The 144,179-nt window shown below is 40.9% G+C and overlaps 7 protein-coding genes across 10 annotated transcripts; 3 read left to right on the plus strand and 4 right to left on the minus strand.

Moving 5' to 3' along the window:
* Positions 1–21,210: 21,210 nt before the first annotated feature.
* Positions 21,211–38,018, minus strand: trhr2 (thyrotropin releasing hormone receptor 2). Its single transcript, XM_019271790.2, has 6 exons — positions 37,820–38,018; positions 33,850–34,561; positions 32,366–32,498; positions 31,990–32,141; positions 31,063–31,183; positions 21,211–22,187 (listed from the first exon to the last, which is right to left on the minus strand). Exons 2-6 carry the CDS (start codon positions 34,230–34,232, stop codon positions 21,618–21,620), a joined length of 1,359 nt encoding a protein of 452 aa, XP_019127335.2. The 5' UTR covers positions 34,233–34,561; positions 37,820–38,018; the 3' UTR covers positions 21,211–21,617.
* Positions 38,019–41,361: 3,343 nt separating this feature from the next.
* Positions 41,362–75,800, plus strand: zc3h18 (zinc finger CCCH-type containing 18). Of its 3 annotated transcripts, none has more exons than XM_027272760.1 (20): positions 41,363–41,567; positions 43,685–44,664; positions 48,409–48,493; positions 49,449–49,597; positions 49,783–49,878; positions 50,853–50,995; positions 52,235–52,264; positions 52,661–52,775; positions 53,103–53,374; positions 60,127–60,309; positions 64,349–64,474; positions 65,132–65,224; positions 65,524–65,823; positions 68,395–68,505; positions 68,919–68,927; positions 69,031–69,236; positions 69,719–69,933; positions 70,459–70,558; positions 72,708–72,804; positions 74,544–75,800. In XM_027272760.1, the coding sequence occupies exons 2-20, from the start codon at positions 43,696–43,698 to the stop codon at positions 74,764–74,766; spliced, it is 3,522 nt and encodes a 1,173-aa protein (XP_027128561.1). In that variant the 5' UTR covers positions 41,363–41,567; positions 43,685–43,695; the 3' UTR covers positions 74,767–75,800. The 3 variants fall into 3 exon arrangements, with proteins under 3 accessions (XP_027128563.1, XP_027128561.1, XP_027128562.1); XM_027272761.1 differs by having other exon boundaries at positions 70,462–70,558; XM_027272762.1 differs by lacking the exon at positions 68,395–68,505 and having other exon boundaries at positions 41,362–41,567.
* A 9,056-nt stretch (positions 75,801–84,856) lies between these two features.
* il17c (interleukin 17c) lies at positions 84,857–87,806 on the plus strand. The gene is made up of 3 exons (XM_027272975.1): positions 84,857–85,139; positions 85,224–85,459; positions 86,990–87,806. The coding sequence occupies exons 1-3, from the start codon at positions 85,125–85,127 to the stop codon at positions 87,261–87,263; spliced, it is 525 nt and encodes a 174-aa protein (XP_027128776.1). The 5' UTR covers positions 84,857–85,124; the 3' UTR covers positions 87,264–87,806.
* A 3,270-nt stretch (positions 87,807–91,076) lies between these two features.
* utp4 (UTP4 small subunit processome component) lies at positions 91,077–97,102 on the minus strand. Its single transcript, XM_027273186.1, has 17 exons — positions 96,967–97,102; positions 96,664–96,827; positions 95,183–95,371; positions 94,994–95,078; positions 94,625–94,714; positions 94,299–94,510; positions 93,926–94,097; positions 93,715–93,806; positions 93,483–93,579; positions 93,329–93,393; positions 93,087–93,209; positions 92,839–92,995; positions 92,126–92,232; positions 91,942–92,037; positions 91,660–91,845; positions 91,436–91,546; positions 91,077–91,348 (listed from the first exon to the last, which is right to left on the minus strand). Exons 2-17 carry the CDS (start codon positions 96,820–96,822, stop codon positions 91,232–91,234), a joined length of 2,058 nt encoding a protein of 685 aa, XP_027128987.1. The 5' UTR covers positions 96,823–96,827; positions 96,967–97,102; the 3' UTR covers positions 91,077–91,231.
* Positions 97,103–98,169: 1,067 nt separating this feature from the next.
* chtf8 (CTF8, chromosome transmission fidelity factor 8 homolog (S. cerevisiae)) lies at positions 98,170–100,925 on the plus strand. Its single transcript, XM_019257182.2, has 3 exons — positions 98,170–98,337; positions 99,034–99,157; positions 100,254–100,925. The coding sequence occupies exons 1-3, from the start codon at positions 98,318–98,320 to the stop codon at positions 100,527–100,529; spliced, it is 420 nt and encodes a 139-aa protein (XP_019112727.1). The 5' UTR covers positions 98,170–98,317; the 3' UTR covers positions 100,530–100,925.
* Positions 100,926–102,798: 1,873 nt separating this feature from the next.
* has3 (hyaluronan synthase 3) lies at positions 102,799–114,550 on the minus strand. Its single transcript, XM_027272540.1, has 5 exons — positions 113,778–114,550; positions 107,993–108,086; positions 107,352–107,902; positions 106,615–106,716; positions 102,799–106,532 (listed from the first exon to the last, which is right to left on the minus strand). Exons 1-5 carry the CDS (start codon positions 113,778–113,780, stop codon positions 105,603–105,605), a joined length of 1,680 nt encoding a protein of 559 aa, XP_027128341.1. The 5' UTR covers positions 113,781–114,550; the 3' UTR covers positions 102,799–105,602.
* Positions 114,551–119,233: 4,683 nt separating this feature from the next.
* On the minus strand, positions 119,234–143,644 carry tango6 (transport and golgi organization 6 homolog (Drosophila)). 2 transcript variants are annotated; one of them, XM_019257194.2, is made up of 18 exons: positions 143,503–143,644; positions 140,241–140,899; positions 140,006–140,128; positions 139,076–139,235; positions 138,616–138,722; positions 135,819–135,981; positions 135,554–135,621; positions 135,348–135,460; positions 134,626–134,802; positions 134,304–134,430; positions 133,966–134,169; positions 131,699–131,842; positions 130,562–131,062; positions 128,258–128,315; positions 127,958–128,116; positions 124,148–124,299; positions 122,382–122,495; positions 119,234–119,683 (listed from the first exon to the last, which is right to left on the minus strand). In XM_019257194.2, the coding sequence occupies exons 1-18, from the start codon at positions 143,552–143,554 to the stop codon at positions 119,507–119,509; spliced, it is 3,258 nt and encodes a 1,085-aa protein (XP_019112739.2). In that variant the 5' UTR covers positions 143,555–143,644; the 3' UTR covers positions 119,234–119,506. The 2 variants fall into 2 exon arrangements, with proteins under 2 accessions (XP_019112739.2, XP_019112738.2); XM_019257193.2 differs by having other exon boundaries at positions 140,220–140,899.
* Between the last annotated feature and the right edge of the window lie 535 nt (positions 143,645–144,179).

Raw genomic sequence — 144,179 nt, forward strand, 5'->3', positions numbered from 1 at the left:
GTGTGTGTGTGTGTGTGTGTGTGTGTGTGTGTGTGTATGCTGCTTTGTCACTTGACTCACCCTCCTGAATATTTTCTACTAACTTGTCCTGAAGCCAAGTTGTGAAGTATAATTAAAAGTTTCACTGCACTTGAATAACCAACCTACTATTTATTTTAACGATAACTTGGTTGAACTCTGGCTTGATAATGATCCACTTCGTTAAAATGTTCTTGTTCCGGTAGAAGAAATGATACTGAGGCTCAGAAAATATGATTATACTTTCAGCATATCTGCAAACTGACTCATACGGACTGATAACGAGACAGTAAACAATACATATGAGAAATGTCATTACTTTCTCAGGAACCTACTACAGAATGCTTGCTCTTCATAATGTTTACAGGGGATGGAAATATTAAACATACAATATGACCCTAACCAGATATTGTTATGGTCTGGATCACTTCCTGCAGCGTGTGATGCGTGTGAGTCACTGTGGCAAGAAAAAAACAGATGGTGGACATGTGTGTTCCTGTAATATCTGTGGTGAAACATGCTTCACTAGAACTCAGTAAATATAGCACAGTATATATAATTAAAACAGAAAAATCAAATATGCATTACTAAATAATCAACAATCGACTTATTAAGAATTCAGTGTTCAAAAACATAATCTTCTTCATCGTGACCATAAACACACATTGTGTGGTCGGTTGATCAGATTTGATCGACACAGCTGGCATCATAAGCAAACAGCCCCACAGGTGTCAACACTTTTTGATTTATATGTTTCCAAACTCTGATTGGTGCAATGAAATGTCATCTTCAAACCAATGAGAAGGGCAAGGACAAAAACACGAATACAGACATTACCAAACCTGCTGACAGAATATTTTGTATTCTTGTACGTCCTCATCACTTATAATAAAAAACTAATTTAAAAAATCACCTAACACTATTCAACTTATTTAAGTGTCTTAAGCTTTGTCCGTCCCTTTTTTTAACATAACAAAATATGTTTTTCATCATCTCTTGAAGCAGCGATATGAAAGAAGCTTTCTCTGTGTCTTCTTGTTAATTTTGCTTCCTTTGAATGTTTTATGTTTCACCTTTAGAGAATCACGTTTCTATAATCAGTGAGATTGAAATGTAAAAACCCTTCTGCCCTTGTTCTCTTAATCTAAAGCACAAACGTTTTTATTGATCGCTTTTGAAAAAGAAACCCAGAAAAAAACATTGCTCTCCCTCTCTCTCCCCCCTCTTCCTTTCTCCCACACACTTTTAAAACCAATTACCTGCCAAGCTTATTTGTACCAGTTGAAAACCCATTTTGCTACCTGGCTTCAAAGAGACCTCTTCTCCTGGAGAAATATGACTATGAGAGTTTCCAGTGACCAATACAAATCATAAAACTGAGGGACCTCCTTGTAAATCAGCTCCACATTGAAGACCCTGTTTCTGAAAACATGCTTGAGGAATAAAACTAAATCATCAGCCGAATTAGTGCCCTTTCAGCTGTAATGTAGGCATTGTGGTGAGGAGAAGGACGGTGGATTTACTGTGTGTTCCAGCCGTCACCTGTGGTCACCAGCTTTGGTAGCGGAAGAATGAAAGCGGAGATACAAATTGATGAAATTAGTTTGTTCCGTGGGGACGCTGGACTCCCCTTTAGAGATGAGAGAGGTTAGGAGTCGAGCCTATGCTCCTTTGAGAGTTTTTCAAGCATGTCCAACTGGCAGGAGACCCTGGAGCAGAGCCAGAGGATGATAAATGATAAATGGACTGTACTTATATAGCGACCGACCATTCACACCACTTTTACACAAATCTCCTTGACCCGTTCATACACTGAAGGCATCGGCCACAATGCAAGGTGCCAACTGCTCGTCAGTTTTTAGAAACTAACCATTCATACGCAGTCACACACCGATGCCGCCCGCAGCCTTAGGGAGCGATTTGGTGTTCATACTTTGACATGCAGACTGGAGTTGAACCACCGATCATCTGATTGGTGGACGAGCCGCTCTTCCTCCTGAGCCGCAATCGTTCATCCATGCTGGAGGAAAATAGGGGATGTCTGGACTACCTTGCTCAGCTGCTGCCACTGCCTAAAAGCAGCACATGGTGAAAGGCCATTTCTTATGCTGCTCCTTAATAGCATGTATAGGAGCATTGAAAACAAGGCACGAGTGCTTCACAACGTTTCAGTCGACCAGATTTTGCCGTATTTTTGTTGATGCCTATGGTAATCAGGTCGTGTCATAAAGAAAAATAATGGAAATAACTGACTATCAATGAGATCTATGTAGCAAGTGTACACAATAATCACTGCTCACATATGTAACAGCTATTAGATATGCTTCTTTGTTGTTGTTGTTGTTTATCAAGCAGTAGTAGGCTACATGAGGGTTCTCTCTGATATGAAATGCATTGTGTTCGTGTGTGTGTATATATATATATATAAGTGTACTGCAGTGTGCTGAGAGCCATAATATCAGCCTAAACAGACTGTACTTGTATCAGACATGAAGGCAGCAGAGGAGATCTCAAGCATCTTTTTGTTCATCCCTTTATTATCATCACCCCGGCCAACAGCCTCATCTGTCTGACCATGTCCTCTCCACTGAATGTAGAGGGCACTTGTGGTGTTGATGCACTGTACTCAGACCCCCTGCCTCCACTTTGGTCATCATCATCATCATGTTCAACAGGGTATTTTCATCCAAATTATGAATCCTCTGAACCAAACGCATGATAAAACGCTGGTTAACCAGCTATCCTTTTGCACATAAAGGAAAGACGACACAGAGCATTAGTTATTTATCACAAGCCGGCTTCTGTAGAGAGTTCACGGTGGATACATTTGGTCCATTAAACGTTCATCATTGTAGTCCGTCATTACAGACATCATGTTTATTCCCTGCCGTTTCTTACTTGTATCTTGATATATCTATTGTTTTTGTTTGAATCCACACGTCTGACAGCGATGTCTGTCATACACTCTAGGAGTGTGATGCAGTCCGGACTGTGTGCGACAAAATGACATTTCTAACATGTAAACAAGAGGCTTTGTTATTCTGATTGAATGAATAGTTTTAACGTTGAACACTGTAAATGTGTGTAGCATGAGAAGTTTTCTTTCCCTCCTCACAGAACTGAGTGGATTCCTGTCCGCAAGACGACAAACAGGCCTGCAGGACTCACCGAGGATATATACGTTACAGGCTGTATAAACTGAACTAACACGAACAGTTGACTTGAATAGATGCAGGTGGGATGTGTGGTCTTCTTCAACAGATAAAAACAGGATGAATGTGAACATACGTTTATATAAGTGACTTGATCGTAACTCACAATGAGACAAATTGCTGGAAAACTCACAAAGTTTCCATCAAAGTTGGATGGAAATGGCAAGATTTCATAAAACCTCCCCAGTGTTTCTCCGTTTGTCAAAAAACAGTTAATGTATCTAACGTTCTGATGTGGGGAACATTTAACTCACATGACTGATCAGCTGTTTCCGCTCCAACAGTCTCCTCATCGCTCCCATGGCTCTGAAATACATCCATAATCTGATGTAACCTTCTTAACATCAATACACGAGACAGCTTTTATCCAGTTAAAGTTCGTCTGGCACTCTTTTAATTACAGTACGTGTCCTTGTTTTTTTTTTTGCGACCGGAGAATTGACGTCACCTACAGCTTTTCTTGTTAAACGGACTCCTAATGTTCACAGAATGTCAGTGTAACCAAGCTTTTATTTACATTTTCTTTAGCTTAAGTATCCAAAATTCATTTAAAATTAATGATACGTTCAGATGGAAACCGGAAACTGTCTATCACACAGTGATCCGTACATTATATCCTGTTTGTTATCCTAAGATGTGTCTGTACAAAACATCATTTCAAAGGCGGATGGAGAGCAATGACTCTGCATTTTGATGCCATGTTAAGGATAAAAACAACAGAGAATGAAACATAGTGTGTTCAGCCACGTTCCCACAGATTCACATGCGTTTCTTTACTAGCAGAGGTGTGACACCATGAGTGTGGTCTCAGTGTGATCTACCTTGCTGATGTTATCGGTGAATCACAGCTGTCGACAATATCACGTAAACCGTTTAAACACACATTTCACATAGACAAGCCGCTACTGTCTGTACCTGCGATTAGACTAGAGTCATGACAGAATTAAGTAGCAGTGTCACTTAAGCCCTGTGGAGTCTGTAAATGCCAAACTAAGCCTGGCATTTAGATCACTGTCAGTCACTCACACACTCCCTCTCTTTCCTTTTCCAACCTCTCTCCAGCACTGCCTCTACCTGCTACCCGCTGTTCAGACATTTCCCACACTCTTTACCTGCTCTGCTTTTATTTGCTCTCTAATTTACTTCCCTGATGTGTTTGCCTCACTGTGTTCACAGTCACACACACACATACACACACTTTGAGGCGTTCCAGGGGATTTACAGGATGTTAATCACAATTAGATAAAGTGCTGTGTTGTTTGACATCATGCAGGACTGGAAGACGAACGTGAACTCTGGGAGGGAACCACAGTGCGCCGATCAACATCTACTCTACTATACAACCGTACTATCTCTACCTTGCAGTTGGCTTATTAATATTAAGGCAGCCTCCTTTGGCTCGCCACTGAGCAAAGGATTTCCTTAAGCTTGGCCGTAGTGTTCACCTGCACCATTAACTCCAATCCTCAAGTATTTCTATTCGAGTGTGCAGATACATTTATTGACATATGAACAGTAGGTGGTGTAAATGTGCTAATAAACATAAATAAATAAACCTAATATCACTAGGAAATGCAGTTTATTTAAGCTTTCTCATAAAATTGCCATTTCCAGAGACAGTGTAGAAAAGAAAAGGCACTGAAGAGTCCTTTTCTGTATCTAGGTCATGAGTTCAACCACTGTCGCTCCCCTTTTGGACACCGGTGATGAAAGTCTATTGACTATGAGCGATTCTTTCGCCCCATAGTCACTTTAGTAAATATTGGACACATTTTGTGCAAACTACATATTTTCTGAACGTTTTCTGAACATTTTTAGACAAATAGATCAGGAGGAAATTAGCATTAGTTGAGACCTGTCCCTGTCTCAGCATCATTGGTCTGGTTTCACCGAAGAAGATCTGTAACTGAACTAAAACTTAAACAACTGGCACAACTGCAATCTGCTTTCACGACACTTCCAAACAAGGCGAATGGGGCGAGGAGACCACGACCACTCCGAAAACAGAAAGTGTGTTTACAATCACTGGCGCTGATACGAATGAGCGATCTTCTGTTATAGAGCATCTTCAGTACAGTACTAAAACAAAATTTACTTTCGTTCACCACCATCATAATTTTACAGCTATTGAGCTGACATAACCACAAAAATTTGTATTAAAAATAAAGTTTCTCTTTAACTCCTTTCCAAAACAAAGGCACACACCCGTTGATCCATAGTCCGGTTTTATCTGCTAAACCTGTAGGGTTTAAATACTTTATAGCACATGGTGAAAGGCTTGTTTTACCTGTACTTTAATAGCATGTATTGGAACAAAGGAACAAGTGCTTTGAAAAGTTTCAACTGAGCGAGCCAGGGGTTCTACTTCTGAGAATCAGAACAGCTTTCATGCAAACTGCTGGTGAGTTTAAAAAAGGCAGCTATTTCCATGTTGGCAGGTCCCTTAATTATCCATTCCCTAAATTAATTTGGATTGTGGATACAGTCTACCTATGTGGTTTTTCCTGCCTATTAAATATTTGGATTAGCGTGTAGAAGTGAGTGAATGAGTGACAGCACAAATAATTGAATAGCTTTAAAGTTTAAAGTTTGGAAATGATTCCCCCATGCATCATTATTTCTATTTCTGTTTCTGCGGTAGGACTGACCACGCTAATTGTGCCTCCCCAGAATTTCGACTTGCACGACTTTAAGCTTTAAGAGAGCAGCAGGACGGCCATCTGACTGTGTTGGTACATATTAATAATGTCAATATTTATCTCTGCTCCTCTGTGGCTCTATCCCCTAAGCCCTGTCTGGACCTCATTGATAGCACAGGGAGAGCAGAAATCAGGAACACTTCTCAATTCCCCCATCTTTTTCCTCCTTCCTCTGCTCTCCTGATGCTAAGATTGCTGCTCTCCTGATGTTGAGATTGAGCGGCTCTCATCTGCTCGGTAGTCGCCTGGCCCGGTTGCTTGGTAATCTACAGAAGAGGATCACAGGGTTCGCTTTGTCTGGAGATTTGTGTGAAAGCAAAGACTTTTCTGAGAACAACCTCCGACTATCGCCACCATCATGTTTTTTCTGACGGAAGCAGAGAACTATGGTGACAGATAGCTGGGAGAGAAATGATTTGTCTCTTTCTTTTAGGTTTGATCCTGGTGAAAGGGTATTTTAAAATGAAGAAAAATGCCCCTGCTGTGATCAACTGCTCCACCTTAATAGCCCCCGGCCCGGCCCCTGCTGAGAATTCATCCATTGTACTGTAGGTTTCAAAGTGCTGCATGCGGGATACAAAGTGTTGGGGTTAGGCATTGTGCCTGGCAGCGTGAGGATTGGATGAACAAACAACAAGAATCAATCAAAGCTTTTTAAATATTATCTGTGATTGCACAAAGATTGCAAAAGATCAATATTAATGGTGTTAAATGTAGCATGACTGGACTATTTGTGTTCAACTTGAGTGGGACGGTGAAGCAGCAGAGTTCATTATGGAGTTAATTTTGAAATTGTGTGTCCTGTTTCCACCTGAACTTGTACATAGAGGAATGTATGTGGCTTTATATGGCACGCAATCTTAAAAATCTCAAAAGATGTCCTATATGTAAACTTGTATTCCTTTTTATTCTATATTAAGGTGCTTGAACGCATTAGTTAATACGTAATAAGGGCCTTGCAAGATGATTATTAACATTAACATATGTTAATATATTAAAATAATTCATATATATTGATAAGACTATAAGATTATCTGTACTTAACAGGGTCACGGTGGGGCTGGAGTCTATCCCAACTGACTTTACACCCTACAACAACCATTCACATTCACACCTATGGCCAATTTTGAGTGCCCAATTTAACAGACACAAAAAACACACAAACAACTCCACATGGGAAGGCCACAGCAGAGGTTCGAACCAGGCCTCACAACTGTGTGGCTGTGAGACGACAGTGGTAACCCACTGCAACACCTGTGCAGCCCACATAACCTTTACATAAAGAGAAAATTGTGGTAAAAACAATGTTTCAGAGAAACTTTTAAGGCTGAGCTTTGATTGAGTAAAAAATGAAGGAGGACTATTTTAGACTCACTGCCGGTCTATAGATATTTTAAAACTACTTTGTGCTTCACATCGATTCCAGACTGAAAGACAATTATGAAAAATTGCACTGTTTAAGGACCCATTTTCTGTTCCTTTTCTGGCTGCTATTTATGTGAAAATGATGGAAAGTCGAAGAAAAAAAAAAAGGAACTGTGTGTGCATTGTGTAAAACATTGTATTTATGTCATTTTCCGTTCCTGTTTATCAACCTTGCCAACCTGTTCTGCTCATTCCTGTGATAATTATAGTTGCATGAAGTTTAACAGTATAAACAGGTATCTTTCTTGATTGATGCTCATGTTGCTACAAGCACCTTATCTGTTTTTTTTTTTTGTACTGTAGTTGTTACAGTCAAACGATTCTTAGCCACCATTTTTCTTGGCTTTGTCCATTGTTTGTCGCTGCAGCAGCCCCGTTTTTCCTGGAGGATCAACAAAGTCTCACCTTATCTTATCAAACCCAGGGCGGCGGCCGTAACTGTCAATTTACTGACAATTCAGAGTCTCAAATAAAGAAGGAAACAACAGTGGATTTTTCTTCTCTACTTAGTTCGCAGAGCACTTCAAGTGCCTTGCTAGACCCCCCCGAGGTACGTGACAGGTTTTTTTTCAAAAGCAGTCCACTGTATCACTGTCAGAGAAGCCGCTCATTAACAACAACGCTTCCTGACCTGCTCTCCAGGGTCCAGACAGGAAGCACCGTATGCTTTCCAAGTTGTAGTCCTAAAAATAACTCGAAACCGAAATCTATGGCCTCAGTTTTAAACCCAAACGATAATCCAGCATCAAAGATTTTGACTATTTGCACGAACCCATCGCTCAATATGCAGAAGAGGAGTTTGTGATGCTGATACTCACCATTTCAAGAAATTTGGAGCACAGAAGATTGCACATGCCACCACAGTGTCTGAGGTGTTTTCCTCCGGAAGTCGATCACCATCTCCTTCGTCTCGCTGGCATTGACGTGGAGGTGGTTGAGTCTGTGATGACCTCCCCCCCCTGAACTATTGCTCATTTCCTTCTGATCCACATCCAACAATGGCGGCAACATCAGAGAACTTCTGTAGATGACAGCTGTCTGTGTTGCGTCTGAAGTCTGACATGTACGGGGTGAAGAGAAAAAGGAGAGAGCGCCGTACCCTGTGGGGACCCCGTGCTGCAAATCACCACATCAGACAGTCATGAAGCCTCACATACTGTGGTCTGTTGGTGAGCTGAAACAACTGGACCAAGGCTGTTTGGTGCTCGGGTTGTATTTGTGACGTGAAACGAACCATCACAAGGTTGAATGATAACAGATATTCCTCTTTTTTCCCCCCTTAGTCTTTATTCATAACATGAATCTAATAATACGAATAATTATTGCTTCATAAGAACATAAATATACACATGAGGAGCATCAAAGTTCTGCATGAACCTCTGTCAGTCATGTAATGAAATCTCCCACGGTTCAACTTTTAATCAGAACTAAACGTGGATTAATGTTCAAACTCTGATTAATAAAAGAATAAATGTCAAGGGTGTTATGAATCGCTGGTGAATGAATGCTGAACACTAACTGTGCACAATGTTTGGCTTCCCATCACTCCACCATCTCTTCACATTTGCAAATCTATGATTGCTTCGTGTTTGTGTGGTTGTATTTCAGGGAAGATACATGTAAAGAAACAAAGAAATAAAATAAAATTAATACATTATAAATAAATAAAAATAAATTTCCCCCTCGAGGGATCAATAAAGTGTCTATTATTTTTCTCTAAGTAAAAGTAAGATAAGCTGAAATTGTTGGGATTGATGTCATTAAAATAATGATGAAATGCATGAATGCGAAATAAGTGTAAGAATTACTTTTAATATTCCTTATTTCTAAATTGTGTTCTGTACTGTATGATTTAGTCTTTAATATCCACTGTGTAAAACTGTTTGGGTATCTTAAAAAAATATATTATTACTAGAAACATGAAATTACCGTTCAGTAAATATCTTCTCCTGGAAGAGATGCTTAGTTTAGAAAAAGAAATGTTTTTCATTACAATATCCTTTATTAAAAACTTAATTACTGTCTTATTAGCATCAGGTGTGAGAAAAGAAACCCCACCTTCTTAATTTGCATACATTTGCCCATTTGTCATATAAATCATCACAACACAGGCTGTCACATATTTAACATAAGTCTATTCTGCAGGATTTCCACATCTCCTCAATACATCTGATTTAATCATAGTGATCACGTCAGACATGTGGACAGACTTTTCTTCAGATGGTCACATTAGGGGCAAAAGTAAGTGGTTTGTCTCCATGATCAAGCTTTTGGCAGACATCATGAATATAATGTGTCTTATTTTAACAATAGGAGTCACATTCCAGCTCATTTGGAGAGGATCATTTCAGTGGACGGTGTCAGTTTCTTGTTTGAGAGAATAAAGCAGAACGCAGACAAATATCCACTACATGTCTTTCAGAATTTGGTAAATATGTGCACAAATGCTACCATGAGTGGTATTTTCTCTTTCCCATGCATGGTGTAGAAAACAGTTTATATCATCTTCCAGCATCTGCAAGTACAGATTGTACCCATCCATGTCAATCTGTAGGTGACGGGGGGTCGAATAAACACGGAGGCGCTGTCATCTCTTCGTCGCAGAGCGACGGCTCAAACTTCACTGTCAGAAGTGTCTGAAGTGTCTGAAGGGGTCACAGCTACACCCTCCCAGTGCAGACCTCCTCTGGGTCTGTAAGGCCCTAAAGACGAGAGCTGTTTTAAGAGTTTACAAGATCTGTGAGAAGCAATGTTTCAGTGAAAGGCAGACTTTAGGTATTCGTCTTCCTTTAAGTGGATTTATGATGTCCTGTTTGCTAAATCTGTTCAGGAGTGCGGCTGCAGAGGATTATCAATCTAACAGATTCAAATGTTTTGAGGATTCCTGGAGCAGAAAGATGAACTGAAGGCAGAGTGGTGAGGTGTAATGTGAGATGTCAAGGAGATGTCTTCATCGAGTATGTCGGAGTAACTGCTATAAAACTTCACAGCACAATGGCATCTATATAACACGCTGCTTTTGTACTACGCACCATCCATTGCTGTCATCGTGATTCTTTATGTTGGCAGTAAATGGTCACATTAGACCGCGTGAATGAATGTTTAAACAGGCCAGGGCAATTTTGCTGAGTGAAGTGCTAATGTCAACTCTGCATAATATCAAATAAATAACCAGCTTTTATAATAAAGATAGATAGATACTTTATTGAGGGAAATTCAAGCATCTAATAGCGGCATGAGACGGAGTAAACAGACATTAAAATGAACCTATAAGCTAAATCTGGATTTAAATTAAACCAATGCAAAGAAATGAATTAATTACACGTGCTAAGCTGACAAGAACAAACTGCTAACATTAGATCGAAGAACTTTCCAGCTGTAGACTCATATTTTAATGTTATTCCAGTTAACGTTATTCTATTTATCAGGAGTTTATTTGATTTGATACATAAATGACTAAAATGATACTTTGATGATATTTGAGTGCCTGGCCCAGAGTTGATCTACCCCTTGACAGACTGCAGGCTCCATGATTGCGACATGATATCCCTGATTGTTTCATTGTTTGCCAATCCGAGCATCCCCATCAGCTGTTTGTTGATAGCCTCTCTAACTATCACTGTGTTATACCTCGTATTTTATTGAAATGTCTTCCAGGAGTGCCAGGGTTAAGAGGACTGTCAGAGTCAGAGCTGGTTGCACCTGGAGAGGCAGTGATTTAAGAATATAAAAGGGCTGCTCTCCTTGGATTTACCCTGTGTGTTGCTGAGCAGCAGGACGTCTTCCACCTGGCCTTCACTTCATATTAACATCTTTCAGGGTTATTCTTCTTATTTCCACCACCTGCACCTCACTTATCCACACACACTTTACACCACTAATGCCTAACATTCACATATTTCATTCTGGGCTTTTACATCTCATTAATGTGTAGAGTGGCACAATGTCGATTGCTAGGTACAACATTAATGTGTAGAGTGGCACAATGTCGATTGCTAGGTACAACCCTAACCTCTCTTACCAAACTTATGTTTGACTATTTGAACGCTGTTTTGCAGTGATTCGCAAATAGAAATTGTGTAAATAATGCTAATTGTGTAATAATAAAATATACAATAATATAAAGATAATAATGCGACACACGTGTGGAGTAAGTGTGGATTTTTTTGTATAATAAATATGTGAAACTACATAAAATCAGTTTAATATCAATCCTATTAGCAAATACATACAGTACACATTATAGTGTGTAAAGGCACACAGGTCATGCTGAGCACCAGAGGTGGAAGCTCTGTATCCGAGATGAGAAATGCAATGTGAGGACGAATGATTAACACTCGGTATTTTCTTAGATGGCTCCTCCAACATTACAGGTGGCAGCATACCTCATGCATAATTTATATGCATTATATATGGTACATGAGCATGAATATTGCATGCTGCGCGCGTCAACGTGGATTCTTCACTCCTGGAAGAACATTAACGTTCAGTTGCATAAATTCAAAATGTTCCCGTCTTATCTTTCAAACTCTCGGTTGTATATTGCTTCTGGGATCAATGTTGCAGCAAATAGCTGCCTCTTTTATTATTGCGGTATAGTCAGTGGACAAACTCATGTTCAATATTTATAAGCTTTAGAGGGTGAGTGAGTGATAGAGATTGGGAGGATGGGAAAGTGCAAACTGCCAACCCAGTCAAACAAACTTTGGACAAATCTGCAAAATCAGAAATGCCTCCTAAGTAAGTTTCTTGTAATAAATACACAAATTCAGCAACAATAACAACAAATATGCCCGCGGCAACTGCAGAAAGAACCGTCACAGTGGTTTTGCTCAATCAGCACAGTAAATATTATTTGCTTACTTTCATTACTGATAACCACTTCTCAGTTCATGCATACTGATGTCATTTTTTTTTTTTTTCAATTTATTTTAGTGCACTATCAAAATCAACTCGCAGAGGTCTGAATGTTGCTCTACGTCTCTCCAGCATCATAATGCTTCACTGGTTAAGTTACCTAATTCTTGTGTTTAAATGTGAATCCTCCCTGGTGACGCATTTATATGCAGTGAAAGTCTAATGACTGCACTTTAATATTTACAGAATAGAAATAACTGTACTCTTGCACATATACCTATACTCACTTACATGTATGTATAGGTATATAAAATAAAAATCTATGTGCAATTTTGTAGTGACATGATGTTCTTGATGATGAAACTACTTACTAAGATTGATTTGTACTATTCGATGGGTAGTATGTGTTACAGTCTGTAGCTCTTTGTTTTTGTCCCCTTTCAGTGCTTCATTCTCTAAACTTGCACAGCATCTTTTGTTGTATTAGAAGAACCTCTTCAGACTTTTCTCCATGCACATTGGAAGTAGGTGCCAGAAATCTCCCGCTCTGTTTCCAACTCTGTCGGCTATTTAACGGAGAAGAGAGTAGGTCGGCTAGAGGGATATTCTGTTGGGATAATCTGTGGGGAGAGATCAAAAGGAGTAAGCAGTTTACCAGGTGGAGGAATACCACACTGTAAAAATGTTCAGTTGCAGATGAAAGCCATGAATGGAGAATATTACTAAAGTATTATTAGAAAGAGAATCCAAAGTAAAAGTAGTCAATGAAGAACAATGTGTCCTGCGAGTATATTATTGTATATTTTCCTAATGGGTTATTATCAGAAAGTAGAATCCTCCTGTTGTATTGTAGATGGTGTTGGTATTTTTATATACTGTACACTGTACACCGGCAGTATTTTAGTACTCAAAGGTGTAGAGGAGTTAAGCTTCTTGAGGAGTTAACACCCTCACTGAGTCTCTCTGGATTCTGCTGTGATGTGAAGGTTTTTCAAACTTTTAGGATCACAAAATGGAAATGTCTTCATGCTTTAGGTTGCAGCTGCAGTGATATTACCTCATATTTATAGACAGCACAGGAGACTGCTTGGAGGAAATTGAGAGAAGAAGTTGGACTGCCTGGTAAATACTAAAATGTATGTTTGAGTTATTGTTTGAACTTCACGATGTTTTGCTATTCAACTAGGTTATTATAATAAAATAATAAATAAGAATAATAATAATTAATAATAATAATAATAATAATAATAATAATTATTATATATTATTATTATATTATTATTATTATTATTAAAGTATTATTAATATAAAATAAAATAAATAATTTATATTATTATTATTTTATTTATTATTATTTTAGCATATTATTATTATTATTAATTATATAATACTGGTTTAATTATATATTATTATTATATATTACATATTTATAATATTATTACTATTATTTTATTGTATATTATTATTATTATTATTATTATTAATAAAAAATATTAGTAGTAGTATTAAAAGTACTAACATATATGAAAAGAACTTGTGTATATAAATCAGAACTACAAACATTCAGAATGAGATTGTGTATGTGTAGATATTTCTGTGACTCACATAGCCAAAAGCAAACTATGAACTTGCAAATGCACAAATGTGCACGTGTACCTGAAGTCATTTCAATTTCCCTGGGGCTGACTCAGTGAATACAAATATCCAGTAGCCTCTCTCAGTCTCTGATTGCGGTCTGGAGAGGCGAGATTTTTGTCCGAGACAAGAAGATGGGCGGATAGCGGCAGATGAGTTCCTTTAGAGTGGGCTAACAACCATAAACACACACACACACACACACACACACTCTGCACACAAACATAGAATTCATCTGTTTCTTATCACAATAGCCTGTCACCCCGCAGCATTTTATTTATATCTTTGTCTCCCCCCTTGCTTTTCTGCAGTGATGAAACGGTGCTTTCGATGGCCTATCTCTTTCCAGGGAAGTGAAACTCCAGAGAGAACCAGCCATCACTACCAAGCCAGACGAGGTCACTGAGAAGAGGGGGGGGAAGATATTTGTCAAAGGAAATGAAACCAAGAAAGTCATTTTTAACACTGAGTTCTTCGTACGGTGACGATGGAGCTCAACAGGCATCAGAGTCATACCAGAATTTCTATTTGGGACGATGATGTGGTCCAAGGCTAATTTATGACCTCGACCTATCACTATGATGTTCTGGGAGCCTCTGACGAGGGTTTAAACTTTTAGGTTCAGCACCAACACCCTCTGCTGTATCCTCTCCACCTCTGGTTGAACATTAATGTAAAGAGCTTCATTAATGTAAAGAGTTCCTAACCAGCTAGTGTGAAGTGGAAGCTGACAATGAAAGCCTCTGACTCTGAGTGGCTTTGTCATTCTTTAGTACCTCTATCTCGAGGCATGAGTGCTAGTAACTGGAGAAACATATCATCTTTACACATCAAGGTAAATAACGGAGAATACGACTTCCTCCAACACACAATTAATTTCCAAAAATAAACAAATAATTGATAGAGAAGTGAGCTTATGAATGGATGGTTGTTGGTTCCATCTCCAAGAGTGGCTGGAGCCCTTGAGTCCAGCAAATGAGACGATTACTCTGCAGACGGTGACTCTGTTCAGGGTGTTTCTGGAAAAAATGTATTATACCTAGACGGAGAGTGACTTTTTATCCAAGCTGACACTAAACACCTATGCAATCGTGTAATTCTGATGTCATGTTTGATGTGTGTTTGTAACAAGCCTGCCCGTTCATCATCTGCTATACATTTACACGACGGTCCACAAACGTCTTCATTGGTCTAGTAGCTGCAGGAAATGTTTGATGTAAATCAAACTTCTACAGTAACCGTAAAATAAGGCTCACATATATGAAAGTAAAGACAGGACAGCCGGAGTGAATCTAAACCCCAAACCACTGAGGTTCAGAGAAGGTACTGAGAGCAAAACACAGAGACGCTTTTAGAAACTAAACTTTGCACCAAGCAGGACGATCTGCAATTGTTGTTTTTTACCTCTAGGGTCACGATATCTTCCCATAAGTCTTTGATTTTAAGAGCTATTATTAAAAATAAAAAAAAAGGAATCATCATTTCGACTTGCCACCACCAGATTCTCTCATACTCCCAGCACCCTCCCATTTAGTGTTTGTCTACACGCACCACCAACACACTACATACAACTTCAATGTCACTGCAACCTGGCAACCCAATTTAAGGAGCATGCGCACGGTTGCTGAGCTTTGACATTGACAGTGACGTCACATTTTCACAGACTCGGGTTAACTCCTTTTATGTCCCTACTTAGATTGCTACTGCTGCACTAGGCTCCTTCAACTACATAATAGGTGTGAATGTCCGCTGCACTTATGCAGCCTAGAAGAGAGCATCTATTATTCCCAAAGCTTATATTGATGAAACCATAGCATTGCATTGCACTGAAGGGCACTTTCACCTGACTACGTTTTTTTTATTTTTTTATGTTAATTTGTCCTCATTGCTAATTCAAGTGGCCAAAATTTAAATTGTAAATCACACCACTTGGCCTGTAAATGACAAACAAAACATTTTCTAAGAATTTACTGTATAAAATATACTGTAATGACCCGTCATGGCTTTAATAATGAAGGTGCAGAATAATTCATCTGTCACATTCTTTGTAGCACAACTATTATCCTGCAATTATACCCAGAGTCAGTAAAGTGTGTTCTTACAACAGAACAATAAGAGAATTGAATTGTGCTCTTTCGGTTATATATTAAATCAATGCCGTCTACGCAAACAAAGAGCTGCCAGTCCACATCTAATTTCTGTGACAAATATGAAGATCATGCAGGAGAATGGACCTTCTCAAAATGACGACATGATGAGCACACTAGTCAAATACATCAGTGTGCAGTAAATGTAAAACCTTTGGGAACATGAACAAACAATGAACAACAGTGGCTGAGAATAAACCAACAGGAACACAATAGACCACCAGGAAACATAACAAAGAGTATGTCAAAGATCAGCACAGCGACATTGTGTCAGGGGCGTATCACCGGACCCAGTATCTCAAAACATTTCACCGATTAAAGCTCAAAAACCTACGAAATTAGTATACGGCCTTGGTAATCGAATCATTGGAAGTATTCTAAAAGATCAGGATAGTTTTGATGTAAGAAAAGATCCTGATTCAAGAGACAATTTCACCTTTCTTACCCACCCAAAAGGGCAACACCAGCATCTTCCAGCCTCGCTTCTAAGAGGCGACTGTAAAGTTTGCTATTGTTCATCACTAACCAAGATATCTTCAGGCTCTGTCTCAGCAGCTGATAACAAATTGCACTAACCACGTCAGAGCTGGAGCTTCAGTCTCAGTCTCACACAGTCCAGATTCAACACCCTGTGAGGCTAAATGATTGTCATATACAGCCTGGGAGCCATCTCCGCCAATAATCAGTCGACCCCTGCCTCTTCTGCTTTATGGTTTCTTACCTGCTTTAGGGTGTTGAGATTCACTGAAGTCTTTTGTTTTAAAAATTTCCAGCACAGTCATGCCACTCCTGAGGCATTCACATTCTTGGTGATGGTGTCAGTCCAGCTGTTGTGTTTCATCTTACTGAAGTTTAGCCATTATATTGGCATAATTTTCCCTTCCAGCTAGAAGCTCGGTTTATATATTATACTACATCTTATACGAGCATGATGAGGAATTGTTGCATGAAGAATTTCATTTGTTTTCCACCAGAAAAGGTAATCTTGCAGTAAATGATCCACTCATATCCACAATTATGTTAAGGCACGGGCAGCACTTGGTTGATATTTTATTACAGAAGAAGTCAGAAGTTGTTTTTTAATATTTAACCAAAGTCGCAATCTTTTCCTAATGCTAACCACAGAGGGGAGTCCAGAGGCGAACATGAGACTCTGGTGTCACAGTGCTGCACTTTGTACCGCCAAAAGTAATTTCTAAGCGACAGGGATGAGAGCAGGGTACACATTTCAGCTTGGGTGAGATCGCCCCACTTACAAAAACCTGCTGGCAGATCCAATTTCTCTTTCTATTAAGGCCACATGGTTAAATGTGCTCAGGTGTGAAGTTAAATGTGGAGTCGGTTGCTCTAACAAAGTACTGTGCAAAGACAATGACATCCATTTTTCACTGTCTACTATGGTAAAAGAGGAGATGTAGCCAAAGGTTGCATGTTGGACACCCAGAACAACTTTGGGAGCAACAAATGATGAACTGCATGCAAGATTTAAATTTACTGCATGAACAGATATTTATTGCTTTGTGTGTCCATGAATCCGCTACCTGCGCTATAGTACTGTGTCTTCTGTGTCCAGCCTTATCAAACAGTTTTGTTGTTTTATTTTTCAAATTTCTAACCAAGCATGTCAAGCTCATGTTTTATAAAAAGGGCGAAAATGCCAAATACTATTGGGTTGATAAGACTGCTCTCATGTCCACATCCGAGCGCTGCATAAAAGGGAATGGAAGGTTGTTTGTAAAGGGCAGCACAGCCTCAATGTGCAACTTGTTGTAAATGCGGACCTCATCATCACCAATTGTGTGGTGAAATGGCCAGAGTCGACCCATGACGCATGGCACTTGAGGGAGAGCCGCATTTTTAGAAACCTCAAAGCAAAGTTCCCCAGATCTTACCATGGCTAATGACACCTTTTGTCATGGTGAACGCTTAAATGTGTGTGATGAAAAGGCACTTTGCATGCCTGAACATATCTATGCATACTGTAGGTGACGTGTAGACCCACAGCAAGGATGCAATATAATCATATATAATGGGTTCCTCACGATGATGGAAGGGGTGATCATTCACAGCCTGACGTCTAGGACCTATGGCAACCATAAATAGTATAAAAAACATTTTGTTTTTTTGAAAAAAAAAAAGGATTCTAACTTTACACATATTTCTATAATATTAATTTTATTGCAGAATCTTTATTTTTTAGAATAAGGTGCCTTATTTTCACTAACAATGATCCAAAAGTAATCAGACAAGATCACATTTGTTTTTGTAATCCAATCAGTTATGTTATGTTAAATGTAATTTGTATTCAGTGACTAATGAAACAGTAAGTGACTCAGAGGCGGTTCGACAAATGCTTTTTATTGACTTTTCTTAAAATACTCAAACAGCCACTGTGCTGAACATGCATGCCATAAAACCACAGATCATAGCACATTGTACATTTCTTAAACCAATAAAACATCATCTCGCTACAACAATACGGATAGAGCCATTTTTAAAAAATCAATACATTTGAAACTACAGCACATTTAAAACACATCAAACCAGCAGCTCTCCAGGGCTAAATAATGATGCACACACTCACACACAAGGGAGCTCTACAAGGCTACTATCAGCCAGTCCTCACAGCGTGATCATCCTAAATGAAAATATACAAGACCCATTCTAAGTCATTTCGATTGTGTATTTTCAAGTGCACAACTGGGTGAGTCACTGTTCTGTGTTAACGACTTCGAAATGAAACCGTTGTTCCTCTAGTATCCATTGGAGACTTTAGAGACCGTGAAGATTTAACTTGACTGTTTCTGCACTTTCCTCTTTGAACGTACTCACTCACTCTTCTGATAGCTACCTCCCTGTAAGCAATGCATGCACATGCCCACGCATACACACACACATCCAGACATACTTCATATCAACATAGTGATATAAATATTATAAAATTACATCAATTAAACTGCCAAAATACACATTAAGGTGACAAAGAAATGTGGTTTTTGAACTGTTAATTCATCACCATTATATAGCAATAACTGAAAAAGTGTGACCCAAAAAATTAAAAATGAAACTCGTCAGTAACAGGAATGTTGTGGAGCTCTTAAAATCGGTTCTCATATTGCAGCTCTGTCCACAAAACATCTTTATATCATGCTGGTAAGCTTGTCCTTCCCCCTTCTTTACAGTGAATCCAAAGGTCATAAAGGTAATGTACAAAGTAATTCTGCATTTTGGCACAATTTAACCAATCAAGACACAATAACTAATATAGTTGCAAAAGGCATGAGAGCCCTGATAAACACACTATATGCTACTTATCCAGCATCAAACCACGGACAGAAAAACGACAAAGTGCTGAACATACTGAAGCAGCTAAGGAACTTCATAGCATGATCACACGTCATTGTTGTGTTTACAGCTTGATACGCAAAAAAATATTTAATGCAGCTTTTAAGTCTGCAAATGTTTTAGTCTATTTATTTTCATTAAACATCAGCACACTGCTACATACTGTACATATAGCTCATTTTTAAAAAAAAAGCTAAAATATGTTGCTGTCAACAATAGAAAACAGCAAAATAAACAGATAAATAAAAGTTATTTACACTCAACTTCTGTAATAAAGATAAAAATAAAGATGAGGTATCACTATCACTTAACAAGATACAGTGCACATGTGTATGCTGAGGTGCTATGGTATTAGCATGACAGATTTGCTGGGACACATGATGACTGATGTTCTCATCAATTAAAGGGTAAGCCGACTTATGGGACGAGAGTGATGGAAGCAAATAATTGCCATAAAGGTTTGAATCTACGGGTAACTGATTATAGTCACTATAATCAATTATATACAGTAGCCGACCTGGAAAATAACACAATATATGGTAATTTAGTATATAATAATTTATTATATGTTGGATATTGACTATTAAAATAGATTTTAAAATAAAAACATCTCAGTGCTAGTAGTGATTAAATTTCACAATTTCATATTCAGTTACTTATAAGATTCAAAACTTCATGAGCATTGTTTTTATTCCATACAAGTTCCCCAAAGCTGGTGTGTTCCTCCACATTTATTCCATACAAGTTCCCCAAAGCTGGTGTGTTCCTCCACAAAATACAAAAAAAGTATAATTGTGAATTTGAATAGTTTAAAATCTTGGTCTTTTACAAAGGCAACCAGCTTTGGTGTATATTCAAAGACACAGCTAATAACAAATATGCAGAAGAACACAAGAACACTACAAGTAACGGTAAACATTTTAGAAAATAGACATCTTACCCAAAGTCTGCAGGAAGATTAGACTTCCAAAACTGTCCTTTTTTCTTGAACATATATAAAAAATATGTCTAATCGAAGAGATGGCAGATTAGTGTGAGAAAGATGCTAAGCTAGGCTGCACAATCATTTTTTTAAAATACATAATTCATCACAGTAAGCTTAAACATCAAAAAATTAATGGATCGGTTTGTAAATTGCACATCTTCTGACTTTTGACTTTAAAACCCAAATTGCAGCAGAAAATAAAAATCAACTCTCAGAGAAGTGAAAACGAACAGGTTACTGTACACGTACGTCTTTGTGTTAAGGCTTTTATCCTTCCCACATGACTGGCAATAAGTGCTCTAGCAGGTAAGGTCAGCTAAGGTCAGTAGTCAATATACAGAAAAAAATACCCTTACTTTAAGGTCCAGTCTAGATTTGATCTGTAATTTAGATTTTAAGGTCACATATCTGGCCATTTAATGCTTGTGTTGCTCATACTAATGTGTGACCACAAGTGAAGTGCAAAAAACTGCAGTCCCTCAAACAGCCACTTGAGGCTGAGTACAGAACAGGTCCCCATGTTCAAATGTCCAACTTCACAGCAGAAATAAACATAATTTTCCCGTTCATGCCAACTGTACTGAGGGACAATTTCAATATAACGCACCTGTTCGAATTATAATAAGGCTTAAAGTGGCTGCTTTGACTGACAGGTTTCATTCAGCCCACCTTAGGTCCACTAACAATCCACATTTTTGTTCAAATTTAGACCAATCGGGGGGGCCAGCGTAAGTTTTGTGGACAAAGAAATTATTTTCCTGCACCACAGTATGAATTATGCCATTCAATCACCATCTTTCTTCTCTTTACGTGTGACATCAGAGGTCAGGGCAAAATACATCCATCCATTATCTGTACCTACAGTACTTATCCTCATCAGGGTCACGGTGGGGCTGGAGCCTATCTCAGCTGAATTTGGATGATAGGTACACCCTGGACAAGTCGCCAGTTCATCATGGGGCACATCTATCGATCACATTTACACTTCCGGCCAATTTAGAGTCACCAATTAACCTGTTAAGTGCATACCTTCACAGCTGGAGTACCTGGAAGGAACCCACGGGGGCGAACAGGTAAACAAAGGCCCCAGCTGAGGTTCGAACCAGTAACCTTCTTGCTGTGCTTTTGAGGCAACAGTGCTAACCACTGCACCACCATGCACAAGGCATATCTACCACTTTAAATCATGAAATAAATGCAGGGAAGGGGTTTCTTCTCCTTAATTGGATTCTATTCAATTGATTTTAGTGGTACAAACTAATTCATAGATATCTGACAAAAGATATGGAAACATTTAGATATTTTCCTGTTGCTCAATTGTTGTTTGTCTTCCTTCAAAATCAACTGCGTTGTTAGTTGATGAAGGCTGATCCAACTTCTCATCACCAGCCGGGTCTACATCAAAGCTAAAAGTGGGTGGGCTGCTGTCAGTGGGATGCTCTGCTTTTTTGCCATTGACTGTTGTCTCCTGATGACTACTTCCATTGTGTTTTGTAGTTATATCAGTGGTTGCACTCAGGATGGATCTCCTTGCTTTTTCATTGGTTCCATTGCTATTGGCCTGCGAGGTTCGGTGGTCTCGAACGGTGCTGAAGCCGGCCTGGATCATCGACAGTGTCCTCTGATTTCCCTCTATCCGTTGGCAACGGTAAAGCCCGCGAAATGCTGAGCGAAACTTCTGAGACATGGCATTGTATATCACAGGGTTGATAGCACTGTTGGCATAGATGCATGTCCGACAAAATAGGAGGAACCAGGCATTCAGGTAGGGTGTCGACACAAAAGAGTTGATCAAAACCAAAGTCCGGTAGGGCATCCACAGTAAAGCGAACAATATCACCACAACCGCCAACATCTTTGTCACCTGTTGAGAAAATAAACAGAAATAAAGATCATTAAACTCCATTAAAGCAGCTGGAATTTTTCTGTGAATAAAAGCTCTAAGTCAGTGGTAGGCAAATAGCAGCCTGTGGACCAAATCCATCACTCACACACATAAAAGCTAAAAGCACAATGTCCATTCTGGCGCCGTTCCTTGCTTACAGTCCCTGCTGGGTCCAGAAAACCTCTGGGAGGTCAAAAGTTCTAGCATGGGTTGATAAGGGAGTCTTCCAGTACACAAAGGGTCTTTGCACAATAGATTTGATATCAACACTTGATCAAATGGCTTACTGTAATGATAAATGTTGGATAGTTGTGCCCAAACCACTTGGAATGAACACCTTTAGGCTCTTTTTCTATCAGAGCAAGTACTTGCTGTGATAGTTTTTGTCTGCTGGATGTGTAAATTGGCAACTAATTGCAAAAAGTCTCTCCAAGACAAATTGACGGAACACAGCTCGGATTGTTTTCAGCTTAGCAAATTGGAGCTAACCATTTTAGCAAACAAACTGGTAGACTGACTGATCAACATGGCCATCGGTGGAGGCACACCACTAGGATCTCTAAACAAAAGCATAAAAAATAATAATTTGTCTTTACTTTGTTGAAAGATAGGTTTGGCCTCCATTTTGGCCTCTTGAGATCTCTTGATACGTCCTTTATAATTAAGGATTTTATGGTTTCTAAAGATCTGTGGCCTCATGTATTAAAGATGGAGCAGCATTCATACTGAAAGACGGTGTACTCAGAAGAGTTCAGGGAAATTTTCCGGGTCATGTGAAACTTTTCTATTATGCAACCAAATCGATGTAAAATTGACCACCCATGAACCACTTACCCCACCTTCCCTCCCATAAATTACTATGCAAAGAACTATAAATATGCCCCTGCTGTCATCTCCTGTGAAAATCTCAACGGTCAATCCTGCAGCAAAACAAGCATAAAAGAAGATGAAAATAATAATAAAAATAATAAAAAAAAAGCCATCTCTTATCAAGAAGCTGTCATCCTCCACAGCCTGAGCTTGAAATCTTTTTCCCCCAACACTGCTACTCTACAGGATGAATGAATCATGAGTGGAGCCAGGCCACGTGCCACAAAACATTTGTCAGACACATTCGTGCATCACAGATCATTTGCACATTGAGTGAAAATGCTTTCCATTGACATTAGAAAATTCATTCTCTGACGGTGCCACCTAAAGCAATGTGAGTCGCTCCAACTACAAACTGGACTTGCAACAGGATGCCATGGTTCATTGCTGTACCAAGCCAAAGCCGACTCTGTACAGAGTTTCTAAAGGGGATAGCCCCTGGCTATCTGAATCGGCTCATGAATCAGTCATTTCATCTGTGGAAAATTAGCTGGAGGGCACACAATAGATCAATATAGAGAGGGCGTTTGTCTCTGTTTCCCAAGTGTCTTTTTTCATTCATTTGACAAGCTCATATTTAGGACTGTTGACTGCATTTCACAGAAACTGGAGTGGAAACTTTGCAGTTTGAATTTAAAGCAAGTCAAGAGTTTGCACATTTTCATGTTTACTAAAAGATCTTAGAAGAGGATTTCATTTGAGGTTTTAATTTTCTTTTCGGGCTCTCCCACCCTTCTCCATAGACCCTGAGTCAAACTTGTCAGTTATCTTGCTGTTATGTCTTGTGATGTTGCACTTGTTTGATGCCAACTCACTAGTTTTTGATCAGAAGTAATAGAATAATAACAAGTGTACAACTGCTGATATTTACCAAAACACCAATTTCTATGCAATATTACCTTAAAGGGGTCACACATGCCACCATCATCTGACATGCCTGTAACTGACCACCAAAGCTTGTTGTTTTTAAAGATGCACAGTAGCTCTCAGTTCATATTCTGGGCCTTTCAAATTCTCAACACTGATTCTGCAGTTAAACTCTGTGATGCTTTTAATTTATCATTGTTCATAATCTTTATATCTCCTCTCGATCCGGGTGCACTGTTAAATAAATGCATTCAATCACTGCCTATCCATCCATCCTTGAATAAATTGCCCCGTTTAGAACGAGGAAACAGAAATCTAATAACCTCTCCTGGCTGCATGATCATACTTGAGTTCTTAGAAGAGTCTGTAGGAAACAGTCAAAGACCATTAATGCCATTAGAAACCAACCTTTTATAATAAAATAGACTATCAGCAGCACAGTGGTTTATATGACATTAATTGATGGTGAAAACAGACTAATGAGATGCTGGGGCTTTGAAATAGATTTGAAAATTACACTGATATCATTGTTCAGTCAACACACCGTGCAGGAATGCACAAGCCACTAAACATACGTGCCAAAGCTCCCAGGCCCAGCGCAATATAGGCTGATGCATCGTTACGATTTCGCTGATTAACTTTGATTGCTTCACGATCGTTAGAGTCATCATCAACACGTCGGATGCGGCATTAGAATAAACAGAGAGAAAGAGAGTGTGTGTGACAGAGATCCTGGATGTGTGTGTGAGAGTTTGACACCAATAATGTTTTGCGCGTCTCCCTGTGCATGTTAAGAGGGGTTAACTGAGGCCTCTTAGCTAAATTAGTCATTTGAAGAGTGGGCGACAAAGAAGAGGGGAGGGCAAGTGAGAGGAAGAGATGAAAGCATCGAATATAAAGTAAATTAAAAAGAAACGTGTGAATATTAATGTTTGATTACTGATGTTACATGATGATACTCATGTCGACCTTTCTGTTATTTCATGGCACATATGCTGTAGCTAGTTGGATGATAAAAGGTTGAAAACACTGCAGTCATTTATAAAAATATACCTGAAAACTGTTTTAATATGCCCATAACGGCTACGTATATGATATTGTGCCAAAAAAAAACTGAGGCTGAAGCCGCATGTCTCAGACAACAAGTCAGCATGCTGATGATCTAGCCGATGATCCATGTAAAAGACAAAAAACAACAACAACACAGTTCTTGTATTAAAGCCTCTGGAAATGTGGCTTGAAATAGTGAAAATACATATATGATATCAAAGTTGAGTGTCTCATTGGGCATACACAGAAATCTGAGTGAAAATAAATGTCCATAACTATTAGAAAACCAAGTTCAAAGACAGCTCTTTTTGCTCCTTAGAACATTTCTTCTGACTGTGTAGACAGATCACGTTTTGACTGACATTTCTATCTCATGAGTTCTAACGGGAAGCTAAGAAATGTAATCCTGTGGATGGAGGGGGGGCAGTTCTTTCCAACAGGGAACTGAAGTCATTATCTATGCTCGCTTAAAAGCTTCAGACCAGACACCATTGACAAAAAAAAACGTAATCTCTTTCTCTCTCCCAGGGCTCTACCCCAAAGATAATGTGAATGAGTTCGGTCAAACATTGGAAGGGACAATTCTGTCTTTCCAAAATATAGATGAAGACATTTCGTCCGTGCTGTCCATATGCATGTTTAGTTAGCCAACCAGGGACCATCTGTCAAACTGCCAGGACTTAATAGTGTCATAGCATGATGAGGACGTCAAAAGAATAATTCATTGTCCTGCAGCACAATACCTCCATAAATCCTACAAATTTCCTGACTGACATCATATTCCTGAGGGACTTCTGACTGCCTTTAAGCCTCTGACAGGACAGCGTGAGTATGTATCATACCCAGATGGGCGAATTATGTCCTGCTTTGATACGGCACGAGAATATTATTACAAGAGAGGCTTTATGAACGAGAAACATCTTCTCCTTTGAGTATATCTCGAGTTGGAAAGTGAGGTTATTATTATTATTCATCCCAACATGATGATTAAAAACATACAAATTTAAAATGTTAGATGTTAAAGCCAACCAACAGAACAAATGCACAATGGCAAAGTGCTGCAGTGGCTCACGAAGGTGCGAGTTTCTCCGTATGAACAACCCCCTCAGCATGCCTTGACCATCCACCCCACCCCGCCACTGTCTGGTAACCATGGTAACACCTCAGACATTTCTGAACTCCTGCGAGACAGAGGGGAGGTAAGGCGGTGGTGTACGGGGGTTATAGAGCCAGTCAGCCAGTAATGCTCAAGTGATTAGTCTTATCAGCTGCCAATAATACTGCACACCTTCCCTCTCCGAAACCTCGCCCCACCACACATCCATCTGTGGCCATTTTAAAGTTCTCAACCCCCCCGCTGTGTCGTAACAATTCTTCTAAAGCGTGACTTGCCTTTTCGGTTCAGCCGGCCGTGTTTTCCACACCACAGCAGAAAAAAAACAAAAAAATCTCTACAAAACAAACTCTGGCAGGTTGATAGCAGGTATCATGCACATGCTTCCTCTCAGCAAAAACATTTTTTGAGATAAGGGTTTGTGCCCATGCCTTAAGCGGTGAGCCGGTGACAGCCACCTCAGCAGGTAGATTAAAAAAAAAAGGAAAAAACTCTGCACAACAAAGCGTTTAACTGAACACAAAGGAGGCAGGGAGGAGTGCTTTCTAATTATCTCTGTGCTGCGATAATGAGACGGAAAGCAATGGGGTGACATTTTGAATATGCATATTATGACTGTAATTATATGGCAGCTTGATACTTGACTCCAGCATTACAAACACCTCCAATTTTTTTTTTTTTCTAACAACAGCATTCCTCCTTCAAGGGAATCCAGTCACGGACAAACATTTCAGTCCAATGAGCCAAAGAATTTGCTTTAGCCTCTGATGCGATCGATTCACCCCGGGCAACAATGACCAGGCATCCACATCTCTCTTCCTCCACATGCATTCGAGGAGATCACAGACGTGAAGAAACTCTCGGAGATTAAAAACTGTACAGCGAATCTCACACCACACTGTATTAATCTCAGTCATAAAAGTGCCATTCTTTGACATACACAAGTTTATCAAACTCCTATCAGATCGAGTCGGCCTATCAAACGATGGAATAAAAGAGCATGAAGTGCCATTGAAGAACTGAGAGTAAAAATCATCTGCGGTATTAAGCACACTTGAATGTAAATCCCAAATCACATTATGCAAATCTTCTGCTCCTAGATGAAGCCTCTTAAACACATGAGATTAAGATCTCCCTCTCTGCTCTCACATGAAGTGAGTTTAGTCTCTTCACTGGTTGTGTTCATGCAGACACTTCTTGTACACAGTGCGCACAGGAACAACCTATGATAAAGGTTATAAGGGACGGTAAAACGTGCAAAAAAAACATCAAAATTAAAATGACAATCCTCAATATTTTAGTCCTGGTTAACACTCAAGTGGCAAAAATGCACCAGAAGAAGCGAAATTCCCAAACCTTCTGTAGCCAAACAATCTCTAGGCTGAGATACTTCATCGTAGGCGTCTTGAATAGGCATTTTTTTCTTTGGAGAGCTGAGGATATTGGGTACTGTAGTATGTAGAAACACACTGGTGGAATCCATGTAAGAGCTGCACTTACTGTAGATATAAAAGGTTTATTATGTCTCTACAACTCTTATTTTAATCTGATGATACACTAATTAAAACATAGTTTTTTGAGTACTGTATTGCACCAATAGATGCTCCTAGATGTTACACACTGGACCTTTAAATGTTGTCCTGTGGAGTTGTAGAGGTTAAATTGTGATTTACCAACAAAAAGACTCAACCAGGATGTATGAGAATTTCTTCTGGAAGTGGGTGTTGAAGATCTTCCTCACCTCTATCAGACATTTCCAGTTTACCCTCACTGCACATTTGGGATTACCAGGTCTGTCCACCAGCCTCCCCAAAGCATCTGATCCAAATGATCACCAGGTGGTGATCACTTACCAGCTCTGCTCTGCATAGATCTGTTGATGTGACCACAAAGTGCACTTATAGTGCACTTACAGTCATACTTACCCTTCAGGTTTCCCTATGGCACCCAACAGCTCCAAGAAGCTACTCTGCACTGATACTTAAAGCACTTCAACAGTCACAGCCTTCCTCTTCCTTCCTCTTGCAGTCACATAGAGTCAACTCCCTCAGCCCCCAGGGGGGAAAGTCCAATTCCAAGTTGTGCTCAGCCCTGATCTCGGGAGTATTCCCACCTCTCATCCTGGACAACTGTTATGCCAGCCATATATCTATTTGGCACCACTTCTAAAACCATTTCCGGTTCCTTCCTAGCCACTGAGGTGACATTTGACATCAACAGAGTCAGTCTGTGACGCAATGCATCTGACCTTGACGCCCATCCTTGTACATGGGGGGCCTACAGGGTGGCATCTCATGTGTCAAGACCTGGTAACCAGACGATTGCCGGAGAATAGAGGTCTAAGAAATTATGTTAAAGTTCAAACAAACTTGTTCAGTGCTTTTCATTCTCAAAATGTGTATGAAACCATTAGCAGTAATATTTCTTGTGTGATCCACAGGCTTATGCACTTGAATCTCCATGCGCATGGACAAGAACAAATAAAAGAAGGACCCACTCCTTAAACATTATTCCAACATTACATCTAATATAAGATATGAAACACATTGCGAAGCCAGAGAGTAAGCTGAAAGGGTAAAATGGATTTACGGAAGATTGCCGTGCAATTTTTTTCTAAAGGTCAGACACGCTTTATGGTAGTCTCAGCTAAAACTGGTTAAAAGTAAGAGTAAATCATTGTATATCAAAAAGTTGCCTAGCCTCGATAATTGAAAAATGTTGTACATACTTTCACCACATCGGGTAAAGGTGTGGCCTGTCTTTTGTGCCATAAAACACCAAATCAAACACTTCAACACTTAGATTTCAGGAGGAATGTTTTGCAGCCTGGTCTTTTTGGTTTACACATGCACACGGGACCCAAGCTTCTTCTTCCTGCCTTTTATAAAACCACTTAAGTCCACATGAGTTTGGGTCAACGTGATGGTCAAGAACACGGTGATCTCTCTGTTCTTAAAAAGAACAGGACCAAAATATAACCACTTGGTTGGAAGGTCAATTTAATCAACTGGTGAAATAACAGTGATGAAGAAATTGTTGGTATTGATCTAAAAGTTACAGGTGGTCATTTGTGCTATGAAGTACTGAAAACTGTATTTATTTCTACTTCAACCTATTGGAGGAAAAATAGCAGAAACACCATTAAAAAAAAATCAATCAAATTATCATAACTCTCTCATGGCCATGCTGGCTGAATAACACAAATGAATTGATTTTTGTAGAAGTGATGAGTTTCTGATGAGACATTCTGATTAATATCAGACTCTACGACCACAAAGTGTCAATGTTGATTAAATATGAATCTGACAAAATGAAATAACAGCTGTAGTCTTAATCTGACACACCTTATTCTTCATCAGCTACATAATCCAAATACTTAAAGTCCTTGTTCAAAACTATTAAGTTCATCATTTTAAATTATTGATATGATATGAATGAAAGTTTAACAGGGAAAATGCTGCAGCTACACAATCTGCTAGATAGAAGACGCATCAGTATGTTTTTGTTGTTGGACTGGCCAAAACAGTTTTCTTCCTTCACAAATGATCTTGGCTCAGTACAGACTCCAGTTTGCAAAGAGCACACAACCCAAACAACTTAGTTTAATGTTGAAAAATTAGCAAGTTAGTCACAAAATTAACGTTAATTAGTGACAGCTAATATGACCTCCCCCAAGTCATTTTAAACAGAAAAAAACAAGAAACTAATTTAGCCAATATCGATCCTTTCATGGATCAATGATATGATATTTTAGTTTGGTTTAATGGTTTTCTTATTGATGATTAGAAAAATTAGTCTGAAGTTCAAGACGGAGGAAAGATTTTCTGTGACTTGTGTCCACAAAAAGTGAACTGCTTTGCAGAACTAGACAGCATGCAAGTCATTTTCTGTAACCCCTAAATCCCTCCGGGCACGGCTGAGACGCTTTCCAGCTGCACCAATGCCAGCAGAGCAGTTGGGTGGAATCCATGGGTAATGTTAAGGGTGCATTGTGAGCAGCTGTCTATGTTGGTTAGTCCATTTTATGTTTAGTAATATGTATTTCGTGTATGGTTTTGTATTGAAGGAGTAGATTTATATCTGTTGTCTCTCAGCGGTGTTGGACACAACCCCACTGATTCCAGACTCTGCTGTTAGACAATCCGACGGGCACTTAGGCAGCACACTGAGTCGGCGGGAGGCTGGTAGCAAGGCTTAACACCTGCTTTGGTCTTTCTATAAATATAATTATCTTAAGAGGAACAGTGGTTCAGCTGAACGTCTTTCAGCTGAATTTCCAGCCTCTATTCTCTCATCTTTTTGTGTGTGCCTGAATATTTAAACTCTATTGCTTCTATTGTTGAGAACAATCATTTCCGCACTCTGGCTTTCCAAATACAACTTTTGAAAGAACAAATGTGAACACAAAACTAGTCCCCCCCTCCCTTGGGCTGACGCACCCTCCGTAGTGGATAAAGATTTTTGATGGTAGATGCTTTTAAGACCAAAAACCCTGACAAAATGTATTCTACATCCAAGAGCCCAGGGAAAAAGCACTGTACTGCAGAGCAATACCATGCAACTTGGAAGAGAAAGAGCTTTCTCAGTAAGAAGGCTCTTTGCCTGCTCAGCCTGAGGAAACGAAACCATTACCACCACGATTGCCTTCAATTCTCAACAATTCCCACCAAGAGCAAGGACCTGGTAATGGCCAGGACAGAAAGCCAACAAAAGGGCACTTTCTTTTCTGAGGCAATGGATAGCAGGGACATCTTCACCATGCCGTTAAAAGGGAATCATGGCCTCTATATTCTCAGTATATCACTCACATGGCCGAAGACGAGACAGGGGTCAAATGTGGCTAAAGATATCACACAGCAATTACTTGACAGATAAGACGAGATGTAACGACACAAAAGGAGATTGTAGAAGGAATTATTGGGAGAGGGGGTAAATGTGGGAAGAGGTACAGACCTGTTTCCTGGAGGAGTGCGTGCTCTTTGGCCGACCTTGGCGACCCCCCTTCCCTTCAGAGGTTTCCCGGCAGCTCCGACGCAGTGTGGTGGCGCTGGTGTCAGGATGGTTGGGCAGAGGGCTGGAAGTACACAAGCAGCATGTTAATGTATTTATTGGTTGGTTGGTTTGGGGTCTTTAATAAACTGTAAACGTGTCAGGAGGTGGTTGGATTTAACATGTGTTGCTGGGTTTCTTTACAGGTCTCAGAATCTTCCATTAAAACTGCAAATGATACTTTATGTCAGTATTGGAAAACTTTGAACTTCAGCTTTGTTTATCAGGAGGTTGTCCCCTGAAATACAGGCATTTGTTTTGACTGAGAATTTAATTCTTGTCAGGGTGTTAGGGAAATACAACCTGTTAGAACCACTACAACAGAAAATCAAATCAACAACTCAAAATCTAGTACTTCTAGTTTTATTTTATCGATGTATTAGATGCAATGGTCAAAGTTAATCTCTTTTTATCACTCCATAACCATCGACAACCATTAAAAAAATGAATTTTCTCCACGTTTTTAGTCATAATATATGAACAAAGCCCTTTAAAAGCTCCAGAATATAGATATGAATAAAGCTGGAAGATTTGGTTTATATAAGTGCTACTGAGTTAACGTTCCCAGTTAATTACTTTAATTAAATTTAATGTTTATACATGCAAATGAAACATTTGCTACATCTAGTGCTATCTTTTGGTACATTTAAGTGAAATCTACAGACAAAACTAGACAAAGTGTTGCCCAAGCTATGATAAAAACATCCTGATGTCACAGACTCAGAACTCCTCGTGCATGAAAGTAAGATGAACAAATTACATGTGTAACTCATAATGATAAAAACCCGATTTAGGCTTTATTAATCTGCTCTGAAAAACCTTTTACGGTACCTGAGGTAGAGAATCCGTGCTATCAGGCCGTACAGCACAATGGCGAGGAGAAGTGGGATGACGTAGAAAATGGCAAAGTCGATGAGGTAGATGGGCAGGTAGAGCTCCCGCTTCACTTTATAGCCACACTGCACATGTCCATCCTGGCTGACCTGAATGTCACAGTTATCAGAGAGATAATAACAGTGCTTTGAGAGAAAGCACAGAGCTCTACAGAAAAACACTTCACGTTCCCCTGCAGTTGAACCAGCACTTGTACAAAAGAGGAATGCCATTGTCTTTATCTTTGAGTATAGCCTACAAGTGTGTTCACATAGTGGTTTATATAGACATGTGTGTGTGGATTAAAAACAAATACAAAATATATTTTTCTTACTTGAATGTCCACCAGGAAGAACCACAGCATGCAGTAGACACAGGTGAAGATCCAAACCCCAGCAATGATCCGCTTGGCTCGGGACACCGTGCACACTGTCTGAGCTTTCATTGGATGGCAGATAGCTATGTACCTGGATAGGAAAAGGAAACCCAAGATTCAAACACAAGGTCAAAACTGCCAACAATGTGTTGGTGAGTGGAGACCACTGAGATATTTATCCAATATTTTACCCTGCACAGAAATCGAAAATATAATTGATCAGACAAATGACTTAAATCAACAATATATATCTTCTCTACCTTAAAAAAACAGCTTCACTATCACTATATAACTCTGAGCTCTGTATCACAATTCTGAGAAAGAGAAGGAATGGAGTTTCTCGATGGACAGAAAGCTTTACTTGTTCCTTAAGTAAGTTAACCGCTAAGCTCGTTAGCTCCATCCACGCCTTGACTGAAAGTTCAAAGCACCGGGGGAGTGTTTTTATTTATCAAAGAAGCTTTGCACCGCTATGAGGAGGACAAGGTTTTTTAGGCCCAGGGCGAGCAGCATCAAATGCGGGATGGTGATGGGGGGCAAAGTCGTGCCTCTAATTACTCTGAATGTGTTGTCAGTAGTCTTCACAGGAACTGTTTCTTTGGTAGAGAGTAGTTTCAGTCATTCTAGGGATTATCCAGATTAACTGGGACACAGTTTTTTGAAAGACAGCTTGTTGTTCAATCTAAGGTTTATTGGGAGGAGCACAAATTCAATTCAACTCCATCGCACTGGTGTGGAGACAGACATCTCAAAACCTGGATGAGTAAAACCAAAACTATCTGCACTGATAAGCACTGCTTCTAATGCAGATAAATAAGGTGTCCAAACAGGTCACAAGTACATGTTGAAAAGTCTAACCAGGTGGCTGTGGCATGAGGTACAGGTGCTCCCGAGTGTTCTGCCATAGGTGTGAATGATGATGCGTGGCATGGCAGCCTGTGCAGGTGCATTGCATGAGCGGGTGAATGTGATATGTAGAGCACAACTGAGTGGTCAGAAGACTAGAAAGGAGCTTTATAAGTACAGACCATTTATCTTCCCAGGCAGAGATTAGAGTCTGATCACAGAGGGGACTGTTAAAGTTACACATGTTGTTGACCTATCCAATCATCCTCACCACCTCTTTTGTTTTTCCCTCTTTCTGTCATAATTTTTACAGCCACTAGAGGGTTTTGTCACTGTATGTTGTTTTGGGGCCCTTGCTAAAATGACTGATTGTGTCATTCTTCTTGGAAGGACAGTCACTGATTGGGTTATATATCATGTTTAATGATGTCCTTGACCTTCAAATCACTGGTATAATCCTTGAACATCAACTGTTGAAGCTATGACCATTGGCTTGGATTCTTTGGATACTTCTTTGGATACTTTGTACAGGATAAGGTACAACAATTCAAGACAGAGTAGATGATGAACATCAATGATTGTTTATGCGTCCTTACCTCTCCACAGTGAAGGCGGTGATACTGCAGGATGACACGTTGATGCCCAGGTACTGAAAGTAGGTGATCCCCAGGCAACCAGCGTGGCCAAAAACCCACGTGCCTGTCAGACTATCCAAGATGTTGGGCAGCCCCGCTGCCACCAGCACCGTCAGGTCGGCTATGGCCAGGCTGACTAGGTAACAATTGGTTGGTGTCCTCATGTGGCGCGTGGTGAGGACCACAAGGACCACCATGATGTTTCCCACAATGCCCACGCCGCACACCAGCAAGACCAGGAACACAGACACAGTCTTGTACTCCAACGACTCAGAGATGCCGACGGTGGGACTCAGGGAGATGTTGGTTGGAGTGTCCATTCGGGAGCTCACGTTGTCAGTCATATCTGCTAACGTCTGTCCTTTTTATTCCCCCAGGTGTTTGTTAATCAGAAGTTACATTAAATTGATTAAAGCTAAAGTGATAAGGGGCACAACTCTGAAATGTCGCTGCCATGTTTTTTCTTCTTCATGTAGAGCATTTACGCTCACAAGTCAACTCAGTTAAAAACAGCACATGATATTGATTGTGACGTTCTAACATCTCACAGGTTTGACTGAATTATCGCTACTGCTGTGAATGTGCTTGCTGATGAGTGAATGAATGTAGAAGTAGTGTGGGAAGTGAAAAAGAATAACACTTCCAAACACCTCTCAGGCCCCCACTGAGTCACCTAGAAAGAGAAAATTCAAAGAAATGCATAACATATTCATTTTAACATGGATTTCTATCCGCAATGCCAGCTAGAATCAGTTGATAAATGCTGCTCGGAAGCAAAAGCACTCATGCAATCAGATAATGCATATGGTGGTTAAAACAAAGGGGGAGAAATGAAAGTGGTAGTTTCAAGTGGCACTAAGATGTAGCTGCCTGAAAATGTAGTGCTGAAATTCTGTGAGGAAAAGGAAAAACCATGCCTGGTGAAGCTTTATTTAGATCCAGTGTGGATAGCCATCAACAGTCAATATTCAAATGAGCCATTCTGGCTGCTGAGCACGCAGTGTAACAAATGAACCATAACACTGTACTCAAGGCGTAAACACACTCAATAAGTGCATTAAGATCATTTGAACGTAATAGTCTAACAAAACACACAAACACGTTTTGGGTTTATTCTCTTCTCATAATGCACTAATGATGCCTCCTAGTGCATTTCTAGTAAAGCTACAGCCACGCACTTAAAATCCTGCACAGCAGAAGAATCTCTGATTACAGCCATTTATCCAACTGTAAGTGCTTAAAAAGATTTTGAGGTTGTTGGAGTACAGCGTGAACCAGTTTTTCTATATCTTTTCTTTTTTAGCCTGGAACCTAATTAACCAGTGTGCAAGACTGTGAAACACTACAAGGCACAATCTGTTGCTCTTTTCCTACTCACCGGTCACCCACACACACACACACACATATTGGACCACCCCTCCTGAGGGCTGCCTCTAATAAATTGAGGTAGACATGAAATGAAATGTAATTTAGCTTTACTATTCTGCCATCAATCAGAGTGTGTCCACTCTCCATTACACACACATACACACACACACTGATCCACAACAAGTAGAGCTGATCTTCTCTACGTGCCTGACCACGCTTGACTGAATGAGGTGCCTCGGGAAACAGTTGGAGGGCTTCCCGTTATACTGCAGTTTGCACACGCAGATGCTTCATTTCAAGACGCAACTTATTAATATGAGATCCTACTTTATCATACACACATACATATTGATGGATCTTAGTCTTAAAGGAATAGTTTGACATCTGTGCGATCAATATGAAGCTACAGCCAGATCCTCATTAGCTTATATTAGCACAAAGACGTGGAGCAGAGGGGAAGAAAGATCACTAATACTGTCAAGTTATTCATTAAAAATTAATGAATCTCCTTTGTGTAATCGTTACATCTTCAACCCAGTAAAACAACAACCTGTGACTTGTACGCTTTAAACTGTCGTATATTCAGTTGTGATGCAGTTGAAGATGTTTGAAGAGAAACTTAGTTCTATAACAAATTTATTACAATAAGTTCAGCATCGTAGCAAGTAAAACGTTACTTGGAGAGCCCCTGGCCGAATGATGAGAGACTCTCTTGATCTATGCGTTACAAACCCTTATATACGATGGAGATTATACCTCCAAGACATGCAACTAAATAAACAATACCATATGGCTCAAGTCTAAGGGACAGAAAAAAACAGAGAGATTCCTTTCCCAGGATACCCCATATAAAGGCCTTAACCTAAAGGAAAACCATATAATAATAATAATGTTTCTCATGAACCCCCTCAACTTACTTCACATCATAACATCAACACACATGACAGTGATGCAAACATGGTGGCTTTTTGGCATCCCTCTCTAAATAATCCCAGAGTCAGGATGGACTAAAATGACAGCGATCAAGCAAAACAATTTATGGTTTACAATCTTGATGTAAACCATAATAATACTAACATTAGTATGAAACTATGCATCTATGTGCAGACACCTCAAAACCTTTTTTTGTTTATCGGATTGACCAGGCATAATGTGTTTATTTCCCATGTTGATTACTTACATTGGAAGTTTTCTGAAAGAGTATGTCTAAATATGCAGGCGCTCTCTTTTTATCACTCCATTAGTTAGAACATACTGCGAATAAATAAATAAAATAAATATTGTGTTTTTAGGATACATGCATACATTTTGAGATGTGAATAGGTTAACTTTATGAAACCCCCCTGCTTAATTACTTTCTACTTTTTTTTTTACTTCTGAATTATGCAAATTAGTCATTATGTTACACTAACTTTTGGTGAAATCTACACATAAATAGACAACGTGGAGCCAAGTTACCTAAATGTGTATTTTGGTTGTTTTCTTTCTACTAGTCTAAAAGATGTTATGGAAGCAAAATAACCCAAAATCTCCAAATTGTCCAGGACAGGAGGGAAAAAACATGTTTTTCCTGTAGTGTGGTGTCAGTCTGCCACTGAGAAGTGGACAGAGCAGGTTGCAGCACTACCTGAATCCACTTATTGTTGTGTAAGACTACACGACAGATCAAATCCAGTCTGGACAAAACTCTGAACCAAAGGTGCAGTAAGTCTGACTTACATGAATAGAGTACATTTCTATGTGTAAAATGATGCAGTGATTGATTACCTATCATCAATTCTTGCAGGTCACCCAGCAGAGAGCGAACACAACACAAAACTAAGTGAACCGCCGCCTCCAGATGACACCCACATGTCTAAGATTCCTGTGCTCTGTTGTCCAAGTTCAAGGTGATAATACAGGTTATAATCTCATTGTGTCAGTCTTCAGATGCATTCAATTCATTGAATCCCTGTTTAGATTTAAAAAATATTCCTGACTGTCATTAATAGGCTCCTTTATTTTGGGTGTAAATCCAGTGTTTCCTCCCGGGATGCACTGATTACAAATATCTGGCATCTGGATGAAATTTTCACTCACATGTTGGTAGAGAAAAAAGAACTGACTGTGATGCGGATAACCTAGGGTTATACAAGAGGACTGTTAATAAGAGAACTTGATTTTAGTGATGAAATGTATTCGATTGAAAGGCTGATCAGTCTTCTGAGGGTTTAAGGAAAGCAAATTGGGAAAAGTGGATGATTTACAGGCAACAAGATGCAGAACAAGTGACATAACTGTTAAAATATGAAAGAAACGCAATGAAAACATATACATAATAACTACTTGTTTTATATTATGCTGTCTTTGTGCCATTGTCACATTTTGTTTGTTTCCAGATCAGAGTAACAAAAAGACAAATCATCATGCATTTCTTCTTTTCTCTGTCCGTCTATCTTTGTTACACAGTAAATGAATAAATGGCATCACTGTCAGTATGCATCAGCATCACAGAGACACACACAACTGATTCTAAAGTTGTAACTATTCTGACTTATTTGCAGGAGGAAATTAAAGAACTTACCTTTTGTGTGTTTGTTTCATGTCAGCCTCCTCCAGAATGATCTTTAAGTCTGTATCTCTCTCCACAAAAATAAAAACAAACAAAAACAAAAAATCTGTATTTTGTTTCCTGTTCCTCGCTGTTAAAACCAGGTCAGTACCATAGCCATGCTGTAGTCTATATACTATACAACACAGTGCCTTGCTACTACTTACTGAGACTCATCACACTCACACAGACCCACAGGGGAAGCAGCACTTGTGCCTTTAAAATAAAAGCACTAGTTTAGAATTAGTCAATGTCACTAAGACACTCATATAATAATTTCCACTTGGCTGATATAATCAATTTCATCACATAAATTACAATGTTTGTGTACAGGTGGGTCTTTGCCTCATGCTTATCACAGAATGGAAATGATTTGTCATCTAATGTCATCATTGTAATTAGTTGACTGCCATTAAGACGGCTTAAAGAATGTATGATATATTAAACTGTTACAGGACATAACTGTAAATTCATTAATTTCTCATATATTATTATTTTATTTAAAGAATATAATTTTGTATGTAGAAGGGTGTTTGCCATGTGCTCCTGACCATAAATATATATTTATTTATGGTTTTCCCTGATAAACTTTATGTTTAATTTCAATCAAAGCGCCCATGCTGTTGATTATGTGTAACTTTAAGCCTTAAAATCGTTTGATCAGATGAGTTTAATAAAAAATCACCCTCAGTACAGTTGTTATGAACGGGGAAATTAGCTACAGAGACCAAAACTGTTTTTTGTACCAGGTTGTTAACATGTTTATTTCTGCTGTGAAGTTGGACATGGGGACTTATGGAGATTAAATTACTTCTGCAGCCAATGTCAAGTGGCACTGGAGGCTGCCTCCTGGGTAAAACAGAAAACGTGAAGTTGAATCAATCAATCAAATTTAAATTAAATTCAATGCTTTAACGTTATGCTTTTATTTTGAAATATGTGAGAGGAAGTCATGTATCATCTGTGGGTGTAGCTTGATGATTGGTCCTCGCCTCCCGATCCCTCGCTGTCAAGTGAAGCACACACACACACACACACACACACACACACACACACACACACACACACACACACACACACAAACTCTATCCTAAATATCACCCTGTTTAAAAAAGATTACAATTCTTCATAAAGTGCGTCAGTCACTCTCACCTGTACTCACCTGTAGTTTACATGTTCTCTTTGTGTTTCCTCCAAAGATAACATTTACTGATCTGCAGTCAGTGAAATAACAAATCAGGAGCAGCGTGTAGGTGCAAAAAAACTGAAGGTGACGTTTAAGGAGCCCTTGTTAACAGCCTGTAATTTGCAAAAAAAATAGCTCCTTTTATATACTTAAGTCACATTCACCTCTTTGTTCAGAGGCTTGGGGTAATATATATATATAAATACCTGCCAATTAAAGTATGTGTAATTTAGTCTTACAGGTAAAAATAAATAAAAAATAAAAAATAAATCTGACTTCAATAGGCCACACACGCCAATAAATAAATATACACATCAGGCACATCTGGTCGTTTGCTGTCATCATTAGGTGTAAAGTCACTGCTGCCATCTAGTGACTCAAAGCGGGAAACAACCTCACTGAATAATGATGCTTCAGTGCCTGCCTCAGTCTCCACCAAGCAGTGAAACACCTACTGCAATGAAGCCTCCTCCACAACTGCCATAGATGCAACTAACATAGATTTGTTTGTTTTGATTTTTTGCATAGTATATCACAGAATAACATAGCACAGTATAGTTTTGTATATTATGCTGTAGTGCAGGGTAATGTAGCATATAATATCATAGTGTGTTGTGCAATACTATGCATAGCATACCATAGTATTGCACAGCATTGCATTGCATAGGATGATAAGGCCATTTTTTTCATATTAAACATTTATTAAACATAAGAACATTACAAGCAACATTACAAGTGGCTTTGAAACTATAAAATAGATCCATAAAATAGATGTCCAGGATAGTCCAGCACAAACTAATAAACACACATTTTAATCTAATTGGATTATGAAAGAATTCACTATAATCCAATGTAATTAGATATAAATGCCAGGTGATGAAATCATAGTGAGTAGAGTGCATTAAAATGTTAATTTCAATAAAGGTGGAACTTTTTTTGTTGTTTGTTGACTGGGGATGTGGGTGGTGGTGGTCAGAGGTGAGTTCGAACTCAACTGAAGTATATAAAGGAATTTCACATTTCATCTTAATGCAAGATAGCGTGCATCAGTTATATTCAATTAGACTGTGTCCCTGATGAATGCAGTGTGTAATGCCCCCACAATCTAATGCAATGAAATCTAATATAACAAAATCAAATCTGTTGATCTAATTTAGCTTCAGCCAGCAGACAAACCACTTCAAAGCAGCAGTAGTCAGTGAAGATTGTTTTTAAAATGTTAACAAGAATTCATGTGACAAAAGGTCTTGAAAAAAGTAGCAGTACAGTTCATATTGAATTAATTTTGTTAGGATGTGTGTATGTAAGTGTGTGCACGTATGTGTGCTTTATTTCATCTGTAAAAGTTTGGATGCACCCCTAAATTAATCTCAAACATGTCTAAACACCACACACAGGAGGAAAGACTTGTGCACTTGAAACATTAATCAACAAGAATTTTCTGTCCATTCCAAAATAATTATTTCAGATATGCACAGAAATAATTTGAAAAAGGCTTGTATATAATATAATATAATGTAATGTAATGTAATGTAATGTAATGTAATGTAATATAATATAATATAATATAATATAATATAATGTAATGTACTGTCATGTCATATCATCCCTCTAATGTACTGTAATACATGTAGATAATTCTTATAATATACTATCCTCTCGTATCACTCTCCTCTCCTATCATCTCCTCATCCTTCCATCATCGGTCCTCCCCTCGCAATGTCCTGTCCTGTCTCTCCTCCCCTCCTCCTGTCCCTGTCCTCCCTATACCTCTACTCTAATTATGTCCTTCATGTTACCATAATACCATATAGCTAAATCTCCTTTCATCTCATTCTCCTCTCCTTCATCTCCTCTCCTATAAATCTCCTATATATACTGTACGTGTCCTGTACTATCAATCCTACAATACCATGGCACTCCATCTATTCACCTCCCCTCCCCTCCACGCCCCTCCCCTCCCTCCCCTTCCCTTCCTCCCCTTACCTTCCATATCCCTTCCCTTCCCTTTCCCTTCCCCACTTCAATTCCCCCCGCTTCCCCGTTCGACGGTTTAGAATGTCTGTTGTTGTTAACGTGCCGCTGTCACTGAACCCAAATCAGATTTTTTGCTCCCCTGAGCAACTAACGGCCGCAAACAATGTGCCACACAAACTGATCTCAGGTCTGTTCTCGTTCCCTTCCAACGGTTAACACTCTGCCACACAAACTGATCTCAGATCTGTTCTCGTTCCCTTCCAACGGTTAACACTCTGCCACACAAACTGATCTCAGGTCTGTTCTCTCGTTCACTTTCCAGCAGCGCCTTTTTTTTTCTCTCTCTCTCTCTCTCTCCCCTCTAGATTGTCGTATGTTGATGACGTCGAGGTAATGGCTGCTATCGCCGCGTCGTGCCGAGTGTTTTATAGCGGTTAAATTAAAATAAACAATTTCATATTTATTGTGAACCGAAACAGAAGAAGCACATCAGGCGGGAGAGGGGCCGGTTTGTTCCACGCAGCAGTGCCGTGTGTAAAGAGCTCCGCGGTCGGAAAGGTAAACAGAAGATGTGTGGCTGTTAGCAGCTTTTAGCTTAGCTTCAGGGCTGCATTGTTGAGTGAAAGACGGGGCCGGTGTCGCTACGGTGTGTCTGTTAACTCGTGTCTTTAACGTTAGCTGACTTCTACGTGTGTGTGTCCGTCAAACTAAAGACTCTGTGCTCAGCCTGTGTGTGTCTGTCTGTGTGTGTCTGTCTGTGTGTGTCTGTGTGTGTGTGTGTGTGTGTCCGTTAGCTCCGCCGCGTTGTGTCCAAGTTGTCGGGCCTTGTTGCAAAGCGCGTCCAGCTCCGTGTTAACAGTCACGTTACTGCTGCAGGTGAACTCGGACATGCTTTAACACCTTTTTATTATTATTATTATTATTATTATTATTATGACTGAACGACACGAAGCTTTAGCTGCTGCTGTCCGTAGCTAAGACCTTATACTGTTTAATTAGCGGCGCCGGAAGCTAACGTTCACAAAACTAGTTAAATAAATAAATAGATAAACAGTTTATTGGAAAGTTACAAGCTGGCATACATGTGTGTGCGCTGTCTCGTCCATCGTACAGTGTATTGTACTGAGTCAAACTCAATTTGGGCGTCTGACAGTACAATTTTTTATTTATTTACATGCATTTTTTAACTCCAAACACACATACAGTACAAGTACAAAGACTTATATGTGGAGAGAGAGATATGGTGGAGCAGCAGGGGGGGTTTGGTGCCTTGCTCAAGGGCACCAGGTGAGCTGGCACCTCTCCAGCTACCAGTCCACCCTCCATATTTTCAGTCCATGCCGACCACGCTCCGGTTCCCAAGCCAAGTCCCTATGGACTGAGCTACAGCTGTATATACAATATCAAATCAATTCAAATCAATTTTATTTGTATAGCCCAAAGTCACAAAGTACATTTGCCTCAGAGGGCTTTACAATCTGTACAGGGAGTGACACCCTCTGTCCTTAGACCCTCGGTTCGAGTGAGGAAAAACTTGCCCACAAAAACCCTTTTAACAGGGAAAAAATGTGGAAGAAATATGTATATAGGAGTTTCTGTGCTCTGTCGTCCAGCAGGTTCTCGTGGATCGTGGCTGCTGCTGTGATCCTGCACGACGTCCACTACACATATTATTACTGTCATTATTACTTCATTGCACGTCTGTCCGTCCTGGAAGAGGGATCCCTCCTCTGTGGCTCTTCCTGAGGTTTCTTCCACATTTTTCCCTGTTAAAAGGTTTTTTGTGGGCAAGTTTTTCCTCACTCGAACCGAGGATCTAAGGACAGAGGGTGTCACTCCCTGTACAGATTGTAAAGCCCTCTGAGGCAAATGTACTTTGTGACTTTGGGCTATACAAATAAAATTGATTTGATGTGTGTGTGTCCATAGAGACTTGGCTTTGGGAGCCCGGATGGTGGCTGGTTCAATGGTAATGGTAAATGGACTTATATAGTGCCTTTCTAGTCTTCCGACCACTACGTATCTCATTCACCCCATCCATACACTGATGGCATTGGCTACCATGCAAGGTGCCAAGTGCTCATCAGTTTTAGGAGCTAGGCATTCATACACCGATGGCACAGCCTTCGGGAGCAATTAGGGGTTCAGTATCTTGCCCAAGGCCACAGCTGCCCCACGATGTGGTTGTGGTGTTGGACTGGTAGCTGGAGGTGTGCCAGGTCACCCACCCCCTGGGCACTGCCAGGGTGCCCCTGAGCAGGGCACCCCGCTCTGGGTGGCCGTCCATCACTCCGCCATCTCTCTCCACATTTTCCATGTCTATGAGCCGTCTGTATGCGTGTGGTTGGATTTCGGGGTTAATCGCATATATATAAAAAAACTGATTTCCCCTCGAGGGATTAATAAAAAGTATCTCTTCTTCTTCCATCTTAGATAAACTCTGGGTTTGGATCATTTTCAGATAGAAAATAGCTTTTATTAGTGTTTTTTCTCTGTGTGCATTGTTTATATTTTGACTTCATTGGATAGATGTTCTGCCTTGTACTTATGGATAAGTGACAGGTTTCAGTTGGAGGACAGCAAGATGTTCTTTTTACGATGTACTACATTTACTATCAAGCTCCATTAGTATATTCTTTGTTGACTATTTCTTGCTGTTTTTGTGTTTACGCCAGAATATTCTCTAATGGATACTCCTGAGAGCCCTACCCAGTCTCCTCAGTCCCCTGAAGAGGAGGAGAAGGGCCTTTCTGACAGTGAGCTGCTGGATTCTCCGGATGACGAAGAGGACAGGCTCATCTCAGACAGCGAGATAGTCCACGACGAGGAGAACGGGGCGCTGGGTGAGGAGGATGAAGAGGAGTTGGAGAGCCGAGGAAGAGGGTCGGAATTAGAGGAGGAGAGGGAAGAAGAGGATGAGGTGGTCCCGGACTTTGTCTCAGACCCAGAGGATGATGAGCCTGGAGGAGAAATAGATGGGATAGGACAGGAGGATGGGACCATTATGCTCATGGAGGGGGATGAAGATGGTCCACAAGGGGACCAGTTGGATGGGGAGGAGGAGAAGGAAGGAGAGGAGCAAGAGGAGGATAGAGTCATTGACACCCCACAGTCTCCAGACTCAGAGCCGGAACAGGGCAAGAGCTTCATCGCTGAAGAGGATCGAGAAGATGGGGAGGAAGGATACAGTGATTACCGAAAGGGAGCAGAACACGAGTCAGCTGAAGTGGATTATGAGGAGGAGGAAGATAAAAGCAAAGCTGGGGAGGAAGAGGAGGATGAAAGGATGAGAGCCGAGGAGAGGAGGAGAGCCGTTGCAGTGAGGGAGATGAAGGATGACTCGGCATCTGTTTCCCGGGAGCTAGACGAACACGAGCTGGATTACGATGAGGAGGTCCCCGAGGAGTCCAACATCCCTACACACGAGGAGGAAGAAGATGAGGAAGACGCGAAAGCAGAAGGAGAAGAAGAGGAGGAGAGCGAGGACAAGATCAGCAAGAAGAAGGAGAAAAAGACAATCCTCCCACCGTCTCCCAAAGACAGTGAGTTCAAGAGGACAGATGACTCGAAAGGGTCTGAGAGGGTGCGCAGAGATTCCTTCAGAGACAAGAAGAAGGACGAGGACGACGGCGAAATCGATGAAGGAGAGATCGATGTAAGTGATGCTAGTTTTACCTGTAACTATGTGTTCATCAGTGTTAGGTGATTGGCTTCAGGTAAATAGTGTCTTGTATATTCAGAAGTTTAGAAGCTGGTCTCTAGTCTGGTGGAGGTCTGAATCTTCCTCATGATTCAAATGCACAACGATCAATTGATGCAACCAGTCAAAACGGAGACTACAACAACCTAAAAGCTGCATCTTTTCAACACCGGTATCAGTGTGACCCACCTCAGTACCTAAATATGAAATTCTTGGCTGATTAGCTGGGCTCGCTGTATTTATTTATTTATTTTTTTACAGTTGCAGATGTTAGTTTAGTATTTAATTTTTGTAAGGCAGATTTTGCGTCCTCTCCAGTTTGTGCTTCCCAGTAAGTTTGTAAAATTTGAAATGTTCTTAGATGTCTGCTTTCAAAATACTACCTCCTCTGATATATCTCCCAAAATATGAAGGTAACCTTAAGCTCACAAATTAATCTTTTTTATTATAACCTTTATTTAACCAGATAAAAAAAAAACATTGAAATCACGACCTCTTTCACAAGGGTGACCTGTCCAAGAATGGCAGCAGCACACGTCATAGTGGTATAAAAAACAGACAAACAACAGTAACACACAGTTATAGATAAAAATCAGTTATAGATCTTAAAAGGCAACATAATTTTACAACTTTATTGTTCATCTGAGCCCAAAAAAAAGTCAAAAGTCAATGTTAGTAGGCTTAATTTTATGTAGACTACAAACTCATGATTATGTTCAGTCACTGCATCAATTAAGTGGGAGAAGACGGTGATGGAACTGTTTTTAATTGTTTGTTATATTCAGCAATACAACACTTTATTAAATATGTCATGTCAGAATCTGATCCAAAGTATTCTTATCAGGGCAGATTTGGACTTATTTAAATGGCTGAAGTAGAATAATTCAAATGCAGATTCTTTACTTTTTAATGCAGCTCTTAGAAAAAGGTGAAAGCAAGAGTGACCCTGAGCTGTGACGTCCAGGCTGGCTGAATATCGTCACAGTTTGTAGATCTCTCTTTCACATCAGCACAGAGCAGCGTACAAAACGTTCAGCTTCTCATTTTTAGCCAGTGCTGACCTTCGCTGTCACTGATTTAAACAGGCAAACGTTGCTGTCAAATAGTCATACCAGCTGTCTCTAATTCACGTAAACATTTTGTGCGTAACCCGATGACAGGTTGAAATTAAACTTGGCTGTTGCTGAGTTTGTGTACTCTCGGAGTCTGTACTACGCCGAAGGTTATATTTCAGGGAAGAAGCTCCATTCTCAAACACAGCTGTGCAACTTTGAGTGGGCTGAAAGTTTCTTGGACCAGGACTACCTTGTGAAATCAGGTGTGACAAAGGTGACAAAGTCAGTAGGTTACACCTGCTGTTATGTTATTTAAATGAGCCAGATACACTAGATATTTGCATATTTTCTGCTGATATCCTAATGTAAGTGTAAGGGCTTGGACTCTATCACCATTCAGAGCTCAAAACATGGTTTCCAACACAGGCATTTCCTTCTGTTTGGTCCAACTGAGAATTCGGTTCCCATTTGAAATCTTTATTATACTAACTGAACAGAATTCTGTGTGTTTATCCGATACTTGCATAGCTTGAACGTTTAGTGTTAACAGTTATCGTGTCTACTCCCAATTCCTGATATATAAAACAGCAGCAGTGCAGCTGTTCTTCACTGATCCCTGAAAATGAATCCATCTGTTCTCTCACTTTCAGTTTTGATCAGTTTTACATACGTGTTTGTGATGCTGGAACTTCACAGTCAAATAACTGCATCTGTTTCACAGTCGTCTTTAAAACAGATGTCGCTGTGTGCAAGTAAACGCGGTACTGTTGTCTGGTTCTGTTTCCAACTGTATCAGCAATATCACTAATGCATGAGGTTGCAGGTTTTACTGTTAGCCGTCCCTTTGTTGTATGTTTATAAGGGGTTGTAAGAGATGGCAACTAAAATTTAAGAGTGGTTACCATTGGGAGCTGTTACCGTTATAAACCAAGCAAAGACACAACTGGGAGACTGTCCATGGTCCATACACGCGACCTGGATGGATCCCAATTTCATTGACATTTCAAACTGACTGTTTAGCAGTTTGACTAGTCTGATTGCTGCATTGGCCAACGCAGAATGGAGTCAAGTTGCGTTTTTTTTTTTCAAAAGATCCCATTTCAACTTTTCCACCACGTTTTTTTCCCCAACATCCCCATTGGCCTCCAGCGCCGCAACCCAAATGGACTCCCCCTCACTCAAATCAATGGTAGGGTTGGTGTTTTTGCCACAACGCTTACTCTTTGGTCTGAAGGCTGTGTGTGTGCTAACCAGAGGTGAACGAAGTATTGATGTCCATTACCAACCCCATTGTGAAGATACTCACTCACCTTGATTTGCCACTTGTGGGCACATCAAGACCTTCAGACCCGTCATCTTTCAGTTTTTCTCTACTCTATATCGTTCAGAGATACTGACACTTGTGTTTTAAGAGTTGTATTATGCTTATATGCCAAACGCTGGTAAATGAATGGTATCGAGTCAACAACAGTGATTCTCACACTTGTAATGTTCAGCACAGCTCGTGTTCACTGTTGACAGTCTGAATCCTCTCAAACTGAAAGGCAGAGAGTGTCACCTGTTCAGTTTGACCTGAAAGTGAAGGGGTCATCCTGTTTTTTAGTTTCAAAATAAAAGCAGGGTCAGTGGAGTGTTTTAACCACCAGAAGGAGACAGAGAGCAGCGTATGAGGACTCTGAATCAAAATGCATTGAGACTAAATTATCATTCAATCCGTCATTTAGCAGAGCGAGCGTTAGAGTCCAATCAATTAAAAAAAGTACTGATACTTTGATGCAACAGGATCTCCAATATTTAAATATCCAACAGCAACTAAAATACCAACATCTGTGCTATCTACTGACAATCACAGCGAGACAGAAAGAGACATTATCTGGTGTTGTGTTGAAGATGCAGGTGAAGCAACAGTGAACACACCTGGTGGGTGCAGACATCATTCAAGAGACAGAGGCGTGTGTGTGTGTGTGTGTGTGTGTGTGTGTGTGTGTGTGTGTGTGTGTGTGTGTGTGTGTGTGTAAAAGGGAAGAAAAGCAAGATGAGCAGGTTTTTATTATTATTTCTTTATTCATAACTAATTTTAAACAGAATTTATTAAAACCATAATTAAAAAACATTCATTAATGAGGCTCATTGTCTGATATGGGATTGTTGGGATCTAATAGTTCAAACAAATACTACTGCTACTGATAATAATAATATTATTATAGGTTCAACAGGTGTGAAGCAAATCCAGAGTCCTGATATGAATAAACTAGGTGACAGTGGGGGGTAGATGGCTGTAGATGAAATCATAGTCCGCTCTTACAAATCAGTTCCCGTGCTGTCTCAAATGATGACCCGATGGCCGAGCAGCACTCAGAATTCGTTTTTTGCTCTCTTAAATCTTTTGTCAGCATTATACTTTCATGTTTTTTGCCCCCGTGATGTTGTAGATGTTAATTTGTTACCCCACAGTGTCACAGGCCTAAAGGTTCTCGATTTGAAGATTAAGATGTCCAATAGTGAAACATGCACTTGTTTTTAGTTGTTTGTTATATGGAATACAAATGAGATGCTCTCCAACTGCTTTAAATGTAGTAGGAAGTATACAACAAGATGTAATGTTGTCGTGTTTTTTTCCCTTTGTGTGTGTGTGCTGCGGCAGGATGATGACCTGGAGGAGGGGGAGGTCAAAGATCCATCAGACAGGAAGATCAGACCACGTCCAATCTGCAGGTTCTTCATCAAAGGTAGGTGGAGAAGAGCAGATCCTATCCCAGAGCTCCACCTGTATATCATGACACATGTTGTTTGCTGATGTCAAAGCGTTATAATAAAAACTTTTACACCTGATGCTGCTGTGCTAGAGGCTGACTGCCAGTTTCCTTTTTCTCAAACATAATTTTATAAGTTGTAGTGGTACGTTTCAAAGGGTTTCACAGAGCCTTTGTTACAATGGATTTCTGAGGATGGCATTGACGAAGGTAAAAGTAACAATAACAGGTTTTGACTTGTTAAGATTTGATACACGAGCACAGAGAATCTCGTTGGTTTGGATTTTTCCAGATAGACAGTTACCAGATGTTTGTAGTCAGGTCACTTTGACTGAACACTCTTAAATTCATTGCACTCTAGAACATATAATGATAGTTGTATGACAATCTAACAAGACATTAATATAGCTTTGGAGAATGTGAGGATTCTTACTGTTTGTGTCAGCCATTGTTACATACAGGTTGGATGTCAGCAGGTGGAGCCATTGTGTTTAAGAAACTCAGTTTCTTTCTATTATTAAGACATCTACTCAATAAGAAACTTAAAATATAGACTTCAAATGAAAGACTGGTTGTCTGTCAAAAACAAATATAAAGGGCCACCCTTGTTTTATTTATCACGGATCTTTAAGAATTGACAGTGTTGATGTCTACGTGTGTTCATATATGTTTGTCACCGTTGTGAAATTGGCAATTTGTTTGCGTAGTGTCACGTAATTTGCAGCTGGATTTGTACCAATATGTTACATGAATGCATATTGATCTCATTCAGAGTTTCGTCGTCTTGCATCAATAATAGAAAATCACTGTTTAATTTGCTTTACCCCAATGTGACAGAGCAATGTATGAAAATGTTTCCAGTGCCTGGGGAAAAAATGTCCTGTGGTAACTGTGCTTGATTTTAAACCTGCTTATATTTTGTTTCCTCCAGGAAATTGTACTTGGGGTATGAACTGTAGGTTCATCCACCCTGGAGTCAATGACAAAGGTAACTACTCTCTCATCAGTAAGCCAGACCTCTTCTCACCTAACGGGGCGCCGCCTGGAGGACCACACCCACTCATACCTAATAATCCCTGGGTACGTATCCCTCCTACAACTCTGCGTTGTTATAGCACTGATATGTAAAACAGTAGAAAATAATGTATGGTATCTACGCTTTGTGCACAGACTGCTGTAACATCTACATCATCTGTAGTTCTACTGACAATATCAATCTCCCTATAAGCATATGTGCAAACTGAACTAATTTGTCGCTGCTTCAGGTTGGACCTGCAGTGGAGGAGCTCCCTCCACCCCCTCCTCCAGTGGAGCCTCCTGTGGAGAGTGCCTGGGAGAGAGGTCTGAGGCATGCCAAAGAGGTAAACACTTCCTCTGACCCTTAATGAGGCAAAATGTGCGAAATGGAACGTCTATCATGCTGTTGAGTGTGTAAACTACCCATGACGGTAGACCTGTTTGTTTAACAAATATCAGGATGTAAGTTTATTACTACTACTATTGCATCATTGCTACCACCGCCACCACCTCATCCTGTTGGAAAATGTTGCCCATTAAGCTGATTCAACAAACAAAACAACGATTTGCGTCAATTTCTGAATGAGAGCACAGTGAGTCCTACGTGAATGACGTAAAATGTGTCTTTACAGATCGACCGCACGGATATTTGCTTTTGGTTGAGTCTGTTGGTGTGTTTGTGGTGCTATTGAGCTGAATTATATAATAAAAAAAGTGTTTCCGTTATTTAGTCGTCCTTTGCTGACATGAATGAGATGGATAAATTAATAGAAACCCCTGTCAGTACACTGAAATACGCGGTGGGTGCAAGATCGAGAAAGACACAGACGCCATACCTCTCTGACACAATCATTAAAGTCATTGGAAACATTATAATAATGACACAGAAATTATATTTATAGTAGTAATGTTTAAAAAAAGACCCAGCATCGCTGCCTGGGAGCCACTGTTCTTGTTAATATTATTAATTACTATGGTTACTAGTGTTGACGGTGATACTCATAACAATATGATTTCATTTATTTTAGTTTTTTTAAATTAATTTTTTCCCCTCCACCTTGGCACGCAGCCACTTCATCTTCCCTATTTCATACACATACACACACACACACACACACGCACACACACACACACACGTGCACACCAGATTAACAAAATAAATAATAGTAATAATAATAATGTTTTCTTCTTGTTTTATAAATTGTCATGTATTTACTTACTTATTTGTTTTTCCTAAAATCAAAAATTTTAATTTTCCACTTCCATTTATATCAGTGTTTTCAACAAATTGTTCTGAATCCGGTTCTGTGTCGCGTAGGTGCTGAAGAAGGCCACCATCCGTAAGGAGCAGGAGCCGGACTTTGAGGAGAAGCGTTTCAACGTGACCATCGGAGAGGACGAGAGAGAATTCGACAAAGAGAACGATTTCTTCAGAGAACGCAGCTACCGCATCATCAGAGAGTATGACCTGCCCCCATTGAACACAACGTGTCAAATGAAACAGAGATGTCAAGGCTTATTGTTGTAATGAGCATTGCAAAGGAATATCTGATGAATTCAGAGCATGTACTGTGTCATTACTTATCTAGCATACAGTATCAGCACTCATTAGTTGTTTGTATTGAGTATTTCAATGCAATAACGTTAATAACTGTATTTCCTTTGTGACACAGCTACAGTACAGATTATTTATTGGCTAAAAATAGTTATTATTATTATTATTATGTTACTCAGGGATACAGGAAACCATTGTTAACAACAGAACACAATGTTATTATATAATTACACAGAGTCTCCACTAATGGCAATTATCCATTTAGCCTCTCAAACTTAGTGAAATAGTATTATAGTGGAAAAAAACTGCAATGACTCATGATTTATAATTAAACAATTGTCAATAATAACCTGCCTGTAGCCAACACAAATAATAAACATAGTCTCTGTCTCAGACAGCATAACATGGATGATTACATCATACATAATACACAATACATAAATAATTTTCCTAGTTAAACCTCACCAGTCCGCACACACAGGTTTGTCTTTTAAGTAGACGCACAATTCATTTGTTTTGGGTTTTGTTTTTTAACAGTATTTTTATTAAACTTTTCATATATTTCACACACAGACAACAACCACAACAATATTAATTATTACTAAATAAATCCATAAAATAAGTAGTCACCGTTTCCACAAATCATTTCACATACTTTGCACATTTAACAAATAAATAAAAGAAATCACAAACAACACACAGCGGGTTTAAGATGATTGTGCACAAATGTTTTTACATGCGGTCTCTGCAGTCCTTCCCCTGGTTATATAAGTCAGTCTCTCCAACACAATACAAGATGCCATCCCCTTTATCCATACATGTATCGAGGGTGAGGGTACATCCATTTTCCTCAAAGATGGAGCAATCATCCTCCTGACCTGCATGAGTCAATTAAAGCTGACTGACAACAAACAAAGTTCTTTGGATATATACCAAGTATACATACCTTCACTCCAGTGAGCCCAGATAAAGTCAGAACAACTTCTTTCCAATATTTTTAAAATTTTAGGCAGTCCCCTACACAGAGTACCCCTCCCTGCCAAACACTTAATAAAAGCACAATTCATCTGTAGTGATTATACCAGGTAGGTAGGTTGATTGATTGATTTGTTTTCATTGGTACTAATCAGTTTTTCCTCTTTCAGTGAAATGGAGTTCAGAGATCCGATATACAGGTAAGCGTATACCAACATAGACGCGTAAAACTTTCCATAGCAACTGTGTGTTGAGCCCTACTCAACATTTATGTCATGCTTTAACAAATCATTAATGATTCACGCAACATTTTTGTCCAAGAGTGTCATCACAGATGAAAGTATTGCTAATCCATGTGAGGTCATTAATTAAACAGTGGTGTATAGTGTAAGTTCCCCAAGTGTCCCAACTCTGATATGATAAGGGGAAGAAAAAGCCAGTCTGACTCACTGAGTATTAATTTCTATTTAATGACTTCACACAATATGTACTATTAGATGTGTTTAGAAACACCATAGCAAAGAAATAACCAGCATATTTTTGCCCCATCTAAGTCACTTCTGCTTACAATTTCCCAAATGTGTTTCCCTGTGCAGTGACCCATACGCCGATCCATACTATGACTATGAAATGGAGGCGCTATGGCGAGGTGGCCAGTATGAAAACTTCAGAGTTCAGTACACAGAAGCTCCTCTTCCTTACCACTACAGTGTGAGTACCTCCACAGTCTGCTTAAAAATATACTATATATTTCTACCCATTAGGTAGAAATATATATTATATTTTTCTTTTTTTCTCGAAAATGACTGAGCCTTTAAAAAAAAGAGAAACAATGAAACTATATGTGAGTTCCACAGACAGGATAGGGAGGCCAAAAAACATTGTGAGATGGATGATCATATATTTATTTTTTTTTATTCAATTTATTTACAATGTAGAATAATGACAGTTTTCTTAGAGCTATCACAGCAAATTCAGCAGTACATGGCATGTTTGTTTGTTTTTTGCCTCGAAAACTAAACCAATCTACCTCGACAGGAGCGTGAGCGTGAACGTGATCCTCGGGAGCGGAACCGGGACAGAGACAGGGAGAGAGATCACCGCGAGAGGGAACGCCGACAGAGAGAGAGGGAGAGGGAGAGAGAGCGGGAGCGCGAGAAAGAGAGGATGCGACGAAAAGAAGAATGGGAGAGGGACAGGATCAAGCGAGACGAGAAGGAGAGGCCGAGGATGCGTCCTCCACGAGAAGCCAGGGAGAAGAAGGATGAGGAAAAACTGAAACCACGCTCTCCTCTCAGCCTGCCACCCAAGTAAGTGACATTTCAGTTGTTTGGATCAGATTGCCTTAAATAATTTGAGGGAAATAATCGGCCTCTTTGATGCGCTTCAGCATTATTGAAATTTCAAAACGACATCGATCAGCACGCTTAGCATGTTGAACTGGAAATGAAACGACTCACGAATGTTGTAGTTCACGATTTGACAATGCATGTGGTATTCATGGAGCTATGTATGGTATGACATCTGAGGGAAAAATAGGCCACAAGATGTAACACAAGTTTCTATGTCAGCAGAAAATCTTCTCGTTAACACAGAAGCAACATGAGAACAAGTTATCACAAGCAGAAAAAATTAAGTATCTGCATGACACATTGACAAAAAATGTACTTTGTAATATAAACATTGCAGTCCTGATTATTGCATTAAGGATTATAGGTGTCGTTCAATATAGCATGTGCCCGTGTGTGATATGTACATTTACAATACACCATAAACAAAAACTGCCTTTGATTTCTCCAGTGAGGAACAGCCAATGCGTTCCTTAGTTCGCATGCACTTAAATAAATACATATGTTTACTACCATCATCAGTAGGCAACAAAACATTATCACCAAATGACCCACTTTGGTGACTAGTTAAATTTTTAGTACAGCAATACAGATTTTAGAGGGATGTTGCCTCCAGTATACAAACGTAGTGTTAGGTTAGTATTAGAAACACTTGGCATTACCCACAGCAGCCACACACTTCCTCAAAACTTTCAGGTATCTAACCACTTCATATTTAACACCCTCGCAAACTATGCATTTTAGACATACCACTCGTGTGGGGAAGCTTCCTTACTGGCAAAGTTGTGGATTTTTCGGGTTCCTCTGAGTTTCACCCCTCACTTGATACAGAAAAACATACAACAAAAAATTAGAATGGAGCTGTAATGTGATGAAATCATGTGTCTCTGTTTGAGTCACTCTGAATTGACACTCAAACCAGAAGTTATATCTGAAGATGACATGCTGGTCATCAGAACAGGAGGCTCACGTTGCTACGAGATATTTCATCAGCTGTGTGTTTCACTTTGCTATACGCTGTCACACCTCGCCAGAAGAGGAAAGCCCTGCTGTGTTATTGCTACGTAATGATTAACAACTGTGGATGGCCAGGTGTGCAGCTGTATCATAATACATGTGTGCGTATTTTTAAATGTGTAAGAATTCAAACGTAATCTGACATTTTAAGTGCACGGGAATCTGTAAATAGATATGATGTATACACATTTGCGTCCCTGTCGCTAGAAGGCAACAAAAAATATGACTAATACTGGTGACTACGTCGGGTTAAACTCGGCACTGATATAGTGAATATATCACAGAAATAGCATTTGACTGAATGGCTGTATTGTCGTCACAAGAGGACAAAGGTAAGAAAAGAAAAAAGCCTGGATACGTCAGTGCAAACCTCCAGGTGTGCTCATATTACATCATTCAACCAAGACAAGAGAAGAGGCAAACAGGCTTTGAACTTCTTTCCGACTGTCCGACTTGTCTCAGTCTAAAAAATATTAACGCCAACTTGTGTACTCATGTAGACCAATAATTCAAAGCTGTGTTGGCAACAGTGCAGCCCCAGGCCAGTTGCAGAACTATGTACAGTGCTGCCCATAAGTTTACATACCCTGACACAATGGTTTGTTTCTTGGCCATTTCCCAGAGAAAAATTAATGATAACACAAAATGTTTTCTTTCACTCTTGGATAGTGGTTGGACAAAGCCATGTATTGTGAAATATCTGTGTTTACTCTTTTTAAAGCACAATGACAACAGAAACTATCCAAATCACCCTGATCAAAAGTTTACATACCCTTTGTAATTTTGGCCTGATAACCTGCACATAACTTGAAACAATTGGGATTGAATGGCTATTAAAGGTAACGGTCTTCACCTGTGATCTGTTAGCCTGAATTAGTGGGTGTGTATAAAAGTCAGTGAGTTGCTGGACTCCTGAGAAACCCTTGTGGTGCTGTTCTGATGTCTTGGATGCAGAATCATGGGAAAAGCAAAGCAATTGCCAAAGGATCTACGAGAAAAGGTAGTACAACTGTACAAATCAGGAAAGGGATATAAGAAAATTGCCAAACAGTTGATAACGCCTGTCAGCACTGTTCAAACACATCAGAGACAAGACATCAGAACAGCACCACATGAGGGATACAAGGGTTTCTCAGGAGTCCAGCAACTCAATGACTTTTATACACACCCACTAATTACAAGCTTCACAGGTGAAGATAGTTACCTTTTAATAGCCATTCAATCCCAATTGTTTCAAGTTAGGTGCAGGTTATCAGGCCAAATTACAAGGGTATGTAAACTTTTGATCAGGGTGATTTGGATAGTTTCTGTTGTCATTGTGCTTTAAAAAGAGTAAACACACATATTTCACAATACATGGCTTTGTCCAACCACTATCCAGGAGTGAAAGAAAACATTTTGTGTTATCATTAATTTTCACTGAGAAATGGCCAAGAAACAAAGCATTGTGTCGGTGTATGTAAACTTATGGGCAGCACTGTAAGTAAATGATAAAACAATCATAATCTGTTGTCACTCATCACTGTAAATTATTACACATTACTTGTAGAACTGTTGTATAAAACCACTGTCCTTGTATGCTTGTGCCTACAGCCTAATCACAGTATGTTTGAATGAAGTCAGGCATTCTTCAGGTTAGCCTTGCAGTCTCTAATGACCGCAGCTAGTCTGTCTGTTCCCATTGTCACACAATTGCTATTCACCATAAAGCACACGCCTCCTTCTTTTGTCTCTGCCAGACGCCTCTGTTCTTTTTATTATCACTGTTTACTTTAGACTTTTCACAAAAGACATGGAAAGTCCTCAGTGGATATTTCAGCTGGTGCTAAAAGCTGTGCCTCGGGTGTGGCGTGCAGTGTGAAAACAAAAACAAACAAAATATTCCTCCTAAAACGCTGCACAATACTACGACATCCAGTCCTTCCTCATAGTGATTCACTCAGTTTATGACTGGTAACACAATACTGTGGAGTCAAATCTTTCCATTGTCGTGGTTTTGAAATTGTGGGAATTTAATGAGTTATTTTACCCACAAGCATTAGAGGCACCAAGAATGATGAGACTTGTCACCTGTCAACAAACGCCCATTTTTTACTTTTGTGTTCAGTGAGAAGTGACGTAAAGCCCTTAGGCAATATTACCCGAGGCAACGTGTAAATCTTTCCAGTGTGACCAACTCAACAACAAAAACGATGTAGAAATGTGTCTTGAGCATTGTCTCTTCTGGCACAAATTGTCCTATTGAAGAGTTTGAATGACAAATGATGAAGTGGTCTCCAGTTAAAAAAATAAAAAGATACACAATAGCTACTAACCTTATTTAATTATTGCTCCAAATTGTCTTTCTGCAACAACAGCAATGCTGCATTGTATTATTATTTCCTCTTGTTATATTTTTCCCCTTTCTTTGCTGAAAGCTACCATCAATGAATCAGCTTAGTAAAAAGATTTTGTCAGTTGGTCTAAAATAAAGTTCCAAACTACAAATTGTGATCAAATTTTGCATTTTAAAACAGTTGCCTCGATTGGTCTTAAATTTCACGTCTCAACTTACTGAAGCTTGTACTTCCTGTGATGTTTTTTAATCTCTTTTCATTTTTTAACACCTGCTCTACTTCAAGTTCATGCAAAGTTCAGCTTCAGTTTACATACTATCAGCTAAGCCTTCTCCTCCACAGACTGGCTTTTCCAGAAACCTTAGAGTGATTAATTAAGTCTACCAACCTTAGCAAACATCCTATTGCCTTTTGTTAAACTCTGTATGCTTTTTTTTTTTTCATTCCTCTCTACTGGATAGGCATTAGGAGCTAAAAATATCCAGTGTTGTGACTGATTCTATTTTAAGCTCTAGCCTAGGTCTCATGTTTGCTCTTGCATCACACCTCTTGCCTTTTGTTTACTAGCACTGTATGTACGTTGCTTTATTTAGGTTGAGCAGATTATTATCTAAGCACAGATTCACAGTGCACCTTATCACTTTGATTGTGCCCAGATATGACAAATCTAATGAGAAGACTTCCTACTTAAACAAATAGCTTTATTCATTTTTTTTTTACATTGTCAGTCAATCTTAGCAATAAAACTGTTTAATACAAGAATAAATACAAATAAAATATATAGCTCAGTACAACAACAACATCAGCACTGTAATGCAGCAGCATTGTATTTCACACATTAGTCAGCAACTCACTGTGCAGAGTGTGACACCGCTCACTAATTAAAATGCCGAGCCTTCACACCAGACAGCAGCTGTAACGGAGCTATGACTCCTTCAAGCACCGTTTCATTCACAGTGGGAATATCCACTTAATTTCCTCCAACAAATATTTAAAGAAGGGTAAACACTTGAATCTTGCTGTCTTTCTTTCTTTTCTTTTTTTTTTTTGTGCAAAACTAAACATTGACCTCTCTCCTCTGGGAAAATCCCATACATGTTGATGGTAAATGTCGTAGAATTATCCAAAGGTTTACTGTAAATCAGCTCCCATATACTGTGGCTCTGTCGCGTCAGCAGGTTTTTACTTAATCCTCTGCATGGCGCCAGAAAGCAAACAAATAGTTTGAATTGTAATACATTTTTCATCTGACAGTTTGCCATCCTATTAAAAGTATCATGGCACAGTTGGTAGTACTTGAAAAAGGGAAGGGAAACTAATGAACTAAACCTGTTTTAATTGTAAAAACACAACAATGAGGTAGGTAAGTAGTGGGTATTGCAAGTCAAGTCGAGGTGGCAGCTACAGACTGCTGCTCCAAACACGCATATACAGTATAGAGTTTTTATGGAAATTTTTAGAGCCATCTGTTTTGCAAACTCTGTCATGTAAAGGTTAAACATTTCCTCAATATGGCTAACATGTGAAATGAAATCATACACTTCCGTTCAGATTTAATCAGAAAATAAACACGTCACATTGATGCCAAATAAAAAATTTTTTTTAAAACTTCAAGCAGGTACTAACAAACATTTATTCTTTGTGTTAAATATTCAAATTAAGCAAAGTGTCCCAGTAACAAAACAAAAAGAGTGATGATTGTGGAGAGAAAAAAATAATATGAAGCAAAAATACATATTCAAATAACAAGTCTATATTTTCCAGTAGATCAGAAAGATCAATTACTCGTCATACAACATCACATAGAAGTAAACATGGAGGCTATTAAAATCAGGATTTTGGATTTCATATAATGGACATACACAAGCTTTGCTTTGAATTGTTGAAGTGACATTAAAAAAAGGTTGTTTTTTTTTAACTATATATATAAAAAAACAAATAATGGTAAAGTTGTGCATGCATATGTGTTCACCTTCTTTGGCATCAAGCCCCTAATTAGGATCTAGTGCAACCAATTGCCTTTAGAAGTCACATACTTAGTTAAATAAAGTCCTCCTGTGTGCAATTTAAGTGTCACCTGATGTCAGTATATATACACCTGCTCTGAAAGGTCTCAGGGTCTGCAACACCACCAAGCAAGTGGCACCATGAAGACCAACGAGTTCTCCAAACAAGTCAGAGACGTGTTGTGGAGTAGCACATCACCAACTTTGACAATTTTTTTGTGTTTCCATTACCTGAAATCCAAATTAAAAATTTGAATTCCAAGCTGTAAGACAACAAAATAGGAAAAATGGCAAGGAGGGTCAATGTCTTTGTAAGCCACTCTAGTATACTTCTGTCATGTTGAGAATGATAATTCAATTTTATGACAAACCAAACAAGAAATTAACTGTAAAACACAATTTGGATAGGAGCCATCTATTTATTCCTTTTTTATAACTGTCACACAATGGTTAAACATTTCCTCCTTAGGCTAACATGCAAAATGACATCACACACACCTATTACATTTATTTGGAGGGAAAACAAACATCACGCTGATGTCAAACAGAACACCTTCAAACAATGATTTCCATGATCTCTTCCGACTGTGGAGCGAGAACATAATATAAAGCCAAAATACACATTCAAACAACAAATCTGTTTTTATTGCTTTTTTACAGGAAGCTAAAATATTGGTCCAACAGGAACTGACATGCACAAAGGCGAGATAACACAATCATACGGAAGTAAACATGGACCACTCAAGTCCGCAAATACATTTTTATTTGTTACAAGATGATGTGTAATAGAAGTCGGCGAAATTGTGAGCAAGGAAAAAAACAAAAGAGAACCAGATTTTTAAGTATGCCTTTTTGTGGTTGCTATTGTTATTCTGTACGGAGGTGTGTGCGTGTATCCGATTTAGGCCTAAATCAGGATCATGTTTTCTGATCATAACACCGTGAATTCAAAACCACGAGGTACTAAGGTACAGTCCCAGCGCAAATATTCATCATAAATATGCCTAAATTGGAAAATCTTAGGGACTTTCATCGTCCATTTGTAGGTTAACAGTTGGTCTTTGTTCGCGAATGCATCTATAAATACCAACCTGATACTGACCTTTCTGTATTAGAATGAGACTTAAGACCTAAGATTCAGTGCAGGCAGTCGAGTCAACCAGCTCTCTCACTTGTATTACGTGGGTGAATTTGACAGCTGTGGCTCTGGTGGTAGAGCAGGTTGTCCAGTAATCAGAGCGAATCCCAGTCCAGCCGAGCAAGTTACTAAACCCCAAACTGCTCCTGTTGGCTATACAGTAGGAGAGTAATAGTGTCTTTAATCAGCCATTGACAACGTTTTCAATCTTCTCAGCAGGCCGATGGAGCCTCCCTCAAAGAAGGAGGTTGTACCAGTCATGAGGCGACCAGATGAGTGGAAGGACCCATGGCGTCGGTCCAAATCCCCTAGAAGACGCCCTGGACTCGGGTCCCCACCGCGAGGCCGGCGGCGGCATAGACCCTCAGGCTCCTCCGTTTCTCTGTCCAACTCCTCCAGGTAGTACTTCACCATACACAAAAGTCACAGTTCGGTGTGTAGCTTTCTTTTGGGGTCACAGTTCGGTACGTTTTTTGGTACAGCAAGGGGAAAAAATGTATGTCGACATGGTTCCCACAGGGTCCTTGAAATTTTGTGAATTTAAGTTTGAGATCTTTAAAAGACTTAAACAGACATTTTTTTATTCATTCGTTAATTGAAATTAAAGTTATTTTCGATTTGTTTAACATTGGTGAACAGTCTACATTCCGCTTTCTTTATGCGTCTCCTGCAGTTACATTTTTGTTTGATGTGCCGCCTGCCTTGAAGTGCAACAGTCACATGCATGACTGAAGTTGATTGATGTAGGTTGAACAGTGGCAAGAAGGAAAACGTTAAGCAAACATTCAGCTATACAAATAAATAAATAAACAAACTCTCAGCTGTCTATCAAAAATAAAGCTTGGAAATAGCCATAAAATAATAATCTTAAAAAGAAGAGAAAAAAAAAGAAAAGTCCTTGAATTCGATGTTCAGAAAGATGTGGCAACCCTGCTCAAATACTGACATAATGTAAATAAATACTACAAATGTCACTAATGCTTTATCGCAAGGCTCTGACCTGTTCATAATTCCTCAATGAGGAAGCTTGTGCTCATAATAGACACACCAGACAGACTGAAATGCACACATGAAGGCACGTTGTAGTGTGTTTGTCCAACACTTTGGCCACGACCCTTTCTCTCTAGAGTGAGCATGGTCGCATATCTGCAGCGATAAACACTCTTATGGCATTACTGATTGCGGATTGGCAAGGCATGAAACTGCAATAAGAGGCTCCCTGAGCACTCGACTAAGACGTTCCGGTGAGACTGTTGTAAAGGACACATTTGAAGTGTTTCCACAGGCATATGTAACTTCATCTGAACAATGTCGACACACAGTTTGTTGTCAATTTTAGCTGTAACTAACCCGGATACTGTCATGCTTCCATGCAGTAAATCAAGAGGTCATGGGAGGAAGCGGGAGAAAGCGGGAGGAAACGTGGAAACATTTGGGGTACTTGACATTGAAGTGCAAGGCACAGTTATTTTTTCTCACAGGAAAACATAAAACATGCGCTGACTCATATCATATGTCCTGCAGACTCTCTGCACACACAAACATTCCAGATTCGTCAAGATAATTTATAGCAGATAGTCTATTTCAGGCTTGCAATTGTGTTGATATGTAAGCATAATTGCCACTCAGACCTATTTATAAGATTGGCTGGGATGCAACAGAAGTGCACGTCATGGAAGCTTGAATACCTGTATGTCTTAAGTATTTTGAATACCAGTGAATAATAATAATTCATGTACTGTACATCCTGAATGTAGAAGCATCTTCTCTTCTCCTTTGCACACAACATTTATATCTACATTCTATCGACAATGCTAAAAGTGTAGGCATGAGGATTTTCAGGTACAATAGAGTACAATAAACCAAGTTTCACTTTGTAAATCAAAGTTATTTATTGCCCAGAGGTGGGACGAGGTGAGACAGACTACAAGTGAAACAGTGCAAGTAGATGCTGTTTAAATGAACATATATAACCTAAAGAGTACTCTTTAAAATCTGAACTACCAAAAGGAAAACCAAAAAAAGAAAAAGAACATCAGCAACAAAGAAGTTGATACAGTTATTCACACGTCGGTCCTCATGACTTAACATGAACTTAGATTCAAACTGCTCTAATCTGGATTCCTCCAGTTCTTCCTCCAGGAGGTAGTAGAGGTGGCCACTAGCTGGAACCAATCAGAAACAGGCATCCACTTACCTAACTTAACATAGACAAGTAATGCTTCAAGAAAAGTCATACATAGGAGCAACATCCATATTTGATTACTCACATTGAATTATTATTGAGGACTAAGAAATCTAACATAGTCTCAAAGGAACCCCAAGTGAAAATGCATGCACCCTTAGTGCACAGGGTACAGGGTAGGGCCCTGTACCCTGTGCGCTACACAAACTGTACGGTATTGAACCTACATAAGCATGCAAGCACTGCATGCTTTCAAATATCACTTTGATCTCTGGACACCCTTCCGTCCGTAACGTTAGATAAGTGTGACTGATGACTGATATCTAAATGCGTACTTAGTGGGTTGAACAAATACTGATGTCCAAACAAGTGTTTATGCCTATCACTGCTTCAACACAGGTCAATTGTTTACCCATGTTCACTCACGCTGCATCCACATGAAAAGAGATTTACTCTTAGCTCACCGTGCAGTAGTGCTTGCAGAGACACAAAAATACATTCTTCACCAAAAACAAATCAGAATTTCTGTGTAAGAACATAAAATCAAATCAAATCAAGTTTATTTGTATAGCCCTTTACAATAGCCGAACGGTACCCAAAGTGCTTTACAACTAAGCCACAAAACAATAGATACATAACAAATAAATACAATTAGAAGAGCTGCAGAGATGCAGGGTATTAAAAGCCTTCGAGAAACACAGCAGACAGAATGAGTACACCTTTTTGATTTAAAAAGGCTGAGATCAGTAGTGGTGTGAATGTCAGGGGGCAGTTTGTTCCACAGTCTGGGAGCAGCGACGGCAAAAGAACGCTCGCGAATCACGATTGGGTCCACAACTTCATTTTAATCTATCAAATAACTGATGGACACAGTAATATTTCAGCAGTTAAATTAGATTTATTGGATTAACAGAAATTGTGCAATATGCATCAAAACAAAATTAGACCGGTGCATAAATTTGGGCACCTTAACAGAAAAATCATTAATATTTAGTAGAGCTTCCTTTTGCAAAAAATAACAGCCTCTAGACGCTTCCTATAGCCACTAATGAGTGTCTGGATTGTGAATGAAGGTATATTGGACCATTCCTCCTTAAAAAACATCTCTATTTCAGTGAGGTTTGATGGTTGCCGAGCATGGACAGCCCGCTTCAAATCATCCCACAGATTTTTAATGATATTCAAGTCTGGGGACTGGGATGGCCATTGCAGAACATTGTACTTGTTCCTCTGCATGAATGCCTGAGTAGATTTTGAGCAGTTTTGGGTCGTTGTCTTGCCCCGGCATAACTTCAACTTTGTGATAGATTCTTGAACATTATTCTCAAGAATCTGCTGATATTGAGCGGAGCCCAGGCCCTCGACTTTAACAAGATTCCCAGTACCGACACTGGCCACACAGCCCCACAGCATGATGGAAATTTTACTTTGGGTAGCAAGTGTTTTTCTTGGAATGCTGTCTTCTTTTGCCGCCATGCATCTCGCCTCTTGTTATGACCAAATAACTCAATTTTTGTTACATCAGTCCACAGCACCTTATTCCAAAATGAAGCTGGCTTGTAAATATGTGCTTTTGCAAACCTCAAGCGACTCAGTTTGTGGCGTCTGCAGGTCTTTGGAGGCGGTCTGTGGGTTGTTTTTGACCATTCTGATCGTCCTTCGTCTTTTCTTGGCCTGCCACTTCTTGGCCTGCCACTTCTGGCCTTAACAAGAACTGTGGCCTGTGGCCATTTCCTCACTATGTTCCTCACAGTGGAAACTGTGACAGCTGAAATCTTTTGAGATAGCTTTTTGTAGCCTTCCCCTAAACCATAATGCAGAACAATCTTTGTTTTCAGGTCATTTGAGAGTTGTTTTGAGGCCCCCATGTTGCCACTCTTCACAGGAGAGTCAAAGAGAAGAACAACATGTCATGATTGGATGCACCTGAAGTTCAAGGCTTAATGAGCTTATCGAACCAATTTTGTGTTCCAATTACTGAGTGTAGTTACAGGTATTCAAAGCAACAGAATGACAAGGGTGCCCACATTTTTGCACTACACTAAAAATCTGTGTCTGGAAAACAACCCGGTACTCAGCTTTTATGGGAAAATGAATGACCTGCCACTGTGATCATTTTCTGTGAAGACAGAGTCAATGCAACCTCAGAGGGCTGCCCAAACTCTTTCATGCAACTGTACACTGTATTCTCACTCGTATAATCGTAACGTATAATGTAATCGCGCTGTCTGTGTGTCTGTTTGTGTGTTGCAGGTCGTCGTCTCGCTCTTCATCCTACACAGGCTCCGGGTCGTCTCGTTCCCGCAGTCGCTCTTCCTCATTCAGCTCCTACTCCAGCCACTCTTCCCAGCGCAGCTCATTCAGTGGCAGCCGCTCTAGGTACGCAACTGTGTGTGTGCGTGTGTCATGGCACTCAGCTGTTGAATGCTAAATACACGGTCTTTCCTCAACGTGCAGACATCATGTTTTTAATTGGCATCTGGTTTTAAAAGCAATGATTAAAGGTCCAGTGTGTACGATATGAGTGGCAGTGAGGATGCAGATTGCAACCAACTAAATACACAAAATATTGGGCCCTATCTAGAGCCCATGTTTGATTTGTCCTTTCTGGGCTACTGTAGGAACATGACCGGTTCACACGGTGGACCTGTGGCATGTGTAGATATAAAAGTTTCATTCTGAGGTAATAAAAAAACAAAACAAACACTATTTCAGCTGATTATACACTAATTTATGAATGTTATATTCCATTTCCGCCACATTATTATATAGCTCTTACACACTGGACCTTTTTATAAGGTGATTATATGTCAGTGTTGTGATCACAGCTTGTTTTCTCTTCCACCAAGTGACACTTAACCTCCTAGTGACCCATTTAATGCTAAACTGGACAGTTTTCCTCAGTCGGAATTTTCGTTGACTACACACATTACATGTATTTCCTCAAATTCTCAGCTTCATACGCTCGAAACCTGAAAACACAGCATCAGAAATCTAATCTGAACACTTTTATGACTCCTTTCCTGTTACTTGTAGGTCTCGATCGTTCTCCACATCTCCTTCACCGAGTCCAGCAGCACCGAGGAATCCTAAGAACAAACCGGACCTTCCTCCTATGTTAGCTAAAGGGTAAATCTTTCATCCGCATCAGTCAGCCACGCTTCTGTGATCTGCTTCCATCCTCGTTTGTCCTTTGATATATATCGTCATTATTGTTCAGCTCTGTTCTGTTTTATTTATTATTTTGCGTGATTTTAATAATGTAACTCGCTCATCATATTGCATTATGCATATTTACTGATTATCATTTATTGTTCTTTATTTAGAGTATTGCACGTGCTCTGCTGCTGCTGCAAGCATGCTGGTTGTCAACACACGCCTGCCCATTATTGTCTGCATGCTTGAAAAGTGCTTTTTCCCTCTCTAAGTATGCCGTTGAAGCCGGGTGCCATGCCCCCTCCTCGCAGGGACAAGCCTCCCATGAAGAAAGCTCCCAGTCCTCCTCCACCCGGCGGGCTGCAGGGCAGGCCTTCCAAACCCTTGCCAGAAGGAGGGAAGCTTCCCAACAATCCCCGGGAGCCTGGAGGGGTGGGCGGCGGCGGCGGCGGTGGTGGTGGTGGAGGCGCAGGCGGTGGAGCCGGGAGAGCCCTGCCACCACGAGAACCTGGAAAACCTCCAAACTTAAGGGAAGACAGGCGTAAAGAACGGCAGCCACGTCCTCCAAGGAGGTAGGTATCTAACTTTTAATCGCTCAGTTAGTTTTGGGGCGACGTTACAAGCTTGCTGTTAAATCAAAAGATATTTTTTATTTGTCATTATCTGCTGTGAGTTCAGAATTTACAGGAATTTGATTTATTGCTAACGGAAAAGTGTGAAAACTAACTAACGTAAGTTTTAGTGTGACCTGTCAGTAGAAACTACCACCTGTTAAGGGCATTTTGAACTTGTGACATTTGGATTTGAGCATGCATTAATCACATATTTGGTGCTACCAAATATGTGATTAATGGTTTCTCTTGGCAACTCTCCAATACAATGAGTCAAGTCACCACGAACAAAAAGTTTCAGACTTTCAACACAATGAAGTAAAAAAGAAACTTGCAGAATGTGCCCATGCACTTTCAATGGAGGTTTTGTTTGTTCTGGCATAACAGGAAAAACATTTTTAGTTATTAATTAAACCGGTGTTCAAAAGGTCCAAATTTCAACACTGTGACAAACACCTACACAGACTGCTGTACGGCAGCTTTTAGCGGCCACTACTTGTCATACCAAAATAAAATCATGATGCCATATATGTACATCCACTCACATACCGTATGTAATTTGATGTGCGGATGGAAATAAATCTACTGTCAAAACATCCATGCGGTACAAAATACAGTCGACTGTACACATTGGCATGCAAATGCATAAAACCCAAAATATCATGCAAAGCATACAGACCTGGAGAAAAGAGTGGAAGGAGCCTAACTGTCGCTGGACTACTCATGAATTAGTCTTTATTTAATTTACACAAAAACTACTTCGATACAAGACGTCTAACCAGTCGATCGATTGTTAGTGTGAAACCTGCCTTTGCATGTTTTGGCTTGTAGCTTTCGGGGCTGTCTCGTTCCACTGACATGAAACTCTCTTTACACTTCCTTACAACGCAGCGTGGACACAGGAAAAGTCTGTCTGAATGCTTTGTTATTAGTTTCATCTGTGTGGGAGAACCCGGCCTTAATATGTTTGGCATGCTTGTTTACTTTTCTTGCATTTTCAAGGAAGTGTTTTCAACAGAGGAGGACATTGTATCACAGATTCCTTTGCAATAAACGGAACTATGCTTCCTAACTCGTTTGCATATCCGTATATCCGCGTGGCATAGATGATGCCGCGGGTGTATCCCACCACCGTTTTGGGGGAAGACCATTGCATGTGCGTAGGTGTGTGTGTGTTTGCACAGGGAAAGGAGTGGATGGCTCGAGGAATGACTACACCTTTTGTGAATTTTGTACACACACGCGTGTGTGTGTGAGGGATGGAGATAAATATCAGACGGGAGAGGAATAACAGTTAAAGGGCAGGGAAGAACAGAGAGGTTGTGTGAGGTTGTTCTCTCTGAATGTGTGTAGGTGTGCCTGTGGGCAGAATTGGTTACATACTGTCCAGGAAAAGCCATTTATTTTTTGGGCGAACTACTTCCTTCTGATTGGAAAATATGATATGATATAGGTAGGACATACCTGTGGGGGCGGTAAGAGATACTCGTGGGGGCAGTCGGATGGATACATCCATACTGAATTCCATTCAACGCGCCCAGTTTCAGAGTTAGGGCATGCGGATGCACTGTAACGCTGAAATTACTTACTGCGACACCTATAAAACATTAATAAATGTTTTTTTTATCACAACACAGGACTGGGACTGTCAGAACTCTTACATCCTCAACTCATGAATGTCAACAAATCACTAGTGATGCCAGAATAAACAGCCGAGTTTCCCGTACCATTATAAGTCTTGGGCATTGTGCCTGGGTGTATTCTCCCAGCGCCAGAGCTAAATAAACACAAAAACTATGCATTACCCCCTTTGGCTATGATTTCTGGTAATGTTGCTTGTCGGAGTTTCACTGTGGGTGGGTTTCAGGTTACTCCTCCACACACACGCATGCAAAATATGTGCCGAAGAATGTTACTTATTTTCATGTGATGCAACGATGCAGCTCGGTTCAACGGTTGAGGTCGCTGCAAAATAGAGGACCCTCGTTTACAACGAGCATCTTTTTCATGCGTTTGCAAAGTTTTGAGAAACCTGGATGTGATCGTCGGTTAATGTGGCATGTAAACTCATTATCTGCCACGTTTACAGTGTCCTTCTCATATTGTGTAGTAATTAGTTTTAAAAAAAAAACAGACAAACTGTCATTATATCAGCCTGGAAAAATCCACTGTCACTTGACATCTGGTACAAATTCAGGGGATGAAACACTGCCTGTAAGACATCCATTATCAAAGCTTGGTTGTGTAGGAAGCCCAATAAACACTGTCCACACGTGGAAGGTTAGGGTACTAATCATTAAGAATTTGCCCAGGGCTACAAGAAAGCTGGCAGTGATGACTGCAGAGTTTTCAATGGTCTATTAACCTTGTGACTTAATACTTCAGTCACATTTCTTATCTACGATGACTGCTGAGTTTTTGTTTTTCTAAAATGTGCTGGTATGTGTGACATTTGCTGAACAAGGAGCTGGGAAGTACACTTTGGGGTTTGTTGTCCTGTTGTGTTCTCAGTAATTTGTTTGTCTCTTCCAGGCGAACTGTGAGTGGGAGTGTTAGTGGAAGCGGTAGCAGTTATTCTGGTTCTAGCTCCAGATCCTCCTCCAACTCCCTCTCACGCTCACGCTCCGGATCTAGAAAATCCAGGTGCTTGTCCACACGAATACCCACATTGTCATCATCAGAACTGATGCATTTCACAAGAGATGTTGCTGATATATCAATTTATGTCATTGACCTTAGTTATTAACATTAGCATCACACTTTCAAGGAGACTCCACATAAAGCACGATAAAAGCAGAGATAATGTAACTTCAGTCAGCTCATATATTGAGATGATTTGACTTTGTCACAGTGCCAAATTGAACTGTGTGCTCGTCAGTTTTGGTCCTCTTGGAAGTGTAGCTTATTTATCCGTTAAGTCTGTAAGCGAAATATTCAAAATCTAAATTTGAAATGTGCATATCATGGATCCCTGACTGATTCCACAGCTTTAATCTGGATTTCTTTTCTTCTCTTCTCTCATGCTTTCATGTGCTGTCTGTTGGGACACCCTCTAGGAAATCCAGGTATGATCATTTATAATTTAGGGTGTGTGTACGTATACACAACAGTAATAACACGAGAACCAGCAGCTCATAAAACTGTCAAACTGTCTGCCTCTCGCCGCAGATCGCTCAGCGTCAGCAGCGTGTCGTCGGTGTCATCGGCGTCGTCGAGCAGCAGCTCCGTGCGCAGCGCAGACTCGGATGACATGTACGCTGACCTGGCCAGCCCCGTGTCCTCTGCCAGCTCCCGCTCACCCACACCAAACCACCCCCGCAAAGAGCGAGGACCTCCACGGGACCGGCCTCCACACGGCAGAGACAAGAACAGGGGTTAGTGTGGGCGACATAGACACAGACATGCTGATGTACAACAAACAAATCATAAATTCTTAAATAAATATTCAAACAAAGTCACCACAAACAAATAAAGGCTGGGTAAATATTTTGAGGGCGATAGATTCATGTGTACCCCATTAGCTCATGGTAAATTCAACATAATGTACAATTATTATAGCAAGTCTCGGCTGCTTTCAGTTCCTCTTTTTATTTTTGTTATGGTTTATTTGTTTACTATCAAGTAAACTCAACACTTCCCATAGGAAAGGCGTTAAAAGAGTTATCCACACTGAGTTACCGGAAGAATTTTAATATAAAACGTCTGTGCTGGTATGAGTTTCATAGTTTGATAGCTTAACAGCAAAGAGGTGTGTTTAACTATTTCCATATTTATCCTTCAACATATTTATTCAAACTTCTTAATAAGATTTTAAAATATTTCTTGCTGATCAGCTGTGTTCCTGTTCTCATCACAGAGAGGTCGTCAAAGAAAGATGAACCCTTCAGGGAGGACCGCAGGAAGATCGACCCATCTGGCGCCCCACCTCGAGGAGGCAACCCCATGCCCAGATTGGGACCTGGTAGCAGGGGTGGCCACCCTATGCACCCCCCACCTGGCGCCATGGGTCCCCCAGGAAACTATGGAGGTTCAGGTTCCCACAAAGACATTAAACTCACCCTCCTCAACAAGGTTATTACTGCTCCTCTTTCTGTATTTATCGTGTCTGTTCACACAAAACATTCTCAACTTATAGTCGTGTCAGGATGAACAAAATTTTGGAAGCGTCCTTTAGACAGAATGGGGATTGCCGGGATGGCCCATGAATGCGTTAAGTCTCTGAGTTTCATATGATGCCAGTGTCTTCACTCTGCCGCAGCCTCTGGAAGACTGTAACGTTGGTGTTCATGCAGAGAAGGTTAAATATAGTCGAGTCCACAAAGTCACAGCACATAACCCGCCATAAATCCACATTTAATCAACACACTCTGGCTTCAGATTTATCATAGAAGAGTGTGATATCAATCTCATCTCTCATCTTGTGAAATTCCCAAAATGATGAAAAGTGGGTTTTCTATAAACTCTCCGCTCGGCTAGTTTTGTTCCATATTTTTGCAGACACGTGTGTAAATATATTTCCTCTGAAAAAAAAAAAATACTGTGTGAATCTACCTGCAAAATCGAAATTCACTGTTTTCTTGTTTTTGCACTTTGCAGCAGCAGGGGGATAAAGGCAACAGGAAGAGGTACCTGCCTTCAGACAAAGACAGGCCAGGTTCCCCCCTCAGCAAGAGAATGGCCATGTCTCCAGATAGAGGTGAGAAACATGCACACGTCCTACCTGAGTAAATGTCGTAGAGTTGCACGATACCCACGGTATACACGGTACCCCGCGGTGCCAAATCATAACCGTCGCTACTATACTAGAAATTTTACACGACGGTACTACCGTGGATTACTATACTACCGGTGCCAGTCTCAGCTACATAGCGGCCACCTCTGCTCTCCTCCCGGCTTCTCACTGCATGCTACTCCTTTGTAAACAAACCAACATGGAACCGCAACCAAACTACACAGCTGCTGAATGATTGGCTGTTTGCCTGTTACTGGTGACGTCCAGGGATATGATAGGCTGTTTCCGCACGCTGGGTCCGCCCGTCTGTTAGCTGATTGGCTGTTCGTGTGTTTCTGCCGGCAAGAACGAACTCCGCGAAGACAGCTCCGCTTCGATAGAAACTCGCTTCAAAACAAACAACAAGCTAAAGTTCTGTCTCGCCCAGACACGAGACAACACACTCACCGTGGCAGAAGCACCGGGCCCGAGCAGCGAGTCTGCCGTGGCGTCTTCGTCAGTGGCAACACTAATTTTGCTTAAAAAACAAACGTCGTTGTTTCAAACTAACTTGTACAAATACATTGCAGTTTATAAAAATAATAATAATAAAAAAAAAAGGCAGCAGTATCGCGATAATACCCGGAACCGCGATACTTTGTCTGGTATAGTATCGTGGTTACTCATTTTGGTATCGTGACAACTCTAAAATGTGGCACTTCAGATTCTACACAAGTACAAACAGCATGTTTTATCTGTATCGTTACTCATTCATTGTGGTCAGTGGTGAGCAGTGGAATATTCTGGATTAAGAGATCTTTATAAGTGTCAACATTTTATTCACAATCTTTCAATTTTAAAATTATTTCATAAATGTTTAACAGCTGCTAAATCCTTTTTATGATTTATCTGTTAAACATGCCAGTTACTGGCTGGTTTCAGATCCTATGATGTGAGGCTTACATACTACTGGACCAGTCTCATGTTTTTTTGTGCACATATAGAGTAAAAGCAGATTAATTTCCATACTCTTTACGTTATGATCCACTAAAGCTAGACACGATACACACTGAATAAATCCTGTTTCTCTGCCATCTTAACTTTTCCCCTCACAGTTAAGATGGAAGAGAAACAGGATTCATTCAGCTCGTATCGTTTTGGCAGCAGCTGTATGTCACCACGATGCATGTGTGCGGTCGCCATACTCGAGAGGTCAAAGTCAACAATACAATGTCTATTGAGAGATACCGACTTCACTGAAACTTTGTTAAATCTAGACAGATTTTCATGGATTTTGGTTTTAAACATGATAATGGTTACTATATTTCAGTGCACTCCTCAAGTTTTACCATAAATAATACATTTTACTTTTTATAAACTGAACAATATCCCCTTTTAGATTGATTGATAATGGAAAGTTTCATGAGTCATTAACTTAGTATCAAGGATTAGGATAAATCTGACTCGTTTTATGTAGCAGTTCATAACGTAACATTGCCTCATTGCCTTTAATCCTGTGATTAACTTGTCACAAGTTGTCACAGTCTGTTGGAAAAATACATTCATTCATGGTTTTAAGTGTGGACACGACACTTCGCAAAACAAGTTGTGACAGAGGCTTGTTTACCACTGTTACATCACTTTCTCTTAACAACACTCAACATTCAGTAACTGAGGACAATACCTGCTGATGGGTCTGTGAACAGTAAAGACAATAAAGACAGATTAATCAAAGGTAGTAAAGAAATACTGACTATGGAAATATAAACCCAGTGTGACTAATTGTTTTTTTAGCTATACTTACAGATTACCTAATATACAAGTACAAGTGGGAACTGACAACAACAAACACACGTCATGGCGGTTCGATTACTTCTTGTTCTTGGGTGTTTGGATGTTCAGGTTGTTGTTGTTAATATCGCTGTCCACACATACGCACGCACACAATGCCACGTACGAATTTCCCTCACAATGTGGAAGTCGAGGCATTTTTCGAAAACTTTCACAGACCACGCTTCTGGTGTACCTCTAACCTCTCTGTAGACTCCAGAACCACAAAACAAACCCACTTCAAAAAGCTACATTTCATTTCCGTTCAGCCTCAGTCACTGTCAAACTCATGTTTTTTTTCCAGGCCGTGATAAGAGGATACCGGGCCGACCCCCACTCTCCCCTCGAATGGATCGACCCAGAGGCCAAGGGCCCCGACCCATGCCCCCACAGGGAGACAGGTTTGTGCAACCATGAGCCATTTATTCTCAATTATTCAACAACAGAAGTCAAAAATAGGTTTGAAGTAGCTTTTGGATGGAAGTGTGGAAATTATGACGTCCACTTTTGCTTGTGACACATCGACCAACCTTTTTTTTATCAAACTTTTCAGAGCGTTCAATTTAAAGCGACACGTGTGTGTTTTTAAAAATGAGGAACATGCGACAGGAGTGGGAGCCTACAAACATTGCACATTTATTATATTCACTGGCTCTTGCACAACGTTTCCATTAAGAAGCGGATGCCTTATAATAGATTTCATATAAAAATAGATGGTTCATATCCTAAATATGTATTTTTATCAACATGACATGACTAATATTGAATCATATTAAGATCCCATGTGTGTACTGCATGTCAGTCATAGGTCCTAACTACTAATACTCATATTCGAGGTCCTGATCACTCCCTGTTACTTTTATCTCTGGTGCTTATTCACTGTACAGGTCTTATCTACTTTTACTGCAACTGTTCTTAAATTATGCTTTATACCCTGTAGGTCCTTAATTGACTTCTTGTTTGTTTCGTTGTTGTAGTTTTATTCTTTTTACTCTTCTTCTAATCTCTAGTTTCTCATGCAACTTCTCTGTTGAACTGTTAGTTGTTGTCTATTTCTGTTTTTACTCTGCTCTGTGAAACACTTTGGGCTACAATTCAGTATGAAAGGTGCTATATAAATTAATAAAGTGGAGTTGATATATATTGAATTAATCAATTGAACTAGAATTATCGTCTAGATGGAGGAGAGTAATGAAAACCGTCTGAATTTGCTATTTGTAATATTTACACTATGAAAGGAGTTCTGTACTTGAATGCGACTTTCATTCTCTTTTGCATTAAAGGAGAAGGTTGGAATATTCTGTATTTTACTTCTTGTCAGCAAATCCTGCTAGAAGACCGAAGACAACAATGCATTATTACAACTCTCAGTACTTTCTCACTTCCCCAACACTGTCTGTGCCCTTTGACTCCTCCTGGAGACTTAAATCTGTCAAAATAAATTAGTGGTTTCATTTATTTATTTTTTTTTTCAAGAAAAAGCTCAGCAGTTTTACCAGAGATCAGATATTGGAAATAGTTTGTGTGTGAAGTTATCGATAAGTCGCTCGCTAGGGAACATCGGCTTCCCAATCAAAAGAAATCAACCGTTTAACAAGAAATCACTGAAGATCAAATTAAATCAAATTTTATTTGTATAGCCCAAAGTCACAAACTCGGAGGGCTTTACAATCTGTACAGGGAGTGACACCCTCTGTCCTTAGACCCTCGGTTCGAGTGAGGAGAAGATGTAACGTAACTTTAACAAACCAGTTTCAGAGGCCAAACTAGTAGAGTGTGTTTATATATGCAGGTCATAAATAAATAAGCTTAACTTTTTGACTTGTCTATGCAACAGTACCACGTGGAGAACGTGAGACCAGTTTTAGTTTGTACTTTCGTTGAAACTAGGATTAGTATCGCTGTGGCTGGTTGCTCAATTCTGGTGAATACAATATAACAATGCGCTAATTGCCGTTTCATCTGTGTATTTATATTGCTGCTGTTTATAATTGGGTATTTTCTCTCTTTTTTTATGTCTAGTTTTTCAAGTTTTTTTTAAGTCAGGGGACTTACCCCTCACTGAAGTTTGTTTCTGTTCTTGTTTACATGAGCTGACAAAAGTAAAAATTTAGCCCAAACTCTTGTTCCTCTTCTTTAGAAAACGGCCCCTGTCGCCGCCCCCCAAATCTTCCGGGAAAGGCCCAGCACCGCCGATGGGCAAGCCAGCCATCCCGGGCTCCGCTTCAGCCGCCGGCTCGGGCTCCGGCTCCGGCTCCAACAAACCGAGCAACACACTGTCCCGCCGCGAGGAGCTGCTGAAACAACTGAAGGCTGTGGAGGACGCCATCGCCCGGAAACGAGCAAAGATCCCCGCCAAATAAAACAGAAAGCGCCCTTCCTCACCTGTTCGCCAGTCTGCCTGCCTGCCTGTGCAGCCTTGTGAGCCGGAATACAGCGAGTGGACATAATAAAAATGTTGTATGGTTCATGTATAAAGGCTATTGTGTAAGTGAACAGGAAGTGGTCGCCACGAAAAAAACCATCTTCTGCTTGTTTGCCCTCAGAAGAGGTTTGGCTCCGCTCCATTCTAGAGTGTTGTTCACTCCCATATGCCCGACTTTAGCTCTCCTTAAAGGTCTTTGAATGTCTCAGCTGCAGTTTACCTCATCAACTAGGAACAGGAGGAAACATTTGGGCATTTGGTGAGGGAGGGACGTCTCAGGAACGGAGTGTACTTCACAGTCCAGAAACAGGAGGGGTAGTAAGGTGCACTTGATCACTTGCTTCTCACTTTGTTCCTTCAGTGAAGAGGAAGCATCTTCCTCACGCGGCGTGACGAACGACAGAATCTACTACTTCTGTCTTTCTCTGCCCCCTTTTATCGTCTTGTTCTCTCACATCTTTTCTTTTGTTTCCTCCGTGTGGAGTGATGTGACTGTTGGGTCAGCTCTACAGGGTACTGACAGCCCACAGGGCTTCACAAGGCTTCTTTGTATAAATCTACAAATTCTCGAGCATCTATATCCAGCCACTGTAAGCGATCACAAGGCCATGCTTTGTTTACAGCGGGTGCCCATCTTTAACCAATGACTCGTCTGCGTTCTGTGTTTTTAGGGCAGTGGTCACTGTCACAATTTGTACAATAATAGCAAGTCATCAAGATTCTTTCAAGCGTATAATTATAGACAACAGTGATGTGAAGTATTGCTTCTTCTTTTTCTTTTTTTTTCTTTTTTAAACCTGCAGATTTTTTGTTTTTCTTCTTAGCTCTTCTCAAGTGAAAAAAACCTGATGTTTTATTTGTGTCACATTTTTAGTTGGAGACGTATGAGCGGTGGAACGGGGGACATTTAGAGACAAGATGTCTTGCTTTTGTGACAAAAGCCTTCTAAATAAACTATTTTGATAAAGAGAAGGTCGGTTGGTGCCTGTTTTTTTTTAATCTGCCACTGTGGTATGTAAATACAGATTCAGTCATGCATGTGTATGGAAACATTTTTAGAAACATCATTGTGGAGTAGATACTAAAATATGTTAAAGATAACCAGCATCACTCAGGGATTAAATCTTTTGTCGTCCACACTGAGCTATGACATTTGTTCAGATCAACCCTGTAACGACTCATACCGTGTTGCAAAAGACATTGTTGTGAAATGTTCCATTTTACTACCGTCTGTTTTTCTGATGAAAGCGGACATGCCACTCCTTTGAAGGTCATAAAAGTTGTTTTTAGTTAGGCTTTGGCGACAAGTTCAAGTTTGATCTTGTCATCTTTAGTCTTTGTTCAGTCGGTCGAGAGTGGAAATGACATTCATGGTCCCCTGAAGGTGAATACTGATGACTTTTCTTGGCTACCATTAGGTCAAAATGTCAAAACTTCTCCAATACTTAGCTGCAGAACTAACAATACAGTTCGTCCAAGCCTCGACTGTAGTCTGTTTCATGCACTAACGCAAAGATTGTGAAGCTGTTAAATACTATAAACAGCATATAAGCATGTAGCATAATTAGTAGACTCCACAGAAGGTCTCTGAGCAGTCTGAAGTGCTGTCACTGTTGCAAATGAATATGAATTTGTATTTGGCACGTACCACTGAAAGAACCAGCCAACTGAGGGCCGTCTCTCAAGCAGTCTGTTGTGCTTTATCCCCTTAAGAAGTTGTGTATCTGGGACTTAATTATCTTAACAATCTGGCAAACCATTTCCCAAAACACTCAACATTCGACTGACTGTTTCTTGAGACGGTGTTTTTGGAGCAGCTTGAAACCAAATTAGCATTTAAAGATGATAAAAAAATCGATTTACCAAAAGAGTTTATCATCAAGGCAGTTAAATGCAAATAAATAAGAGCTAAGTTACATTTAGAGGCTCTATTAACAGAATGTGGAAGGTGTTTTACATGTCAGTTGTTGTGTTTTTGTCACCTTAGAATAAATCTACAGACATAACAGGGTCCAAACCAAACACTGGCTCTAGAGAGAGTTTGTGCAAATTTTGTGGCCACTGTTGGTGCCGCTCCACCTGCGGACCTGGTTGAAGCCACTAAAATCATACAAAGGTCATGCCGACATTTCTTTCCGACTCTGGCACGCTTTGAAATATAACTAGTGGAGGAATAAATTAATACGTCAGAGAGTTTTCAGGAGGTGTTTTGCATTACACCAATTCCTTTCAGAGTTCCCTAAATTGTGACCTTTATCTGAACCAGAAATTTGCTTATGACTGAATAAACAACCCTGCAGGAGTAGCACAGCACAGTGGAAAGTTGTGTTTATCTGTAAGAGCACTGTCCCCAAAATGTTGACATGTCGGCATGTGGAGATATTTATCATTTGCCTGGTATTCAGAACAAATAAATAACACCATGAAGGAGGTTCCAGATGGTTTTGGCTTGTCAATCAGGTCTCACAGGTTGAAAGAGTTCAGTACTACTAGTTTATTTTTAAACAATACAGTGTTTTCATAATGTGTAAGTAATGAGTAAGCTCTGAAATAGAGTTATAAACCTCGAATTGTACATCTTCATATATACATATAGTGAATAGCATTGGTCCAAGCACAGAACTTTGTGGTACTCCATCTAATAAATAGGACTTAAACCAGCTTAGGGAAGGTCCTATAATGGCCAATAGGTGTTTAAATATCTGTAATAGGATGTGATTGTCAATGCAGCACTGACTAAGATCTCTTAAGTACAGAGACAAGTCCTTTGTCTGATGCAATTAGGCCATTTGTAACTCACCAATGGTGTGACTGTGCTATGACAGTGACACAGCTTGTTGGTGAGTGCTTTCTGAAGGATCTTAAAGTGAAAAGGAAGGATGCACGTGCTAGAGTCAAAGCTTTTATTCAAATGAAGTTGGACTTTCTAAAAAGTTATTTGAGTTTAGAAAAAGTTAGAAAACTTACAATGGTGTTATTTCTCCAGACAGACTAGTTCCTGATAAACTAGAAGTAATGCACTATAGTTATATTTTGTGGGTAGGCTATCTTACAGACCTCCATCTCAGACAGTCCTGAGTCAATAATGTCTAGTCTAGTAATGTATCATTGGTTTGACTGCCAGTTACAGTTTCACAGAATTCCCTGCTTTGCGTACACAAGAAAAAAAGACATCAATGTTTAATGTCTCCACTTGATCTTTGCACTGTTCGATACACTCGAAGGGGACTAACCAGTGGGAAGTTAACTGTGAATGCCCCTGACACGCTCATGTTGATAAGAGGACATTCCCCTCCTATTGATAGATGAGCCTTCTTATTGACCAAACGCCCCAATAGACAAACACATTCACACGCTCTTCGTTGTAACATGAGTAAGAAAGAAAGTGAGAAATTAACGTTTAAAGCGAGCGACACATTTTAGGTTACATTAAAGCATCCAAGTGTGTGTGCATGATCCAGTGCTCACCTGTAAAAAATGCTTCACCAGCTCAGAAGGCTTCGTAATCATACAAGCAGCAATCGGGAGGAGAACTGTTTGAACTTCACCACAAGAGGAACAAACACTGTCCATCAATGCTGCTACACGCTATTCAAAAACAGCATTCGGGACGTGTGAACGTGCAGTCTGCTTGCAGAGGAGGAGTATGTAATCAAACTTTGATGCCTGCCCCCAGTGAGGCGGACAGAAAATGGTCAGACCAATGAAAGACGGCATACTGGAGCTCATTCCCCCACCACCATCATCACATCAGTGGATTCATTGAGTCTGTGGTGTAAATTTATTTGTAAAATAACAGAAATAACTGGTGTTATGAGAATTTTTCAAGAAAAACTCTTGAATAAGGAAGACTGGATTCAAAGTATCAAAGTTTAAGTTGAATTTATCATTCTTGTACAAGAAGGAGCGTTTAACAGTGCGACACACTAAAAGGGGTTACAGAGAAAAGGCTCCTTGAGGAGCTCTAACCATTGGTTCTTATACAATTTTCTCAAAATGGGCTGTCTCTGACACCTCCCCACTGACAATTTCCTTTTTTGGTTTTCTGAACATCATGTTTATTGTCCAAAATGACACTTCCCCTAACCTGTCTCTCTTGTCCTTAAACTATTTTTTAATCATCTCTCCCTACCAGCCTCAGTAAACACATGCCAGATAAGGGAAGTGGAAGAGATATGCAAAAGACAGAAAACACACACACTCTATAAGAGTTAAAACATCTGCACCCCAGTATACTCCTAATTTTTATAACAACTGGAACCAAAAAACTGTTAAGTCATTCCAGAGTCAGAAATTTGGCATTAACTTTACAAACCCACTGTTGGTAGATCTGCAGTCTGGCCATCATCGCAGCCAACAAGCAAAAATAGCTTAGCTATTTAGAATGAAGAAATCACACTGATAAACAATGACGACAAACACGCGGTGGTGGTCTGATCACTGATAATCTGTACACACAGCAAACGCCAAAAAATTACATTTATTTATATTCAAGTGACTGGCGAGAGTAGGTTTTATGAGGTTTGTCCATCAAAGGTAAAGGTGGAAGTACAGTCCCTGACAAAAGTCTTGTTGCTTAGGTGCAAGTTGACCTTACAACCAACGTTCACAGCTTGGTAAAGCCCACTGAGTCAGACAAAAGTCTTGTTGCCTTGTCATATGATGCACCCAATCCAAGATTACAGCCTCACCTGTGAACAATAATTGACTAGTGGGTGTGTATAAAAATAACTCCAGCACACCAGACCTTCACATCAACCGCAACTTGACCTCTGACAACATGCCTAAGATTCTGAGACCAAAGCGTTGATTATCAAGAGGCTGAAGACCAGATCCACTGCTGAGGTGGCTGACACCTTCAATGTGTTGCAGCGTCAAGTATAAAGAATAAGAAAAAGATTCGAAGAGACTGGAGATGTTTTTGACAAGCCCAGGTCCGGCAGACCCTGAAGACAACTGCTCGGGAGGACCGTTTGTTGGCTCGAAAATCCAAGGCCAGCCCCTTTTCCACTACAGCAGAGCTCCACCAGGCCTGGTCACCTCAAGTCCCCGTGTCAACCAGAACAGTTTGTAGAATTCTGCCTCCATGGTCAAATCAGTGCCCAGAAACCAGCACTAAACAAAACGCAATTAAAAAAACGTGTGGCATTTGCCAAGGCCCACAGCCTGTTAAAAGGATGGACGCTGGAAAATGGCAGAAAATGGATTTCTCAGATGAATCTTCAGTTGAATTACATCACAGCCGCCGCAAATATTGCAGGAGACCTACTGGAACCCGCATGGATCCGAGATTCACCCAGAAAACAAAGATTTGCAGGGTGGAAGGCAATATCAATAGCTTGAAATATCAAGAAGTATTAGCTACCTCTTATTCCCAACCATAAAAGGGGTCAAATTTTGCAGCAGGATGGTGCTCCATCGCATACTTCCATCTCTACATCAAAGTTTCTCAAGGCGGAGAAGATCAAGGTGCTCCAGGACCGGCCAGCCCAGTCACCAGACATGAACGTCCTTGAGCGTGTCTGGGGTAGAATGAAAGAGGAAGCATAGAAGACGAAACCAAAGAATCTTGATGAACTCTGCGAGACATGTAAGACTGCTGTCTTTGCTATTCCTGATGATTTCATCAATAAATTGTATGAATCATTGCCAAACCGCATGGACCCAGTCCTTCAAGTTAATGGAAGTCATACAAGATATTAAATATGGATCTCACAGCACCACTTCTTAATTCACTGATGTTATGCGACATATTTTTGTATTTGAAGTAAATTATTTGTTCAATTTTCACATTACTCTCTGTAGGCGACAAAACTTTTGTCTTGCCAAAATCTGACCTTTCTGTGTTCATTAAATGATTCATCTTTCTTCAGGGAAACAAATTTATTTTAGTATATTAAACATAATTTGGGAGGGTTTTAGCTTTTTAATATGAGCCATTTCTAAAACCAATGGATTAATTAAAAGTCAGGTTATAAGCTGTTGTTTCTACAAAACGGATAAGTGACAAGACTTTTGTCGGGGACTGTAATGTGACAGTGTCAGAGAACCACAAAGTCCACAGGAGGAAGTTGAAGTGGTTGGAAGTGTCACCAAAATGTCAGACTATTAAACAGGTGACCACTGTTGGTTTCTGTTTACACACAGCCACCAGTGTTGTCTTGTTTTTTTAACCATAAGCCTAATCGGTGCTCCATCTCAATCAGTTACTTTTATAACTATGATGAGTGTAATAAAGTGTTTTGTAGTGTAATGTTAAATGTCGTACGGCTGTCTGAAAAGGTGAAAGATAAAAAGGGAAGCCGGGGCATCTAAGCATACGGTACGATAGGAGGCGATAGATATGCGCTATAGTATAGCGATCTATCTATATAGATAGAAGCGATGAGATAGATTGAAGTTTTCTATCTACATACTAGATCTGTTTAGTTTTCTAAACCTGATCCAACCCAAAAATGGGTAAAAGGAATCGTTTATACTACTTCTGAAATAACTGAGAATGCCACAGTAAGAAATTTAGAGGCAGCTGATGTTGACTTTGTTTGCCGGTCACAGGAAAGTCACTTTCAGGTTTGAGTTGGCTGTGACATACCTGCAATCAGTGTTCACCTTTTGCTGTTTTAGTTGTCGCCTACGTACACCTTAGCATATTTTATTCCATTTGAGTCCATAAAGTTGTTGTGGTCAACATGTTCCTTCCTGGTGGAGCCAGAGGTGGACTGAGGATTTGGACACAGCACAGCATTGTTTTTTACAGCAACATCAGATTGGCTCGCTCTCCAGAAACACGTTTTAAAATTACCAAACCCGGAAAAGCAGTACTTGACATTTTATTGCTCACATCCTATCTGATGTTGCTGAGATAAAACATTCTCCAGAAACACATTTTGCAAAATTAGCAGTGCTTTAAATAGAAGTTCATACAATGTAGACTACTAGTTATATAAAAAGCACACGGGATGCAATTGTTAGAAACTACTTTTGACTGTGTTATTGTGATTAATAATTTGGGGGGATGGTTTTATGGGGACAGAATCCTTTTCTTAACTTTACTGTACTAATTAACAGGTTGCAACAACAAGGCGTTATACACACTGGATGACTCTACTGGGTGAGGTCATCGGGTCAAATCACGTGCTGGAGATTTGACTGTAGTAAGTTTCACTTTGTATTAATTTGTATTTGGTGTCTACCTTTTTTTTTTTACTCCTTACTTTGTCAAACTACTGTCACATATGTTTCCCCGTGTGTCATTGTATCAGCGGTTCAGTTTGTTGTCACCTTGTTTAGTTGCTTTTATATTGAGTATGAATATATTTCATTGACCTCTTTTATAGGCCTATTAAAGTTTATATTGTTTATATTGTTTTTGTATTTTTGCGAGGTGAACGAAAACCCAGTTTTTATTGCATCGCTGCCTTGTCGCTGAGAGAGATAGTTCAACATGGCATTAAAATCTCTAAGAGACTAATTAAACTGATAATAAACATTAAAAAGAGAGTGTTCAAATGTGTTAATTAACTTAAATCCAGCGACCTAGATACCCTCCAAACCCAAAAGCTGAGTCCAGAAAATAGTCCCCTATATGTCAGGTTAACTCCACCCTCTCACAAAACAAACAAAACTGTGGGAAGTTTTTTGGAAACATCATTCAGACTTTCCCAAATCATGATGTAATGTCAGGAATTCAAACAAAATCCTGCTAGGACAAGAAGAAACTAAAAGCCTTAAGTGGATTAGAACGTTTATCTGACCCTAAAAATAGATTATGAATTCTCAAAAATTCTCTGTTTAATATGTGAGGTGGAGAAAGCCAGATGTTATGGAATTTTCTATCCTTAGGTCACGTGAGGGCCTCGAGGTCCTCGGCAGTATTAGTTGTTTGGCTTTGGTTGGGAACAGTAGGTGGCGGTCTCAACACTGTGGTGGCCAGGGTTGAAGAGACCTATTGCTGCCTTCTTAGACAATAGATAGGTGGACGTTGACGTCCAATCTGCATAAAAGACATCTGTGTCTCCAGACTATAATATGCTGCATGAGTAAAGACATTCTCTTTGTCTAATTCTGGGTGTGTAGTATTTGTGGTTTAAAGTCTTTCCACCAGGATGGGTTCGTCAGAATGTGAGACTGACTCAGGCACTTCTAAAGAACTTTGAGAGTGTCCCTAATTCTTCTTGGCCAAAGCGTCGATAAATAATACAGCATAAGAGGCTCCTGAACACTTCCTTCCTTCCTGACTTCACCACTGACCTTTTTACTTCAGCAATCTCTCCACAACACCAGAAAGAGAGATGCACTTCCTCTCCGGATCTATAAACATTCAATGAAGTCTGAAATATGAACTTCAACGAGCCCGGTTGTGTTATCTCAGATTTCAGAGATCTACGGAACCTTTCAAAAATAATAACGTACTCCTGTAGAAGAGACAATGAAGACTCTCTTGAGCTTCAAAACCATTGAATCGTAACTACAAAAGTTTTCTAATAATAGCTGCCACCTTATCTGCTTCAGAGGATACCTGGCATTGTTGTTACTGGGCCACACTATACAAAGCGCTACTGGAAAATCTCTTGGCAAAGATAAACTGAGCAAGATAAAGCAAAAATGATGATGGTAATTACAAACTCTGCTATTTTTAGATCTCAGCCTCCCTGATGTTTACATCACGACATTGAGGGTGGTTGTATTACATCATGAGCGTGACACAGCGTGACGCAGACAGTTGTGGACTCCACCAACGTGGGAATTTCTAATTTCACTCAAGTTTAAGTAATTCTCCAGATATAACGATTGCAACTATTATGTTGTTGATGTTTTGTTTCCATGTCAGGAGCTCGTCTTAGTGTGAAAGACACAATTAGATAAGGCGTTTTGTTTATTATTTATGTAAGTGTCCTATAATAAATAAAGTTTTTTTTCATTTTTGACTAGATAGATAGATAGATAGATAGATAGATAGATAGATAGATAGATTGTTCCCACCTCCGACTCTGTCCAACAACAGGAAACAACTGGTGTTTTCTGAAAGTTTCATAGCTGGTAATATTCCATTAGGACACATCAAGCTCTCAGGTGGTCTCCAAGAGTCCAGGGATGGAAGGTGGCATGCTGAAAAGTAAATCTTAACATTTATCTGGGGTTAAAAAAAGAAAAAATACACACAAACAATATTTATATTCAAATGGCAATAGACGTTTTTTCTTTGCAATCTGTCTTACTAAGATGATTAAACACAAGGGAAACTGCAAATGTCAACAAAATGCTATTTGTTAATACCTTTTGGGGAATAAGTGCATTTTGTTATTTTTATTTAATACCTTTTGGGGAATAAGTGCATTTTGTTATTTTTATTCTGACAAAAAACAAACTTTAATCTAGACTGAAATATATCCACAATTACTTTAGATAGATAGATAGATAGATAGATAGATAGATAGATAGATAGATAGATAGATAGATAGATAGATATACTTTATTTATCCCAAGCTGGGAAATTATAGTGCAGCAGCAGCATTACACAAAGTGACAAGTGACAACAAAAAATAAAAATATACTATAAAGCAAACTATACATAATAAAATATCAAAAAAGCAATAGTAAATACAATAAAATAAAATATATTGTACAGAGGTATATACAGCAAGTATATTGCTGAATCAATTAATAACTTTATTTCTGGGAATAAGCTGATGTCCGAGTGATCTAAAACAAAATAAATAAAGCTTTTATTGTTTTATTTCTGAGAGTTCTGATTAAATTAATAAAAGGGCAGCACGGTGGTGCAGTGGTGAGCTTTGAACCTGCATGTTTGGGGCTTTGACCTTTCTGTGTTCTCTCTCTGGGCACTCCAGCTTCCATCCCATGCAAGTTAATCTGACTATCCATTATATAATTACAGAATGATGTACTTTTTAAAAAAAAAAAAGTTGGCCACAGGAGTGAATGTGAGCATGAGTTTGTGCAATTAAATAATGACATCAACTTTCTTTTGTTCTTAGATATAAGATATTCTTAGATATGCGTGAGGAGAAACTTCCTGGGGCTGCGCACTGCGTGATGCATTCCTGCCCTCAAACACCTACACTCACTTTCATTTCAAACACAGGAAGTCGAGTAACTAAATAGCCGTTTCCATTTCCTCATGCCGCTGGTTTTTCCCAGGTGCACAGGATAAATAGTGGACGGGGTTAACATGACGGCGAATATAAAGCAAAGCAGATCCCCTGGTAAACGGTCAGAGAAAGAAGAGACACGCACACACACGCAACAACAAACACACACGGAGAAAGACAGAGGATGGACCTGAAGCAGGTGAGACACACACACACACACTCACACACACACACTGAGGACTCTCTGCTACTCTCCATCACTCATCAGCTGTCTCCTCCACAGATTCTCATCTTTGGACTTTTAACCGCGTCCGTGTGGACGGAGAAGATGTACCGGTGCTATGATGAACACGAGCTGGATGATGCAGCGGAGAGAAAGCTGAGGACGCACTACCCGCAGGCTGCGGACACTTTACCTGCTCAGGCATCTGACACACCTGCCGGGTGCCCCGTCGCGCTTTTCCAGCAGGCGACACCAAATCAGCTCAGCCACAGGTCCGTGTCCCCCTGGAGATACATGTGAGTAACATTTATTTTTATATATTTTAGAGCTTTTACATGAATGGATCAGGGACTTCAGAGGTTGTTTGAACACCTCTCCATCTTTCTGTCACAGTTTAAGATGGAAACTCAGAATATTTTAGTGCGTATTTCAATTTGCATCTCTATAATAATCCACAAAACCACATTGAACATTAAATTCAACTGCGTGAATGCACGGGATTAAAAGGTGCAGCACACACAAAAAAATAATACAATAACTCATAATTATTTGCACAATACTCAAATTCCTCATGTTGCATTCGCGTGCTTGTGTCATCTTTCCTGTGTCTTAACATTGCGCTAATTATTAGTTGCGGTGGCGCTCAGGTGCGCTCAGGTGTGTCACAGCACACCTTTTGGAGAGATGGGGGGAAATTCCCTCTGCTGTGATTTGTTGGCACTAAACCACAGGGAATGACGTGCGTGGCCGGAGTGAAAAGTGTTATCACTGATATGTTGCACTGCATTAACTGTTTGTCAGTGATTAGAGAGTTTACGCGTTAAGATTTCTGGCTCCACCTGGATCTTGTTCTTTCTTTGGGACCAAAGAGCTGAAAAAAAAAAGTTTATAAAACTTGAATATTTCTTTTACAAGACTCCTGCCCTCCAGCATGATGATGAAACCTAAACTAATGCCTAAACGGGTTTAACCTGTTTGGGAAGCACATGTACCTCTCAAGTCTCTTTGTTGAACTATATAAACTGTAGTTCATCATTTCTTTCAGAGGCATAGATCTCAAATGGATCATTAAACCAGTCAGTGTGTGGTGATGCAGAGTGAAAAGGTTAATTTGTACCCTGTGGAATGTCACGCAGAACTTTTTTGGTATGCAGATATAAAACCTCCCTCCATGCACACACAACTTTTGTGTGCATGGAGGGAGTTTTCTCTAAAGTCATGACGACCCAAAATAGAAACTACTCAACACTATACTCAAAAATACATCCAAGTGTAGTTTTCATAATTTTTGTTGAGTGTAGTTTTTGACAGGATGGCAGTGGTCAAAAGTTTAAAAAAGTACATGACATGACATGACATACTTGCACGGTATGTTAGTATTTCCACTGTATGCCATGCTCAACAAAAACCACCGACTCTGTCTCAGGTAAACCAGACAGAGCGGCAGGACGAGTGCCGTCATCTTCTGGAGCCACATCAAAGAGCAAAACAATTCACCTAAAAATACAAGTTGTGGTGTGCCACATGCTCATTTCCTTCTTTTGATCTGGTGATCTGATCCTGATCCCGTAAAACCACTGTGCTGTTCCTGGTACAGTAGCAGGACTTTACATAGGCGTTGTAGGTATCGCGTACCTGGGGCACTTGCCATCTTTTTCATTGATATGCTCCAATCTGGACTCTGGACCCTCCAAATGAAACCTAGTTTACGTACTACTGTCAGAATATCTCTATAATGTGTTGTTACTGCCAGTCAGTTTAATTGTATTGGATGTCTCACTGTCTTTGGATACGCTGCTTACACGCTCATCTTCTTTTTTTCCCAGACTTAAAACACTGAATGGTCACTTTCCTTCCACCTACACGGAGGCTCAGTGTCTGTGTTCTGGGTGCATCCTCATCAAGGACCCGGACTCAGACCCGGACAAGACACCACTCCCGGTGGAGAGCTACGACTACAACTCAGTCCCTATCAAGCAGAGCAAGGTGTTTCTCAAGAGGGAGCTCTGCAGTGATGGGAAGAAATACTATTTGAAGCCTGTTACCCTGGATGTAGCTGTGGGCTGTACCTGCGCCAGAGTCAAAACCACCTCCTCTTAGAGGGGATCTATGTAGACCTGCGGCTACGGCGGTTCATGTGTTTGTTTTAAAATGCGCCAAGTTCTCGAGAAAGTGTAACTCAAGGCTGTTAGGTCTTGCAGTGTGTTGGTAAAGCTTTAAAAGTCAAAGCTACATCAGCCTATTTTTGTAGGCCTTGTTATTATCACAATGATGACATATTGAGACTTCTCTGAAGTCTGAAGTGTCTTTTGTAGGTCTTTATTGGCCTTGTTTGCTCTTTACTATGACTAGTTTCCTGCTCTGGATACTGTCATCGAAATACATAGCTATTATATAGTTTTGATATATAATATTGTACTCGCTAATAATATTTTAATATCTATTTATTTGGTTTGTGTGGCATATTACATGTTTGAGGATTTAAAGACTTTGGAATGATCATGAGCAGATGAAGATGATATTTATTTACTTTATTTATGTCTTGATATCTTGTAGGTTTGTCCCAATGGGACTTTTGTCTGATCAAGATTTAAAAGTTCAGCTTCTTTGAAGCAAAAATAAAGAAACATATTTTATGGGAAACAAACTGTCTGTGTGTTTTTAATATACAAAGCTGATGTTGGAATTTTGGGGTTACTATTTTGAACAAGGATCCAAAAATACACAAAAATAAATATTGTGAAATATGTTCAAATCAAATCAGTTCTGTTTTATTTATATAGTGCCACATTGTAACAGAAGTTACCTCATGACTCTTTGTATACAGAGCAGGTCTATACTCTTTATAATAGACTCAATCATTCCCACCATGAACTTGGTGACGGTGGCAAGGGAAAACTTGAGTCATGAGTAGTTAGACTACGGACTTTAAATACATTTCACTAACAAAGATATAGAGTTAAAATGGTTTATTGTCTGTTATGGATGAAGGTGAACTAAGATGATATTGTGTGGGAGGGATGAGGGATGAAGGGAAGGTGGTCAATGGATGGGATAAGTGAGAAATCACAGGTGAATGGATGGAGGAGTTTGGAGATGAACCAGTGTCGGCTGACTCCTGAGGTTCCTGAACCAAACAGGGAGAAGGGAAAAAGAAGGTGTGCTTAATGTTTAGGTGGGGACGTGGTCGAGGTCGTGGTCTCGTTGTAAAACTTCATTTATTCAGGATTTGTAGGGATAGGTACAGTTGTAAAGTTGTACAGGTGTAGTGGGTTTGAGGATACAGGAGTAAAAAAATGAAACAAAATGTCAAATCAAATTTTATTTGTATAGCCCAAAGTCACAAAGTACATTTGCCTCTGAGGGCTTTACAATCTGTACAGGGACTGACACCCTCTGTCCTTAGACCCTCGGTTCGAGTGAGGAAAAACTTGCCCACAAAAATCTTTAACAGGGAAAAAAGGTGGAAGAAACCTCAGGAAGAGCCACAGAGGAGGGATCCCTCTCCCAGGACGGACAGACGTGCAATGTCCATCTATTGTGGTCTTTGATCTGCAGTAAATCTACCAAAGATGTATGAGTGGGTAACGAGGCAACGTCATCCTACGTAATCATCAAGAACATGACGAACTTTCCAATAAGTTATGACGACTCCCAGACCTTTTATTTCTAAACTGGGGTTTGTAGTTACTGCATCACAACCACAATGTGCACTGTAAATACAAAATGACGTAGACACTACTACTACTACTACTGCATTGATATGTGGTGATGTATGATTCACATTATGATTCATATTATTCTGTTATGATATCACTATGTGTACTCCTGTTGCTGACATACTGCAACATTCTCACACTCACCCTAAAGAGAGTAACTCTGTTTCCTTATAAGTCAAATAACGTCCATATGATATCACACAGCATGATCTCACTTTGCATCACTACTGTTTCATGAAAAGCGTGTTGGTATTTTTAGTCTCTTTTAACACATTTGAATGGTTTATGTGACACGACTTAAATAGTCAGGCCTCATATTGTTTCCGGTGTGGTCTTTCTAACAAGAGCACAGGTTAGGTTAGCTCTGTCAGCAGGAAATGGAAAAAACTTCTCCTAACAACTGGAACATGCTCATAAAAAAAAAAGTAAAGAGAGAACTTAAAGAGCTTCTTCTTTTGATTGAAACAAACAGGGGTGTTATCTGTTACACTTTGTGAAGTTCTCCGTCAACAGGTCTTCTCTGTCAAGTTCCCATATGTAACATCCACCTCTTCCTTTCATTTGAGATTCTACCTTTGCTCTGTAGAGTGCTTCATCATGTAGTTCTGATGGACTTTTTGCCAACTTCACTGACCTTTCAGGGAAACTTAATCTACCCCATTCAAGTTTGTTTAGGTACTTTCAAATCCGGCATTTTCACAAGTTCCCTAAATTTGCCTCAGAGATCAAGTGTGGAGGTAATTCTAGAGACATGAGAGATGTTTTAGATATATTATATGATGGTGTCTTTTACAACAGTGCAATGTCGTAATTGACAGGGGGAACTTAACAGGGAGATCCCTGATGATATGTGACTGCGTGAATTATGTAAACATTAGTTTAGTATTCTCCATCTAAGCCTTCTTAGAGGAACTTGGAACACACTAGAAATACTACGTTGACCTACATTTGGGTCTCCCCGGGTCTGCCAGCCAACCTAAACTGTCTACTATTGGATTTCAGAAGGGGTGTGACTGTAATCTTTTATTTCGACCAGCTTTGATCTCTTCTTTGGTCTTACTGGGCCTTTATTTGTTATCGACTTCACTCTATTTACTGTTCACTCAAGTGATTTAATGATAATATCTGAAAAGATACCCACGTCTGAACACCACTACCCGGTGACTACATGCCAGCTCTACCTGCCACCAATTCACCTGGTGTGAAATCAGTAGCTCAACAGTGCCATCGGCTGTCTGAAAAGGCGCTGCTGCACAGATGATGTAGTAGTGCCAGGAATCAAAAGGGTTCATTGAAGTTTTTTTGAACTTTTTTTTTTTTTTTCAAAGATTGCACGTGTTCTTCACTGATTTTGATTTAATTTAAATGTGTGGAGAAAAAATAAAACATTTTTCAAGCAGCTTGCAAAAGTAATTTGTGGTCAAGCTCGTTCCCTTAATCAGCGAAGTGAAATCCAACTATTGTTTGAGATGCTGATGATTGTACATCAGATCGTCTGAAACTGTTGTCATAGCAACATGTCCTTAAGCCCAAAGTGCAGATTATTGACAGCTGATCACGACCAAGATGCTTTAAGATTCTCGGATGATAAATTTGTGTTATTATAATCATGAAAATGTAGGTTATTGTAAAACAACTATGATCTGTTGGTGTAATTGTCACTATTATAATTTAATAATGGAGTTATTCATTCTTCTCCGTGATAAAACAAGAAAACAACCAAACTAAATGTAGTTTCATCTCAATGATTCGGATGGATGACAGTTAACGAGAACATAGGACATTTAATTTGACGTTACATTGGAAATTTGTAATTTGAAAACTAAAACCTTAAAATAAGTTATTAACTGCTGCGACTGCTCATTTCATTTAAGCTGCTTTTTTTAATAGAGTATTAATAGCAGGCTCATGATTATCACTGCAAAGTCTGTTGGAAACCTCCTCGTGGACTTTTATGTTTTATGTCTTAGAGACTTCTGTGCATCGCTCCGTTGTATCGGTTCCAACATACCACTCATGATCATTGGTTCCAACTCCCTACTTATCTGACCTTTTCTGACTTATTTTTCTAAATTAAAGCATATCATTATTCAAGATGAATTGGTCCAGGATCAACAAACGAGCTGAATCAAAGCATTATTTCAGTGTTAAAGAACAGGACTCTGCTCTTCAGACAGCATATCAAATACGAGGATGACAGTAAATAGCTCTATTTATTACTTTATCAAATCATCGTTTACAAAGTTGTAACACAGAGTTACGGGGAATTAACAAAACAAAGTAACAATCCTTTCCTCGGACGTGAACCTCTGGGCTGAAACACCTCCAGGGAAATCCGCGTCAGTTCATTTATGTGGCAAACTTCTTCTGCCGGACCGGTGCAGGCAGCTGAGACATGATGTCCAACAGGGGGCGCTCCACCACAACCACAGAGTGGTCCTCCAGTAAACGTACACACATGAGGTGCTGCGGACGAAAACAGGAAACAATGTTACTCGAAAACAATAATGTAGGAGAAAATATAAGCTCCACAACTCAGTGCGATGATGGTACCTTGAAAGTCTTGCATATCTTAAAGGCGTGGCTCTGCCTGAGCCGCTCTTGCTCGGGGAGACTCCTCAGTGTCATCTGATTGTAGAGCATAGTCTTTGCTTCAGGGAGGGGCTGCATGTGGAAACAAAGACACACAAATTCTTTCACTGAGAGCGAAGTGGCATTAGCATCGTTTGTTTTGAACCGTGGCAGACTGGTGTCAGTTTGAACGAGTGCTCACGTACCAGACTCTGGTCAATGATGCAGAACATGAACGTGTCATGCATAAAGATGTGAGCTGGGTTTTTAGGGCTGAAGGTGATGTGGGTGACGGGTGTGTCCCTCTCCAGCCACAGATGGTGAAGTCCTTGTTTCTGCAGCTTCCGACTCCAATCTGTGTATTCTTTCTGGATCAGGGAGTACTCGAAGATCTGCACCACGGACGCGACGGGAAACAGCGTTAGAGGATATCTATCTCGATATCGTCTTTGGGGAAACTTGCTGTGTTTGTCTTATTATTGGTTTACCTGGTGGTCAGCGTACGCCACAACGAGGTTGCTGGTTGTTGGGTGGATGCCTATCGCGGTGGGACAGGAGCTGTACACAGGAACTGTGCAATGAAGCTGCAAAACACACAAAGACATAGTGAGGTAACTGTTGTTGGTTTAGTTACATTCTAACCAATCGAGTAGAGGAAAAGTTCCGACTCACCTTTTGCTTGCAGAGGTTGTAGACGTGGACCTCACAGTCTGTGTTTGCTGTTGCGAGCCATTTGCCGTCCTCACTGGCACACAGCAGGTGTACCGGCTGCACGGAGCCTGTTACGGGAAATTTAAAGAAAAACCCTTGAATAAGGATTCAAAGTATCAAACTTTTAAGTTGAATTTATTGTTTTTGTACAAGAAGGAGCGTTTCACAGTGCAACACACAAAAGGGGTTACAGAGAAAAGGCTCCTCGAGGAGCTCTAACAGTTTTATACAATTGATAATGGGCTGTCTCAGACACCTTTCTATTGTTGACAGACCCTTCACAGAGATAACTTCATAACCCCTCTCTCTCTCTCAGTTCTTGAATGAGTAACCAGCAGAAAATCCCTTAATCTAAGTGACGCCTCTCTGACCTGTCTCTGGCCCTCGTTCTGTTCTGAACTTCCTCTGAACTCTGTCTCTCCCTCCCAGCTTCAGCAAAACATTATTAAAGGGAAGTGTCCTCAAGACATGTAATAAATAGGAACACACACACATCCTATGATTTAAAACATCTGAATAGCATTGTAATCCTAATTTTTATAACAGAGCCTGGGCGTCACACACAAACATGCTTTATACATTAAAAAAATCAGAAAGCTGCGGGATGGTTCTCTTCTTCTCTACTCCTGAAATGTTAACATTTGGATTACTTAACAGCCTGTCCCTGGACTCACCTGACTTGGGTCTCAGAGTATGAAGGTATTTGCACTCCAGCTGGTTTAGAGCGACAACAATGACTGAAGAATGGCTGGAGGAAGCGAAGAGTTTGGAGGAGTCCGAGGAGAAGCAGAGCTGGTGGACCGAGCGAAGCTCCTTGGGAAGTTTTGACACCTGGAGGGAGGAGGAGTAAGGAGACGGTTCGGTTATATACATCATTATCATGGCCGTGTGGCAGGTGACTAACACAGACAGAGGATCCCACCTTGGTGATACTGATGTCGTTGTCGTTGTACTGTAATCTGTAGAGACGGACAACGGAGAGAGTCGAATACGCCAGCCAGCCTCCACATGGAGACAAAGCACTGCTGCAGACGTGATGCTCTCCCTGCAAAAGTCAGCACGCACAGTCATCAGTTTTCATCCTCCGAACTCAAAGATTAAATAAGCCGAAGGTCAGTACACGGATCAGAGTTTTACAGTGTAAAACCAAATATCCGTACACACCTTCCTCTTCAGCTGGATCAGCTTCTCTGGTTTTCTCTTCACCGGTAGGCTGTCACCAGGCTTACCTGTCACAAGCACAATTATTACACTGTTTTTGCTATTTATTCATTATAATAAATATTTATGTAGGTGTGTGTGTGCATGTTTTCCTCACCATGTCCGTCGCTCTCTCCTATTCGCCACAGCTCTAAATGATCCGAGAACTGGAAAAGCAGCAGTCCCGCTTTTTTTGCGCAACAAACCAGATTTCTCTACATGAGAAGACAAAACGGACAGACGCAGAGACATAAGCGTGTCGCCATAGAAACAGTCATGACCCTACAGCAGCTTTAAGGTGCTTAATTAATGATTTGTGACGAGGGTTTTTTCGTCTATGATGAACTCACATGTGGGAAAGCTATTTTTTGTAGTGCCGACTCGTGGGTGTTCTTCTCCACCTTGTCCAGCAGGGGTCGCACTACGAGCTGGGTGTCCATACCTGACGGGATCCCAAACATGAAAACATCATAAAGCCGCTGAGCTGAATCATATGGAGGGGAGGGATGCAGGTTATCTCTTGTATTTTGGAGGTTTTAGTGCAATGATTTGAACACTGACCTCCAGAAACCACAGCGGTCTCTGTGTGGACGAGCGCCCTCACATCATGCGAGTGATTCTTAAAGGTCCTGGTTCGAACCCACTCCTTATCGTGCTGGTCCATAGTGGCGGTGATGAACTGAAACTGGATGACGGTGCCCTCTGACGTCCCAGCTAACACGCTGCTCTCGTCCTGTTAAATATTCAAGGATTCAAGGAGTTTTATTGTCATTACAGCACATGTAAAACATGGGATGAAACAAAATTGGTTTCCCCTGGTCCTGGAGCAGCCCGATATCAAATATAAAATATAAGAAAGGTCACTGATTCTGTAACTCTTAACCTTTACAAGCTGTGTAAATGTGTCCTTTTTATTCCGGCTTATCCTACTTACCGGTGAAACGGACAGAGCCATGACGTCCCACTTGGTGACCGGGTGAGTCCTGACCAGAGTTCCTGTGAGTCCGTCCCAGATTTGGACCTTCCCTGCAGAATCGCCGCTGATGATCGTGTGGTCAGACAAGAAAGCGATGCTCCAAACCACAACCTCTTTGCACCTGGACGGTCCAAAACCTCTGTCCACCAGAAGTCTGTACGTGCTGTGGCCTGAGGTCAGCAGAATATCAGAATCGAATCATTAAGAAATGCATATTTAACAGACATCAAACTAATCTTCTTAAGCCCTTTTTTTAAGAATAGGACAGAGGTGCATCTCATTACCTGTTTCAGCATCGAAGATTCTGATCATGTCCATCATGCCAGCAGCAATCAGTTTCCCAGAGGGATGCCAGGACAGAGATATAATACGACCTAGAAGATCACATGAATCAAAAATTAAACAGTCAGTGTCAAAATATTGATTCAACAACCTTAAATTTAAACACCAAGCTACAATTATCACACCAGTATCTCCTGATGGTCACTGTCTGAACATGAACTCATCGTTTTTCTAGTTTCTAGAACAAAAAGATTCTTCACATTTTCAACATAGACATGGTAATAACATGCACGTAGGTACAGAAAGCACCTGTAAACACAGGTGTGTATTTATGAATACAGCTGCAGCAGTTATAAAACAGATCATCTTACCTTTCTGCCTGTCGAGGTTTCTTTGAAACTGAATCCTCTCCTCCAGGATTTCAAACATCTTCACTGTCCCGTCCTCACAACCGACCTGAAACAGAAAACATTCAATTAAAATCAAAGCTACATAAAGCTCGTCTCTTCAACACTAGCCTGGATTGAAGCGTTTTATAAAAAAAAAAGTTCTTGACTGACCGCTAGCAGTGTTCCTTCGCTGTTACTACTCATGGCCCAGATCGGTCCTCCGTAGGCCTCCACGGTGTATTTGGGCTTCAGGTTCTCCAGATCATACTCTGTGATCTCTCCATTCAAACCTGCACTAAACAGACGCTGGCCCACCCAACACAGAGCCTCGGCAGCTCTGCCGTCCTGTCCCGGGATGATCTGTGAATCAAAAATCCAAACAAGTTATCCTTCAGCTTCAACCCCAACTCTTGTACGCAGACTATGTTATGCAAAACTCCACTGACAAACTGAGCAGTTTAATGCTTTTCTTGTTTATCTGCAAAGATGCATGGAGAGGAGGACGTGACTTGATATTTTTAATACAACATGCATGTGCAGCAGTAAAGTTTTCATCATGATTAACCCTAGAACACTAACGTTAAAATCAGTAACACCATCACTAACGTCAGGTATATTTTACCCGATATAATATCCCGGACAAAATACAGTTTTCACCAATTTATGTAAAAGTATAACACTGTATGCCAAATTCTAGTACTCTTCTTTAATTTCCCAATATACAATATCACATAAAAAAAAAAAAAAAAAAAGGTACCATGTGTTATGGAATTTTCTATCCTTAGGCTACACATGGTCACATGTGGGCCTTGAGGTCCACGGCAGTATTAATTGTTTGTCTTTGACCAGGTGCCACCATGTCTCAACACTGTGTTGGCCAGGGTCGAAGAGACCTATTGCTACCTTCTTAGACATAATAGATAGCTTGTTGTTGACGTTCCAATCTGCATAAACAGACATCTGTGTCTCCAGACTAGAATATGCTGACAATAACACCTCCAAGGGTAAAAATATTTTCTTGGACTTATTCTGGGCGTGTAGTATTTGGGGTGCGATCTTTGGGTTTAAAGTCTCTGAGTTGGGCAGAATGCGAGACCGACTCAGGCACTTCTGATGAACTTTGAGAGTGTCTCTAATTCTCCTTGGCCAATAAATAATACAGCATAAGACATCAGAGGCTTCTGAACACTTTCTTCCCTCCTGGCCTCACCATTGATGTTTGACTTCAGTAATTTCATGGGGGACCCATTATTAAAAAATCAGGTAATCCCTAACGAGAAATGTCCTAACAAAGAAAATAATGGAGCTGGGAACTTGTTCTTTGGTGCACCCATTCCTGGGACATGTGAGCCTTGTCTGGTGAAGGGACAGTTCTTCTGCATCAAATTGTAGAAACAAACCATTAATGACATCAGTGAGCAGCCTGAAGCTACCCAAGGACCCAACATGCAACTCAGACAGCAGCAACACAATGAAAATCACATGACAAGAACTGTGAGGGTGAAATGTTGTCTAGGGTTAAGACACCCAACACATGGGACAATACTTGGAGACAGTCCTGCAGAGCTGTTAACACAAAGTGCTGGATTCAGGAGCTGGTTTCAGAGAGACACACACACACGTGGATCGTGCTTCTGAAGTGTTGTTGTCACCTTTTCCTGGAAGTAGTGGTCAGCAAAGTTGAAGATCTCCAGAGCTCCATCAGCCCTGGCCAGAGCCAGCCTCTCAGTCCGGCTGTTGAACGCCATGGCTCGAATAGCACTGGGCATGTAGTCGAAGAACCGAACACGGTGCACCTTGAACTCACCCATCCTCCCTGTTAAAGCAGAGACAGACAAGTTACTGAAGCCGGGCAGGGTGTCAACATGCTGCAGGCCAGACACGCCTATATGCGCGTGTTCAACTATGAATTCAAGTATTAACAGTGTTTACGGTAATTATAAAACCTCATTTACCTCGTGTGTGTCCTTTGCACGTCAATAAACTTCCTTTAATATCAGGTCAGTCCAACACGTTGGAAAACACGAGCCACGTTGGGGACATTTGAACCGGTAATGATTTACCCAAACACGCCACGGGAAGCGGAAACAGACGTGATGATGTGTCGTTCGTGAACGAGCTGGTTCAAAGAGCCGACTCTTTTCAGTTGAACGATGACGAGTCTTTTTTCTGCTCCTGTATGTGAAGCAGAAAAAAGAAGCAGCATTTTGACCCATTTTTTTTTAAAGATTTAGAAAATGTGAAGCCGTTGAGTGAAAGTAGAAAAAAAAAAAGAAGCAGCATTTGGACCCATTTTTAAAAATTTAAAAAAACATAAAGGCAGAATGCAGAATTTTTGCAAAAGCGCAGCTTGTCGTATCGAGCAGGATCCACAAACAAGTCAACTTTATTATCAATGCTGCCATATGTACAGTACATACGGAGAATTTAAATTGCATTTCCCTCTTATACTGGTGCAAACAACAATAAACATGAAAATATAAAATATAAGTAAAAGATGTTTTATATAAAATATAAAAATATATACAAGCTAAAAGACATCCAAGAAAAGACAGTAGCAAGTCTGGAAGTTATAAATAAATGAACAATATAAACAGAACAGTCTAACAGTATCCGTGTGGCAATATGGCATAGTATAAACAGAATTATCAGTATAAATATAAATATTTATATAGTTTTTTTTAGTTTGTTTATTTTTAGAGTCTGTAAAAAACAACCTTCACAGACACTTGATAACTGTGCATCCAACAGTCAATAGCTGTCCTTTTTTTTAAAAAAAAAAAAACGTTTTTATAGGTGTTTCTATCTGCTTTGTGTAGCAGAGGGTTACAAGGGTCTGTAAACGCAAAGAAAACAAAAGGCTACACTGTAGTAATATAATAATATCAATAAATTGCTGTAGCGGCTACAGCAATTTATTGATATTAGAAAATCTACATTTTACTTTTGAATGCTCCAGTACAAAAGATGTATTGAATAATATACATGATATATGTGTACACATACAAATCATAAAGTCAAATCAGCGCTAAGTTTGGCTGAATTATGAAAGCTATAAGTGGTAACATGAATAGGAGCCGTTTTGGGAGCCGGAAGAGTCGAGTCAAATGATCCGACTTCCTAAAAAAGAACCCAACTTCTCACCACTACGTCACACTGACAGCAGCGAGCACGCGCAGCTGGCGGGAAAAACACCCGGATTACAAACACGTCCCGAAACTTTGATGGATATTTTAATTAATAAAATGCTAATTTAAGCTTTTTTTAAAGCGTTGTTATTGTGGATATTCAGTATCTGACGGGATAATGGTTCAAATAGTCATAAGGTAAGAATATTTTAAAAACTTTAGGTGTCTTTCTTAACGTTTCTTGTCGGTTTGGGATGTAAAACAGACATAAAAACTCGTATTTTAAGTCATTTACGTCAAATACAAATGTAAATGTTTCATTATATTATACGTAGTTTACTTTTATCGATATTCCAGTAACGTAACGTGTATATATTTCGTAGTATGAGAGCAAGGGTGTTTCGGTTTAACGAGCGACCGTGTTAACTGAAGACCAGTCAGCCGAATGAGTCTGTTGTTGCCGTAGTTACGAAAGCTGGAAGACAACAGACATAAAAGCTCGTATTTTAAGCCCTTTACGTCTGTGTGAAAATAAATACAAATGTAAATCTTTCATTACATTATACGTAGTTTACTTTTATTGATATTCCAGTAAGGTAACGTGTATATATTTCGTAGTATGAGAGCAAGGGTGTTTCGGTTTAACGAGCGACCGTGTTAACTGGAGACCTTCAGCTGAATGAGTCTGCTGTTGCCGTAGTTACGAAATAAAGAGAATTTCTCTTTATTTAGTTTGTTTTTATTACTGTTACAGTGTAAAAACAAACTGTCTGATTTGTATTTAGTTTTTTCCACGTATCTTTAGTTGTGTTTGTGTGTGTGTGTGTGTGTTGTCTGTGTGTGTGTGTGTGTGTGTGTGTGTGTGTGTGTGTGTGTGTGTGTGTGTTCCTGCAGAGGCAGTGTGGACGGCAGCAGTCCTCCAGAGTGGCTGCTGGTGGAGCTGCAGGGAGAGGTGGTGTCCAGACACAACTCTGGTCTGGCAGGAAACGTGATGGGAGACCTGCTCTACACCAAAGAGGTCAACAAAACACTCAGACACAGCAAGAGCTAAGAACATTTGCAGAAATACTGCACGTGCAAGACTGCAGTGAGAAGATTTGTGGTGGCACAGGTCTAATATAGGTCTTGAAGAGTATTGGCTAAACCAAATACTGAATATTCCTGTCAGTGTCGGGTCGTAAATTCATCAGACATTGATGAGACACCAAGCACCTGGCTCAGACTAGTGAGCATCACAGCGCAGCAAACGGTGCTTTGACGCATTTTTCATTTAATTTATTTCATAATTAATATTGTTTTGTAGGCAGTAATCTATAGGCCTTGTTAGTGCCAGGTTTAATATGTGCAATAAGGTCGTTTTTAATAAACGTTGAACCCATCCGGCCCTTGACTGATTTGAGTTTGACACCCCTGGGTCAGATCATAGCATCATAATACTGAATATTCATGTCAGTGACGGGTCATTCTCATTATTTGTATTATAAATTATTGTCACACTGAATTTGTAATGTTCTTGTTGAAGAATCGTGTTTTCTCCTTCGATAAATAATCCTGTTTGATGACAAACTGAATGTTTCATCCGACCAACGATCCAAAATCCAACATATTAAATCAGTTCTGTCACGATACTAGAAAATCAACAAAACATCAACTTGCTTGAAATTCTTTGACTTAAAAATCCTGATAATTAATTGATTGTTTAAAATAGTTGCAGACACTTTTAATCTAGTGACCATCACAGCTTTTTTTTTCTGTACATTACAGTATCTGTCCTCTCCTGAGAGCAGAGTGTAGATAGATTTGTTCTATTAATTAAGATACAGTCTAGATTAGTCAGTAGTACTAAGTTTTATTGTTTCTTACTCCACAACTGTGAGAATTTCCCACTTGTAGCACTCTTCCTTTGGTTGCCAACTCTTGTTTTAAAGGCCTGATAAGTCACCACACGACACAGACTGAGTATGTATGTTTATCAGTAATACAGGAGTATTAAAAACCTCACTGTACTGTCTTTGTACCAGTCTGTAGATCAAGAGAAAGTTATCAGTAGAAGCTGGAACAAGTCTTGAATGTGTCTCATTTCACGCCTCTGTTCTTCTTCCTCCGTACACCAGGGGGTGCCGGTGCTGATCGTAGGACATCATATTCTGTACGGGAAGCAGGTCAAACTGGAGAAACCCTTCGCCGTCCTCACCAAGCATGCCGTCCATTCACAAGATAGCGGCAATAGCAACGATGACGTCACACAGGTACCCATGGAAACGGACCAGCAAGGAGCCACCTCCACCTCCACCTCCACCTCTTACTCTGTGTCTGCCCTCATCAAACGGAAGCTGATCTTCAAGACGCGCCCCAAACCGATCATCACGAATGTACCCAAGAGGGTGTGAGCATGACGGCGACACCGGCCTGTGATGATAAACTGATCCATGTGACCTGTGCGGGACATTTTAAACCCGTTTGATCAATACCACACCTCTTATTGATCACCTGTTTGAACGGCACGATGACGAGATGGGTTACTGAATGATTGTAAGACTTTTCTGTTGAGACAAAACAAATGTTTCAGTCCATACATACAAACATTGTCCACTAGATGGCAACCTTATTATTTATTTCATCGTGACAGGAGGTGGGTCCTTCCAAAATACCATAAATTCACTTTAAGTTGATAACCTGAGTTCATAGTTTTCAGATAAAGTGTGAGCAAACGTCCACAACATAAACTGACTGTTTCAGGAGATGTCTAATAAAAACCTGCTCTGTTCACTCACCGTGTCCGCCTCAACTTCACTTTGTTGCCTTTCCTGTTTCCCAGAATGTGTTTGTCATAATTTAAATTCATTCATGTCAGTTTGACAAGAACAATAATCAGTAATTGAATGATTATTTTCACATTGTACATGGTGAAAATAGCACTGAAGTGCACACTGACACACACTTACAGTGACCCTCACTGGGTGAATACCTTTCCTAACGCTGCTCTGAAGCATAAATGTAACCCACGATTCACAGCAGTCTGCTGCGTTTATACAGCATTCAACATTTTCACACTTTGCCAGAATATTTACAGTGTGTGTGTGTTTGTTTGAGGGCGGTTCCCATGTTGAGGTGTATCCTCAGAAGTCAAAAGCCATCCAGTGCATGGTTAATGAAGGGACCAATTCATTCAGCTGCTTATGTCCCTTTCCCTCAGCCTTCAGACACCTCCCTCCCTCTCACACACACACTCACTCAGACATGCTGGCAACGTTTTTAAAGTCATTTTTAGTCACAGTTTCGAAATTACTGAATGAAACTTTGGTTTTCTCTTTCCGGGCCGACTTTGAATGAAATACAGTGAATAAAGTGAAGTGTTGTTTGGGGGATGGGGGGTGTTTTATACCTTTTCTTAGACGGCGACAGTGAAGAGGCAGACAGGAAACGGAGGAGACAGAAAAGGGTACGACACGCAACAAAGGTCACCATCTGGAAGTGAACTGGTGTTGCCATTTGGCTATGCCGTGTTCGTGGATGTGATACAGTGACACTGTTGTCCAAGAAGGCTAAAAGCAAAAGTAATTTGTACTTGCAGGAGCTGTCATTGTCATTACACACCCTAATATTAAAGTGTTTCTGCTTCAGTTGTAGATTTGGGGCAAATTTCTTAAAAGCACTCCCAGTGGCAACATTACTTTGCCTTCAGTAGAGGAGTGAAATCAAAAGATCAGTTTTTGCATTTTGCACTTTTCCATCTCAGCCAGGCACAAAAACAGATCTGCTATATACTTACTTTACTTTTTATAAAATCTGAAAATCCACACATCCTGAGGATTGCAGCAAATGGTTTAAAAATCAGTGGGGTACCATAAATATCTACTTCGGGATGGAGCAAACCGTGGATCGAGTGGAAGTGGAAACCTACGTGAAGTCAGTAGGACAGACTGATGCTAACAGGGTGAAAGGTTGGGTTAACCAGTGCTATCTTGTGCTTTTATTTATTTTATTGTTTTCTTTTATCTTTCTATTATCTACTTCATGTTTTTATTGTGCTACTTATTGAGTTTTATTTTGTTGTACAGCACTTTGAAAACCTTGTGTTTACTAAAAATCGTGCTATATAAATAAAGTGGATTTTATTGGATTGCATTCATTGCAGTGTCGCCACTTTGATTCCAGTCAGGGACCTTTGTTGCATTCCCCTTCTCTCCAGTCTGTATCTCTACTGTAACTGCTGAATGAAGACAAGTTGGGGAAAAAATAGATGAGTCAATATATATATTCCTAAATTTGCTCTTGAAACTCCTCATTTGCCCGTAGAAAAGGTGAAAAAGACACTCTTCATCATCCAGTATCCACTATCTGAGGTATTCATTGAATTCATGTTTCTCATTTAAAATTGAGGTTGCACCCTTTACAATTTCAGCAACACGAGGCTGGTTCAAAGCCACGTTAACTGATATCACATCCCAATGACCTGTTTTACTTCCACTGAAACAACGGAGCAACAAGACGGTCGATCACTACAACCTGTTTTTGTACAAACTAATACCATGCCTAAGTATTTTATACCTTTAATGTTACAACATGGAAGTCCAGTTCATTCTTGAAATTATTATTATTATCATATTTTTAAGTGAACATACAACACAGTAGAACAAAAGATATAATCAGAATATTGAAAAAAGGGCGGCATGGAGAAAAATGTCAATGCAGTCACTGAAATCATGGAGACATTCTCTTATTTGGTATGAATGGGAAGATTGTGTCCGAAACAGGACGCATTTTTAATGACTTAGGAAAATTCCAATATCCTGTGATGCACAGAGATGGAAACAACCCTCAGAAAGGCCAACCAAGCCTGTAAACACAATTTCCATTGAATGTACAGTATGTGTCCTTTTTGAACTTTCAAGTTTAAACATATACATATGAACTTAAAGGTCCATTGTATAGGACTTAGTGTCCCTCACCGAGCGTGAAGTAGAAACTACAGTGCCACGAAACTCGTGAAAAACTTGTGAGGACTTTGTAGAGCCAGTGTTTGTCTTTTGTTCTGGGCTACTGTAGAAACATGTAATTATACACAAATGAAAAGATATTTACGAATATTAGGCCATCTAAATCTTACACACTGGACCTTTAACTTAAATGACACAAAGAGGAAATGTCAAAGCAAACAGACAGCTGTCAGTGTAGGCACAGATATGCTGATGGCATTTCACGCTGCGTGTTATTGAAACATACCAGAACCAAATCTGTCGGATCTGAAATAATAATTACATTTAACAAAAAAAAAAACAGAAAACAGAGTGAAAGCAAAGCTCTCAAGTCTCTCACTTCAGAAGAAATCTCTTTGGTCTTCAGTCTTCACACTGTTGTTGAAGCAATGAATAAACAAAGGCTACATCTAGTGTAAAAGGACACAGAGATCCAACGTTAGGAGAATAGTGTCCAGTAGTAAATCTTCACTGTTACACAAACATAATTTGGCACCTTTACAGTTTATAAAAGTGACCATATAAAAAACCTCCGAAGCACTGAATGAAAACTACGACCCACACCGGTGACTGTAAACTGAGAATTGGACCACGATGTACGACAATAAGTTACCGCCCAACAGCACCAAAAATACAGCTGCATGTTACATGTTCAGAAATATTAGATTGTCTGTTCTGGTAAATCATAGCTGCTCCACAAACATACAGCTAGAGCAGATGATTGTGCTGTTCATGGCTGATGAGAATACATGAGGGCTGGTCTGAGGAATAGCCACATAAAGATGTCTCAGTCTGAAGCCCTGAAGACATCCACACCTTTACATCCAATTGCAAGTAGTGTGACAAGAACTTCTCCTGAATATTGGTAACGTTCAGCTGCAGTCTTTGTCATGATATGAACACTTTTACAGGATAAGTTCGTATTCTCTAAGTCTGTCTTGATACTCACATGCCCATGTGTATGTTGATAGAGTTTTAGGTAGCTGTAATCCTTCCTGCTGTCCACACTGTACGTTCCTAATGGGGCTACACTGTAAAAACTTGGGGGATAAAGTGAAAAGAGCTGCGCTGCTGAAGCCTCATATAGTGTTTGACAGAAACGCTCCTTGAATTTTAAGGTCAGCTTGTTCTCTGTTTCCCCCAGAGATTAACCTAAAACTATGCTGTTACAATCTGTCACTCTAAAATAAACAAAAAGCTGGTGACAACCTTACACCTGCAGCCCTACAGTCTTTTCCCCAAGGATACATGATTGCATTGTTTTCTTAGTAGATGATTTATATGTTAACCTGATATGGAGGATCACCAGTGCTACACTGTGTATCACACTGGTGATACGCAAAGGTTGGCCTCAACTAAAAAAGGAGAAATGCATCTATTGTGCCTTCTTAGCTGCAAGTTTACGTTCAGGAAACACTGAATCAAGTAATGTAATGAGTGATTTAAGGCATTTCTTTTGCTGCTGGATCATAGGTAAAGTAATGTAACTGCCTGATGAGTAATGTGTAATAAATACTTGATATTTAAATAAATACTAAAAATGAGGGTCGTGGACTTTGTGATCCATTGCTTACTATTATAGATGCATTAAAAAGATATCACTGCATGGCTAACTACAGACAGCAGGAACTATTACAGTAACAATATGGGACATATGGCATATTAGTATTGTATTAAGACAGACTTGTAAAAATCCTGACCTATGCTTTGAGGTGTGTTGAGACAGAACACAAACCAGATTTTCACAACAAACAGTTCATGTTATTTTCTTTTTACTTTTTCTCTATACTTTCATCATAAAGTATATTCATGAATTCACATTTTTACATTCGAATGCACAGACGCACCTTTCAAATTCATCATAGCTACTGATATTTTGTTTTGTTTTTTCAGTTGGCTCCACTAAAATTTGCTTTGCGTTCTGTCTGAAAAACTTAAAGATGCACTCCTTGAAATAGAGATGCTTTGACTAATTTGAGAGAATTACCTCCATCGTATTTTATCCCATTTCATCTTTATTAAAATGAAGGACATGAAAAACGGATCGACCAGTTAAGTAAGACCTTTATCACGTTTACGTCTCTGCTTTAGATTTAAAGCAAAAAAACACCCCTTTGTCACAGTTTTACAGCTAGTCTGTACCCATAAACTACCTAATGTTCTTCTCAGCACGTCACAATTACAAGTGTATGAACACTCAATAAACTTGATCAGTTCCATTTGGTTTGGTTTTTCAATGTGAAGCACCATAGAGCATGATATAGATGGGAGAGCTGCATGGATCCAGTCATCCACAACCGGATTAGATTCCTACTGCTCGGATTTCTGATTCAGACCTTTTTAGCACCAGTGATGAAGATGTGAGTGTGTTCCTGGTTCACAGCTCATCACTCGAGCAGTTCACAGTGTCAACAAAGACCCTGCTAGAATCATACTGCAGTGAAACTCGGCGAAAATGTCCTACCAGTCTCTCTGGAAACGGTTTTATGCCTCTGCGTAGGGCAGGTGATACTGCTCTTCCCTCTTGTTACACCGTTTGGCTACGATCGCCAGGTACAGCACCAGTAGAATGAGCCAGTAGCAGGCGTAGAGTATCGTCCCTGCTATCAACAAGGCTTTTTCTGTCTCACTGAAGGGCTCCTGTGTTTCACAGTAGATTGTATACACCACACCTCCGAGCAGCACTAGAGTCCACACTGTGACAGGCACAGCACCGATGAAGTTGATCACGATCTTTCTGCGGCCTGAAGTGCCCCATCCGGCCTTGTTGATGGTGAGCAAGGCGAATATTTTGGCAGGGAGCAAGCTTGACATGTAAAGCAGAGAGTAGAGGGACATAAAGATCATGACCAGACTGCCACGCAGGAAACAGGCGTAGGTGGCCTTCACCATCCCAACCAGCTGGACTGTCAATAAAAAGAGCAGGATGTTCCACAGCCTTCCACGGTAGAAGAGGTGGATGACCGTGGCGACCAAGAAGAAGGGGAAAAAGCCAGTGACCACAGACTCATAGGTCATCCAAAGGCTGTGCTTGTGGAACCACAGGGCGTTGTAGAGCCACTCACGGAAGTAAGACTTGCTCCACCGAGTCTGCTGGTTGAGCCACCGCAAATACTGGGTCGGCGTCTCAGTCTGGCACTGTGATCTCGATGTGAATTTTGTCTTGTAGCCGAAGCTGAGCACCCGATTGGTGAGGTGGCGGTCATCACCGAAGCTGCACTTGGAGCCCAGGAAGGTCTGGTGGTACCAGGGCTCCAGGAAGCGCTGGAGCAAAGAGTTCCTGTACATTCCCAGAGGCCCGCTGATACACTGAACGCATCCAAAGTAGGACTGGCAGGCCCGCTCAATGTTGAAGGCCATCCAGTACCGCACACTGCTGAGGAAGGAGATCCACGAGTCGTACTTGTTAAGGATCTGAAGGACAGGAAAGCATAGAGAAATAAATCAAAAATTGGCCTTGGGCCTTCATTATACTTTAAATTCTTTTATATTTTACCTGCACATCTCCACCGACCCCTCCCACCATCGGATCTTCCTCAAGAATCTTCAGCATTTCTATGCTACATGCTGGGTCTAGAACTGTGTCGGAGTCACACACCTGAAAAAGGACACACAGGATACGGTAATGCTGAAGGTCACACACGGACTAAAACTGCAGGTGTTGCACTGAGTTGTATCAATCCTAAAAATCCTTGAGAGAAATGAGAGGCTGCAGACAGGGATCCCAGCTGGTTCATTGTCCCTGCACAGAACTGGGTCAGACGTGGACCTGACCTTCGACTCACAGCAAGGGCGTAGAGGTCATGCAACAGCTGGCTATGAAGAGAGAGCTGGTTGTCCGACATAGGTCCATCAGTTTGGAATGCAACTATTCATTTTCTGTTGACTTGGGTGCCTGTTGGTTTATGATACTTTTTTTTTTTTTACATATATATAGGCGGGAAATACATCCACACACTCACACAAAGGGCCCATTGACATACAAATGTGAAGAGATGGTGGAGTGATGGACAGCCACGTAGCACTGGGAGCAGTTAGGGGTTCATTACTTGGCAGTGCCCAGGAGGTGAACTGGCACCTCTCCAGCTACCAGTCCACCTTCCATATTTTTGGTCCATGCTGGACTTGAACTGGCCACCCTCCAGTTCCCAAGCCAAGTCACTAGAGATATAAATGGGCCTCTACTGACGGCTTTGTTGGAAATGTTTTAGTGTTCAGTGTCGGTGCCCTTACCTGCACATAATCCACACTGTCCCCCAGTGCTTTAAAGGCGGTGTACATCACCTCTCTTTTACCTCCCCACTCCTGCATGATACAGGAGTAGAGGCAGCCTCTGACGAGCCGAGCGACACGTGCTGCCTCCTCCATGTGCACTGTGCTCCTCCCTCCACCTCCAACACCTCCTCCTCCACTCCCATCACTGTGATAGTTTCCTTTCCACACCATGCTGCCAGCCTGGTCAGCCCCGCCCATCACCTCATGGAAAATGTCCATCATGTAACGGTCCTCGGGACGGTTTCCGTCCACCACCAGCACCACCTTCAGTCCCGGGAAGGAGATTCGGCGGACGCTGCGCAGGCACTTCCTCAGGTAGTCTGGGTCCTCCTGGTAGGCAGCGATGCAGAGGGCTACAGAACGACGGAGGTGTTGAGGCCGGGCAGGGCTTCTCATCCGCCGATGTTCCAGGAAGGCGAAAAGGCTCTGGAGGAAGAGGTGGAGGGAGAGGAAGGCACCATAGAGGCCAAAGGAGAGGTGGTGCTGCTCAGTGTGGATGAACTGGTAACCTTTATCACAAAGGGGGGAAAAAAAACATCACTTGTTCTGCCTTGTGTACATATTTCTCTATGTGTACGTCAATCAAATTCAAAGTTAACCTGTGACATAGGCCAGCAGGATGGTGAAGAGGACCACCGCAGCGAAAAGGGTGGTGACCACGATGTTCAGCGCATTCCTGCAGCGAGAGGGCATCTGCAGGTGGAGAAAAATGAAACCGCAAGTGGGTGAACTGTGTTTGAATTAGCTTTCAATGCAGATGATTCAATGACACAGAGGACTGAGCATCTCTTGGTTCCTAAAGGACCAGTCTTGTTATAGATTGCATCTTCTGCCGCCTCAATTTCTCCTTCCTAGTCTGGAGAAACTATGGTGGCCACAAAACACATGAAAAACAGACAACAAATGTGTATGTAGATATAAAAGGTTCATTCTAAGGTAACAAGGTGATTATACATTAATTAAAATATAGTTGTCTGCCGTATCCTGTAAATAGAGCCCCCTAAATCTGACACACCGGACCTTTAAATGCATGTAGGGACCCAAACACACGTACACGTGAGGAACTTACTCAGTACGTGAAAGTGGCTGTATCAATACAGGTCTGTTTTTACATGTCAGGTGAGACAGAGAGCGGGGCCTCTGGACTCTGGAGGTCTACTGAAGGTTCTGACAGAGAGAGCTTGTAACTCCTCATTAGCTGACCCAAGTGCCATTTCCTGTTTTGTTTCCTCTCGGCTTAAATCAGCCGTCATCAGCTGAAGAGACACCATCATCAGTTACTGACATCATGGAGACACAGCAAGAGGAAATACTAACCACCCTGTGTAGCACTCAGGTAACACTCAGCCCTGGCTGCACTTAGTAGTACTGCTGCAAAAACTGCTACTATTATTGCTATTAATACTTCCACTTCCATAACTATTTTTGCCACGAGTACTACTAATACAGCTGCTACTATAGGAAGAAGGAAGGAGGTATCGCCAGTACTTGTATCTTTATTACTACTACTAGTACTGTTAATGTTCATACAATCTGCCTTACTACAGCTACACATGCACATACTACACAGAGTGATACCTTGCTCAGATCTGATGGACATTCCAGTCAAGTGAAGGAGCTTACAGTTGAACACCACCTGCCCTCTTTCATCTTCCTCATGCCTTCCTCTTCCCTCAGCCCCTCTGGCTCTCCCTTCTTCTTCTCCTCTCTCTCTCTCTTTCTAGGTTAATAGCTCTAATTAAAGGCCAGCCGGGGTTTGGCCAGTCTTCAGGACCAGTTGAAAATGGAGGAACAATTCTGCCCTTTCATTCATGAAATTACCTCCTGCCCCCACTCACCCCACCTGGCTAGACCCACGCGGGAGAGACAGACTGATATTTATGTTGTTACGATCAGCTCTGTGGGACACACCGGCACAGACAGATTTATCCGTCTATCTGAGTGGATGTTCAGATTTACTACCTGGCACTGATTCACACTTTGTTTCTACTCCACTCTTTTATATGTTTTGATTTTCTTATCCTGGTACCGACTCTGATTTGGTATTGTAATTAGATCTGCCTCATTCTGGGTGAAATGATGATGAATAATTGGACACATGAAGTATTAAATTTCATTTGTGCTGTTCAAAACAAAGCAATCTTGTTCAAAGACAATGATCATCTGAACAACACACTGTTTAGCAGTAGGGACTATATCTGTGTTGAGCGCCACATTGTCATTTTGTGCACTTTTCATCCTTTTCGGGTATGAATATGGATCGAATTATTTGCCACTGAGGACCATAGAGAAAGAGCCTCTGCTTGATATGTGATCCACGGTGGATTATACCAGGCAGGCCAAGACGGTGTGATCTCAACGCCCTGGGGGCCACAGGCCAGATGACAAGCCCGGTAACATGGACTGCTTGATTGAAGGGCCACAGTCACCAAAGGGGGTTGCTGGCAGGCTGGGAGCTGGGATTAGTCAGGGGACTGAGGAGGGGCAGGTGCAATTAGCCCCAAGGTTATATATCTGCCAGGCTATCCTTACTGAAGCATAATGACACGTTGGTGTTCTGCGGGATGAATGTTGGACGGTGATCGGCATGCACCACATTGAAATTAAAAATGAAAAATACCACATACTGACCTAAAATTAAAGGTTTAATTAAACTGATTCATCATTCAGGTTTCTGAATTCCTTTCCCCTGAATAGCATGATGAAGCAGAATTTAATAATGGTAGATAATGAAGTCTGGAGGTATGAGTCATACCGTCTCTTTTCTCTGTCATAGGGAGGGTAATGGCAGTGATATCAACTTCAGGGGCAAATTTATACTCAAACAGAAATCTGCAGAAACTGAACCCCATAAAATAACAGTCAAAATCACCCATCACCCCCCAAAAGTCTTCAACATGTATGAAGAATAGCGGTGTAAAATCATCATATCTAGCAGTCTTGTAGTCTTTGCAGAAGACATATATGAATAAATAAACTCTGAAGCTGTGGCTTAACATTTCACCCCTGTATCAAAGTGATTTTGGAGTAATGCTGGCCGCATTAACCTAGCCTGTGTACATGTGGTCCAAGTCTGCATCCAGATCCAGATTTTGGTTTTGATTTGGATCATGTGAGAGTCCATTTTGCCAGGCTTCAAACCTATGTACTTGTGTCCGAACCACAGTGGTTTGGACCAGTCGGCATGCTCTAAGGAACTGGCGACTATGAGCATAGATGCTGCTGGCATCAGTTTAATCAGAAATGGAGTTTCTTTCATCGGAAATGTCAGTGAAGGAAAAGATGTTTGCGCTACATTATATGGTTCATGGATATGATTGTTCAAGTGCTAAACATTTCCCAGAAAAGACTTCCCAGATGCTTTTGTGTAAAGAACAATTTGGAGCATTCAGGTTAGACATGGAACACATTTTTGCATTATTGGGAGTAGTGTTTCTAGCAACCTGATCACTGCAACTCCAATATTCACTGTGCTTTCACCTTTGCTTTGGTCTCCTCAAAAAATGATAAAAAAATATCTGGTTCTTTAGCTGATCCCCGTCCACTATTTGGTGCTACTACAAGTGGTGGAGTTACTTCAAGCAACGGCGTTCACGTTACACAAATATAATGACACAAATGACTTACATCAAAGTATTTTATACACTGTGCCATTTTGCATACATTTTCTCCAAGACATGACATGAGATCTTCGGGATCCAAATTAAAATTGTAACAGAAGTGTACTGTTCTCTAGTAATTGGGTGTTTTCAAAGAGGTCTTCAAGGTATGAAATGGCAGAAAAGTTGAATATAAAAACATATAATTCAATTAAATGTATTTGTTTTCTACAAAAGTATACTTTGGAAGGGTAGAAGAGAAGAGAAGGAAAAGGGAGGAGATCTCAAGAGAGCTAAATTTAAGAAAAGGTTTTTATATTAATGTTTTATATGGAGATATGATAATTATTTGTGTTGTGGTGTGGAATGTGGATGACCTAGTGATGAGGAAAAAACCCAAACAACCTGTAAAAACACAGTATGTCTTGGAGTAATTTGCCACTAGAGGGCTCTCTCTCAGTGCCTCCACTTAGATTACTTTAGGTAGTATAGTAGCACAAAATCCTCTTTTACAAACCTCATTACATAATGAAGAAAGTGATGTAGATGGAAAAATCTAACGAAGTACTCACAGCTGAAGACGCCAAACAAAAACACACAGAAAAACGAACGCCTGGCTTGTATTTCACATCTGTTTGAAGTAATTTCACACCCAATGCAGCGTCTGGTCCTCCATTCATATTTTGTGGAGACTAGCTGGACAGTGTCTGCATAGCTACTTAGTACATTTCTGGACTTTAGGCACAAACTCTTTGAGTCGTGAAGACCTGTGCCAGCACCGGAGAATACAGAGGTTGTGTTCAGCCTCTCAATATATATAAATCAATAAATATAGTAAATAAAATATGTCCTTCTGTCTCTTTCATTCATTTTATTACCATTTTTATTCATTTATGTATGTAGTGATTGATACATCGTCTGCCCGAGCCTGTGCTTGATTTAGTCAACAAAATGGTCACTACTTGCTGTATCAGCTTCACTATTTGTCCTCTATCAATTACTTGCTTGCATTAAAGTGTTAAAACTTGCTGTGGAAAACTCAGCCAGAGGTTTTTTTCAAGCCAGGTAGAGTAAATAAAAAAATGATAAAAAAATACTAATTAGGTTGGTATATTACCAATCTCATCATCTTCTTTCTTTATTATCTTCTTATGGTATGTATCATATGTACATATTGTCTCTGTTTCGCTTGTGTTGTCTTGTCTGTTGGTGTCTTTTCTGCCTTACATGTATAGATAATTAAATACTCTGTATTGAACCACTAAACTTTGACTATTTACAGTTACAGTGCAACAGTTACCACGGTCCAAAGACATGAAACCGGAAACTGTCCCTCCTTTTCTATTCCATAGATCATAACACTGGATATTTGAATGATCTATTGACTGCTCACCTTTGTGGCTACGAAGCTCAGTGACAATTATCTACCACGACCAACTGCAGCTTTGAAGACCGTTGTGAAATGTTCGACTGTGGCATGCCAAAACATAATGTAACCAAAATCATAATTACAATCACATTTGCCACCATAAGCTACTTGTAGCACACCCAAACTCACTGAGTTTATGGAGATGAGCAAGTATGAGTTTTTTATTTATTCTTTTCATCTCTGTGAGGAAGATGTGTTACTCCCTCCTTCAAAAGTGAGATAGATAGATAGATAGATAGATAGATAGATAGATAGATAGATAGATAGATAGATAGATAGATAGATAGATAGATAGATAGATAGATAGATTTTAGACATTTGCAGAGAAATTAGATGTTGAACGGAGATTATGTGAAAGAAATTAAACAAACAAAACCCTGTGCTAGCATCTTCTACAAATAGAAAACTATATAAAAGTAAACGTAGAAATGAAATTGTTTTTTACAGAAATATGAAATAGAACTACAAATAGGGATAAAAACTATGTGCAATTAAATTAGGCTATAGACAAATGAATGATAGTCACAGCGTATGACAATGACAGAATGTCCAACAGTCTTGCTTTAAATGTTTATTTTCATCACCTGAATGTTATCACTTATTCACCTTTCTGCAAATCCATTTCACCTGAGGTCTCACTTTATACGCGTAGCCTGTCAAATAACCAGCAGGCTTTGTATGAAAGTGCACCAGACCGGTCTGGCTGGCAGTGAGCGATGCCAAGGAAAATCAAACACACCAGCGTTTTCTTTGGGGACGCCAGAAGCCTTCGCAGGCGCTCGCAGGCGTTCCTGTCAACTGTTTCCTAACTGTCACTGCCTCCACGGAGAGAGAGAGAGAGAGGGGGGAAAAAGCAGCAGTGCCACAAACAGCAGAAAGCAAACACTCACACCTATACACCTATACAACAGCAGAGATTAGCAACAGCTCTGAACTTCTTCAGTCCTGTTCAACGGATTAGGTGACTCACTCACTCACACACACACACTCACAGTGTCAGGCAGCAAAAATATTTTCTCTACCTCGTATTGCAAACACATTCACCACAGAAACCTGAACACACTCCACTCTTTGTCCTGAAGATTTAATGTTGCTTATTCCAGTTTTTAAAAAAATGTTCCATTCAGTTTATGTCCCTGGTTTGTGAATACTTTCATTCATTCTTCCTTCCCCAAACCGTTACATCTCCCAGCCAAACCTGAAGCATCACTCAAATTTAGACTTAGTCCTAGTTAATTTTTTATTCGATTTTAATCCTAAACCCAAGTTTAAATGTCAAAGTGTGACCAGAAAATAAAGATTTGCAAATTTACATCATAAGTCTCTCAGTGCATAACATATCATTAAAACCCTTACCATCCTGATCCAGTGGAGCCTCCGTCTTCGTCTCCCCCTCAGGACTCCCCCCAGATCTCCGTCCACCCGGTCCGTCCGTCTAGCCGGCCGGGACGTCCAGCCCTCTCCTCTCCTTCAGCACAGCGCTCTCCTTGTTCAGTCCCCCTCCTTCCACCAGCTCACACTACATCTTTATTCCAGCTTGCTTGCTTAATTCAGGAGATCCCACATCCCAAAATACAGCAGGAAGCCTAAACCACCACCCTCTACCACTTCTCTGAGCCAGCCTCCCTGCTGCCTGCTCCTCCTCCTCCACCACCTCCTCCCTCTATCTCCCAGGACTGTCCCAGGGCATGAAGCCCCCCAGCTGAGATATGATCAGAGGTGCTCAGCCAGCAGCTGATGCTGGTGCAGTCTTACATCTGCAGATTACAGGTTGGGGGCAGCAGCTAGTCTGGTCTCTGTTGCACTCCATCCCGACTCCTGAATCCCACCGTGAGCATGGGGCCAAAGTGATGGTGAAGGTGAAGATCGAGGGCCACAGTGGGGAGTTTGATCTTGCCGTCGTCCTCAAGTCTGATTCCCTCTTTTCCCTCTGCAATGAATCTTCCAAAGGTTTCCTTTCACCCTTTCACCCTCTTCCTCTGCCTGTGCTGCATAAACTTGTCTCTGTATCTGCAGCAGAGCCTAAATCCTCCTCTCCCTCTCCTCCTCTGTCACACCGTCCCGCCCGGCTGGCTGGCTGGCTGGCTGGCAGTCCGACACTGCTGAGCTTCTCCTCCACAGCTCCTCTCTCTGTCTCCTTTAAACCCCCTCTCCTTGCCTCTTCCCCCTCCCTTCCCCGGGCACCCCAGCTAGCTCCCTATCTCACTGCAATGCAGCCAGCCAGCCTCCAACAAGCCTGGGGACTGTTTTGAGTGGAGCCCCCCTCTCTTCTCCACCTCTCTGCCTGACTCAAAGCATCCTTTATGGGCTTATTTATCTACCCTCCCTCCCTCTCCTCTCCTGCTCTGAGCCTGGGCTGCTGACGTCCTGCAGGTTCCGCGACCACAGCTGGGCTGGCAGCCCGAGACAAACTGCAGCATGCATCTGAGAATCAATACACGACCGCCAAAGCCACTCAAACGCATTTCATTTAAGTCAGGTATTAGAACGCGTATTTCCTAAAGCTGGCTCTCCACCAGCCGACATTCATAGCCCCCTTTCACATTCACTGGCACATAATTACTATAATAGACCTCTCCAGCAGTCAGTGGCACTGTAGCTTCAGCACTGAGCCTGATCCCACCCCCCACAAATCAAACATATGTTAATTAAACATATGAAGTGATTGCCGTGTGCCTTTTTTATCTCTAAATTTTGTTCTTGAGAAACACAGACACAAAATTGTCATCCAACATCATCAGGGTCTGGGTTTTCTCAGACTTTAGGAGCCACAAGGAAACATGTTCTCACAGGTGTGTAGTATTCCTCATGACAAGCATCATGATCGGGCTCCCAAAGGCCATGAGTCGAGACCGATTGAAGAAATTAATTAGACGTTATTAGCCTGAATTTAATTGTCAGTTCAACCAAACCATAGTCTATACCCAATAATGCACTGTCCATATCACATTACCATTGACAACATGCACTTTAAACTAGAATTGTTACCCACCAACCACAATTTATCTTCGTATCCTGTTCCTGTTTATCAGGAAAAACGTTTTTCCCCGGTAAACCAGCACACTGTGACCCGTGTGGGGTCAATAAAGCACTGATGTAATACTGGGTTAGGTTGATCTGTTGGGTAGTTTTCTACCCATTATCGCAGTATTACATTAGTGCTTTAATAACCCCTTACTAGGTTCATTTTAACCCAGAATTCTTGGCCTACGTTAAGTACACTAACCGGAAACCTTTAACGTAATTGAAGTCCGCCTTCCCAAACCTACAACAAATGACTTAAAAGACGCTGTTCTAATAAAGAAGCTCCTTCAGATTTGAACCTGAAACCATCAAAACATCTCTAGATAAAACGGCTTAAATCTAACTGTAATCAGTTACACCAGAGTCCGAGTAGATCTCTCTCTGATTCAATTTATCATTTATTATTAATTACAGAAAACAAGATCGGTGGTAAAAACCCATATGAGTTAGTGAACGTCAGCTAATATTCAAACAAACCTTTGTCTTTCCCCGAGGCACAGACATCCTCCTGACCTTGCCCGTAATGAGTATTCTGCAGGCAGAGTGGCGAGTTGAGTTTGCCAGAAGGCAGAAACGCTTCGCAAAGAACTTGTTCCAGTGTTTCTTGGGATTTGAACACGGCTGTCATTTACTGCCTTCTTTTTAGCCGTCTATGAAGAAATAAAACCTCAGAGGGCATCACGCGCGTGCACTGTGCATCCAAAGTAAGCAGTTAGTGGTGTTTGATGTTTCGGTTTATTTTGAATAAACCATACCATGAGACAGAATGAAAGGAAGTACACATTAAGCAGACAGATTGGCTCCATCATTTGGAGCTTCACTGTCTACATCAGCTTGTCACCAAGTGGCAACCTCCAATGGCTGTGAAGTGAAGCCAATGTAGAAAGTGCCAAAAACTGCAGTTCCTCAAACGTCCACTTGAGGCTGGCTACGGAACAAACCAGTCTCCATAAGTCCCCATGTTAAAACTTCACAGCAGAAATAAACAGGATTACAGCCTGGCACAAAAAACAGATCTTTACCTTCATGACAACTTTATATGGAGCTCACCTGTTGATTAAAATTATGCAGAATTAACGTCGTGGCCTTTTTCTTTGAGCACCCAGGCATCACCCAGCACACCATAGGTCCACTGATGATCCACATCTTTGCCCATATGTAGATTTAACCAGGAGGACCACACTCGGATACAACGTTGATTCGTTCTATCGTCAATGCTCGTCACTAACTTTTCCTGTGTGCCGTGAGTTTGTAGCGGTTTTATTAGAGCCTATCAGAAACAACAATGACGAGAAGTTACATGATGTGAAAGCTTCATAGCTCTGGAGGGATCGTCGTTGGTTATAATTCTCTGTGGATTCAGAGTGACCACTTTTACATTTCAGATAGTCATTTGGTCCATAATGACTATGTTTAGTGTAGCTTTAAACATACAATCAGTGATTCACTCAACAGTCAAGATACTTACAACAAAAACAATGAGCTGAGGCAAATCTAGACATTTTGGGGGCCATTAGTAACGCTAAACCAAAAATCAGTTAGTGCAGGATTAAACCTTCTAGTTTGGGTGTTTCTCTCCAGCCAAACTGTTTGTATAAAAGTCTGGAGTTTCCATTTATAGTATCTAGTGAGACCAAAACAGCTGCCCAGCAATGCCTCATTCTGAAAAAATGAAGTCCGGTAAACTTGAAATCTTTGGACAATATCCACAGTGTCACTGTCAAATGATGTCAGCATGTGAAAATCCCCCAAATATTATTATTTTTTTTTACTTTACTTCATATTATGAATTAGATTTTACTCACTTCGGGGCCCAAAACAGGGTTGACTCAGGAGGTTAGCTATAAGAGAAGGCACATTCTGGCTTAAAAAAACTATGAAAACTGTATGAGATGGAACAAATTACATATGTGATAAGGCTGTTTATTCATTGCTTCTTTTTATATGTGCAGGTATAAATTGATTTGGATATAACAGCGGCTTAAAATTTGAAATAAAATATGAGTTTAAAAAAGAAGGAAAACACACATTCTAACTACCAGAACTACTTTCTTACTAATCTTTGAAAGGATAGTTTTGATGTAATTATTCCTGCTCTACATACTATTACCATCCCTCCACTGAGGCTCAATAAGAAATCACTGTTGGGGGTAGTTTTTTGGCTTGAAAAATAGCAAACCGGTTTCTTCAAAGGCTTCTTTAAGTTGATGGAAACTCATCACGTGACACGTAAATGATGCATTAGACTTCTTTTTAAACATGTTATTGTCAGTGTTGAAAATCTACCATCAGGTTATTTGAGGTGGCACTGACACATACATACATGACCTCCAGAGCAAACACAGGTGTGATTTAAGAGTCATTAGTTTGGTGGCAGTGATGTGAAGACGCCTAAATCCTCCACCGTGATGAAAGAGCCCACATTTCCACAGTGATACCTTGACTTCGAGTTAAAGGGAAATATCCACGGAGTGCAAACAAACTGAAGCGCCATATGTTTGCCGGCTGTATGTTCACATAAAGACGGAGAAGGTCATGCCTCATACAATGTTGGCCTGTTGCTCAATGGATGAGACAAAAGAAGGAATGTCTCATTTCTCTCTGTCAGCCTTGAGCCCGACTCTTTTCAAACTTTACCGGACTCCGTTTGACCTGGTTTACATAGAGTTGTCCTATCTACACTTGAGGTTTGTGAATATGTGCCAAAGAAGAAAAGAAAAAATCTCATCTAGTGCTTGCCAGTATTCCAAAGATGTAAAGAAGCAAACCCAAACTATTTAGACTCTGGAAGGAACGAACAATATTTGGGGGACTTTCGGTGCAGCCAGTAGATATCCAAAAAACAGACAACGATATCCGGGCCATGACCTCCTCTGCAGAAACACATTTCGGCTAATCTCTATAAACCCATATTTGCATATGAATGCGGATAATTGTTTACCTGCATTCTACCAAAGCCTGCTTAAACAAGATTAGTCAATATGACTCAGACTACGAATGAAAACCAGAACACTTCTGGTGCCAAACTCTCAGTCCCCTGCCTACAGATTTTGTTATTCATATGCAGATGTAGAGATCCATGCAACCACAACTTTACTGAAGGATATAAGAAAATTCATCATGAACTCTTGAATTTGTTCTTGTGTGGCACGTTCAAGTGAATTAACATGCTTTTATTTTTTATCAGGAATAAAATTCAGCATGATCTGAAACATTGTTTGCCAGTTAACTGTGACGATCAGCCTTTTTTTTTTTAAAGATTATTTTTTTGGCCTTTAATGATAGGACAGCTGAAGATAGACAGGAAGCAGAGAGACGGGGAGTGACATGCAGTAAATGGCGGTCCGATGCGGGATTCGAACCGGGGCCAGCTGCGGTGAGGACTATAGCCTCTACACACAGGGCGGCCGCTTAACCCACGACGCTACCGACCACCCCCCGACGATCAGCCTTTTAAAGTATTTTCTTTTTGCTGCCTGCCACCCACTAATCTCTGAAACACTGATGGACTCAAAGAAACTTTAAGACATCTTCTATTTAAGGTCCTTCATCATTTATTGCCCTTTTCTCTTATCCCTCATGTTTATTAATTTAATGGACCTTAAATTAACAACCGTTTGAGCTGCATTTCTGTATGTTTTATGCTATAAAAAAAAAAGTTAACATCCTCCATTGCACCAAAAAATGTTTGGAGTAAAAAGGGTCAATCCAAATCAAAGCAGCAGACGCAGATATATTCTAACTTTTAGCTTCACGTCAAGCTGCAAGAATGTTTCCATAAGGCACCATCAGTTGTTGTTTTTTTTAATTAAAAAAGATATTGTACAAATGTTTCTACAGGCTGAGTAGTACTTGTGATGTAAAATCAGTATATAACCTACATGCAGTATTTTGTATTTTCAGAATTTGTGTATAAAACTTTATTCTGGATCGTTAGTGGTACAGTAGCACATCGTGGTGAAACATTCCTGTTCCTTTCTTCAAAGAAACTGAAATGCCTGTTTGTAGGACACGTCACATGGCGATAGAACAAGTCCGGTCTTTAAGTCCTCTGAAGAGCTCTACGGCAGGACAACAATCTTCTTCTCCAGCTTCTGCTCAGGGAAGACGAACCTCTTCATTACATCAGAAAGCTCCTCCAGAGCCAGCTGGGCATGGAGCACTGCAACGTCATCCGGGTCTGAGCGAACCACCCACTTTAGGGCTCGGTACAGGTCCAACAAAACGTCACTGAGAACCTGCGGAAATCGTAAGAGACAGGTGGAGGAGGTTACACTGTTGAAACACCTTTGTTTTCCTCGTTCGAGTAAGTCTGGCAACTAACTTGGTAATTACAGACAGAACTGAGGCAGAAAATCTCTGAAATGACGCCCATGTTTCTAATTTCCATTTTTAAAAACGGTACAGATCAGCAGAGCAAGAAAAAGAAAACCTGGAAGTTCATCAGAAAACTGAACATTTAGCAGAAAGAAAGTTGACGTTTGCAAAAGAGATAACCACAGTGCGAAGAACAATCTCTTTTTCTGCAATATATTGAGAGTTTATTACATTATAGTTATGCATAATTAACAACACGACCACTATAATTGACAGTACAGAGACAGATAGGGTTGAGATATGTCAGTTCATCAATTTGCTATTGGTGCCTGAACTCAGATCAAGTATTACACTGCACATGGGGTTACCATGGTAACAACAGGTGTCATCAATAGCCACCAACAACATGTTGTTGGTGTCTTATTGCTTTAACTGATCAGTGGATTCCCTGATTCTTGCCTCAGTGTTCTTCTCCGTCTCTATTTGCTTCTCACCCACCACCAACACATCTGGCCTCTTCTCAACTTTGGCCTGACCTTTGTGCTCCGGTCTGCCAGGCTCTGTCCCTCTCATCTGTTCTCGTGTCACTGTTTTATCATTATCCACGTACAGCTGGGTGCTGCCCTTCTCCAGCTGTTCCTGTAATGACAGGACCTTGGCCTGGGACCAGCAGCTGGACAGGCGACTGCAGTCGTGGCAGTGGCTCAAGAGCCAGCAGCCAGCGAGCTCACATGTAGGTGTGTTTCCACCGGGGCGACCGCAGGAAGAGGAATGGATTTATTTACTGTTTTCAATGCTGCTGGTAGGTTTTTGCATGAGACTAGGTCTAAAGAGGAGAGACTGAACTCCTGCTGAGTGATATAACAATGCAGCCAGGATGCAATGTGAATGAGAGGATAAAGCTTTAATGAAAGGACCCAAACCAACAATGCTCATCGTTAGCGGCACTGTCTGTGTATCCACAGCAGTATTGAGCATGCCGCTGACAAAGACCTCCATTATCCTCCCAACAAAACTATTAGAAAGACAAAAGAGTCACACTCTTGTATTTAATTAACGCAGCCAGTGATGATGAGGTGCTTTCCATTTTGATCATTATGCTTTTAACACAGCTGGAACACCAAGGCTGCTGTGGAAGCGGCTTGACTGTGACATCCAGTGTCATATGTAGGGGGATCCATTTACAGAATATGGCAGACATTAAATATTATTATATATTCAGATGTTTTAATTGTTGTAAAATTGTCTTCTATGCAGAACATTAACTAAACACTCTCTAGAGAAGACTTTTTGCATTTGCCACCATAGTTTCTCCTTCACTCTGGCTTTGATTAATAGATGTTACTGCTTACTGGTACAAAATATGATATATATTGAACAGAGACAGCAACAATACTCACAGACTGTCCGCAGACAGACGAACGAGACCCGTGTGACTCTAAAACATGCTATTTGCAGTGATTCTTCTTGTTGGTGACAAGCTAACATTTAGTCTATAGCCCCGATAATGACCACAGGGAAACTGGGACTCGATTACAGGACCCGTCAACCTCTATAACAGCAGCCACTTACTCTCACAAAACACACCCTGAGACACATTACTCAGCATGCCCAAAAGTCTGAAGAGAAACATTTAACGTCCCACAATTTGTACCAGAAAAATTCCTGCTGGTTATACTTGATTGTTTTCAGTCGTTTCCTCTGACAAAGGTGACATTCTTAAACCATAGTGATAGAGGCGTTGGCCCCACGTTGACCTCACTCACTTGTTGATAGAATAGCAGTCTGCGATTGATCCACCGCGGGTTGTTTTTGTTATTTTACTGAGCTGAAGAAGAAGCGCAGAGTCAGTCAATCTTTCTCTGTGGATTATGGGTTGGCGATTGTTGGGACAGCAGATAGATTAAAGACTTTTTTGGTGAGTTTTATTTTGCATCCGTCTGTCAGTGAAGTCTGATGAGGGTAACGAGACATTTCACAAAAAAACAGAAGGTGTATCGTTGAATCTTTCTGTTTGATATGGAAAATAGTTGTAAGAATATTTCATTTCTTTACCTTGGAGGTGGCAGTATCTATCTATACATAAATAAGGTAATTGTGGAGATATTTCAGTCTAGATTAAAGTTTTTTGTTTTTAGTCAGAATAAAAATAACAAAATGCACTTATTCCCCAAAAGGTATTAAAAAATAGCATTTTGTTGACATTTGCAGTTTCCCTTGTGTTTAATCATTTTAATAAGACAGACTGCAAAGAAAAAAAGTCTATTGTCATTTGAATATAAATATTGTTTGTGTGTGTTTTTTCTTTTTTTAACCCCAGATAAATGTTAAGATAAATTTTTCAGCATGCCACCTTTTACCCTGGACTCTTGGAGACCACCTGAGAGCTTGATGTGTCCTGATGGAATAATACCAGCTATGAAACTTTCAGAAAACACCAGTTGTTTCCTGTTGTTGGACAGAGTGGGAGGTGGGAACAAACACTTACGCTTAGTAACTGATTCACACCTTCACTCTTGACCTGAAGCTGAAGTTCAGCTCTTTAAAAAAACATTTAAAACAGTTTGTGCACGTCCAGTTGTGGAAATGAATTAAATGGTTTGATTTGTGTGTGTGTACCTGGGTAGCTCTGTCGCTGAGGCCTCGGAGCAGCAGGGTGATAACGTGGACGGCAGCTCTCCTCACCTCTGCCTCCCTCTCTGTCTTTATCAGAGCGGTCAGACACGAGCTCAACTGCACACACAGATGGGTGTAAGTAATTCACAGTGATATAATCATAAGAACAAAAGCTTAAATTCAGTCAGTGATCATCTCCAGGTGAGAAATACAGCAGGATCTGGAGCTGTGTTGGATTTTACATGTTCACATCACAAAGAGTCCGATCAGCCGCCTACACTGCTGAGGTCAGTGGAAACTGGATTGCCTGACGTATCACACGTACACACATTCACATGCACACACACACACACACACACACAGACAGGATGAAAAAGCAAAAGTAGGCATGTTCATGAATAAGCATCCCTGTTCCTCCAGCTGACAGTGTTGCTTATTCATGCCGTTAACACACACACACAGACACACACACACAGACACACACACACGGCAGCATCTCTATTTGAACCTCTGACCACTGCAGCCTCATGTGTACATGTGTAAATGTGGGCTGAGTTTCTGTTACCTCAGGCACTGATCAAAGTGATTCACGTTGTGCAGCCCACACACACACACACACACACACACAAACTGTATGTATCAAATTACTGTATGGCCTAAACTTGGATAAAGTTTCCTAGCAACAACAACAAAGTCTCTTTGGCCCAATTCTTACCTAAAACCTACTCTTGACCTCAGAATGAACTCACTGACTTGCAGGATTGTAAAGTTATTTCTACACCAGTTGTTGCCAAAACCTCCAACGCTGGTAGAGAAGCGCTTGTGTTGCAGCCTCGTGTATTTCAATCTAAAAGGAAGCGCTCTTATTTTGTCTTGAAACTTCCTGTCTAAGTAAGAATGTATCATCTTGTGTAGGTGGATGTGCTTCTAAAAAAAGAAAGGTCTTGAAGAATATACGCCAAAAATTAGACACGGTATTCATCAACTATATTTTCATTAGTCTATAATCACCTGAAAATAAGAATGGCTATGTTTTTGTTACATGTTTCCACATAGCGCAGACAAACCAAACACTGGCTGTAGATGGAGCCTTTAGCGTTTGTCCTATCTAAATGTTTAAAAGCTAAAAGTTTAAAATGGTTTATAAAATAAGTGCTAACACATGATTTTAAAAACTTATAGTAAATATGATTTAAGTATTGCTATGGGTAGTTTTTGCAGGAAATGCTTTTATTTTGCAGTGTGAGGAAGTAATCCAGCCAGAAGACGTGAATATGAGATGTCAGGGTTTGTTAACTTTTGAAATGTTCAGTTTTAACAATGTTAGACGTTTCAGAAGCTTCCACTGTATAACAGAACATTGTGAGGGAAAAGTAATTCAGACAAAAACTGTCACTGTTCCAGGTCTGTAGATTTTTCCGACAGTGTAACTCATTCTTTTTTTATTATTGACTGCATCAGTAGTGGCATTTTGTTGCCTATATTCTTTGATATATTTGACAGAAAAGTGCTAATGCATGATGAAGTGTCCCGATCTAAAACAATAAAAAGTGGAGTGGAGGTCAGTGCAGCATAAAGCATCTGCATTGTTGTTATCTGCAGTCTAAAATAGGCCAGGCTTCGATGACCTCTGATTTATAACAGCTATTAAAGCACTGTCTGAACCCATATTTGAGGAGTCCTGATGTATGATTTTAAAAAGAACAAGACAGAGACCCAGGTCCTCGAGGCGGATCGCAGAGGTTTGATGTCAGCGCGCTCCTTCTCACCTCTTGAGCCAGCGGTCCTAGGGCATAGTCCAGTCTCTGGCAGAGCTCCCCCAGGTTGGACAGACTGCTGGCCCGGACACTTTGGTCTGGGTCCCTGGTTCCTTGCAGGAAGACACCCACCAGAGGACGGCCGAGATGAGGCGTGAGTTCCCCTGGAAGAGGAGGAAAAGAAGAGAGGACCATCAGACAGACGTGTTAGAGTCCATATTGTACACTTAATTAGGCGTTAGTAACTTTATTTCGAGCCGGTGCGCAGCCTCGTCTTTAATATGCTGCAGGAAACAATGCATGCCAGTCTGTGGGAAGACGAGAGTATTAAAAAAATAAAGCAAATGAAACTTTTGGCAAGAGAAGACATTTCTGACAGCAGTGTGAATATCGGACAAGGAGCTTTATGTTGAATCCAGTCATTTAAATCCACATCTTGACACAAGACTAATACTGTTGTTTACAGTGCAGTCACACTCAGTTTAACAAGCTGTGTGTGGGTGACACTGTTACAGACATACAAAGAACAGAGCCAACTGCTGAATACAGCTGCTCCTGCCAAGCAGTAGGGAGGAAAGCCAGAGGCCTACATGCAGAAGAGACAACCAGCTGACTGGCTGGTAGTAGTAGGACCTGCTTGACCCGTGTGTGTGTGTGTCTGTAACATTAGAGCCTGATCCAGGATGACATACCACACACAAACACACACATCACCATGGGAGTCCCAGACTCTGCTCTCTCCCTTTTGACATCCAACCTCAAGGACCAAACAAATCTGTGTCTGAACACTGTAGCCTTACTACTGGGTTCCCTCAGGGTTCTGCTCTGGGTCCTCTCCTCTTTCCTCTTTACACCAAGTCACTTGCACTTGAACCAGCATGAACCTGGCTGACATCTCTGGATGTGGATGTCTGCACCCCTCCTGCTCTCCTGTTCATGACCTCCGAGAACTCTGCGGTGTCGCTGGGTCAGTCGGCAAGGAATCTGCATGTGCCACTGGATTGGACCAATTGTCATTTTCCTGCCAACATTCTTGCAACAGTTCACTCCTGCAGATTCATCCTCCACAACGTCAGGATGTGTTTGTCCCTCACCCAGGCCCTGGTTCAGGCTCTTGTTGTCTGACACCTACTACGACTATTGTAACTCACTCCTGGCTGGTATCCAGAATGAAGCAGCCTACCCAAGTTCTCCCACACTACACTGCTCCTCTACACAGGGAACCGGTGTTTGCACAAGTCAGATTTCAAGACACTTAGACTTGCCGCCGTTCTGCGAATGTTTCAAGCCCCAGCCCGTCCACCTCACTCTGCAACCGCCAATCGGTTTTCTCTAGCTCTCCATTGACAACTCCTCACAGGTTCCGTCACCGAATTAAAACTTGTGCACAGGGGTCCCTCGTTTATCACGGGGGATACGCTCTAAAAATAACACGCAATAAACAAAATCCACGAAGTAAGTTTTATAATTATTATACATGAAAAGTAAACCGCGTTATAGCGAGGGCCAAATGTATTCAGAATGCAACATGGCCCATAAATCAAACATAACATCTCTGTATATCTCTTTCTAATTGTAGCACTTAAAGCAGTTGTTGCATATGTTAATGAAGTAGAAGTATGCAATTTTTGGGTTGTATCCACATGGCTGGATGCATCTATTGTAAATCAATTTGGATAAGCGGTAGCTAAATAATTGTAATGATCCATTTATCTTGTCCTAGATTACTCTTTTGGAGCGCCAAGCATTTCCACATACACACACACACACACACACACACACACACACACACACACAAAGCCAGACACTAAAGACAGACACACATGCACCAGCTTGGCTATTCTCCCTTCACTCCCATGTCTAAACAGACTGTCACGGCTCTAACAGGTCTAACGAAGGAGAATCGCTGTGTTCGAGTGAGTGTGAGTCAGCAGGACTCATCGGCCTGCGTCACAACTGCACAACATAACACCCGCAAACAAACAAACAAAAACACGCCTGGGAATAGTGATGCAACACTCCCACAGATGCTCCTGATTTTTTGCTGAACTGCATTTAGTCCATACACCCTGTACCCTGGGAACTAGACAAACTCATGTTTTATTTGCTCTGGCAGTTGTGTCTGGCCAACCTCCCATTCAAATCAGAGAGCCCGCCCTTCCAGGATTTGTCAGGCCAATCGCAATTTATCTAATGTGGAGTGGGTTTGATACGATGACCAGAGAGCAGCGCGACCTCACAAACAAGATTCTGTTGAACCTGCCATCATGTCAGAATTAAATACCAAGAACAAACAACTGCATTTGTTTGTAGGAATATTCAATTGTGCCCAGAGGTATTTTATCGTGCGCCCTCATAACACCCCTTGAAAATCGAAAATGGACTGAGACGTTCCAGACTGTGCCAGGCTTTACATCACTTGATCATCACAGCTCTTTCTCTTCTTTTAGTACATTTTCACACTATGGGAGCTCACAGTACTCTGCAAGTGCAATAAGCCAGCAACTGGGAGCGAACCTAAGCGGAGCCAAACATTCCTTTATTCAACATTTACTCAACCAGGCCAGTCAATTAAGAAAACGTTCTTATTTACAAATGACAGCCTGGCAAAAGGGCAAATCTTGGCCACTCGGTGGGGTTCAAGACAAACACAGAGGCTCTCTGGATGTCTGTGCAGCAAACTGAAGGTCTATCCAATCTCTCTACAAGGATATAAACCCCGCCATTGTCCCGGGGAAGTGGTACGATGGCAATCTGGCAGATAAAACCAGAGCATGGAAAAAACGCAAAACAGGGTTTTTCTATCAGGGAAAGGTTCTGATACACAGGGTCCCTTCTGAATAGAGATCTGCATGGAAAACAAGCCCGCACTGTGGTTTCTGTGGCCTGGTCGTTGCATGCTGATAACTGTCGACCGCAAACAAATATGAACACATTAAATACACAAGCATATATTAACATTCATACAATGTTTACCACTCGCACAATGTCAAGTTACGATGTTCTTATAGACAGATATTGACTTTTCCAAACCGTCACAGCTCACAGCTGAACGCCACAGCTTCTGTCAATATTCATATTGTGACTGTTGCTGGAGCAAATAACCATGCAATGTGAGAAAGAGCTGTTATGGTAAACAGGAAGCGGCCCTCCGGCTTAATGACTACTGCACAACAACCAATCGTGTTTATGAGCTGTAATTAAATTTCCTACTCCAAAAAGGAAAAATATGTAAATCCAGAACAACTCATTTGTGAATTTGGCCTTATTAAAACACAGTATATGCGATCGCAGAGAGCAGGAGGAGACTGAACCATCTACCTCCCTGGTTCGCTTTTCTTCTCCTTCTTTCTCGCTCACTAAATACAAAAACTAATAACTAGTTTTACAATGCATGCTTCAGAGACACAAGCTGTCCCAGCAAAAATAGACCCCGGCAATTAAAAAATTGGAGTTGGAGATTGGAGTAAGGGGAAAAGTGCTGCACAGTGACACGCACACCAGATAAGATGGCAGTGCATAGACTCCAGGAGCCGTTATGAAATGCAGCCAGATGCCGAGTACAATGGGCATTACTTTTTCTAATTCAACAAATAAGACTGCATGTTAATTAGCAAGCTTTCCAGTCTTCATGCTGCTGTAAGCAATGTTATGTCCTGACTCCAGCTCCATACTCTGCTGCAGATGTTCTCGCTGTTGAAAACAAAGGGAAATGTATTTCCCACAATCTCTTTAAGTAAAAACATGGAGCACAATGTATGCTTTTGTTGGAATTTGGTTGTGAACATGCATGAATGTGAACAAACTGCAGATGATGCTCACCCATAGCTCTGCTGGCCCTCATCAGGACTTCTCCCACTTTCAGGCGGGTTTCCAGGGAGTGCTCCTTGTTGGATGTAGGTAGGGAGGGACCATGTTGGAAGTCTTTTAGGAGCCTTTCCAGAATCCTCTCAGGGTAGGAATCAGCCAGTGCAGCCAGACCTAAAGACAGTTTATACTCAGACTGCTTCAGGTGCTTCACAGGTAGGCACTTTATATTATCCGTGGACTATTTCTGTAGATTGATGATCATAAAAATCAATGACAACATCACATTTGGCCGAGCTGTACCATTAATATTACCTTGAATGGCTGACAGGTAGATGAATGAGTCCTCGTGCTCCAAGTTTTCTAAGAAGAGCTGGGGAGGACACAGCATCGGCGTGATTAATGACCACATAGACTTGTGTATAGTTGGAGTTGAGTCCCTTACTGGGAATGTTTTTACTATTTCTGCGTGAAAAACATCAAAAACATCACCAATGTGAATCCTGCCAGTGGAACCAAACAGGATCAAAGCATGGCACAGCACCGGATTCATAAAAAACAATGCAGGCAACCATCAAAGGGAATAATCCAAGCATTACCCCCAGATACCATAAGAGACCCTGGAGGATATAGGTTTGATTGGGGTGAGGGGAAATGGGGGAGTTTCGTTTTAGACAAGCTGGAATGAGTTTCAGGAAAGTAGAGAGGGAGGCGGGAGAACAGAACATAGAAAAGGTGGCAAGTACAGGAGAAGTCAACCTTGACACAAAAGTGGAGAAGAAAAAAAAAATCAATAAAGGGGGTTTCTGCTGCAACAGGGGGGAAGTGAAGTGTATCTAAGGTGCACACAGTGGGGGGCTTCTAATTACAGAGAATACTAAATGAGATGTTACCCTCTCTTGCCCATACCACCTTAACAAGTCCCTAGAGTGCACTGTTGTCATCTCTGGCTGCTCTGGGGATGAGGTTCAACCGCCTCATTTATTATGAATGTTTGCTGAGAATGTCCCTGGAGACGCAGATAAAACCCCCCGTTTCTGATGGACGTACGGCCAGCAACAACATAATGTTAAACAACTAACACCATCCACCATGGCTCAAAGATAAAGACAATGTGTTGAAGTCATGACCAAGCACCTCGAATAACTGCTTAAAAGTGTTATTGAAAAGCAAATTCCAGCAGTTGAAGGCAAGGCTGCCGATTATTTAAATCACAGCAAATGCTATAGTTTCAATTGTTCAAAACTAATCTTAAAAAGTACTGACGTGTAATAAATCCAACTCAAATAACTTAAACAAACGTGTGTTCTGCTCCTACAGAATTTTTAGGAGGGTGTCTTACATTCGAAGCTTCTCCTGAGAGAACGGCACGCCATTAGTGAGAACAAACAGTAAATCAGAAAAATAAAGTTATTTTCTGATTGTTTTTGGCCACACTTCCACAAAAGGAGCTCTGCGAGGAGCCACGTCGCCAGATTCTGTGTGAATAAAATGCAGCTTCCTGTCTGCTGTGCTTGTGTCCTTCAGCCCCACCCTCCTCCGTCCTTGGACCTGCAGCTCAGGGAAGCAGTGTGGAGCGATGTTGGCCGCTATGTTTTCAAAGAATTTGATCGGGTCTGTTAAATTTCAGGTGCACCAGTGCAACCAGTGAAAACATTTAGTGGCACTCTGGAGCCTTGCAACCCCTGCTGCACATTTTTCAATCATTACATGTCGTGAGACAAGTAGTTCTGGCATATATATACACACACACACATACACACACAACCCAGAGCTCCACTGGCACAGTCCTTCAGGGTGCTGGTGTAGGCTGGGGATACTCGCTGAAGATGAATAATACATCACACTGGTAATGAGGAGGTACAAAAAAGGGCTAACCGTTGCATCTTTGAGGACTTGGGCAACTCATTTACTCACTTTCATGTTAAATGAGTAAAAAACACACACACACGTTCAGACTGGAACAGGGAAACCGGACGCCGGTGGCATTTTTCAATTTATTTCAGTGGGGGTTGTGCGTTTCTGCACCGGCAGCCCACAGCGCAGGGGTTGCCACAAAAAAACGTCGCTGGCGTCCGGGAGAGAAGTTGAGCCAGAGTCGACTTTTGGGAAACCGGAGCCCCACGTCACGCTCCACAAGCCAATCAGACACTCAGATCGGCCAAACCTCCACAGACTATCCAGGTGGATTCACAGACTCTGATAATCTACCTATGGGTGTGATCTGACTTTGTTTATTTCATGTACCCCAGCTTCTAAATCTGAGTCCGACCCGCAAAATATAATGACACAAAGAAGTTTAATTTGTATCCGATTGTTTCACAGCGGCTAGATTCAGCAGGTATACGGTAGATACGCCCACGGCAACCCACCTCAGCTCCCCTCACCCTTCCTATCACAGGTTGCCTGCTTCCAGTCTATTCCAGTCTAATTACGCGCTCATTTAGCAAAATGTTTAGGAAGGTCAAAAGTTCTCAGGAAAATAATAATAAAACTAGTTGATCAATACTTTCAGACCATCATAACATAACATAACATAACATAACATAACATAACATAACATAACATAACATAACATAACATAACAAACAAGCTAAAGTACATAACCTGGCAACCCACCATGAGGACTTTCTCCTGGGCCCGGACAGCTTCTGGGTTTCTGTTTTGCACCATCTGGGTGAGGATCCTCAGGGCGACTGCTCTGGTTGGTACTTCCGGGTCACAAGCCTCTAACAGACAATCAGAAAAGGACTTGGTAGAGGGGCGAGGGTCTTTGATGGCAGAAGTCCTTCCTCCAGCTTTGGAACCTAGTCCTGCTCCAGACCCTCCAGAGGAAGTTGGGTGTCTGATTTGAGGTGGGTTATTGTCCGGACGAGATGAACGAGTCTGAGAGACCTTTGCATCGGGTTGCATCTTTTTCCTAAAAGCAGCGTTTCCTGAGGTCTGAGCAGCAGCAGCGGCAGCGGCGGCGAGGTCCTCAGGCCGGTAGGCACCGTGAGTGGCGATGACAGCTCTGAGGTTGGATGCTAGCTCCTGGATGACCACCTCAGAGTGCATCTGAGACAGAATCTCCAGTGGGGCGAGCAGCCGTGACATAGAAGTGTAGTCCTCTGCAGTAAGCTGCGAGAGGGGAGAACATGATTGTGAGAGAGCTCACCACGTGCTTCGAATGCGAACATACTGTATGTTTGAAATCCAAGACGCCTTCAGACAGCTCTGTGCATACCCATGGGACATCACTGGATCTTACTAACACCTACTTTTTTTAATTACTGCTCAGATAGCAGTAAAATCTTTCCTCCATCTTTTCTCTGTGGAACATGGTTACACTGGAAACACTGCAGGCATCTGTCTATTAGATATATGCAAAGTAGGATCTTCCAATATTCAAACTACATTTTAAAAAAAGTACTCTGTGGAGTTTTTGATTACTAGTAGTGCTATGGGGCAATGTTTTTAAGAGTGGGTTCCCGTTCTGTTTGTGTTTTGTGCACAGTCCAGGCGTTGGATTTCACCCTGATTGACATTTGGTGCAAAGAAATGCAGCAATGAGCCAACAAAGGCAGGAAGCTGAGACTGCCAGCAATGCATTTTTCAAATTTCAAAAGTCAGCTCTGCAAGTGTTTCATTAAGAAGGAAGTCTAATCGACATATTCATACTTTGTACTGTTACTTTGTACAGCAGCCAGAGAAAATACAGCACATGTAGCCTAACAAGCAACATGTTAATGTGCTGACTTTACAAGTTGTGAGTACCTGAGGTCCGGACAGCAGAGTGGCCACTAGGCCCATTCCCATGCTCAGCGTCTGGCTCTCTACTGGGTTTTCAAGACATGGACCAGTGGCCTGATCCAGACCCACACAGGCCCTCTGAAGCAGGGACACCATGAAGTCCACCACCTGAAGAAAGGACAAACGTTACAAACACAAATAATGATACAGAAGAGCATGGGTTAAAGTACGCTACATATAAAAGTTTGAACCTCAAGGTGGAGATTGTAGGACTACATGTTTTCAAAGCTTTTCAGGAACTTCTCAGAAAATATTCAGTCCTTATAAAGACATCCAAAAAGGTAAGACATCTAAAAATAAGACATTATCCAGTGAGGTTGGGTCAGTTTATCAGAGCCGTTTCTTAATCTGTGAGGGAATGTTTGTTGACCCTACAATAGCAGCCAGCCAGCCCACTCTCCCCGGACCTTCCCACCCGCCCCCAACCGAACCCAAATAAGCTATTTTTGTGTGACAGCATGACTCAACGTGGCCTGCTTCCATTACAAGAACTCCAATGGGAACGCGGACTGATTTTTAAAATATGCTGGAGGAAGAGAGAGAGAGACGCGATCCCAGGAGGATGATCTAACACCTAAAATAGGGTGGGACGTGAACCTTCAGGGAACTCGCGCTAAGAGTTTGCCCAGCAGCATCTCTCTCCTTAAATGTGATCCTTAAAACAAAACAACCAGACAACCTGGATTTAGGACACAGAGGCTGTCACAACCAGGCCAGGTGCACTATACATAGTACAGGCAAGCAAAGTCCTCTACAGCAGGGCTTCTCATCCGCTTTGTGTACAACACTTCATCAAGTGTAACGTTTTCTAACAGCCTGATGAAACACTTCCCCTGCTCCCATGTGGTCTAATGATCATGGTCACAGACGGAGAAGAGAAATAAGACTCAACCACCAGCAGTTTAGCTGCTCTTGGTTGAAAAATGAATCGCAGGTGAAATAAGGTGAAACATGAGTTTTGTGTTTTTTCTGGGTGACTTCGACCGAGAAAGTCAGCAGTACAGACACATCTTTCATTCCCTGTAGGACACTGCGATACAGAAACAAAAAGGTGGAACAGGGCAACTTGTGTGCAGCGGTGTGCAGGATGACACAGATGTGTGTGTGCGTGTGTGGATATCTGAATCCCAAAGTTGTACTAAATATTCGGGTCACAGCAATCCTGTCGCCAGATGAATGTGTGTTTTTTTTATTGTGTCTTTTTGGGACATTTCTCTTCTTGGATGGTGACAGACGAAAGAGACAAGAAAGGCAGAAGGAGAGAGAGACAGAGAGAGGAGCTGACATACAGCGCAGGGCCCACGATAGATTTGAACTTGGGCCTCTGCAGGAAGGACTCAGCTTTGATATGTGGTACATGCTCTACAAGGTGAGCTCTAAGGTCGCCCATAAAAATAGTTCTAAGGCGGCTTATTTCCCTTTCTTTGACATGGCGAGAGAATGTGTGTTTCTGTCAAGTTCATGCATTAAAAGGTACAAGAAAATCTAAAATCGTTTGCCTTGTTTTCTCTGGTGTTTTTAATACATACATGATTAAATATTATTAATTTACTTGTATATCCTTCTGGATCTCTAATCTTGAATAAAAGTCAGATGTGGACCTCTGAGTAGTAAGTCGGAGAACCCGTGGTATACGGTACATTTTAGGTTTGTGCCATTGACAATGTTTTTTGTGGCAAGATTGGTAATGTAATTTGCAGTTAGATCTACTAAATCTGTACATTTTTCTTTGTGTTGGCAATGAAGCTTGTTCGATGTTTGAGCATGTGTTCTGTTAAACCAGGCCGTCTCTGTAAATAAAACGTTCTTCTTAATGTCTTGGCAGGTAAAAGGGTAAAACAAATAGATAAGAGCAGAAAGTCACAGCGAGGGGATTCAAGATAGAGACACACAGATGTGTGGAAATGCCCCCGAGCATTTTATGATGGTGGTGGAAGGGTAGAGTGGGGCTTGAATAATGGCTACTCTCAGGTAAATAAGGTAAAGTGGGGCAAGTCTTTGGTTCTGTGTTTTAGCTGTGGCAGTCAGAGCAGGTTTGTGTTAAAGTAATAAATGTAAAGATCTTTATATATGTTGCTCCCTAATCCAATTGGGTTCATCGGAAAAACTTAAAGACTGAATGGAGACTGAATACATCTCACAAACTAAACAGACAACCTAATCTTTGATTTGCTGTGGTGAGCAACTTAGCGTCTCTGCTTCTTAAGCTGGGTGATCGTCTCTCCACTCACCTGTGTGCTTTTTCTCAGCAGCACTGTATGATGCAGTGACTCAACCGTTGCAGCCAACACCTGAAGCAAAGCCAGCCTCTGGCCTTGCCTCGCAGCACGACTCGTTAACCTCTGCTCCACCTCAAGGAGCGTCATGGTCGACATGTTCAGCTCCCGTTCATCTTCCTTCTCTTCATCTTCTGAAGCCGCCCAGCTGGTCAACTCCTGTGGGAGAAGCAAAGAGGTGATGAACCATCGACTGAACAAACTTCTCTGCCAACTGTCTGAGCACAACAGGAGGATTTACTGCTCTGGATTGAAACATGTTTTACAGGTGTAAGTATGTGTGCGCTCCTTACCTTCAGCAGGTCTAAGAAGAAGTCTCCGGGCAGGTCGGAGTCTTTGAGTTCAGCCAGCAGCTGCATCAGACACTCCAGCCGCCACTGCTCCCCGGACACCTTCTCATATAGAGCCTCGTCCTCGTCGCTGGGAGACAAGAACAGAGACGTGAACAGAAGACGCAGAGAAATGAAGAGAGTCAAGTTATATTAACAGTCCAGTCATCTCAAAGGATCTTCTTCGTTATACATCATGTTTTTGCTGTGAGCATCCTGTCTTAATAACACAACACACAGTTGAGACGGTACACAAAGATCACTAATGAGTCATCATGTCAGTCACCTGCAGCTCTCTCTGGAGCAGAGTCTGGCTCCTCCATCACTGCCCGGGGTGAAGTGGAAGTCTGCTGCCACCTCGTTCTTCTGTCCCTGCAGGCCTGAAAGCTGCCTCAGGGCTGACATGGCTGCAGACGTCTCAGAGTGGCTCAGGTACCACAGCAGAGTCTCCTGACAGGGGGCGCTGTGCAGCACAGAGCAGATATAAAACACACACAGCTCATTTTCAGCATCACACTTTCGATTTGTGAACTATGATTTATGTATACACTTCCGCTGACTGTTGTGCCTTCAGTTTCAGTGACATTTTGTCGAGCCTAATGCAGTTTCTGTTTTGAAATCTCTCTAATACTTAGTGATAAGGCTGACTGTTAATCTATATTTTTATTACTGTGAACACACACACACACAAAACAACATTACGTTAGTGGATCCTAACCTGCGGGCACTCAAGTTTCACTGAGGGTAGCGATGCTTCTTGATTTGAAAGGGATGTAAGAAAAAAGTAGACCTATATCACAGCGTTACATTTATCCCTGTGAAGCAAACTAAATATTTAATTATTCTTCAAGATTATAACCTTTAAAAACAATATGACAAGATAATGACACAATGAAGACCTGAACACAAGCTCTCTGCTAAACAGCCTCATCCATAGAACGATGAACACTCGATTTATCAAAGAATCCTTTTAACTATGCATAACTGCAATAACAGAGAAAACATTACCGTAGGTGAGAGACGTTCTGCTTGGTAAAACAGAAGAGTGTGAAGATGACAGGAAGAACTTGTTCCAGAGCTTTGAAGAGAGAAGCTGATGGACTGTTTCCAACCACCCAAATCTAACAGCAAAAAGAAGGATGGATATTGCAATACTGTAATATTTTTTTTGCATAGTGTGTGCAGTGAAATACTGTGACAGTTCTAGTCCTCACCTTGTACACATCCTCCATACAACGTGTCAGCTCCCATTCTTCCACAACACCTTGGGAATGATCCTCGTCTGGAAAATACACATACGCACAGCTGTCACACAACAAGTCTGTTTTCCTGATAGAACATTTATAGAAATGCAACCTGCTCGGCTTCAGTTTGCATAACATGTTGATGTGTACGCTCAACAGCCTTCCCAAAGCTGGAGGGTGTTGTTACAACTCTCTATATAGACGATAGATAGAAGAAGATGACCGTGTTACTGACTGGAAGCAGTGGTGCAGCAGTGGAGAGGTGCTAGCAGAGGAGGGAGCAGGTACTGCCGTGCAAAGCTGGGCTTCTCCTGCACCATAGAGATCACCGCCCTGGTGGCCACACGCTGAAACTGCTGGGCTGTCAGCTTGTCTTTAAAGTGCAGGAGGTCGAGTATCTACAAATACGACAAAAAAACAAACAAACAACAAAAACAGATTAATATGCAATACAACTCACATTCATTCAGAGATTTTCTAGATTTTATGGACAATTACAGAACTTGGATCTTGTTGTACATCATTCCTACCACTTATATAATGCCAGTCACCAAAGTAATCGTTGAGTTTTGGAAACATGGCAGTAATGCAGGGTTACCGTCAACTTTACAGACATCAGACTCAAGTCATTCAGGTCTCAAGTAAGTCCCAGGTACTTTTTTTTCCCCTTGGACAAGTCGAGGCAAAGGTCATGGCAAATACGAGTGAACTACAAACTGACTTTTTGGCTCCTTGCCAGACGTTGGCAATCTTGGTAGGATCTTAGGACTGTGACTGTTCCACTGGTGCGTAGATCTGTTTGAAAGCCAGCATGGATATTCATTGAACTGTCTGTGCACAGAGATGTGCACGTCTCTTCCCTTAAAAAGGAGCATTTGTTTTCCTGCAGGCAGTCGCTGTCCATTGCCCCAGTTAATGGAAATCTGGCTCAAGAGGCAGATGGTGAGTGGGCTGGGAAACCAAGGAGATTCCTCTCATCCATGTCCTTTGCTGTGGGGTGCTCCAAGTCTTTGAGATCCTGAAGTTTCTTTTTATTATTTTGTAGCTTGATGAATGAAGGTTGAGCTCTGCAGGGGATTCACGGATGGGTGGAACAGGTGAATGGACGGGTGAGATGAGAACAATTCAGAATTCTGGCAGATGTTTTTTCTGATGTTTGTGGTTATCTCCAACATAGACGGTAATCATTGTTTGTACTGTTCTGTTCATTATCTCCCTTGGGTCTACTTTAATTTTTTTTGTTTGCGGTCACCCATTTGGTGACCCTGAAGATGGAGGTGACAAGCTTGGTTCCCTGCTCCAACATTAGGTAGTCACACTCCATCTGGTGAGGATTTTTGATATTTTATATTTTAGCAATTGTAGCAGTTCACAAATCCTAACCAGACATTTCCTTTGGAGCTTCTTGGATAGAGAAGTTCACTCCAAGCACCTCCCAGGATTTGCTCTATCGTCCCTCTAAACATTGCTCCTTTCTGGTTTTGTCATCATTGTAGGTGTTGGTTTAGACAAAGCTAAAAGAAAGAGGTTGGAGTTTGGATATCCCAGGGTGGCTGGGAAGCCTAGACATCTCCTCAGAGATTCAAAAGCCACCTGGGGTTCACCAAAATTTGGGTAACTTTAGCTCGAATGCATTCATAGCCTGACACCAACCTGAAACCTCTGGACTGCTTTAGGGTTAGTTAATAGTAGATGCTCCTCTATAGCCTGGATTTTCTTTTCTTTGGATGCTGTGACCCAGGAAGGTTTACAGTCAGGTCGGCTTCTCTGAGCTTTTGTAAAAACAGTCTGGAGGTCATGAAAATGCTGTTTAAAAGATGGCAAGTAGATGATGATGTCATCCAGGTAGATAAAACAGAAGCATCTCCATCAACCTCTGAAAGGTCCCTGGTGCTTTTTTTTAAGGCCAAAGGTACCAGAGGCCAAAGGTACAGAACCAGAGCTATCCTTCCTCTTAGGGATGAGGACAACTGGTGACACCCAAGCAGAAGATGACGGCTCAGCGACATCAGCTGCCAGCATTTCCTCCACCAGCTCCTTAATCACCTTGCGTTTTGCTGAAGAGACACAGTATGACTGGCATTTAATTAGAGAGTCCCATGTGACAGCAAACCTGTGTTGTGGTGCATACATCAGCATTCACATGTAGCAGGTTGCAGAACTGCGTTTTCTCTTTTCCTTCCAGCTGCGCCTCGCATAACCGCTCATTATCAATGTTGGAGAGGGCAGAATGAGCTGCAGGTCTGGGTTTGGCAAGCTAACAGGCTATTACGCTTAGACAGACTGTGCCTATTCCACCGTTTTAGTTTGAACACTGACAGAGCTTTGCCTTGAGCTCTCTGGTGTGTGTGTGTGCTGTGAAATAGTAAAAATACATATATAATATCAAAGTGGAGCATCTCATTAAGCATCCACAAAAATCTGAGGGAAGCTAAACATTGGTAACTAGTAACTAACTAACTAAAACCTGCTTCAAAAACAGCTTATTCTGCCATTTCGACTATTTATCAAGACTGTGTGGGCATGGCAGATCGCATTTTCCCTCAGCAGCACCAGCAGAAAAGATAAACAATGTAATGCTGTGGATGGAGGAGAACCAAAAATGTTTTTAGCCACCAAAAAGTTAAAAAAAATAAATCAGCAGCGTTTCCCATTAATTACCTAGAGCGTGGCGGCCTGCTATACTCTAATTTGTCCCACCACATTTTCATAATAAACCGAAAATATCTTTACACTTAAAGTGGAACTTAAGTTTTACTAGGAATTATAATACAGTCTATACATACAGAGTAAGTCTTTAATTTAAAAAATGTATTTACTTCGCTGGCTTTGATGCAGTTTCAGTAGGAGCTGTTATGTTTTGGTTCCGTAATAAATGTCCGATCATAACCATGTGCAGTTCAAACCCATTATCAGGAAAGTTTACAAAAACTTCCAATGACAACAATTTGAATCTGGACAGAAACAAATTTGTGATACATTTATCGCTACAGTGTGTGTGTGTGTGTGTGTGTGTGTTGTGTGTTAAGCACCTGTGGACAGACTTCTCTGTAGTAGCTGTCTGCTGAGGCAGACTGTTGAGGGCAGGTCATCAGGAGCCTGGCAACACCGTCACATTTCTTCCAGTCTGACTCATCCCCTAGAGGACAGAAATGATGTTTAGTTAGGTTTGAAGATGTCAAATACAAATTCTGTTCAGTCATAGTTCAGGTTGAATGGGTAATGTGGATAAGTCCCTACTCTTCCACACTACTTTTCCAGCTCAGAATTCTGCCAGATGTTTATTCTGATGTTTGTGGTTCTCTCCAACACAGGATGCAATCATTGTTTTTAGTGTTCTGTTCATTATCTCCGTTAGGTCTGCTTGTCATTTTTTGTTTGAGGTCACCCATTTGGTGACCCTGAAGATGGAAGTGACAAGCTTGGTTCCCAAATCCTAACAACCAGACATTTCCTTTGGATAGAGGCCCATCATTTTCACCTCCTGCTCACCTGTTCCTCCCCCAAGGATGGCTCTGACTACAGACTGTACACCATTAGGCTGGATCAGGCGCTCCGACAGCAGCTGGCCACACAGTCGTCTCAACCAGGCCGGAGCTAATCCCAGAGCGGCCTTGCTGCTGGAACCACTGGAGCTTCGCACTGCACCAGACTGGAATGAGAGGAAGCATAATTAAACTTGGGAAATCTGAATGAAAAACAAACATTTGACAGAATCTCCACTTGGCAGCCATGCAGCTCCTTATTGTTTTCTTATTTATGAGTGGGTCACTGTGCTATTTGTTCTTGCACAAACGCATAATGACTCACATATACACATTTTGCAGTAGACATCAGACAATGGTTTCTCATTATGCCACTGATCTAAAAGGGCCGGTAACGTGCTAAAAGAAACAGCAATGCAGCAACAAAGGCAAAGAAGTAGAGGGCTGCGAGCAAGTTTACAAAATGTTTGCGTGCATGTGTTTTTTTGCCTGTGCCGCTGTAACTCTGACCTGAACAGCTGATCTGCAGTGTAATCCAGTGCAGCTGGGCTTATGCTTCTATGATTAATGTCAAAAAAGGGCTGTATGACTGCAAGGTAAAACTGTGAAAATATTCTTAATATAGCATTTTATTAAGATATTTTTGAGGCAAGCTTTTTTATGTGGCTTAAATGTGCTGACCCTGTCCACATCAGTCATAGCTCTGCTTCTGTGGTGGGACATCTGGCTGCTCCTCCACTGTGGGGGCGTGCTGACCATTGTCTACAGAAGGTAAAACACTGACTATGGGTAAGTACCTCGTACAACCCTCCTTCAGAATACCAGTAGTATTCTTGGGTTTGGATTTGGAACCAAGTGGCATCAACAGCACACTATTATCACTCCTTATTCCAGCCTTTCCTCCCATAATTACCCAATTAAATACAAACATGCACACCTGTTTGGGTCCACCTTGGAGAATCAGCAGCTCCTTGATGACGATTGGCTGGTACACTTTTCCTAGAAGGCTTTTGAGGGCTTCCCTGCAAGTTTGGCGTTCCTCAGCACTGAGCTTGTGAAACTAAAAAGTTTTGCAAGGAGACAAAAAAAATGCTTTATTGTATTTATATGGACTACATGCATCAAAAGCATTTGACAGAAGTAATGCATACATTCATATCCAGATGTGATACCTTCTCTTCCTCTGTGCTGCTTCTCTCCGTCTTGTGTGGCTGGTAGCCGAGCTGGCAAAGTGCTGCCATCACATCCCCCAGATGCCGTGTGAACACTATTGTGGCAAGAGATGACAGCTCTGCCAACTTCAACAGAACATTTGTAGTGGTAAGAAGTCGGCGTCCCGCTGCTGGCGCCACCCCACCGCAAACAAGGTTTTCCACCATGGCTCCAAACGCTGACCTGCGACCAAGTGGCACACCCACTCCAGGGGCCAAGTAGGGACAGAGCCCCAGAGAAACCACAAATTGAAGAGCAGTTTCAAGCATCTTCTGCTGGGTGACACTGAGGACATCGGGCGGTAAAGGTGGAGCCATCTCAGGGGTGCGTTGTTTGGCTACAGAGGGAGCAGGGGTCTGCTTGAAAAGTTCAAGTTCAACGGTAAGGTGACGTGCTAAGGTGAGGAGCAGTAGGAGACACTCCTGGACAAAACTCCATGTCACATCTTCTGTACTGCCGGAGAACCAATCTGCAGTCGCCTTCACCTCCTCCCTCAGCCTCCTCACCTCCTCAAAGCTGGCCTCACTCTGAAGCTGCTCCAGGAGAGCGGCTCTGTTGGCTTGCAGCGCTGCCGAGAGGGCCAGCTGATGCGAGGACTGAACATCATGCACAGAAGACTCTACAAACAATAACAAACAGAGCATTGAATTATGGGTCGTGAATGAATAAATCTGCACAGGAATGTTGACTTGATTTAGCTAAGATATAGTGTTACAGGATTTTTTTTCAAGGGAAAAACCCTTGAATAAAGAAGACTGGATTCAAAGTATCAAAGTTGAATTTATTATTCTTGTACAAGAAGGAGCGTTTAACAGTGCGACACACAAAAAGGGGTTACAGAGAAAAGGCTCCTCGAGGAGCTCTAACAGTCGGTTCTTATACGTTTTTTAAAAAGGGGCTGTCTCGGACACCTCCCACCTGTTACAGATAATATCATAACATTCTTTTTTTGGTTTTCTGCTCAGTAACTAACATTATGTTTTATTTCCAAATGGTACTCCCCTAGCCTGTCTCTCTGATTTATAATTATCTCTCCCTGCCAGCCTCAGTAAATCAGAGGCCAACTAAGGGAAGTGCACAAGACATGCAAAAGACAGAATACACACACACACTATATGAATTAAAACACCTGAACTCCAGTATAATCCTAATTTTTATAACATATAGCATGGTAAAGTTCTCTCTCTCTCTCTCACTGTCAGCATCTGTAAACATACATGTCTCATTAATGCAGGTTACTAACTAAAAGTTTCTGTGCTCTGTCGTCCAGCAGGTTCTCGAGGATCGTGGCTGCTGCTGTGGTCCTGCACGACGTCCACTACACATATTACTACTGTCATTATTGCTACCATATCTCCAGTTTATAGTCAGTTAATGATGCTGTGCATCTGTGTTTCTCTATGCCTCTCTATTTATCTCAGACACGGTCATCACCTTTAAGAGTAGACTTAAGACTTTCCTTTTTGATAGAGCTTATAGTTAGGGCTGGCTCAGGTCATCCCTTAGTTATCAAATCAAATCAGATTTTATTTGTATAGCCCAAAGTCACAAAGTACATTCGCCTCGGAGGGCTTTACAATCTGTACAGGGAGTGACACCCTCTGTCCTTAGACCCTCGGTTCGAGTGAGGAAAAACTTGCCCACAAAAAACCTTTAACAGGGAACAAAGGTGGAAGAAACCTCAGGAAGAGCCACAGAGGAGGGATCCCTCTCCCAGGACGGACAAATGTGCAATGGATGTCACGTGTACAGGACAAATCAACACAAACATATTGTACAATTACAGTGACTGACAAAATGACAGGGAGAGAGAGAGGGTTTTCGGTAAGGGAGATGTGACTGCATCTACAACCAATACCGTGCCTGGCTAGGCATAACCCTGGGGGAGGGGGAGTCCCCCGGCAGTCTAATCCTATGGCAGCATGACTAAGGGATGACCTGAGCCAGCCCTAACTATAAGCTCTATCAAAAAGGAAAGTCTTAAGTCTATTTTTAAAAGTGTTGACCGTGTCTGCCTCCCGAACCCAGAATGGTAGTTTGTTCCACAGAAGAGGAGCCTGATAGCTGAAAGCTCTGGCTCCCAATCTACTCCTCGAGTACCACAAGGAACCCAGCGTCCTGAGAGCGCAGTGTTCTAGAGGGGTAGTAAGGTACTATGAGCTCTTTTAGATATGATGGTGCCTGACCATGAAGAGCTTTGTAAGTAAGGAGAAGAATTTTAAATTCTGTTCTAGATTTAACAGGTGGCCAATGCAAGGAAGCCAAAATGGGAGAGATGTGATCTCTGATCTTGGTTCCTGTCAGAACAGAAGTTAAATGCTGCCATAGGATTAGACTGCCGGGGGACTACCACTCCCTCCTCTCTCTCTCTCTCTCTCTCTCTCTGTCTGTCTGTCTGTCTGTTTCAGGGTTATGCCTAGTCAGGCACGATATTGGTTGAAGATGCAGTCACATATCCCTTTCCTTAAATCTCTCTCTCTCTGTAAACATCCATGTCTCATTAATGCATGATACTAACTAAACTTCTTCCCTGGAGTTTCTGTTCTCTCTCGTCCAAGCAGGTTCTCATGGATTGTGGTCCTGCACGACGTCCACTACTGTCATTATTGCTACCATATCTCCATCACAGTTTATTATTAAGTTAATGAGCTGCTGCTGTGCATCTGTGTCTCTCTATGCCTCTCTATTTATCTCAGACACGGTCATTACCTTTAAGAGTAGACGTAAGACTTTCCTTTTTGATAGAGCTTATAGTTAGGGCTGCCTCGGGTCATCCCTTAGTTATGCTGCCATAGGATTAGACTGCCGGGGGACTACCACTCCCATGTCTCATTAATGCATGATACTAACTAAACTTCTTCCCTGGAGTTTCTGTGTTCTCTCGTCCAAGCAGGTTCTCATGGATTGTGATCCTGCACGACGTCCACTACTGTCATTATTGCTACCATATCTCCATCACAGTTTATTATTAAGTTAATGAGTTGCTGCTGTGCATCTATCCTTCTCTATTTATCTGTCCATCGGTGGATAGACGAGCTTGATGAGCTCGGGTCTGCTCGAGGTTTCTTAAAGGACGTTTTTCCTCCTGGAGGAACTGTTGGGTCTCTGTAAATAATATTATAAAGAGCATAGACCTGATCTGCATGAAACGTGTCATGAGACAAACTGGATTACAGCATGGTGCACAGAGCAGCTGGTTTATTTAGTTGTTGGCGAACTTACCGCCGAGAGGTTTGGTGAGGGTGTTGATCGCAGAGAGGATGGCTGAAGTCATCTCCCATCACAAACACACAGAAACACACTGTCTGTCTGCAGCTTGTTTTTATTTTATTCCCACTGAATGCACATGCTGCTGTAAACATCACGTCAAAATGGCGCCGCGAACGTACGTCAGCACGCATTCGTCCTTGAGTGATGCGATTGGCTGACGCTGCGTTGACGCAAGTGACGTAAACAGGAGGAGTTTGTTTCGAGTCTAAATGATATATTTACATTTATGGATGTCAAATTTCCCTAATAAAATAGATTACTAATAAAAAGTCTGAATATTCATGCAGATATTTTCATCCAATAACCTGTTAGTTATAACTAGAACTTTATGTAAAATTAAAGTCTGTCACAGCTAAATTTCATTTTTGCTTTTCCCTTTTGATCCTTATACTATCATGTAACTATGTTACTAATGTACAATTAACTAGTATGGCTGAATTTTAAAAGTTTAGGATGGGAATCGAGTCAGTTTAAAAATCTTTGCATGCATTTAGGATTAAAACACGATTTTACTGACTGAAACATGAGAGCGACTATTAAAGCCCATAAACAGCTGCCAAAATAATTAACTAAAGTCATTTGTAATAGCCGACTGTTTAATTTGCTTCTATATTATTCTCCATTTTAAT

The sequence above is a fragment of the Larimichthys crocea genome, chromosome XXI (assembly GCF_000972845.2).
Source record: "Larimichthys crocea isolate SSNF chromosome XXI, L_crocea_2.0, whole genome shotgun sequence".
Lineage (NCBI taxonomy): Eukaryota > Metazoa > Chordata > Actinopteri > Sciaenidae > Larimichthys > Larimichthys crocea.

What these genes read in the sequence shown, in the direction of transcription:
- trhr2 (XM_019271790.2), bottom strand. Translation starts at nt 34,232, where the DNA reads ATGACTGACAACGTGAGCTCCCGAATGGACACTCCAACCAACATCTCC. An exon ending in TCTTCCTGGTGGACATTCAA is followed by an intron (nt 32,142 to 32,365) that starts GTAAGAAAAATA and finishes TGTGACATTCAG; the next exon opens with GTCAGCCAGGATGGACATGT. An exon ending in GCACGGATTCTCTACCTCAG is followed by an intron (nt 31,184 to 31,989) that starts GTACCGTAAAAG and finishes GTGTACTTCCAG; the next exon opens with CCCTCTGCCCAACCATCCTG.
- zc3h18 (XM_027272760.1), top strand. Translation starts at nt 43,696, where the DNA reads ATGGATACTCCTGAGAGCCCTACCCAGTCTCCTCAGTCCCCTGAAGAG. An exon ending in CGGCAGAGACAAGAACAGGG is followed by an intron (nt 69,237 to 69,718) that starts GTTAGTGTGGGC and finishes TTCTCATCACAG; the next exon opens with AGAGGTCGTCAAAGAAAGAT. An exon ending in GGCCATGTCTCCAGATAGAG is followed by an intron (nt 70,559 to 72,707) that starts GTGAGAAACATG and finishes TTTTTTTTCCAG; the next exon opens with GCCGTGATAAGAGGATACCG.
- il17c (XM_027272975.1), top strand. An exon ending in GTGTCCCCCTGGAGATACAT is followed by an intron (nt 85,460 to 86,989) that starts GTGAGTAACATT and finishes TTTTTTTCCCAG; the next exon opens with ACTTAAAACACTGAATGGTC.
- utp4 (XM_027273186.1), bottom strand. Translation starts at nt 96,822, where the DNA reads ATGGGTGAGTTCAAGGTGCACCGTGTTCGGTTCTTCGACTACATGCCC. An exon ending in GACCGCTGTGGTTTCTGGAG is followed by an intron (nt 93,807 to 93,925) that starts GTCAGTGTTCAA and finishes GGATCCCGTCAG; the next exon opens with GTATGGACACCCAGCTCGTA. An exon ending in TGATCCAGCTGAAGAGGAAG is followed by an intron (nt 93,210 to 93,328) that starts GTGTGTACGGAT and finishes TGACTTTTGCAG; the next exon opens with GGAGAGCATCACGTCTGCAG.
- chtf8 (XM_019257182.2), top strand. Translation starts at nt 98,318, where the DNA reads ATGGTTCAAATAGTCATAAG. An exon ending in ATGGTTCAAATAGTCATAAG is followed by an intron (nt 98,338 to 99,033) that starts GTAAGAATATTT and finishes GTGTTCCTGCAG; the next exon opens with AGGCAGTGTGGACGGCAGCA. An exon ending in ACCTGCTCTACACCAAAGAG is followed by an intron (nt 99,158 to 100,253) that starts GTCAACAAAACA and finishes TCCGTACACCAG; the next exon opens with GGGGTGCCGGTGCTGATCGT.
- has3 (XM_027272540.1), bottom strand. An exon ending in CCTGCTGGCCTATGTCACAG is followed by an intron (nt 107,903 to 107,992) that starts GTTAACTTTGAA and finishes TTTGTGATAAAG; the next exon opens with GTTACCAGTTCATCCACACT. An exon ending in ACAGTGTGGATTATGTGCAG is followed by an intron (nt 106,717 to 107,351) that starts GTAAGGGCACCG and finishes GTCCTTTTTCAG; the next exon opens with GTGTGTGACTCCGACACAGT.
- tango6 (XM_019257193.2), bottom strand. Translation starts at nt 143,554, where the DNA reads ATGACTTCAGCCATCCTCTCTGCGATCAACACCCTCACCAAACCTCTC. An exon ending in TCCAAGGTGGACCCAAACAG is followed by an intron (nt 139,236 to 140,005) that starts GTGTGCATGTTT and finishes CTCTCATTCCAG; the next exon opens with TCTGGTGCAGTGCGAAGCTC. An exon ending in CATCCTTGGGGGAGGAACAG is followed by an intron (nt 138,723 to 139,075) that starts GTGAGCAGGAGG and finishes TCTGTCCTCTAG; the next exon opens with GGGATGAGTCAGACTGGAAG.